This window comes from Parasteatoda tepidariorum, chromosome 2 (assembly GCF_982258835.1).
Source record: "Parasteatoda tepidariorum strain Cologne lab strain chromosome 2, Ptep-v5.0, whole genome shotgun sequence".
In the NCBI taxonomy this organism is placed as follows: Eukaryota; Metazoa; Arthropoda; class Arachnida; order Araneae; family Theridiidae; genus Parasteatoda; species Parasteatoda tepidariorum.
Genome location: NC_141756.1, coordinates 108,310,817 through 108,454,995, shown reverse-complemented (window position 1 = coordinate 108,454,995; position 144,179 = coordinate 108,310,817). Strand labels below are relative to the sequence as shown.

Genomic DNA, 144,179 nt, shown 5'->3' with positions numbered 1-144,179 from the left:
TAGAACAGTTCTTTATAAAAACAGCTGAAGAAAATTATTTCAATGTTTTGAGACCAAAACTATGTTTAGAGATCTACTTTGAAATATGACTCAATGGGAGATTTCGCAAATTTAAATTAGGTTCCGAACGTTCTCGTACGAAAGGTTTTAAGTGCGAAAGCGCCAGTTTCGGTGAAATGCGCATGCAGAAAAATATTATACAATATAAAATTATATTTATATTTTATTATATAAAATTTTAAGGAAAACGAATGTTTAAGATAATTTATAAAATTCTTCAATCACCTAACTACTCAGTTAATGAAAAAAAAACTCGTATAAATTACTTGATTTTTGAGATCAAAATGTGTTTTCAAATCCTAAATGTGATGCAATTAGCATTTACATTTTTTAAAGTAAGTTCTCTTTTAGTTAATAACATGAGTCCGAAAAGAATTATTTACGGTTTAAGGTAAAACATTAAAAATAGCTTATATGATGATATTGACTATTTGTTTATTTAATGACAATTTGGTTTAATGAATAATAACATAATCGGATAAAAATTTTCAACCTTTCACTAATTATCTAAACTAAATTTAATAGAATTAGTGAATATAATTAACTTAATGTGATCATAGATAAAATGAATTATAGAAATCATAGAAAAAATCATAGAAATCATAGAAAAAATCATAGAAATCATAGAAATAAAAAGCAAAACAAAGAAAAATGTTAGAAAAAAATAAGCATTATTACCTCGACAGCAAGTAAGCTTCCAGTGTCCGGAAGGCGGACAGGTCCTAGATTAAGAAATTCATTGCAACTACACTCTGCAGATGAATTTCTAAATCGTTACTACGGCCCCGGCAATACAAGCACATAGATCAAGTAATTCTTTTACCGCTAGCGATACAGAATTACTCAATCATATTCCGGACTTCATGGAAGACATACCCCATCATCAACCAGTTCATCACTCGAACTGGTTGGGGCATAATAACTAGAAAAATCATAGAAAAAAAAAGCAAAACAAAGAAAAATGTTAGAAAAAAATAAGCATTATTACCTCGACAGTAAGTAAGCTTCCAGTGTCCGGAAGGCGGACAGGTCCTAGATTAAGAAATTCATTGCAACTACACTCTGCAGATGAATTTCTAAATCGTTACTACGGCCCCGGCAATACAAGCACATAGATCAAGTAATTCTTTTACCGCTAGCGATACAGAATTACTCAATCATATTCCGGACTTCATGGAAGACATACCCCATCATCAACCAGTTCATCACTCGAACTGGTTGGGGCATAATAACTAGAAAAATCATAGAAAAAAAAAGCAAAACAAAGAAAAATGTTAGAAAAAAATAAGCATTATTACCTCGACAGTAAGTAAGCTTCCAGTGTCCGGAAGGCGGACAGGTCCTAGATTAAGAAATTCATTGCAACTACACTCTGCAGATGAATTTCTAAATCGTTACTACGGCCCCGGCAATACAAGCACATAGATCAAGTAATTCTTTTACCGCCAGCGATACAGAATTACTCAATCATATTCCGGACTTCATGGAAGACATACCCCATCATCAACCAGTTCATCACTCGAACTGGTTGGGGCATAATAATTAGAAAAATCATAGAAAAAAAAAAGCAAAACAAAGAAAAATGTTAGAAAAAGATAAGCATTATTACCTCGACAGTAAGTAAGCTTCCAGTGTCCGGAAGGCGGACAGGTCCTAGATTAAGAAATTCATTGCAACTACACTCTGCAGATGAATTTCTAAATCGTTACTACGGCCCCGGCAATACAAGCACATAGATCAAGTAATTCTTTTACCGCTAGCGATACAGAATTACTCAATCATATTCCGGACTTCATGGAAGACATACCCCATCATCAACCAGTTCATCACTCGAACTGGTTGGGGCATAATAACTAGAAAAATCATAGAAAAAAAAAGCAAAACAAAGAAAAATGTTAGAAAAAAATAAGCATTATTACCTCGACAGTAAGTAAGCTTCCAGTGTCCGGAAGGCGGACAGGTCCTAGATTAAGAAATTCATTGCAACTACACTCTGCAGATGAATTTCTAAATCGTTACTACGGCCCCGGCAATACAAGCACATAGATCAAGTAATTCTTTTACCGCCAGCGATACAGAATTACTCAATCATATTCCGGACTTCATGGAAGACATACCCCATCATCAACCAGTTCATCACTCGAACTGGTTGAGGCATAATAATTAGAAAAATCATAGAAAAAAAAAAGCAAAACAAAGAAAAATGTTAGAAAAAGATAAGCATTATTACCTCGACAGCAAGTAAGCTTCCAGTGTCCGGAAGGCGGGCAGGTCCTAGATTAAGAAATTCATTGCAACTACACTCTGCAGATGAATTTCTAAATCGTTACTACGGCCCCGGCAATACAAGCACATAGATCAAGTAATTCTTTTACCGCTAGCGATACAGAATTACTCAATCATATTCCGGACTTCATGGAAGACATACCCCATCATCAACCAGTTCATCACTCGAACTGGTTGGGGCATAATAACTAGAAAAATCATAGAAAAAAAAAGCAAAACAAAGAAAAATGTTAGAAAAAGATAAGCATTATTACCTCGACAGCAAGTAAGCTTCCAGTGTCCGGAAGGCGGACAGGTCCTAGATTAAGAAATTCATTGCAACTACACTCTGCAGATGAATTTCTAAATCGTTACTACGGCCCCGGCAATACAAGCACATAGATCAAGTAATTCTTTCACCGCTAGCGATACAGAATTACTCAAACATATTCCGGACTTTCTGGAAGACATACCCCATCATCAACCAGTTCATCACTCGAACTGGTTGGGGCATAATGACTCAAAAGAAAATGAAAAGATATCGAACTGGCAGGAACATAATCGTTTATAAAAATATTAGTAGAAAAAAAGAAAAACAAAGGAGAATAGTTATTAAAAAAATATTTACTATCACAATAGCAGCCGTGCCGATAACGACACATAATTTCTGAATCATAATCAGGGCATAATATAATTTATATCGAGAGTATTATTAATTAATTTAGATTAACCTTCTGATCAAGAGAAATAATGATAAAGTTATTGTATGTAAATTCGTTTCCATATTCAAAATTTAAATACTTAAAAAAATATGAATTAAAGCAATATAAGACTTACTAATATTCTATAAGCTGCGTGCAAAATAATTTGATAGTTAATAATAAATCAATTCTGTGAAGAAAAATGCAGAATAGTGTTTTTTTAATGTTGCATGCTCTAAGCTAATTTAATATTTAACTGAGAAATAAAGGCTTTGTTTTTCCAAATTTATAAAAGCATTCTCTTTTTTCTCTTTTTGTTTTTATTGTGCTTATATACAATTATATTTATAAATGAAGTAAAATAAATATTATATATATATATATATATATATATATATATACATACATACATAAATGAGAGAAAGAGAATTGAAATCAAGCAATAAAATCGGTACTTATCATTTTTTTTCATCAAAATTCTTCGAGCTTAAGCTCCGATTTCCTTAGTTTCATGACCTTGAAAGAGAAATTGGATAATATTAATATCAATATTTCACACATCAAAATAGCAAGCATATAATCTATAGGAGATAGCAATCAGTAAGCGGCACGAAGGGACTGTATATATGCTGTTTAACCGAGCGGTTGTGAAAAAATCAAAAACGTTCAATGTTACTTACTAAATTAGAAATACAGTATTTATTTCTTTTGTTTTTTTATTTCTGTGTAGAATATGAAAAAAGTAATTAAATTGCTTTGAACTATTCTTATTATAGTGTTACAGTTCTTCGGATAAGCTTTATGGCCCAAATAGTAAAAAATAAAAATAAGAAAATAATTATAAAAAACCTTGAAATAAATTCGTCTATATCAAAAAAGAATTGTTCTAAGAAGGGATTAACTGAGCTGGAGAGTTGGAATTAAATGTAATTCTTATCAGGGGTCTGTCCAGACATTTTGTAAAAGGTCCGTTTTCGCAAAATTGTGAAAAAATTACTCACATTCTTTCAACCAGGGTCCGCTTTTATGAATTTGTGCAAATAGGGTCCGGTTATTGCAAAACTTTTTCAAGGAGTTTTTAAATTGTAAAGACATACAAGATTATGCTCAACACTGTAAATATGTAATTAAAAAAATTAAATTTTAAAAAATAAACAGCAATTACGGCTACTAATTTAACGATGCAACATATAAAACAATAATGAAGATAAACAAATTTGTGAAGGGTCCGATTAAAAGAAATTATTTTGTGAAGGGTCCGTAATTTCTTCTAAGCAGACCCCTGCTTATGAATCACAAAAATATTGATTGCTGAAACCGGGGTTTGCTCTTTAAAAGCGAACTAAGTTCCAATTGGGTCTACCAACTAAGTATTTTTGCTTTCTTCGTTAAATCCGGCTCCTCATTAAATCTGGGTTCATTATGAACGATTTCGACTCTACTAGAGGGAAGCGGTTAAATACTGTGCATTCGTGACTGACAAAGAGTAAGGAGAGAAAAAAATTACATTTTATGAAATAATAAATCCATTATGTAAAGTATAAAAAATTTACCACAGATAGAATTTTTTAAACAATCAATAAATACGGTAAAATTTAGATTTAATCTCTACCTTTGCGAGTTTAAATACTTCGGATTTTCTAATGAAAGGAGGCATTTAAAGACAAGTTAAAAAGTGAATCAGTTTGTACAAAAGCCAACTTCTTTCATTAAGTTCAGTAAAGAAAAATATTTTCTATCCATTTTGAGTTATTAAAATCTAATAAATGACGAGAGGTGTGAAAAATAAATATTGACAAGTTAATATGATTTTAAATGTACGAGTATATCTGGTAGCCCTTTCATTTTTCTCAACTTTGTACGTTTTTGTATAAAAGTTGACTAACATGCTAATCAGTTTCCTTTTAAGCAGTCTAATTAGCTGGCTACGTAACCTTTTTTTAAAAAAAACATAAAACATTTAATATAAGTCCAATAAATTCTAAATTGGCAAGCTAAAGTGACCAAAAAATATTATATTGAAATTAATTATTAAAAGCAGAGAGTTGAATCACTAGCGAAAAAGACTGGATAAAAAATAACAAAACCAGTTTGATAGCCTGATAATAACTTTCCAATGACCGCAGTTGAGCTCCTTTTTCCTCCGGCAACTAAACAGGTTTTGATTCCTTGTCCCTCTTTACCTATATTTCTTAAATTTCAATAACTTTTTCGTAAAAAACTTTTTATTCATTTTTTTTCAATGTTTCACTATTAATTTTCAAACCTTAATGCTCATACTGTTTTCACTTAAGTTTTGAGGGTTCTGAGAAACGGCGATCAATATTATATATCCTGTATATTTGATTTCTTTTTGCGGCAGTTGGGTGACGACCAGATATTTTGAAACTTGTATTTCATCATAATTGCGAACCAGGGGTCTGTTTAGAGGAAATTTGGGTCCGTTAACGGACCCTTCACAAAATATCTTTTCATAAAAACGGACCCTTCACAAAATATTTTAACTTAAAAACGGACTCTTCACAAAATATTTGAACTTAAAAACGAACCCTTCACAAAAGGATTTTTCTTTTAATTGGACCCTTCACAAATTTGTTTATCTTCATTATTGTTTTGTTAAATTTTGTTTTGTTAAATTGTTTGTCGAATAAACCCTTCCCAGGGCAGAAAACAAGAAAGATGGATGTAAACGAATTAAGTTTTGTCTTCGGCAGACGATTCTTCCATTATTCGTCCGAAATGAATATTCTGTGTTCAGCAGTATAGGCTAAATATCAAATGTTGCATCTCTAATTTAGAAGCAGCAATTGCTGCTTATTTTTGAAAATTTAGTTCTTTTATTCTAATTTTACAGTGCCAAGCATAATCTTGTATCTATTTACAATTTAAAAAGTCCTTGAAAAAGTTTTTTGCAATAACCGGACCCTATTTGCACAAATTCATAACAGCGGACCCTGGTTGAAAGAATGTGAGTAATTTTTTCACAATTTCACGAAAAGCGGACCTTTCACAAAATGTCTGAACAGACCCCTGCGAACATTACACATTCTTTGTATTTTAATTTTTATTTAAAATTACTTTAGTACTTTTTTGTTCACAAAAAATTTAATCGAGACATAAACAGACCAGTGAAAATGTTAACAGATTATTACTCACTATATAGCGCCTAATTTTCGTAACTTCTATCCTTGTATCAAATTGTACAAAATTTGGAGGCATAAAAATGCTTATAGCGGTTGTTTTATTTTATAATCGTTGTTGAACAATTGTCGATCCAGTGAACGTCGATCCAATTTTGTGTTTATGAAACTAACGTTCAACTCCATAGATTTGTAACTTTGAATCCAAACCAAAAGACAAGGAAACTCCTGGATTGGGAGATGACATTTTGATAGAACTAACACGCATTTGCGTTACATGAGGAGAAAAGCCCCGAAAACCTTCCACAGTTAAACTGACGGCGAAGAATCTCTATCCCATGATTCGTTTAACACTGAGGATATTTTACTCCAGCACTCTAGTCGTCGCAAAATTTATTTCGACCCGCCATCGCTGGGATTCGAACCCAGGTTACCTTACTGGGAGGCAAGTGCTTTATCCCCTGAACCCCAGAGATCAATAATCAGAAGTACAATAACACAGAAATATATTCAGTTAACCTTAACAAAATTCATATTAACTCAATTTTAAGCAGTTTCTACTTCATTTTATATTGGTATAAAACATTCGTAAAACTATGCATTTTTGATAAGGAGTGAAGATAAAATTTCAGAACAGTCCGTTTGAAAGTGATTAATAAGATTTCTTAGCTTTTTTTTAAATTTTATATTTCTATATCATTTATTATATCACAATATTTAATCATTTATTGCATTTATATTTGTTAGAAGAGTAAAAAAAAAAAGATAAGTAAATGAGTTAGGGACAACAAAATTTCATAGTTCTAGGTTGTTATGAGGAAAAAACTTATGTTTAGTAAATTAGTATGGAAATTATCAAAATCCGTAATTTTTATTACTCAACGTCAGACCGTCATTTTGGTCATGACATCGTAATAATTACGGATAAATCTAAATTGTTTGCTCTACTACAGGGTTTCCACAGAAATAAATGAACAATATAGTTGCTTTTAGTAGCCTAAAGTATGAAAATAGTTGCCAAAACTATGAAAATAGTTGCCTAAATAAGAACAAAAATGTGACTAAAATTTTATTAAATTACTTAATTGTCACATACCATGATCCATTTAGTCATGTTGGTAGCAAATATAATTTTTATACAAACATTAGTGTTCTAGCACTAAATGTTTACATAAAAAAATTAGTATATTTGCAGAAAATTAAATACTTTTAATTACTAGAAATTACTCAAAAAAATATTTTCTCATTAAAAAAAAAACATACTTTTACAAAAAAAATTTCAGTGTAAACAATAATTGATCTAGCAAATATATATATATATATATATATATATATATATATATATTGTGAAAAGTGATTATTCAAATTTGAAATTCTCACATCGTAATATCATATTAAAAATTGGGTTTTTTAAAATCATGCAGAATTTCGTAGCAATAACTGTTGAAAAGGCGACCGAGGAACAAAATAGATTTACAATGGAATCTGTGCAAATTAAAAAGTGATAAATCGAATTTTTTTAATCGTTTTTGTGAGAAATCGAATTTAATTAAAAAGTGATAAATCAACATTTTTTAAGAAAGAAAAAATTCATTGTGCTCTAAAAATACAGTGGGACGCAGGTTGTCAACCTAAGTTGTGCTAAAAAAAAACAACCTAGGAGCGCACAAAAGTCTCCCTATAGTCTTCGTTTACTGAAAATAGTTGCTTTCTTAGACTTTTCATGCAAAAAAAGTTGCTATAGTCGCATCAGGTCGAAAATAGTTGCAAATAGTGGCTTTTAGTCGCCTGTGGCAACTCTGTATATAGGAAATGCTAATTCACTTTCAATTTTTGACATGGAAATAAAGATAGTTTTTTTTTAAAAAAAAACTTTTTTTTGTTTTACATTTTCCTTTATCTTTTTTTTCTACTATAATCTAAAAAAAAAATTTAATAAAATTAAAGAAACATTTTGAAACAATTTAAAATTTTGAAGAAAAAAAATTAAAACTGCACTAGTTATGAGCATTTTAAGTAGTTCTTCTATGCTGCGCATGCGCAGAAAAATTTAAAAAAAATTTATAATATTTACTTTTATCATTTCTGTCAAATAAATAAAAAAGTAGTTCAATATCATAGAAGTTTATTAAGTTTGAAGCAATTTTCTAAGTAGTTTATGTACTTTTTAAAAGAGCTCAAAATTATCAGGGATTATCCACAAATGTCATTTTGTAGCATTGCAAATTACATAATACAAATCATGATACAAAACATACAAAATGAAATTTGTAGAAAACCCTCTATCGTTTTGAGCTTTTTTTTAAAAAAAAAGTAGTAAAGTGCTTAAAACTTTTTAAATTTTTACAATGCGAAAATCAAACTTTTTTCATTAGTTGCCAATTACAATTCACTACAACAAAATTATGAAAATTTAATTTTTTTTGCTCATGAGCAATATAAAGAGATACTTTGAATACTCATATCTTGCGCAGTTAATATTTTTTTTTTCAAATTTAAAAACAATAATTTTGTAATTCATTTTAAAATGCTCCGAAATCTAATTTAATCTCATTTAATTCGGGTTCAATGTTCCCAAACGAATGGAACTTTAAATTTATACTCAAAAATAAAAGAGGTAATGATTTGGTTCTTTTTTCTAATATTTTTTTCCGAAAGTTTTTACACATATATATCCGATACATTACTTTGAATTACACTTTGTGAGTATACAAAATAATACATTAAATACAGACAATGAAACTTTTGACCACCATAATTGTTCAACTTCAAAAAAATATATATATATTTTTCTTTAAAATTAAATATTTTTCAAACTAATTTTTTCATTAAATTCCATTATTAAATACTATCAAATACTCAGTCTTAGAAATTAATACTTTAAAAAAAAAATTTTTTTTTTTGATTTTATGGATAATAACTAAAATTTACCTTTATGGTCTAACAGCTAACTACTTCAAGAAAAATTTATAATATTTTTTAAATTTTTAGTATGTCCTTTAATGTAATATTTGGAACTCAGATAAGAAAAATTAAATATCCTGTAAATTCACAAATGATCAATCAAATGTTTTATCACGAAAAATGCATTTTTGTTTATTTTGATCTGTAAGATTTATTTTCGCTTTATTCTTTTTGTTTATAGAGTATGTATACATGGTAAGAACTTTAAATAAATAGGAAATAGTAAGTTTTGAATTAATGTAACATTTAAAAAAAAAATTAGAATTTCCTCCAGTTAATTCCAATTTATTTATTTATTTATTTAAATAATTAAAAACGTTCATTTTGTTTATCCAACAAATTTCTGCCATGTAGCTTTCATATAAACAAGTTGTTTTCATACTTTGAAGCTTTGTAGCAAAATATGAAAGCCATGTAGCTTTCATATTTCGAAATTTTATATTTACTGAAATGTGCTAATTTTAAATTTAGAGGCATTACTTAATACTAATTAAAATGCTTCCATTTGAAAAAAAGTAAATTATTAATTTTTATCACTATTTCTATAATAAGTCAACAAAATGTTTTATTTGTGTATTGAAAGCAGAAAAATAATGTATTGCATACTTAAAATTTCCAACTCGATCATTTTAAATAATTAACTAAAAACAATACCAGAAGTAACATCTCTGATATTAAACCGAACACATATGTTAATTATCACATTTGTCACGCTTTTTATTTATCATTAAAAAAAACAATTTATTATCTGATCACATTAAATTTGAATATTGAATCCAAAATACAATTCAAAAAAGTGTTTCGAACGTAAAAAGAGCTCCATTCTGGAGAAACTGTTTGCTAAAAGCGTCAAAAGATATCATTTTTCTTTCGATGCGACAAGAAAATCAATAAAATACAAAGATTTTGATATAAATATTAGTAAAGGGGAATTATTTAGCAAATAAAATATATCGCGAATAAAAAGTATATTAAAATTCTTCATTACCTCTATCATGGGAATTGCCAAACACGAAAAATCACCTTCTAAAGCACAGCGCGCACACCGTTCTATAAATTGTTCATCACATGATGATTTCATTTCATTTTCGCCTTCCTACACTCTTACCCCCCTACACTCGATAACCAATCAAATCGAAGGACGATTCAAAGAAAATTTGCATTTGCACAAATGTTCGCAGAGCGAAATGAAAACTCTTCTACTCTTTTTAGGGTTGCTTAAAGTTAATTTTTTACAGATAAAGGAAAGGAAATTGCCAAGTCAATGGCGGGAAAGAGAATAGAAATTTTCAGCATGACATTTTTAATTTAAAAATCCTCGTTATTCTTTAAAATGAATGATATTTATTTCTTGTTTCACATGCATATGCAGGTTTGTGTGCTCATTACGAAATACAATTTTCTTTTTACGTAGAAAAGTAGAATTTTGCAAAATTCTAATTTCCCTCATTTCTTTCCATTCATTCTCCAAACTGGTGTAACGTTTAGAAAGCGGGGAAGGAAGTGGAAATACTGTGATGATTGAACTAAAAAGTGGTTGCTTATGCAGTATGGTGAGATGGAGGGGGGGGGGACAAAGGAAAGGAGAGTCACTCCGTCCTAATGTCAGCAAGGATATTAATTTTTCGCAGCTAGATGAGAATCAGAAAACTGTATTCTGCATGATGAACATGAAATTGTCAATCAATAAAATGGATGGAATGATATTTCGTCTAACCAATGAACGGGGGAGGGGACTTTATAGCTATTAATAGGTTCTAGTCAATTTTCTAGTTATGTTATCTGTAATGAAGTGAAAAATTTAAATACCTCCATAAAGTTCGGTTCTTCATTACTGAAAAAGTGAAGCAGAGGGGGGAACCCAAAGAAGTTTTTGCCCCGAGCCCCAATTAGGCGAAGTCGGGCCCTGTTTACGGATCCCGGGACACATTTTATTGAGGGTTAAAAACAGATAGAGTCACAAAGTTTTAGAAACCCTTTTTTCAAAACTGTAGTTTATAAAGCTTATAAACAAATTCTCGGCAATTTTTTTTCATAAAAATTATTTTAAAACACTATATTTTAGCAATGAAGTAGGAAATAGCTCTCAGGAGACCTTGGGATAGCTATCCCTGTCTAAGCTTTAACTGTAAAAATTTTCGGATTAAACTAAGGAAAAAAACATGGGTGCCGGTATATTTAAAAAACGAATCTCCAGTGAGGAAAAAACATGAAAACCTGTTTCATTGCTCTTTAACCCTTTGACTACGAATTTCAAAAAATGAATTTTTTTTGTCCCGTTTATTATTCAAAAGGTCAAAATAGGGCACAAATAAGGGAAATTTAGTATTTGTGATTTTTCTGACAAGCGGTTATCAATTTAAAGACTGGGACATATATGTCCCGGCCGTACTTAATGGTGGGATACATATGTCACACCTGTAGTGATCGACTTACTACAAGCACATCTGTCATTCCGGAAAAATTTATTATATGAACTTTTTTTTACATGGTATGATACGGGGTGAAGCTATCTTTGCATTACCCAAAATTAAACATTGGACAACACATATTTATTCTATTTTCAATGTTCATTTGAGAAAATATGAATGGACATAACAATCCCAATGAAGAATACGAGTAGGATATATCTGTCCTAATGAAGAATACTAGTGGGATACATCTGTTCCAGCCCAAAATCACATTGCTATTTCATGCAAGAAACTCTTTAGCGCCATCTAGGGGATATTTGACACTTGATTCGACTCTACATATTACAATGAGTTTCAAAGTGCTTTTCATCCCATTAGTAATTTTTAAGCATTTGTTGGGACAAATGAGTCCCGTTAGTAGCCAAAGGGTTAAAGTTCGTGGGTGTTTTAAATAATTACCTTTAAACTACACTCAATAATTGGAAAAAAGTATGGTCAAAACTTTCAGAATATGGTAAAATTTACCATGTTCCTGGCTCTATGTTAACACCAAAAAGCTCAATAATTTTTACAGAAGCTAAGAATGATTGTGACAATTTACAATAAAATATGGTTTTACAATGTATGCTAAAATAAGATAAATGTGGTAAAGTCAGATCATTTTATCACGATACTTAGAGAATGGCATAAAAACCGTTTATTCGGTTAAATTTACTTTTCAGTTCTGTATATTTTTCTAAATGTGTAGTAGCAAAATCTTAAATTTCAAAAACCAGAATTTCCGGTAAATCATCACCATATGAACGGAAAAATTACCACCAACTGAAAGGTTTAAATGCCTAATATTTTGGTTTTTATTACCAGAATAAAGTTTTTCCCTTACTAGAAATGTCATTACTAAATTACTTAATTTGCATAACATTACTTAATTTGATCAAAAAATTTTTTCTCCTCTTGTTTTTTCCGGGTCGACCGACCTGTGTAGAGGGCAGGGAACTGTCCTTGCATCAGAAAGGTTCTGGGTTCGAATCCCGAGCAAAGGCATGGTTGTTCTTTCCTTCTCTCTGAACTATTTGTTCTCACTGAGGGAGCGACGTTGGCCCACCTAATATGGTGCCCTTGAAAGAGAGACCAACAGAATCGCCCTGTATATGCGTGAATTGACGGATGTTAACACAGCTGGGCATTGGAAAAGAAAAAAAAAAATGTTTTTTTTTTCTTCCGGTAATTGAAACAAGTTTTGATTTATTCAAACCCACCTACACGATCGTGATCGATAGTGTGTTTGATTTCCCTTTACTCACTGAAATGTTATTTTGTTAATCCGAATCTGTTAACTTTTATAATTTTTTTTAATAAGGAATCTAAGAATATACAATTCTGAATCTTAAGAAAGTGGGATAAGTAGTAAACATGATTAATGAAGTACTTTTTTCGATAATGATAGTAATAGGAAATCTAGTTCACAATCTATTGACACCCTAATGAAACATACTCCGGTAAACCGCATTACAAATGTTTGAAGAAGCATATAACTTTTGTATTAATTAGGGAAGCAGCAGGCTAGAGACTCCCCGTGTAGTAAATGGTGACTGGTGCACACTAAATATGTAGGGTCACAAAGTCCTCCATGTTCCCATAACAAACCGGTACCTCTGGATGTACTGGATTGGAGATGGATCGTTCTCTGTCTTAAGTCAAAATTATTAAATTTTGACGAATTAATGGGTGTGCCAAATAAACGGGTGCGACGTATGGGTGTGGCAGAAGTCGAATTCTTAGCCATAGATTGCGCCACTGGGACGACAACAAGAACAACATTAATTAAGGAAAGGAAAACATATTTTTAAGAGGTAGTAGTGACAGGGACAAAATTGCTAAAATATTTTTTTTAAAAATTTTATTTAACCAAAAACTATTTAAGCGTAATAAAAAAGTTTTTTTGTTTTGTTTAAATAAACCTTTTGAAGACTGATTAATTATGAAATCTAAACAAATGTATTAAAATAAACTTACTTATAGAAGGTAGAAGTAATAAAGACGTATGAAAATATTTTTTCCCTTAAGCTAGTTTAGATGCAAACAAGTTGAGATTTTATTCTGAAAATTTACCAGATTTCACAGTAATGCAAAAAAAGGGAGTAATACTAATTATTTATTCTTATTTTATTCAAACAGTTGCCTTCTTAGTGACCAATTTAATTATACACTTATAATGAGTAACAACTGAGATAACTAAACTAAGGGACAGCTTATTCTGATTGAATGTGAAAATATATATAAAAACAAGCAAAAAATACTATAGTCTTAAAAGTAAAGTTAGTTTGATGACTTCATCGCTACAATCATGTTGTTGAACACGAAATTGAGGATCATTAATCAATATGGACTCTCTCCTCTAGCTCAGAACAGGCTGCTGAGTCATGTTCTACTTTTAAGGGAAAATATGGTACACATTTTTAACAACTTAAACATTTAACAACAAAAAAAAAACACGCATATTGAGCATTTGTTATAATACCGATGCATGTTTGTGGGTTCAATCCCCGCTGGCCGAAGACTCCCCGTGTAGTAAATGGTGACTGATGCTCGTTAAATCTGTGGAGTCCTCCATGTTCCCATAACAAATCAAAACCTCTGGGGGTACTGATTCAGGAGTTTCCTTGTCTTCTGGATAAGTTCAAAATTACAAAGCTGCGGAGTTGAACATTAGTAGTCGTAAACTCAAAATTGGGTTGGAATGTTGTGTTGGCATCAATATATATGGTATATATATTGATGCCTTTATGTTGTTTGAAAAATGTTTCTTGAAAGAAAGAATAATTCCGTAAAGTTAAGTAAGAATTAAGAAGATGCCACTTTGTCCAATTATAAATATAATCTAATTTACCATTATAACACCGTAAAAAATTTGGAATTAAATTACGATTAAAAGTACTGAACGTTTGGGTGCATTATATGTAAAACCATGCCCACTGTAAAATCAATTTTTGCCGTAAAATTTTATACCGTAATTTTTAAAGAAATATTTATACTATTGGTCAGATCTTTTTCCGTCTCTTCAATATTAATTTGCAATCCCTTATGTGCAACTACTTTTGTTTATTTCCTATTCAGAAAAATTTCTTCAAATATACAGGTTTATAAAGTCCCGGACCCATTTTGATGTTCAATAACTCATAAAATAATAAAGATAGATTAAAATAAATAACATAAGTGGTTAGATAGAATCAAAAAGTTTCATGACCCTTGTCAATGAACTTCCACGTGTGCCCCCTTCGTCGCACGGACGATAGTCAATTACAAGCCAAGAAGCGGCAAGCATGTCGGCATCCACCATTAAATCTGTGCTTTCTCTTGTGGTGCATAAATTCTCCTTAATATCCGCTCGAATAAAACATCACATAGAAAAGTACTACATAGAACAAACACATAAAAAGTAAACAAAACATTGCAATAGTTGCCAAAAACAAAAGAGAGAAAAATGCAATTAATAAGCAGGCGATATTTAGAAAAGTACATATATTTAGACTGGAAAATGAAATTATTTGAAATTAACCACACGCGCAGACGATATTTACAAAAGTAAAGATACTCAAACCTGAAAAGGAAAATATATGAGTTATTCCATCAATAAATGTCATAAGTTTGTTTATATATTAATTATTTTATGAGTTATTAAACATCAAAATGGGTCCGGGAATTTATAAACAACCTGTATATTAAAAAGGTAATTTCCAAATACCCTCTATTTAGAAGCTGTTAATAAATATTGAGTTAAATTATTATTTTAAATTGAAGTATAACATTGATTGACAATTATTTTTCATTTTTAAAATAAAACAGAAAAGAAACATTTGTTATCCTGAAATACACCTTTCCCTAAAACAATTATTGTTATTATTAGCATTTTTGAAATCCTATTTACATACTTTCCTGCCCTTTTTAAATCCTATTTTTACCTAATTTTTATTTTACGTTTAGAACTGTAAACAATAACACTATTAGAATCATTAAAATTGATTTTGAATGCTTTTAGGCGAAAAAAATATATTACTTCGAAGCGTTGGCTTCGCCAAACTAATAAAAAGAAAGATTCTGTCATAAATATGGAAACCTGAAGGAAAAGAAAATCCCATTTGTTGATTTTAAACAAGAGAAGGAAAAATAAAATAAATAAGAAAAAAACTTTCTTCCCTCACCTTTTCACAAATTTAAAAAGTTGGCATGCAGTCAAAGAAGTATTAAACTATGATTTTGAAAACGATAACTTGATATTTAAGCTCAAATTTTATTCTATCTTTTTTAGACGTTTTCAATTTTATTATTTCTTTCTTTTAGCCATACCGTGTTACAAAATCAATATAACTTCTGTTCAAAGCTTAAAGAATAGATATTCTAATTTAAAAGAAAGATAGTACTTTCTTGGTAGAGAGGGATTTAAAAAAAGTCTGGATAAAAAAAAGGCTTAAAAGATCATTCACTGCATTTATAATGAAATATAATTTTTAGTACTTTTCAATCAGTGGGTCAAAAATGCTCTAAAACAGTCATGTTTGCAGAAAAAGGAAGAGGTAATATCAAATAAAACACCACGCATTTTGGCTAAAATAAAAATATTTAAAACAATTGAATAGCTTTAAAATTATTTAATATATTTGAAATTAATTAATGAATTTGAAATTATTTAGCATATTTATACTTTTTTTTATCTCGTATAACAAATTAAAGGCTCATCTATATTCAGATCACAAATGTAGTTAAAAAAACGCTTTAAAATTAAAGAGTAAAATTTTAGATGTGATCTATAACATGTATTTTGTTTCCGAACTGCTAGCATTCGTTTGTTTAGAATCGTGTAACATGCGTCAAGGTTAGGGGGGATTGTGAAATGAGATACTTTGTGACAAAGGGTATGGGGTGTCAAAAATTTTTGGAAAAAAAAAGGTGTAAGTAAAAGTTATTCATTTATGGACGGCCCCGCTGCAAAAAGCTCTTTAACAGCCAATTAACTATCATTAAGTGCATGAAATTATCGAAAAATTTCCGAAGTAAAATTCATCAATATCTTTTAACAATATAATAATACTATGAGAGACAGGTTTTTGTAGGTTCGTTTCTTTCGACTCAATGATTTCGAGGACTTAAATTCCGTAATTTTATTATTATTATATAGTTCTCGATTATTATTATTATTATTGTGGTGACTCAACGGATAGTGCACCGCTCACCTCCCGATGATGCGACCTGAATTCGAATCCTAACGATGGCCCGTCGAAACGATTTCCGACAACTGTGCTGACGTAAAACATTCTCAGTGGTGGACTGATCATGGTTTAAAATCAACATGCAGCCAGGCTAGCTGAGGAATATTTCCGTGGTTTTCCTCTCCATGTAACGCAAATGCGGATTAGTTCCATCAAAAAGTCCTCCACAAAAGCAAAATTTCACCGCATACTTGATCCAGAAGTTCCCTTGCCTCCTGGATTGTGTTAAAAATTACAAAACAACGGAGTTGAGCATTGGTAGTTGTAAACTCCAATTTAGTTCGACTGTTCAACGACGATTATAAAACATGTATAAGTAAATAATAAATATCGGTTACTTTAAAGAAAAGTTTACATTTTTACTCATGGAGTCACATCTCTCCGGTTCTCAACATTCTCCTTCATATATGAAAGGCGTATTACTGTTTGTACGCCTAGGTCTGTGAGTATCAGTACATATCCAAAAAGTGTCCTTCTCTTTTAAAAATCTCTTCCTCTTCAAGAACAGGGCAACAACACCTTCCAGGCCAGAGATCGTTCACACGCATGGGAGTGGAGTCAGAATACTAACACTTCCCCCCGTCCCGCCGCGATGCTTTCATCTTGTTCAATTTTCTACCGTGGTCGCAGGGACTAATATAGGGGATATCTTTGTCTATGCCTGGTAATATGAATGAAACCAAAATATAATAACAAGCCTATCCCTATTTCATAAAAAAGAAAGGGCTGGATGGTTAAACTATACAGAATAGTCATAAGATATACCTTTAATATACTTTACCAGGCCGGGATAGCCTGGTTGGTAGGGCACTGGGGCCATGTCCAAGTGATCGTGGGTTCGATCCCTGCCTGCCGAAGACTGTATGGTGACTGATGCATGTTAAATCTGTGGAGTCGCAAAGTCTTCCATTTTCCCATAACAAATCAATACCTCTGAGGGTACTGAATTGGAGATTGATCGTTCTCTGTTTCACGTCAAAAATTAAGATCAAAATGTGGATGAATGAATGGATGTATGAATGGGCCCACCCTATAAACGGGTGTGACGTATGGGTGTGGCAGAAGTCAAATTCTTGGCCAGAACAATCGCTCCCCCTCTGCCTTCATGGCATACGTCAACAACACAATATAATATGCTCGTAATTCAGTAGAAAGATTATTTGTATGCAAATTTTAGAAATAAGACGCCATAGGTGATGTAAGTGTACGTAAACCTTGTAGGTCGGCGCGTGCAGGTCAAAGCTGTGTTAAAAGGAACAGGAGCACCGTTGTTAAAGACATTCGCTGGAAGTGCAAGTGATTTGTTTTGTGAAACATGTCTTCAAGAAATCATTTAGACGACTTTACTCGAGGAAGAATGATTCGGAAGCTTGAGGAGGGGCGTAGTATGACCAGTGTCGCCGAAGAGTTCGGGATCAACAAAAGTGTTGTTTCTCGTGCTTGGAATGCCTTTAAAACTACTGGTACAACTGTTCGGAAGGTTGGTGGTGGCCGTCCAAGGAAAACAACACCAAGAGAGGACCGTTACATTGTCCTCCAAGCGAAATGAAGCCGTTTTCAGTCAGCGAGTGCCATATCTCAGCAACTGTGCACAGCCACAGGACGACAAGTATCAAGATTTACAGTGGCCAGACACCTCCACAAAGGTGGCTTATTTGCTAGACGTCCTGAACGCTGCATACCTTTAAAAGTTAGCTATCGGTGGCAGCGTTTAGAGTGGTGCAGAGAGCACGAAACCTGGACACCTCATCAATGGAGTCGCGTCCTCTTCACAGATGAGAGTCGTTTAAGTGCTACAAGCGATTCTCAACGTCAGTTGATCTGGAGAGAGGTTGGAGCTCGATTTCATCCCAATAACATCGCGGAAAGAGATCGCAACGACGGTCCTGGAGTTGTCGTCTGGGGTGGCATTATGTTAAACAGGCGGACTGAGCTTCAGATCTTCGACCGAGGTTCTGTAACTGGAGACCGTTAATGCAATGAAGTTATCCTATCCCGTGTGCGTCTGTTCCTAGGAGCCATTGGACCAGACTTCATTTTTATGGAGGACAATGCTCGGCCACACCGTACTGCTAATGTTCAAGAGCTACTGGAAAGTGAAGATATCACACGAATGGATTGGCCAGCTTACTCTCCAGTTCTAAATCCCATAGAGCATGTGTGGGATGCATTAGGGAGACGTTTTGCGACACGACAGTATCCTCCTGGTAACACCCATCAGCTTAAAGCTGCGTTAAAGGAGGAATGGAGACGTTTACCCCAAGAACTCTTGGATAATCTGGTGCTTAGCATGGAGAGACGATGGCAAGCAACAATTACAGTAAGGGGAGGGCATATCCCATACTAGGGAACATCTGCCAATTGTACTTACGCTTTTTCAGGCAATCATGTGTAACGCCACTATATGTCAAATAAAGCCTTTTTTTGTTCCATACCCTACTTTAAGCTTTATATTAATTTCTGCGCCATTATTCTTTTACCATCGTTTAAGCGTTTAAGTACAAAATAATGTACATCATATTCAAATTTCATGTCAATCGGATGATTTCTTGTAGAGTTATGACAAAAAACGAACTTGTTGCTTCAGTTTTGCACACCAGTGTATATATATATATATATATATATATATATATATATATATATAAAGCGCTCATACCATCAAAGCATTTAAGCCTCTTTCAACAGGTATAAGTAATAAAAAAAGTATTTTTTTTTTGCATTCATCTTATGTTTAATTAGTGGACTGTTGTACAATGCATCGGTATCCTTATGGTGCCCTCCCGGCTTATGCTTTACTATCACCTGAAAACAAGCTAAAGCTCAACGCTATAGCATAGCATTCCGAGGTGCGTAATTTGAAATCTTCATGCGAAAGAAATCCCTTTGGTGATTCCTTAAAGATATGACAAGATTAAGAGGCGATTAAGAACATTTTACGCGTGCTCTCTATTGTTTTAAGAAAGATAGACGCAGAAAAAAACGCGAGCGCTTTGAGGTGAATTAATTCTATTTTTTTAAGCTGCATAGAATATGCAAAAAAAGTACACCTGAACAGTTGGTGTGGAAGGCGAATCTAAGATGTTGCAAATTTCGAAAAAGAATTTTTAAACGTTTTTACATCTCAATGGATTGTATGGAATCAAAAGCTAAACCCTCTTACATCTATTAGGTTTTTCTTATCGTAATTAATTTTTATGTTTTTCAAATAAAATGTTCTATATCTACAGAAAAAAATACCTAATTTATATGCTTGAAAAGTTCCTCCCATTTGTTTTAATATCATTAACTCCTATTAGAAATATAAACAAATACAACTTCCAAATATAAATAAGGAAGAGCTTTTTTTTCTTTTTTAATCTGCCAGAATTTATTATTGAGTTTTAGTTTCATTTGACTTTCTAACAGATTGTAATCGATGAGGAGAAATCAGCTTTTTGTTGTGTTTAAATGTTAAAGATTATTAAATCGTATTATATAGTTAAGAAAAAAATGATGTAATCTTTATTCATATATTGTCGTGCATACAAAATATTTATCCAATTAAATTTTGAAAGTAAAACACTTTTTTACAATGCTTAAATCACAAAGAAGATTGTTTTAATTAAATTTAAAACTACCATCTACGTGCTGCCTTTGAAAGCTTTTCCCCAAAATTGCAAATTATTTATTATTTTTAATTCTTATTTTTCGACCATTATTTTTTTATTCACTAACTCACTAACTTGATTTTATTATGATTGCCAAATAGTAATTTAAATTTTAGGAGTTTATTATGCACGCTATTATTCTTTGTTTATTACAGGGGTTTACATAACAGTCACCCTTAATATTTTTTCTTCTAAAGGCAGGCACTGAACTTTTACGTCCTTCGAATGTGAAGATTCCGGAAATATTACTCATTTAACTTTACCCAGTGGGTACCTGTGAACCTAAGTCACGGAGACGATCAACATGCCACACTGCCACAGATACCCGTTTATAGGGTGGGCCACATTCACACAATAGAGAACAACACACACAGATAAACATTCATGTCCTGAGCTTTATTAAATCAACTATTTTAGATTGAGCACGATTTTAATTATTAATAATAATAAAGTTAATTTAGTGTTAAGTAAGGTTAAATAAATGGAAGGTAAACAAAATATCAGTTAGAGTTTTTGATTGATCAGAATTCAAAAAGTAATAAGAGATAAAAAGAAACACTATTTTGTGCGTTGGAAATTTTCGTAATTAAAATTTCGTTGGATTGTCTGAATTCCACGATTTTTTTACGAAAAGAAAAAAGATCTAAATCAAAAGTAAAAATAGCAAAACGTAGGCACATCAACCTATCTCGAGTCAAAATACATTGATTAGAATGTGCATTTTTGAATCCAACAGCTTTCAAAGGAAAACGTAATTTGACCTCCCGGCCATAATTTATTTTTTATGAAAGTTGGAATCATTATCTTTAATATTTTCTATCTACTGTTTATTTTTAAAGTGAAGAATTCTGAAAAAGAAAAAAACAATACCTACATTGAATAAAATAAATTGTTTGAGTGTAACATTGATTTTAAAGTATTCAATAAAAAGACTTACTACCAATTACTCAAGACAGTGTAAATATAAGATTAACTTAATGTATAGTATGTGTACATATAAGATCAACTTTTACTTTATATTTATTTATGTAGCTATAGGTACGATTTACGCAAAGAAAATGTTAAATTTCATATTTCTAAAAAAAGACAAGAAGCAAAATTATTTAAAATTAAAAGTTTTATAGCGCTTACATATTAAAAACGGGTCAGTATTTCTGTAAGACAATTCATTTTTTCAATGTTAACAACCTTTTTGCTCTATGTTACGGCTTTCGAAATATCGTAACACGCTCAGTTTTCCATCTATGTAACTTAATTGCTCCAAGTTGCCAATAGGTTTGTTTTCATGATGATTTCCAGAGATTTCCAGATGATTTCCTTACTTTACCCCGGCAGATAGTCGTTCCCTTTCCCCGTATAATTGGGGATACCACGGCTTCATATCACCTCCAACGATAATACTCGCTATAAATTCTGTCACATGTCAAGAAAATCTTCAACACACGCAAATTCCATCAGGCAAAACTCCTCAGAAAGTATTACCATCCTGTAAATCAGTCTATCCTGCGACATTGTATAAAGCTTTGGCGGATTGTTTGGTTAGACACAAAAATTCCAAGTGCTTAAATCGCATATATTTATTACCTGATCCTGATCATTATAATAAATGTAATAATAACATACATACAAAAGAAAGCAATGCTTAAAACCGAAAAAAAGAATAAGCTACATTAAATGTTGCTAAAAAGAATTTTTTTAACTAGTGTCCTATCATATTTGCTTCAATTGCGATTATAACGAAACCTGTGGAAACTATATTAAGTCGCAAGGACAGAAAAAAACATTTTTTTGAAAAAAGCTTATACCTATCTTACACCTAGCTTTTTCACTAGGTATTAATATCAAAGTACTCTCTTTCATACAAATGAATATAAAAAATTAGTCAGTTGTCCTTCAAATGACCCCCTATAATGCAGCAATTGATGATAATAAGTAAATAAAAGAAGACAATGCATGAAACAGTAAATGACAGTCCTTTGAACATAGGCTATACAACAAAAAATTATCCCAGCTATCCAGAATAATTTACAGAATCTCAGATTTAAGCGACAACAGCAGGAGGAGAATTGAAGGAGGAGACTATTTTTAAAAAATGCTTTATACATATTTCTCAGCATATGTATATATTTTTCGTAATTTTGACATTTATCCTTTAATTTGGCATTAGTATCAAAGTTGTCATTTGAAAAAAAAATTATAAAAAGTGTCCACCAAATGAGCCCCTTAAAACCAGCTAATAATATTATTTAGAAAGCAATAGAGAGAAATGCCTATAAGTGAAGTAGACAATAGTATACATTAAATGTAGGCCATACAGAATTTTTTTTTCCTCCTCATATCGTAACTTACACCATCATCGATCTTAGCGACACCTGTGCTAAATAAAGTGACAAGGGCAAAATAAAATATTTTTTAAAATGTTTTGTGCGTATTTCTTAGCATAAGCATATGTATTTCGAAATTTTGACACCTCTCCTTTGATATGGTATTAGTATCAAAGTATATGCATATGTATTAGCATATGTATTTGAACCCAAAAATTATAAAAAATTGCTAAAATGTCCACCAAATTAATCCCTTATAACCGGCTATTAATAATAATTTGAATGCAATGGAGAGGAATGTCCCCAATCGAAGTAGACGATAGAATACTTTAAATGTATACTACACAGAATTGTTTTTCTCCTCATATCGTATTCTAGACCATAATCGATCCTAGCGACACCTGAGTTAATTAATGAAAATCGAGTGACATGGATAGAATGAAATATTTTTGAAAAATGCTTTATACAGATTTCTCAGCATATGTATATATTTTTCGAAATTTTGACACCTCTCCTTCGATCTGGTATTAGTATCAAAGTTGTCATTAGAACCTAAAAATTATAAAAAATTACTAAAATGTCCACCAAATTATCTCCTTATAATGGGCTATTAATAATAATTTGAATTCAATGTAGAGGAATGCCCCCAGTCGAAGTAGACGATAGTATACTTTAAATGTATACTATTCAGAAATTGATTTTCTCCTCATATCGTATTTTAGACCATAATCGATTCTAGCGACACCTGAGTTAATTAATGTAAATCGAGTGACATGGATAGAATGAAATATTTAAAAAAAATGCTTTCTACTGATTTCTCAGCATATGTATATATTTTTCGAAATATTGACACCTCTCCTTTGATCTGGTATTAGTATCAAAGTTGTCATTTGAACCCAAAAAATATAAAAAATTACTAAAGTGTCCACCAAATGAGCCCCTTAAAACCAGCTATTAATAATATTTAGAAAGCAATGGAGGGAAATGCCTATAAGCGAAGTAGACGATAGTATACTTTAAATGTATACTACACAGAAATTGTTTTTCTCCTCATATCGTATTTTAGACCATCATCGATCCTAGCGACACCTGTGCAAATTATTGTAAATCGAGTGACATGGATATAATGAAATATTCTTAAAAAATGCTTTATACCGATTTCTCAGCATATGCATATATTTTTCAAAATTTTGACACCTCTCCTTTTATCTGGTATTAGTATCAAAGTTGTCATTTGAACCCAAAAATTATAAAAAATTAGTAAACTGTCCACCAAATGAGCCCCTTAGAACCAGCTATTAATAATATTTAGAAAGCAATGGAGAGAAATGCCTTTAAGTGAATTATACAATAGTATACATTAAATGTATATTATACAGAAATTGTTTTTCTCCTCATATTGTATTTTAAATCATGATCGATCCTAGCGACACCTGTGCTAATTATTATAAATTGAGTGACAAGGACGGAATAAAATATTCCTAAAAAATGCTATATACAGAGTTATTAGCATATGTATATATTTTTCGAAATTTTGACACCTCTTCTTCGATCTGGTATTAGTATCAAAGTTGTCATTAGAACCTAAAAATTATAAAAAATTACTAAAATGTCCACCAAATTATCTTCTTATAATGGGCTATTAATAATAATTTGAATTCAATGGAGAGGAATGCCCCCAGTCGAAGTAGACGATAGTATACTTTAAATGTATACTATTCAGAAATTGATTTTCTCCTCATATCGTATTTTGGACCATAATCGATTCTAGCGACACCTGAGTTAATTAATGTAAATCGAGTGACATGGATAGAATGAAATATTTAAAAAAAATGCTTTCTACTGATTTCTCAGCATATGTATATATTTTTCGAAATATTGACACCTCTCCTTTGATCTGGTATTAGTATCAAAGTTGTCATTTGAACCCAAAAAATATAAAAAATTACTAAAGTGTCCTCCAAATGAGCCCCTTAATACCAGCTATTAATAATATTTAGAAAACAATGGAGAGAAATGCCTATAAGTGAAGTAGACAATAGTATACATTAAATGTAGGTCATACAGAATTTTTTTTCTTCTTTATATCGTAACTTACACCATAATCGATCCTAGCGACACCTGTGCTAATTATTGTAAATCAAGTGACATGGATAGAATGAAATATTTTTAAAAAATGCTTTATACAGATTTCTAAGCATATGTATACATTTTTCGAAATTTTGACACCTCTCCTTCGATCTGGTATTAGTATCAAAATTGTCATTTGAATCCAAAAATTTTAAAAATTACTAAAATGTCCACCAAATTATCCCCTTATAATTAACTATTAATAATAAATTGAATGCAATGGAGAGGAATGCCCCCAGTCGAAGTAGACGATAGTGTACTTTAAATATATACTATACAGAAATTAATTTTCTCCTCATATAGTATTTCAGACCATAATCGATCCTAGCGACACCTGTGCTAATTATTGTGAATCGGGTGACATCGATAGAATGAAATATTTTTAAAAAATGCTTTACACCGATTTCTCAGCATATGTATATATTTTTCAAAATTTTGACACCTCTCCTTTGATCTGGTATTAGTATCAAAGTTGTCATTTATACCCAAAAATTATTAAAAATTACAAAAGTGTCCACCAAATGAGCCCCTTAATACCAGCAATTAATAACATTTAGAAAGCAATGGAGAAAAATGCCTATAAGTTAAGTAGACAATAGTATACATTAAATGTTGGTCATACAGAGCATTTTTTCTTCCTTATATCGCAACTTACACCATCATCGATCCTAACGACACCTGTGCTAATTATTGTAAATCAAGTGACATGGATAGAATGAAATATTTTTAAAAAATGATTTATACAGATTTCTCATCATATAAATATATTTTTCGAAATTTTGACACCTCTCCTTTGATCTGGTATTAGTATCAAAGTTGTCATTTGAAATCAAAAATTATAAAAAATTACTAAAGTGTCCACCAAATGAGCCCCTTAAAACCAGCTATTAATAATATTTAGAAAGCAATGGAGAGAAATGCCTTTAAGTGAATTATACAATAGTATACATTAAATGTAGGCAGTACAGAATTTTTTTCTTCCTTATATCGTAACTTACACCATTATCGATCTTAGCGACACTTGTGCTAACGATTATAAATCGAGTGACATGGACGGAATAAAATATTTTTAGAAAATGCTTTTTACAGATTTCTCAGCATATGTATATATTTTTCGAAATTTTGACATTTCTCCTTTGATCTGGTATTAGTATCAAACTTGTCATTTGAACCCAAAAATTATAAAAAATTACTAAAGTGTCCACCAAATTAACCCCTTATAACTGGCTATTAATAATAATTGGAATGCAATGGAGAGGAATGCCGCCTGTCGAAGTAGACGATAGTATACTTTCAGTGTATACTATACAGAAATTGCTTTTTTCCTCATATCGTATTTTCGACCATCATCGACGCTTGTGCTGACTATTATAAATCGAGTGACAAGGACAGAATAAAATCTTTTAAAAAAATGTTTTATACGTATTTCTTAGTGTAGGTATATGTTTTTCGGATATGTATGTATATGGGTGATTCTCAAAAAATATGACTATTCACTGTCCCTTGCTCCCAGATCTAATACTATAATATTAAAAGAACATTTAAAAAAAAATTATAAATTGCATTGCTATTAGCATTTTAAAATGACTTAGTACTAGCATTGACTGTTTCGTATAGTTAAAAAATTTAATTGAACTTCAAAATGTCATTTTCCAGGCATGTCCCAAACAATGTTTCCAATAATAACTAGCTACAAAACTTCCCATAACATTTTCAATATCTAATTTTTTTTACCTCAACCGATGTAAGCATTTCCAGAATATACGCAGAGGGTATTATTTACAAAAATTTAGTTGAAAATAATTTTTTCTGTCAGTAATTTGTTTGTCCCAAGAAAATCTGTCATTTTCTTGGCTACTCTTATTTAGTGGTTTATAACCAAAATAGATAGAGTAAGCAATCAATATGTTAAGTTAATAGATTTATTAGATACCGTCCTATATGAGCATGTCTTGTTGGAATAAAGAATCAATTTTCTGGTTCAAAATCTATTTCAAAATTTTTTTCAAGATGAGTAAGTATTTGTGTTGTCATTTTCCTGGCTTCTTGAAATCATTAATAACATAAACTACATAGATTTATCTGAGTTATTTCAAGAAATCCTGTTGTTTTCTGCAGAATGCAAACGTCTTAGGCATAAATATTAAATTAAAGTAAAGTTATATGCTATAAAATGACGAATTTGTCATTATCCTGGCTGTCATTTTCCTGGCTTATGAAATCCGGGACATTGAAGTGTTACCAAATTTTTTTTAACTGCTAATACTGTAAGGCGGAAAAGCAAATATTAAATTAATACCAAGTTTATGTATGATTGTAATATGGTTGGATGTAATTAAAGCTATTTATTTATTTAATGATTGATTATTATACACAGATTTATTCTGTACATATTAGCAATAAAAAAAAATTGATTCTTTCTACAGCGGATAAAAATAATTAATTTAAGCAATTTTTGGTCCCTCTAATATAAGGCTCAAGTTGAGTTACTTACTATTAACTTAAAATGACCATTTTTTAAACTTCTATGCTAATATGTCATTTTCCTAGCATTCAAGATTTGGCGAATTTCTATTTTTTTTCTCGAGTAAATGTCAATAAACTGCACTGCTGTCGGTAAGATATTAATAAATGTAACTAAAGAAGCATACAAAAATTTTTTTAAATTATTTCGAAGACTTTAAATTTGAAGAAATTTTTTGGTTCGAATTGTCATGTTTAAAAAGAATCACCCATACATGTTTTTGTATATGTGTTTGGAAGGGGGCTACAATCCTGTTGCAGGTGCTTTTAGCCCAGTTTAACAGATTTTTGCGATACACATTATTGGAATTATTGCGTTAATTTAGTTAAGTAAATTAATATGCTTAGTAATTGAATATTTTAGATGAATATTATCATTTTTGCTGATTCTATGTGAAAATTTTTTAAACCAAGTAAAATAGGAACCTATTAAATATATAGGATAAAATTTAAAAATTAATTTGAATTTTAAGGCCACTTATTTCGCATTCAAATTTGAATTAATTTGTTTTGAACGGGATTCAACGTCATCTTAAAGGATTACCAAAAACTAAAAAAAATTACGCCAATTTCAGGAAAATTAGAGCCTGAGCAAGTTTTACTCTTATTTAATATTTAAAAAAATAATGCATAGATTTTGTTGAAAATTTAACAACTGTGATAGAATTCTGTTTATTTCCCCCTGGTTTCAATTAAACTTACACTTTTAATAAAAAAAAATAATAAAGTTTTTATTTATTAAAATGTAGAACATTGCAATGATTATTATTGTTAGAATTTAACTGAACTGTATGTAATAATGCTATGTTTATTTTATCATCGGCGTTGACCATAAATTCGTGGCAACTAATGTTTAACACTTTCTAATTTTGATTACAACGAAGAAAAGAAAAGTTACTGTTTGTTTCCATTGGAAAACTTGCAATGGCAGCATAATAATGAAGAAAACCCTCTATCGTTCGACCGATCTCATAATCCATATGCAACATTTGCAATGAATTTTGTAGCCGAACATTGGATATAATTCTACTCCTGGGTTAGGGAGAAACTATAAATCTACAATAATTTACTGCTGAAAATAAATATTAAATACAATAAAGAATTAAATGTGTGAATAAAATTTTATTTCTCTTTAAAAAAATTATTCTGCTAAAGCAAAAAGTAAGGAAATAAAAATAAGGAATATTTTTGGGATTCATCAATTTTATCTTTTTTTTTTTAAAAAAATAGAGCAGTAAAAATGAAATTTTTAAAAGAATCGCCGGATAAACTGAAAATCTGGAGTTAAAGACATTTTAAATCTAACACGAAATAAATTTAACGTGAAATAAAATAAATTGTTATTTAAAACAATATTCTAAAAATTAAAAAGTAGAATTGATTGTTTCTTGTAATACCAACGTTGAATAGAAAACTAAAAAGAAGATTTTCGATTTTAATGATAAATTTTGTATTTCGATTTTAATGTAAAATTAGGAACCTTTCTGATGGTGCAATTTCTTATCAATGAGAAACTATTTCAGTAAAACCACCTTGTACCTTGTTACAAAGAGAAGAAAATCACGAAAACTTTCTCAGTTCACCAACGATTTAGGAAATATATAACCTGACTGGTTGAAAATTGAATTTATGAAACTTAAGATTAAAAAAGAAAACACGCATTTTATACAAAACATTCAATTTATACTTACCGCTTACTTATTGCATTCATACGTGCTTCAGTTTAATTGTAAGCGTGAATGAATTTAAAATATATTTAAATGTTCTCAAATGAGCTTCTTTAGAAGTAATGAAACCTTTACACTGGTTTTAACAACTTTATAGGTGTGTGTTCTTTCGTAAAAATAGTAAGATTTTTAGATCTTGATGAGAGTGTGTTTCTTATTTGAGGAATCCAATGAATTATTTAATGTATTAAGTGTTTCAAAAAGTTTTTTTGAGTTTGCAACTAGCACATTGTAAAAAATTGCTGTAATTTTTGCAGATAATTTCCATGCATTTTTTTTACAGTACCGGTGTTGTAACGGTAAATGAACCTGGTTGGCAGGATGCTGGACCGACATTCATGAGAACGGGAGTTCGAATGTAGCCATCCGAAAACTCCCTTTGTAGTAAATGGTGACTGATGCAAATTAAATCTATCGAGTCGTAAAGTCCTCCATGTTCCCATAAAAAATTATACCTCTGAGGGTACTGAATTGGGGATTGATCGTTCTCTAGCTCAGGTGAAAATTACGATGTGTGGAAGAATGAATGAATTCACCCTGTAAACGGGTGGGACGTATGGGTGTGGACGAAGTCAAATTCTTGGCCATAGATGGCGCCACTGAAAAACAATAACAATCGCACCATTTGCTACGACAACAGCATCAACGAAAAATGAAAATGCTTTTTGCTGCAAAATCGATTGTTTTCATCACATATGCCAGATAATCAGTGCCGACTGAAATCATTTGACACCATTTTCAGGTGGCTGAAGAACATTCGATGTACACTTGTCTTTCCTTTCATACTATTAATTAAATTTTATGTTATTTCCTTAAAACGTTTTAGGACGAAATACGCAAAATTAACAATAAGGAGATCCCCTCACCAAATTTTGGGACTCTATTTTCCAGCAATCCCCTTTATTTTGGGAGTCAATAATCATAATCGGTAGAAAAATTGTTATTCAGAGAAAATACTTTTTTGTATCTGATTTCGTAACTCATCTGCACTAACTAATTAACAGATTTAAGATCACCCCATTCCCTTGAACTATTAAGTACAAGAACTTAAAAATGCTGTCGTTAGATTAAAAGTTATTCTAGGTCTTTTGCTTATTTTTTTTCGCGCTGTTCATTACTTTAGTTCTACTATAATCTATCACAAGATGTTCAATAATAACAGTGAAAACGTGTAAAACCGAAAAACGTAACAGCAACTTGTTTCTTCTGCATGAAAAAAGCTTCATAGTCTTTTCCGCTAGAGCGTTTTGTTTAAAATACTTCTATAGAAAAGTTCGATCTGGGAGAGGTCGTCAACTTTATCTCAATGCAACTATTATAAAAATATCTATCTATTAGAATTGATAGATAAATATTTTATGTATTGTTGCTGTAGTCAGCCATATAGGCAGAGGGGGTAGGATCGTTCTTGTTTTCTAGTGGCGCCAACTATGGCCAAGAATTTGACTTCTGCCACACCCGTTTATAGGACGGACCCATTCATACAAACACAGATCATAATTTTGACCTGAACCGGAGAACCATCAATCTCCAATTGAGTACCCCCAGACGTATTGATTTTTTATGACATGGAGTACCTCGTGATCCAACTGATTTAACGTGCAGCAGTCACCATTTTACTATACGGGGAGTCTTCGGCCGGCTGGATTCGAACTCCCGTTTTCATAAAACTGAGTCCAGCACCTAACATACCAAGCTATCCCGGCCGTATATAATATGTATCTACTATTGCTATGAAAAGCTCCCCAATCGGTGCTCGGGGGTAATTTTGAAGTTGACAGTTTGGTCCGGCGGGAGTGTCTCCTAACGTTTGAGAAAATTTGAAGTGGATTGGTTCATAACAGCAAAAATTGGTGGAAATTATCGGAATTCTCCTAACACTGTTTTGAGCCGTGATGGCTCACCGGCTAAAGCAGTCATTGAGAAGAGCTAGGTTCGATTCCCAAGGGCGGTTTGAAGCCCACTCAGCTTCAGATCGATAGGTATCAGTTGGTGTGTAAAGTAAAGGGGGCATGTGCGTAGTGTCTACCACATTGCCACAATCATGACGTTGGTCACGAAATTGTGCAGTCTTATCCCCCATGACCCACTACGGGCTGTCACAATAACTCTTTACTTGATCACTGATTTACTTTTATACCGCATTGCGACCATCGATCTTAGGAATTTTAATTGAATGATGCATTTAAAATATAATATAAAACAGTGAGTAAAATTAAAAAAAATAAGCACTGAAAAACTATTAATATTGGAACTATCTGTAGTTTTAAGCAATGCAGATGCGGAAATAATTACATTTTCCATACAAGGTAATGAAAAAAAGAATCCAATTCGTATGTGCTTAAAATTTCAAAAGTAATTGATAAATAGTAAAATATTTTTCTGAAATTATTTAAAAAGGCTTTAAACAAGGAAAGAATCATCTTCCAATATAAAACGATACGTGAAAATTGTAATATATATATTTTATCTGACAAGACAAAAATGTTTAAATTAATATTAAATTTAGCAAATAACTAAAACTATTTTTTAATTCTTCGAAAATATAATCTGATTCGATGCAATGAAAAAGGGATGCAAAGAATAAAATTAACAATTCGCAGCTCAAGGTCTTAAATTTACAAACTTGTTGAACCGTATTTTTAAAATTGTGGTTATTCCTTATAATTTGAGTCAAAAATTCGTCGGAAAAAAGACGTGTTCCGTGGAAGGCCGAGACAATTCGATTAAATTGAGTCGTCAGGGGATAGAGCCTTCCAATGAGAGAACCGGGTTCGAATCCCATCAATGGCTGGTCGATACGAATTCAACATTCTGCTTGCTGACGTAAAATATCCTCAATGGTAGACGGGTCATGACTCCCCTTGCAGTCAGGCTAACTGTGGGAGGTTTTCCTCTCCATGTAACGCAAATGTGGGTTAGTTCCATAGAAAAGTCCTCTATGAAGGCAAATTTCTCCCAATACTTGATCCAGGAGTTCACTTGTCTTCTGGATTGGGTTCAAAATAAGTGAGGTACAAATAGGTCGGCTATTCAACGACGGTTATAAAATAAAATTCAAGTAAAGTAGTAACAATTTTAGAAACCTAATATTATATTTTTATCAAATCATTATTTATTTAATATTTTAATTATTTCCACTGAATTATTCAAGCAAAATGTCGCTGAAAAAATTCCAGTTTTAAAAACTAACTCGAAATTAAAAAATAGCTTTCAGTTTTGTTTCTCACATTTATTCTTCCATTTTACGTTGGACCCATAAAGTTTCATAATTCAAATCGCCTTTGTTTCGTATCATTTACGCCTGGCAAGTCTTGAAAATGAGCGCCAATTTTGAGTGCGTGAAACATGTCTATTGTTATTTCAAATCAGTATAATTTTAAAGCAATGAAGTGTTTTTAATCAAATAATAATCATACCACCTCAGTCTCTTGCAATCGTTTTTTTTCCTTCTTTTTTTATAATAAACACAATAATATTTTCCAATAAACCTTTAACACTAAAAAAAAATTTTTTTAATTGTAAAGAAAAGTGTTTCTCTAATAGCCATTTTCAATGTTCGTATTATTTGTTTGTTTTTTCCTGAAATTCAGCTTATTTTATTCATTTTTAGTTTATGCATAATTTTAAAATTATTATTGTTTGAACGATAACAAAAATCAATTCTTCACTTTAAAACTACTTTTTTGTTTTTTAAATCGTTGTTCCGCCACATCAATCACTTAAAAGTTCTGTAACCGGAAAAAATTGGGAAACGCAGCTCTAGGGAAAATATGTTTTCTTATGATTTTATATCCTTAAGGCATCTGCAGCGTTTAATAAAAATATATAGTAATTCAATCTTCAATATAATGCCAATCTCTTTATCAAAAAAGTTTTTGTTTATTCTATATGTATATATATTTTTAAATTTATCTTTGGAATTTTTATTCGGCTCCATATACCCTTTAAAAAACCGAGGTTTCCATGATGAAAATCCAAAAACAAGTGCTTTCTTACAATACGAGGGTTGCTATTTATATTTCTGGCCTAATAATGAAAAAACAAACATGTAGGATCGAAATTGGTTTTATTTTTTTTTTTCAAAATATTCTCCATGATGATCAATACACTTTCGCATGCGTTTGAACCAATTTTCAAAGCACTTTTTCCAGTCCGATTGAGGTAACTCCAAAACATGCGCTTTGAATGCATCAACCGCTTCTTCGGGCGTCGAAATTCGTTGTCCACGTAATTTATTTATGTGTGGGAATAAGAAGAAGTCATTGGGTGCCAAATCAGGGCTGTACGGCTGATGGCCCATCAGTTCGATCTTTCGCTCCGTCAGAAATGCCTTTGTTTGAGTCGATGTGTGAGAGCTCGCATTGTCATGATGAGGAATGATTCGCCTGTTCTTATGCTTTTTTCGAATTTCTCCGATGACTTCTGGCAAACAAATGGTCCTGTACCATTCAGAATTGACCGTCTTGCGTTGCTCTAACGCCACTGTTGCCACATGACCGTTAATGCCGAAGAAACAGGTAATCATTTGTTTCGATGTGCTTCTTCCTCGAACAACTTTCGTTGGTTTTGCCTCGTCTTGGAAGACCCATACAGTTGATTGCTGTTTTGTTTCCGGCTCATATGCATAAATCCATGATTCGTCACCTGTGTAGATGTTATACACAGCCTTTGATGTACCTTGAACGTATTTTTCCAACATTTCCTTGCACCAATCGACACGAGCCTTTTTTTGAGCGTTTGTCAGATTATGCGGGATCCAACGCGAACAAATTTTGTTTACACTCAAATGTTCATGCAATATTTTATTGATGCTAGTCATACTAATGTCCAAAGACGCCTCTATGTCACGGTATGTCACATGACGATCTTGCTTTATCAGTTCACGCACAGCATCGCGATGGATGGCGCTTTATCGCTGAATAAAGAATTAAGTTCATCGAAGCACTCTTGTCTTGACAATCACGTCGAAAGTTATGAAAAATAATGGCACGAAAATGTTCACGATTCAATTCCATTTTTTGAAAGAGAAGAACTTTTCAATTCGCGATCGCAACGCTCGAGTACGCCCTCTATCGGGAGCCTGTAAATATCAGACATTAATTTATCACGTTTTTATTTAGTTCCATCAAAGTCATCGGCTATGACGGACGCCATTTTCTTAGCAGCAAATAAAAATAAAAATTTCCCTAAGGAACAGCTGAAGAACTTGAAAAAACTAACCAGAACATGACAAACATTGAAGCAGAACACGCCAAGCATTTGAAGAACAATTTCTGAATAATTTTTACCTTTCTATTACCAACAACATAACTTACAATTTCATGATCACTTGCTGTTACAGATGTGTATATTACGGTAAAATAATTTTTTCTGTCTTCAATTCATTGCAAATTAAAATGAAGTCAACATTGCTTTCGTCATTCCAATAAAGAAATGTGAATTCAGAACGTCAAGAACTGCAATAATTATAGAATTCTTCTTTGTTATAGAACAGTATATATTTCTGTATCTATATAATTCGGAAAACAACAATAAAGAATCAACCAAATTACTTGAAGTAGTGTCATTTGTGCTGATGATTAATAAATTTTTTATCGTTTTCTTGGTAAGTATTTCTTAGTTTTGAAAGAATAGATAATTTCAACTAGAATTCAGCTGTTCTGTTTTTAAGCTACACATCAAATTCATATCGAGATCTTACAATTATAAAATTTTGATGTGTGGTATGTTATCTAAAAGTAATAAAGGGATAATCTATGCACATATTATTTGAAAATAAAACTTTCAAACGAAGAGCATTTCATTTGGAACTCTACGGATTTATAAAGAAGGTAAGTGTTATGATTTTTATAATAAAAAATTAGCTCGTAAAACTTTTTTTTCTTATTTGATGATAGTTCTCTACAGAATGGTTTCTTACGTCTGATTAAGAACTATAAGAATAATGAGAAACTATATGAAAGTTTTTATTTCAAAGTAAAGAATTCTTAAAATCGTTTTTTATCCTAAGAATTCTTTATTTTCCGTTTTATAGTTTATAATTTTTTGATAAAAATTGTTGTCAAAATACTTTTTTTGAAAACATAAATGGTATAACATTATGTGTTTATGTATACTTCTTACATATTCTAATTTTTCAAGTAATATGATTCAGAAAAGTATGAATAAAAATTCGGTACTTATGTATTAACGCCACAGCAGCTACAGATTTGGCTGTTTTTAAGTGCCGCCAATCGACACCTTAAATTTTTGTGACAAATCATAAAACGAAACACTTTATTTAAAATCAAAGTAGTTTATCGGATTTCGGTGGACAATCGGCAAAATATTTCGCTCCTGAAAAAATAAAATTGCATCTTGTTCTATTTTTGGCAAATCCCAAAGACGCATTTTCGTAGCACTGAAAAATGGTAACAAAAATCGAAGAACAAATCATTTTGGAATTCTTCTGATTTATAAGCAGGTAAGTGTTAATTTTTATAAAATAAAAAATTTTACTTTTAAGTAGTTTTTTTCTAGATGATAGTTTTCTATGGAATGGTTTTCTACGTCCGATTATGAATCAAAAAATAAAAAACATGAAAGATGTTTATTTTAATATAAGGAATTTTTAGAATTGTATTTTTTTTTTTTTTTTTGCATCGTAAGCATTCTTTACTTTACGTTTTTCAGTTTCTAAATAATGATTTTTATTAAAACTTAAAATTTTTTGATAAAATTACTTATCAAACAATTTTTATTACAAAATTAAATTACATAAAATTATGAAGCTTATGTACACTTTTTGCTTATTTTAATGTTTGAAGTAATATGATTCTTAAAACTATGGAATGTAAAGTTTAAATAGGCCTTTCAGGTTATATTATTAAATTTAGCAAAACTATTTCTCAGGCATTTGGTTTTAACTTTATTAAGAAGATACATATTTTTTTCTGTTTATTTACGAATATTTTTCAGATGTGTTTTGGATGTTCCTTCTTTAAAAAAAAGAGATACCATCTTGTTTTCGGTTGTATAAGAAAGGATATCAAACATTTTTCTTTTTTAAATTTAATAAGCCACATTAAAGAAGGAACGTTACAATGCTACACGCTACATTAAAGACGTCTCCAGAGTAACTGAATGACGGTTCATATAGAAATCGCAGGTATGCGTCTCATACAACAACGCCCCCTATAGTTCGTTGCGATCGCGAATTTACTGTCAACAACACAAATGAAGCTATAATGGTAAATCGTCTGCTGAATTTATATTTAAAAATATCAAACTTTCGATTAAAATCGTCTGCGGTCGCCTAGCAGCACTTACTGTTGCCAAGGCCAGAAATATAAATAGCAACCCTGGTATTAATAGACTCGTAGCAATTTTCTTAAGTTACGAAATTAGACAAGAAAACGTATTTTCGCAGAATAAACATTCCACTTTTTCGCATTCGGATTAATATCGTTCAAATATAGGGAGTAGCTTCAATCTAGGAATTATGGTCCGAATATATTGGTCAGGAGGGCAGTCTAAAGGTTGGAATCTTTTTGAACGAAATTCATCGAATAATTCTTCTAATTTTAAAAATACGAATTTTTCTAAAATTTGATATTTTGGAAAATATTTGACCCCTTTTGCTCAAATTTTTAAGTAATAAAAATAATTAACTTTTGATAAAAACTACTTCCTGATAAAGGTATTTCCTGAACGAGAAATTTTAGCCAAATAACGCCTACATTTTTTGGTTTATCGCCACCCTCCCTCAAAATGTTTACTGCCATCTTTCTTCACTCTCTATTATATTTATTCTTAATTCTATATTATATTATTCTTAATTATTCTTAATTCTTCTTATTATGTTATATTTATTTTTTTAAACAGTAATAGATATATTTATTTTAATTAAATGCGTTCATAATTAAAATTTGAAAACTCTATTACTTGTTTTAACAATGAATTCTTTCGGCTTTTAGTTTAATATGAATTTTCGTCAGAGATCCGCATTCAAGAAAATTCTTTGTTCTGAGAGAATCTGGCTGACAGATCGCCTTTTAACAAAAAATATGCGAGTAAGTTCAGACATTTTAATTTATTTTATATAATTCGTAATTCTTCATCTGAATGATTGGTTTCGCATAAATTTTCTATTTCTATATTCGCTTACTTTTTATCCTTATTTTAATTTATTTCCTTTTTAATGCTAGTGACTTACGCATGTAGTAAGGGTTCGAACCCCGGCTGTGTGTCAATTTTTAAAATTTTTTCTCTTTTTTTTCTTTTGTTTATTTTACATTATATTATTTATTTAATGTGTTCTTCGATATATTAAAGGATCCTATATAAAAAAAATAATTTTCTTTCATTCGGGAATATTCAAATAACGCTTAAAAACTAGAAAAATCACGGAAAATTAGTTTATTTAAATTATATTATTTTTTAAACTCGTTTTACAATATTTTCACGATAGTTTAGCATACGAAAGGTGTTCTATGTATAAAATCCTTTGTCTTTCTTTTTGAAAGAACGCATAATGGAATAAAAAATAAAATAAAATAAAATGGCGGGAAAAAGTTTCAAATTTCAAGACCGACTAGCTCCCTTTAATATTAAGTATGTAACTTTAAAACTCGGACTGAAGGTGGGCCTCTACAAGCCGAAACACCCCTCCAAAGTATATTTTTATAGAATCGCTATGGCTCCAAAAATTTTTTGTTTCGCTAGCCGAGAGGGTACTTGAAGCTAAGTAGTCGCTAAGTAGTAGAAGCTAAGTAGTATAATTTTCAAACTCGGACCCTAGGAAGGGGTCTATGGTTCAAACACGGCTGCCGAAGAAAATTTTAATAGGCCAATTAGGGGGGTCACAGTGATCCACTAAAGGTGTATTGCGAAGATGAGAGGAGAGAGCTTTTGAAGCGAAACTGTGGTAAGCTTCACGTATCAAAACTTAGCTCATAGCCTAAACATGTTGCTAATAAAATCTCTTTTATTTTATTTCTTCAATGTATTATATGATTAAAATATAAAAAAAATTCAAGGTACCATTTTTGTACTAAGCAGTTTTTATTATTCTTAAACTGAATTCTCTATAGTTTGTCTCTCACCACCACTAAGTCTGAAACCGTCTGCAGCTATGGAAACAAGAATAGTGCATTTCTGGGAGGGTAGCTTTTCTTCATTCTAGAGCTAACACAATAGATTGATAAAAAAAAGGTTCCCTTTCTCTCACCGCACCAACCTGAAACCTGCCCTAAACAGTGACCCCACACCCCTACTTTAAATAGTTATGCCTTGTTACCATAGTCTCCGCCGCGGGTCCAGACGAATGGCATGGGGAGTTCTTACTTTAGACAAACTACAAAATTTTTTTTTTGTGTCCATATGGAAATTTATTCAACACTCCTGAGGGATAAAGGGAGACAAGATGGCTGTCCTAACTCCTACCCCATCGTACTCACGTTACCACACTTTCTTCGCATTCAATAACAAAAGTAGCGTGTCAATCAATGTTCAGTAAAAGTAACTTCTATTTTTAAATTATTTGGAAGAAATGAAGTAAGTTTGCTCTGTCAATATTTTTTTTATTTGCTCTTAAATAGTATATATATTTATTTATGCTAATAAATTCAATTATAATTGCTCATATATGAGTTAAAATAGACTTGTATTACTTATACATACCAAGTTGTCCAGATAAATTCAGTACAATTGAGCAAAAGTCATTTAAGGTGATTTTTCTTCTCTCATTCTTTAAATTAGGAAAATCAGCTTCTCCCTTTTTTTTTTTTTTTTTACTTTTCCTTTAGATTAGATGGAGGAACATATTTTTGCTGCATTTATAAAAATACTTGCCTAATTCGGATGCAGGGACTTCAGATTTGAAATTAGCTTTGTTTCTAATACTACAAATTGTTTTTTAAAATGATACTTTTAGTCAATTTTTGTCGAAATGTACAAACGTAAGAACGCTATATATAACAGGGGTTCACGTAACTGTTGCGATAAAATTCTAAGGAAGTTAAGGCTCATAGTCAGGATTAAAATTGCATAGGAACTCACGCCCAGAAACGTCATCGTACGCAGTTAGGGGCGCTTCTCTATTATGACCTGCTCAAAAGCACACGAAGATATATTTCATATTAGGGAAATTCCCCTAGTGGTAGACATTTCAGGGCATGGGTTCCCCTCTGTAATTTTAATCCTGATGATATGCGTCTTTTCCACCGGAAGTTTATCGCAACATTTACGTGACCTTCTGTTACATATAACTTAATTAAACATGCACGTTTCGGAAAATGAGTTAATTTTGCAAAATGAGGAAAATTAGTTTTCATTGAACAAATTTTTAATGAAAAAAATTCTCTCAATCGTTTCTCTGATTTACGCAGGATATTTTTTCTTCTTATGATTTACCATTTTGTAAGCAAATGAATTAAGCAAAAGTAATTCAAAAGAAATTTTCATTTTTTACACGTCGCAGAAATTCATTAAAAACTTTTTGAAGTAGAATTAATTGCATATTCTACAATATTATTTGAATAAAAACATATAACGCTATTTTAAACATAACAAATGAATGTATTTGAATATCTTTAGAATAACTTAGCCGATATTTAATAGAGGATCTCAAAACAGAAAAGAAAACTATGCTTAAGTTTTATTATCACCCTAAAACTTATTATTTACCACTTTATTAAAGAGTAAATATTTCAAAAAGGTCAAATGCCAAATAGCAGATTAAGAAATAAAGTTTAAAAACATGATCTGTAATTTAAATTTTAATAATGCTTGGTTGTTTTTCATGAGTTTTCGCATAGCCCATTCGAACGGTTCAAAGTAGAAAGTTTTAAGCAAAATACCTCGATACTTTGATTTGATTTTATTGAAATTACATACATTTGCTGACTTGTGTGCTCAATATATAGGCTTATAAGTCATTGTCAAGTAGAAAATACAGATAGAACAATTCAGAGAAAGACATCACAAAGAATACATCCAGGGTTACGGCGGGATTCGAACCCGCTACCTCCACGCTTAACAGAGCGTTTGGACCGGTGATACCGCTCGGCCAGGGAGGCCCCTCGATACTTTGAACAAGTCTTTCATTTTTATGTATACGTAACTGTGAATGACCGAAATTACTGGTGGTTGACATCCACCGGTGAATGTTGACAATCACGTAGTCGCTTTGGTAAATGTTCGAAACATATACTATGTCTAGTTAAGAGCCACTGTCCGATATACCTTACACTGATGTTATTTTAAGGTTCAATGCCAGTGCTCCAAACATCTCCTAATCTACACCCTAGCACCTATGTGATTGTTGACATTCGCCGATGAAAGTCGACATTCTCTTCATTTCGGTTATTTTGCTTTTTATTTTCTATGACCGTCGTTGAACAGAAGATCCAATTTAGATTTTACGACGACTAATGCCTTGAAATTTTGAACCAAATCAAGAAGACAAGGAAACTCCTGGATCAGAAACCCCAGATGCATGATTTGTTAATGGAACATGGAGGACTTCGAGATTCGACAGATTTAACGTGCATCAGTCACACGGGGAGTCTACGGTCGGCGGAGATCGAGCCCACGACCTCTTGGACATGGGCCAAGTGCCCTGCCAACCAGGCTATCTCGGTTATTCACGGTAACATCGGTATACCGCAAACCAAAAATATTTTCTTTCTCTGCTATTAAAAACTATAACGCCAGGAAATTAAAAGATGTTTTATGCGAAAAACACTTTCAGGTAAATTCTGGATTTAATATTAAATTATTCAGAAACCGATGCTTTTATGCTGCATTTGGATAAATTTAAAAATAATAACAGTGCAAAATTTGCCTTTTGTAGTTAATATATTCATGTTTCTTTTTCAATAGTTCTGTAAAATAATATTCAGGTTCATTAAATCAAACTTTATCAAATAAAGAACAAGGTACTCGTGTTGCTGCAAAGGGTTATCCACTTCGAATTTAGATGAAAATCCTTCTCTTTTCTTCAAAAATCAGATCATCTAAACCAGTAACACGATTAACTCGAAGGTTACTTAGTTGAATCTTGACGTTATTTGTACATGTACAAAATTGAACGATTGTTTTTGTATTCTGTTTTTTTTTTGGACAGTTCTTCATATATAATCTCTACGTGAAATATTTTTCAAAGCAAATATATCTGCAATAAGTATTTTCCATGATTTTTTGACGCATTCGGTTCAAAATCAGCTTCATTAATAACCGGCCTAACAATTTATTAGCGATTTTTTATGGTTTACGGCTAATAATGTTCAACTCCGCAGTCTTGCAATTTTGAACCCAATCCAGAAGAGTAGGAAACTCCTGTATCCAGAATTAAGAGAAGTTTACCTTCGTGGAGGAATTTATGATAAAACTAAGCCGCATTTGCTTTCCATTGAGAAGAAAACCACGAAAACCTCATACGGCTAGCATGACGGCAAGGGGACCCGTGATCCGTCTACCATGGGGATATCTTACGTCAGCACTGTGGTCCATGCGAGCCGGGTGCTGTATCTGTTAGCCATCGCTAGAATTCGAAATCAGTTCACCTCATTTTGGTGCTCTATCCCTTGAGCCACCACGGCTCTAAAATAATGGCGACTCGTGGTGGGCTCGAATCACCAAACTTTCGGTTAAAAATGCTCTACAGTGGACAAATATTCAATCCAAATAATATACTTCATATATTTTTTTATCCTAATTTTTATTGCACTTAAGTTAAATATTATATACCTTAAGGTGGCCCAGTTAGATTAATGTCTAAATGAATGAAAAAAAAGTACATAGGAAGAGATAGCTTGGTAGAAGAGATTTGAATATTATAGTTCAATATAGAGGCCGGGATAGCCTGGTTGGTAGGGCACTGGGCCCATGTCCAAGAGGTCGTAGATTCGATCCCCGCCGGTCGATGACTCCCTGTGTAATAAATGGTGACTGATGCACGTTAAATCTGTAAAGTCACAAAGTCCTCCATGTTCTCAAAACAAATTATACCTATGCTGATACTTATCCAAGCCGGTCGATGACTCCCCGTGTAATAAATGGTGACTGATGCACGTTAAATCTGTAAAGTCACAAAGTCCTCCATGTTCTCAAAACAAATTATACCTATGCTGATACTTATCCAAGAGTTCCCTTGTTTTCTGTATAGTACATTATAATATAATATCAGGTGGAGTTTGGAAATCATAGTTTAATATTTAGGGGAGATAGGGGTCCATTTATATGTACAGTATATGAGCAAGAATTTCTCCATTTTACTGCTATTGTACGTGCTTAAAAAGAAAAATATTATAGTTTTAAGAAAAAGAATGTTTTATTTCAGTTACAATATTTAAAAATAAATAAAAAAGCACATTCATTTTTAGTAAATATAATTTTTAAATATTGAACAGCTCGAGCCCCGAACCCTCAGAGCTAGTAATTAATTGTTTCCTAACATTTAACCCATAGATTTAGACGGGGATGATGAATTACTTCACCTAAAGGGCGTCAGGGTGAACTTGAACAATGTAGTCTTTACTATACATTTGCGCTATCTATTGACCATTTATATAACATTTTGTTCTCAAATAGACTTATCAAAAAACTTGATTTTGAACATAACAATATAATGTAAATAATTTACAAAAATGGAATCTTCAATTATATAATTGTTCAAAAAGATATTTATTTATAAGGAACGACGGTGCTAATTAATATTATTTTATTAAATATTTCGTATTTTTACATATTCCACAGTTACTTCCAAATAAAAATACCAAATATCATAAAGTATTTTTTGTAAAAAAAGAAATAATATTATTCCATTAAATATGAAGGGGGAAAAAAAGAGTAAGCTATGAATTTCTATTAAAAATAATTTGTTTTTACGAAGTTTTATGCAATCAAGCAATATTCTATGTACAACATTTTTAAAATACAGTATGCAATAAATTTAACAAAATAAATAAATAAAAGAAAAAAATTATGATATGTAATCTATATAAATGTTTTCAATATAAATTTTAATGCATTTTTTCTTACATTTTAACAAAAAATTTTATTAGCAAAAACAAATAGGTATAAATTTAGTTAAAACTACCAGAAAAATCTTGAATCAGATTTGGAAGATATATTTTTTTTGGTATAATAAGAGGAAAAGTTTTTACTTCATTTATAATCCAAGTAAAATTTAAAAACAATTTAAGCTAATTAGCTGGAAACTTGTAACTTTCTCATCTTCAACCTGATGCAAAAATCACATGCAACACATTAAATTAATTATTATTATATTTACATATAATAAAATCGATGACAAATTTCAAACATTGATAAAAGCCTGCACTGAAAAAGAAAATATTATAAAATTAATTCTTAAAAGGAAAGAAAAACAAATAAAAGTAAAAAACATTAGGTATAAATCTCTGTAAAAAATTTCCAGGCTCTGTAAAAAGTTTTCAGGAACATTTTTTATTTATAAATCGCATACGCACTCAATTCCAGACATGAACACGTATATCTTATAAATTATAATTTAACATTGAGTTTATCTGAATATACAAAGGTTAACATAGAAGTTAACATAACGGTACAGAATAATAAAGTTTTATAAATATAGAATACCATATTAAATATTCATATGCAAAGGGTAAAAAATTTTTTTTTTATATGTTTTCAAACATTGTAAAAAAATAAACTTGAAGAGTAATTAATTTCCCAGTTTATTTTTATTACATTATATTACAGTTCCTTTAAAATGCAAACATATGAAAAGTAAATCATACTATAAATGTAAACTTTATTTTAAAAACTGTTCCTTGTAAACTCAGATTTCAGTATTCCTTATGACATTTTTTAAATTTTATGTAACAGATTCTTTACAGCTCCATTTCAATGAACCTTCATAACAGAACTGAAAATGAAAAAAAAAAAAAAATAAATAATATTAGCATTAAAATATTTTTGAGCAATAACAAACAGTTTTTTTTTTCATTTGAAAAATCAATATTTGAAATTAAGAAACACATATATGTCAAATTAATGACGAAATCAAAAATCAAAGTAATAAATAAAAATTCTACAATAGATGCCCTACACTTTATTGTTAAATTAAAGAATTTCTGCAACAACCTATTATGGGTCAATGGGTGGTGGAGTTTAATTTTATGACCAAAAGCATAATGTGGTGTAAGCATGACACACAATTTTGCATTACAATCCCACACAATCTTCGAACAATCGATCAGCAGCTGTGTGTGGGCCTCAAGTTGTCACCAAGTTCCAAACCCAGTTCTTCATAATTATAGCTCAATTCGTTTGACCACTGAGCCATTGTTGTAAATTTCAGATAATATAAATGAAGACATTTATAGATGGATTTTATCATGAAGCTTAAAAAAATAATTAATTTTTTGTCAAAAATGTTATCATAATGCATTTGTACAAATTGAAACAAATTGTAAAAATATTCTGTGAAAAATTAGCTAAAATGTATAGTTATTTTACATGTTAACTTTCTAAAACTGTAATATTGATCACAGAAATGATGACAAAGGAGAATTAAAAACAGTTGAACTCTGCTGTATTAAACAAGATAGTCCCCAAAACCACTTGACACTTGGTTTGTGATGAAATTTAATGCATAATAATCTAAATTGGCCATACTGAGTCAAATTTAACTATTACATACTCAAAATAGGGAAAAAAATCACAAAGCTATAGATAATATCTGCCACAAAAAATAATAATTAATAAATAAATAAATAACAGGAGAAAGAAAGAGAGATCAATGCAGTATTCTGGTGTTGTGATACCTGAGTAAGAATAAAAATGGGAAAGAATTTGAGAGGCAAAATGCAGTTGTAACAATCAGTTTACAAATGAGCCATAGTATGCGTAAAAATTCACATCATAAACCGAAAATGCTCACCAGGTTTTGAGACAGTATAGTGATAGGTCACAGTATAGAAATAAACTTAAATTTTGATTATAATTTAGATTGGTTTGAAATTAGCTCTTAATACGATAACAATAATAACAATTTTAAATGATCAAAAAATTGGCAATACCTGTAAATTTTGAAAGCTTAAGGCCATACAAAAAAAAAAATTCAATTATGAACAACAGTCGGTTGAAATAAATGAACTTGTAACCAGGGTGTAAGATTATTTATATGGGGGAACAAACATCCATGAAATGAAAATAATTCACAAAAACAATTTTCTCAGTAAAATAAGGATATGTACTATAAATTCTTTCTTTCATAGAGCTTAACTAAAATTCAATTTAACTTATTTGTTGCCTTAAAATAAGATTTTTAATGAAATATTTAAATAAAAATCAAGTTTAAAGGTCTTACTTTTTAAACTTTAAAAGTCATAAGATTTGGAGTTGTAATTCACACAAGGGCAGAATCTTGAATTTTCAACAAGGGTAGAATTTTGAATTGATGGAGCATCTAACTAATGCTATTGATTGAGCATCAAAATCAAGTTAAAATCTTACATTGTTACAAACATTAAAAAACAAAGTTAAAAGTTCTAGAAGCTATGTCTGACAAAACATAGGGGAAAAGAAATTGGATATTTAAGAAACTGTATTTATCTTAAAATAATAAAACCTTTGATAGAGTTGATTTTAAAATAAAAGTATCTAATTGTTTCCTAACAAACATTTAATAGGTATTTAAATAATTATAAAAATAATGCAGATTAATCCCAAATACTTCTACCAGAACTTTACCTTTAGATACCTAAATTATTTTAAAATAATTTAGTTTCATTAATTAGTAAAGAAGGTTTGTCAGAGGATATAAAGCTAGTATAAACATTTTTAACATAATATTATGGCAAAAATTTTGTTCTGCATCACTTTGTGATTAAATGATGATGCTATACAATAGTAACAAATTTGTAATTGTTAGTTAGAGAATGCAATATGATACAATATATAATGCAAAAAAAGGTATATAAAATTCATATTTACAGTTAATAAAATATTAAGAAATTTAATTTAATATTATAATTATATTATATTTTTTTAAATAAAATAATTTAAAAAAAAGAGGTTATTCATTCACACAATATTTTATTTAAATTAAAACTTAGATATAATGACATAATTTTACTTCCTGTATTTGCTGAAAAATAAGCAAATACAATTTTGTGAGAGGAGTTACTTAAATCCCCCTTTTAGTTCAAAAATCAAAATAGATTTTAAAGAAATAAAATAATAATACTCAGTAAATAAAACTAAAATTATAAGTATTACTATTTCTATATATTTGTAATATTTCTTGAATTACAGAATTTATATTTTTAGGCCACATTATATAGGCTTTTCAAGAGACTTTTCAAAGCTATTTTTCAATTTTTTAAGGCTAACTGAAATCAAGACATTATACAAAATTCAGTTAGAAGAGTTGCACATTTTCTAAACTTAGATTCAATAATTTTATATACACTCAATATATAACTAAGGATTCAGTTCTGATAAGTTAACACAAGGAATTTTTTAAGTAATATGAAGGAAAAAGAAATCTGAGGCTTGAAGCTTCATTAAATGAAAAATTTTGTTTTTATAATTATGTAATTTGCATTTAGGAGGGATCATATAATAATGTTTTTCACTTATAGACCATGTGACCATAAGAATTTATTGCAAGAATGTAAAAGCACATGAATTTCTTAATTATATTTTAATGATATGTGAATTTTTAAAGGGAAAAATGGGCTTTTTTCATTAACACTTTTTCAAAGTGTTTTGATTGGTGCCTTTTTATTTTATTTAATCTCTTTTCCTCATAAAAAAGTTTTCATATTTTTCTTTCAATTGCATATTTAAAAGGTATTACATTTCATTGAGTAAAGTTTCACTTCTGTTTCCCAAACTTAGAGTCAGATAATTAAAGTAAATTTCCAACTAAGCACTAAATATGTTAATTATTGTGAAAACTTTGGTTGCTAAATGTTAAGTTTTCTAGAAATGTTTATTGCAGCTTTTAATAAACTTTTCACATTTGTATAAGTCATTAGAAAAGTGCTGCCCTAGTTTATCTTTTGTTTTCGTCTGCTAGAATTAATATTATCAGATTGAACACTAAAAACCCGCATATTAAATCACATAGGAATGAATGATTGTATGATTCCATTATTCTTTCTGTACAAGTGAAACACTGCAAATTTTTGACTATAGATTCAAGAATTTTGAACCCAAATCAGCTTAAAAGTAAAATTACTTGTATTGCACATTACTGCTGTCCCCATTAATCATTAGAAAAGCGATGTCCTAGTTTATTCTGTGTTATCGAATTGAATATTAAAAAGCCACATATTAAATCACATAGAAATTAATTCACTACAGTTCCCATCTTGCTTTTTTTTATTGTAATGTCATAAATTATTTTTATTTTACCTTTAATAATCTTCTAAGGATATTTTTTAAAGGAAAAAAAACACATTATATGTTTCTAGAACATAACTATATCAAGTCAAAATATTATTTTTCCATATCTTATTGTCACTTGCAAACGTGTCACTACTGTGCCACTAATTTTATCTTTTAATGGTAAGGATAAAACTGATTATTAGAGAGTTATAACTTTACAATCATATATTAATGATTTTTTTTAAATAATTTCAAGGAAAAATAAACTTTGAGAAGTAATATTTAAATAATTGAGTAAATCATTTATGTAATACAAATTTTATAAAATCAAGGAATCATAAATATTTGTAATTAGTGTTGGTGACCAGTTTGGTTCTGATAAAGAACTTGACATTTTTCTGTTCCTCACTACATGGTCGGGTGTTGTGGTAATGTAATATTTCAAATATAATTCAATAATTTATAGAACAAAACTTCAAATAAACCTTTACTGGCCTTTATGGATTGTGTGCCCAGTCAGAACATTATGTCCAAGGCATACACACATTTCAGTTACATCATTTTATTTCAATTATAAACAAAAGTACCTTGGTGTTTTTTATGAATTGTGCATCATATTTTTTACTGTGCCCAAAGCACACATAACAAAACTTGAATTCATAGAATATAGCAAAGAGGATGTTTAAAGCTTTCAAAATCCAATTTTTAAAAAAATGATTACTTGTTATTTTTAAACAATTACAGCAAAAAGTATATAAATCATAACATCTTTCAAGTAGGTAACAAATCAAAGTAAAGGGGAAAGATATTTATAATCAAATTTTAAGTTAAACACAATAGCAATAAGCAAATTAATAAAAACAGCTAAATATTATTCTTTGCATAGCACTAACATGATATTTGCAATGAAATTAGATTTCATGATTTAAAATCAAAATTATTTTTAAAAGAAATAAATATACATATTTTTTATAGTTTAGTTCTTGTAAAATAAATTTTTCAAATAAATTTTTATATTATTCTCAATCATTATTTTTCTTTTGAGTAAAAGAATAATTGATTACATAATATAAAGACTAACAGAATAAGTAATATTGATTTCATTTCGAAAGAAAACTGTAAATGTAATTTAAAAGCAACTTTAAAGCACTGGTTTTTATATATGGTTTAAAAAATTCTTTGATGCAATGGTCATAAAATAAGTCCATTGTCTTGATATGAAAATAACTTAAATCCTCTATTAATTACAAAATGTAAACCATTAAAAACTGACTATGTAGCTTTGTTATTGATTACAATAGTTGCTATCATTTTGGATAGAGAAAGAAGGAATTTAGTGCAACAAAAGAGAAAGATCTATGTATATTATACATGAATGTGCTCAGGTATCTGAATTGTTTTCCATATGCATTAACAGAACAGTGCATTTCCATGAGCAAACAATTCAATTTACACCAAAGGAAACCCATAAAGTTCTTTCTACTTATTTTAAAACCAATGAGATGAAAATTGCAACATTGAGATGCGATATACGATAATCTATGATAGCCAGGATTCATTATCCAGAAAATAATAATGAGAAACAATAAACTAGTTTTAATACTAGATCTGGTAGGTATATTTTACCCTCATTAAGAGTTAGACAAACAAGAATTTCTTAAAAATAAAATTTTATGCAAAATTTGTTGCTCAACCATGGTGAACACTTCAAATTAAATCTAGGACACATTTCTACGACACATTTGAAATAATGAATGTGATGCAAGTGTTTTATAAAAAAAAATTTAAATTGTCCTCAAAAATAAATTGTTTTATAGAAAAAAGATAAATTTAATATTTAAGCGGTTTTCATTTCATATGTGGTTCTGTTATCATAACAGTTACAGCTCTTCCATTATCATTGGAGAGTAAAAAACTAAAAATTATGTTTGTTTATATATAGAACACAAACAATTAAAGTCTGTGTCAAGACACTGAAATAAATGCCCATTGAATGGGATTATAGGGCCATGTGTTCAAGACATAAAAAAAAGAGACAAATTTAAGAGTGTAACAACTACAGAGTAATCACCCCTTTAAACAAAGCATTTAAGATTCTACCAAACATTTTATACAAAAGACTATTACCATACATTGCAAAAGTCATCAAAAATTATCAATGCGGATTAGAAAAAGAAATATCAAGACCAGATGCACACAATCATACAAATCTGGGAAAAAGAAACGAAATTAATATTTATACATACCATATATTTTTTTACTTTAAGACAGCATATGATGGCATAGAAAGAACAAAATTATATCATGCAATACTCGATTTAGAAATACACACGTAACTAGATAAATCTTACAAAGATGACTCTTAATAGATTTAAAAGCAAGGTAAAACTAGGTAAAGTAAAACTCATACGAATATCTATACGAGTGAGATTCCATGTCATTGAAAAGAGTTATTAAAGACTCAGTATAACAGCTTAAATATTAGAATAATTGATTAAATATAGCAAACAAATGTTAATACGGATTAAGAAATCACTTTAAATTAAAACACGTAAGCATAAATTAAAGACTTATAAATATAAAAGTTTAGTAAAACAAATAATTATGTGTGGAAGCACATTTTGGACTACGATCAAAACAAAGGAAAACAAGTTCAGAGAGAAAAGAAAATATTTGAATGAAAAATATTTGGCACTGTCAAAAAAGTAATGCCTGGAGTAAAGTAACCAAATATTGTGAAAACTAAAAAGGTATATCAATTAAGATAAGTTGGACATATCTACAGCTACAATGATTTAATCCCAAAGATAAAAAAAATGGCAAACGGGTAAACCAAACATGAGGTGGCTTGATACAGTTAAGAAAATGTCACATAAAATTGGGATCAACCATTGGAAAACTGTAACAGTAGATCATTCCAAATAAAAAAAACTTAAGGAGAGAGCCTTGGACTGCAACAGGCTATAATAAGAGAAAGATCTATTAATCTACATAAGAAAGATCCATTATTTTTTTAAAATTCCTATTTTTAAAATGCTAAAAAAAGTACAGAAGCAAGGGTGTCATCCCCTCTGCAGAGGATCAAAATTGTGATGGCATGTCTTCAGATCATCCTCCGGGATGTTTCCCAGACCGTCACCAATAGCCCATTGTGCAGCTCTAGTGCGACGTAAATTAACAACAACAAAAAAGCTTAAAAATAATAAATCAATAAGGTTAATAATTTTCCTTAGAAAAAATAATTAAAGTGAAATATGAAAAATTTTTCAACAGGTAAAATAAAATTTAGTTAATAAGTAATAAGTTAATCAAAAAGAATATTATTTAAAATTATTCAGATATCAATGTTTAAAAGGGTCAACTAATAAACATTTCAGCAAGGTCGAAATTTATTTTGAAAGAATTTATTTAACAAATAATAAAAAATACTGAAGGGAACAGTGATATTTTTTATGGTTTGAATCAAGAGAAAAACTAGTTATTTCATGAAACATATTTAAAGAGTGTCTCAAAGTGTATTTCATGAAAATCAAAATTTTTAACACAATATTTACTATTTGGAAAAAAAATTCATAAATCATATTTATTACTAATAAATGTGACATTTTCTCATGAATCAGGTATACTTTCAGTTTGAGAAACTAAAGATAATGTGTAACATTTTTAATAAAATTTTTGGTATGAAAGTAATAATATTGATTAAAAGTTAAAAGAAATACAAAGAAACTTTCTCATTACTGACTTCTTTTTCATTACTGACAGCATATTTCATTTAGCAGAAGAAAAAAAAAGAATTACTTTTCACATAGCTGAAACAGCAGGTATACAAAAATGATGAAGGAGCAGCAGTTGCGGGTTCGAATCCTTATGTTTCCATCGCTAAATAAAAAGAAAACAATTGAGAACAATGACAAATACTCAAAATTAGCATTCTATTTCTGATAACTATGAACTAAAAACTACATAAAAATATGCATGGAGACAATTTAACATCAAAAAATGGTTTCAAGGGAGAAAAAAGAAACTTTTTATATAAAAGAAGTTAGGTTAAAAGATTTTTATATAACCTGTTGATACATTCAGCTATGTGTATAAAAAACTAACTAGTGAATTACCAGTAAAATAATGAAATTTTAACCTCTTTCAGAAAAATTTCTGTTCTATATTTTAAATATTATAGAGTAACAAGTATAGGAAAGCTTTTATTACATTCACGATTTTAGTAAAAGTGTAAAAACAATAAAAACCTATAAGCAAAAACCATAAAGTTTGTCTTGATTTTAGATTTTTTCTCCTTAAACACTGATTACATAATAAAAAATAACAGTCAAGATCAGAGTTTTAAGCATAAAATAGAATCAAGTTTTTCTTAAAATACACAGTGAGGTGGCAGCTAAAAGGTTTTAGAAACCTCTGTTATTAAGTTATAATTTATAAGAAAAATTTGAAATTCATTTAATATAGTAATTTTTATAAGCTACAATTCAAACGATCTACAATTTGATCCTTTTTTTAAGGGACTATTCATAACAAATCAATGGTGCAGGAAAATGACGAATGAGAGTTAACCTAGAATATTTTCGAAATTCATGAAAATTAATACATTCGTAATACATATAAAACATTTAATTAAAAAAATTATTCGAAATATTTATGCAAAAATATTTACGGCACGAAGTAAAGGATAAATAAGTGCATCAACATATTTACAATACAGTAAAACCTCCGTTATGCGGACATTCTTGGGACCGAGATTGTTCATTTATGGGAGGGGTACCATAATAACAAAGTTTAACACCGTAAATTATTTAAAAAATATTTTGGAAGATGTAGAAATAATTAAATAATCTACAATAACTATCTATAAGGATATTTTTTTAAACTTTAAGAAAGATAAAAAAGAATATATAAAGAAGTTTGATATAAAAACATAATTCCAGATGTTGTTTTTTTTTTAAAATTACGCCCGCCATCGTCCTCAGACATAAGGCGTCTTGCAGTACAATATAACAGTGAAGTAGCTCCAGAAGGTGAGAGAGCACGAAAGTCCTCACAGGAATTAATGAAATTAATTAATAATAATGAGCCTGCAAGTAGTCATGTCCAGTAATTATTCTAAGGCAAGCAACTCCCTCGATCCTGGGAAGGAGGGAAAGACGAGAGCGCTGCTGGCCATGAAGAAGGCTAGCCCAGGATTTTCCATCAGCTAAGTCCTCAAGAGCAGATATTGTTCTGTGTCTGAATTTGCTCTTAAGATGCCACCTTGCATTTCTAAGAGGAACTGAGTGAGAGGGTTAATGCAATGCTGAAGCCTCTCTAGCCAACATGTTAGCCCGTTCATTTCCGCAGATGCCACAATGGCCAGGGATCCACTGGAGGACTACATCTCTTTCAGAACAAAGGAGAGATCTGATGCGTTGTTTACACTCAAATTCAAGTTCAGAGCGGTATAAATTATATTCAGAAATGGTCTGAATTGCAGCCTGAGAATCGACAAAGATAACAATGTTTTGTTCAGATGGTTCACCAATAGCTGTAATAGCCATAAGGATTGCAAACATTTTTCCATCAAAATTATCTGCCCAAGTGTCAAGAGGTTCTCTAAGGCTGAAATATTTGGAATAAGCACTCGCTCCAGCTTTACCAGTTGAAAAAGTGGAGGATCCATCAGTAAAAACCTGCAGCCATTCCTGGCAAGGGTATCACTCGTGTATAGTGGCCAGAGCAATAGGATACAACTGAGTCTGGTGGAAGTCTAATTTCCGGACAGGCTGCACCAAGTTAAATCCAGCAGTGGCATTTCTCAGAAAGCTTGTAAAAACAGGCAGTCTGTAGATACAAAGTTTGGAGTTGGAGACCTCAAAGATCTCTGCAAGTCTCAAAAAGAAAAGAATGTTGAGTCTGGTTTGAGGGAGAATATATAATTCCAGATGTAGTTACAGATAAATGAATATAATTTCCCTATTAGCATAGATACTTCAGTTAAACATATGATACTGAATAGGAGCTTTCAATCCTCAGTTGTTTTCAATTATTAGGTTTACATCCTCTTACACCTACCTATCATTTGATAGGGAACGTGGTTAATACTTTTTTGAAAGTAAACCTCACATGATTCACAGAGGAAAAAAGCTATGCCTACCTGTAAGGCATGAGGACCTATGGAGTTGATTATTCACAATTGAACAGCTATCAATTGTCTGAATAAATGTTTCGTTTATATGAACAACTCAAAGATTATACTTCTGTTCTCTTTTTTACCCCAGCTCGGTTAAATACAGTCTTCAAATTGATAAGAAAATTAAAGAAATTTTCAATGGGGAAGAAGCATTGAGAGTGTTCAAGATGTTATTTCAACTTGAGGGGTCTCCTAACTTGTGTGGTCCAGATGAAAAGATCAAAAGATCTCGCTGTCCAAATTATTTCACAACAGCAGTATCATTTTCTCTCCTTTCTTTACAAAGGTAAGGCAAAGTGACAGGAGAAAAATTGCTTCTTCCGTAGTGAAATAGTTTAACAATATTTTTAGTTATGGATAAGGCAAAAAAAATTTACATGCTTTAAAAATGGTGAAAAGTTGCGCTTTTTTCCTTGCAATTTAAAGCAGAAAGTTTTTTTTCTCCTTTTTTTTCAAATTTAGAAAAAGTAGTGTCCGTTTTGAGGAGATAGAAATAACATTTCAGGGCCAAAATGACTGTCCGCGTCCGGTTATGGGAGTGTCCACTTTGTGGAGTATGTACATAACGGTTTCTTCATAGAAGATTCCCTGGGAATTAAAAATATGTCCATATTGAGAGGCGTCTGTTTTGAAGAAGTGTCCATAGCAGGAAGTTTCACTGCATTTGGAAATTTTGGTTTTCTTTAGGCAAACAATAAATTTTCAAGAGCTGTTACAGATTGTAGTTCATTTTCTGAAAATTCCTGTGAATATAAAAAGCTCCTGATTGGTTTAAAGATTTTCAGGCCTTCTGAAAATGTTTGCTCTAATTGTTTGTGTTCACTCTTCATTGGTATTATATTGCAACTACTTTTTGATCCAGCAAGTTTCAATATTTTTATCAACTGATGCATAACCACAAAATTGTTGTTTGAGGTGTTTTACCCAAACTGTAACATAATCCACATTTTTTTTTTCTTTTTTCATTATTAACATCACCATTCAGAAGATACTATTCTGCTTCCTCAAAGCAAATTACAAACAAGTAATTTGTTTTGATAACTTAATTTAATAACAAAATAAAATATTATTAGCAAATTACATAGAAATGATAAATATAAAATTACAAAAGATAATTAAAAGAAAACTAAGGTATTGGTAAAAAACTATCATTTACAATAAAATATCCTTTTATATTTTTAGTCTAAGATAAATCATAATACAAGACAAAACAATATTAAATATTTTCTCTATTTTAAACAAATTTATGTAAAAATTTACCTCTGCTCAATACCAACTTGAACATCAGAGAATGCTTTGAGTATAAAAAGGAGAGTCAATTTTATGGCATCAGATGTAGTATTATTAAGAGGAGCAGCTCAAAACTGAAATTGAAAAATTTTGAGTGTCAAACATACTTTTAAATTATACATGAGTGATTACTTTCTTAAAAAAATGCACAAAACTGTACAATGTACAAGAAAGAAAGCTTATGTAAGGAGCAAAATTATTTCTTGATTGTGGACAATTCTTTTTATTAAAATATATTTTTTTTTTAAATCTTAAAGTAAAAATGAATGGACAGAATGATGAGAAAATTACAAGCCATATTATTTCAAAAAATAAAAATACCTCTATTTAAAAAGCCTTGACACAGACTTAGATCTTTATTGAGTAAGCGTACATATCTCAACTAATCTATTCGTTATTATTTTTTTAGTATAATGATCTGTGTTAACCTTGAATTTAAATGTTACAAAACGTTATAATTAAGCAAGAGTCAAAACTTACCCTTCTACATAGATTTAATATTGTCAATGCTTTAATATAGTTAAAACATAATTATTGCAACAGATTCTATATAATAAGGTAAGATTGAAAGTCTACAAATCTTTTGCATTTTATGAATAAAGAAAAATGGTAGAGATTTAAGTTGCCTTTTTGAAATAAAATAGTTTTAAATACACTCTTTATTCATTTTCTGCAATAAATAAGTTCACCTATGTGTTCAAATTGTTACTATACATTTTTAGATGTCTTGAAAGTTATGTTAAATATCATCAATGATTATTTCAATTGATTGTTAAAAGAAAAGTTCAAAGTATGAAAATTATTAGCAACCCAAAATTACCTCAAAAATTAAAAACCATTATAAGTAATTTTAATTTAAAATGACAGCCTTTCCATGTTCAAAAAGTACTAGTACATAAAAACAAGGAATGTAAGCCAAAAATAAAATATTTTCAGCAAATATATAACATCAAATCTGCTATATTTACTAAATTATATCAGGCTATCTGTTATCAGGTTATAATTTATATATTAAAGCAATATTATTATTTTTTTAATAAGCTGTATTTTTTATTGCTGTTCAAAAATTTTAATTTTTGTAATTGTAGAATTTTTGAATTCAGCAAATAATACATACAAATAATTCATACAAAGTTGCTGTTTTAATTAAATAAAAAAATTTTCAAAAAACTTATTAACAAAAACTATATTTTTCAAAAGAAATTTTGATCGGACCCTAAGTAGACATGACCCCTTAAGTACAGCCATAAAGAACCATAACTCAGACAACCAGTTTAGGAGCACATTTAATAGTTATCCAATATAACAGCTAGAAATTTCATGCAAAACAATTTATTGCATACCAGTAATTCACATAAAAAGAATTCATGGTCTACTTCTAAAATTTTATGGAAATTGTGAAAACAGAGATTTAAATTTAATTTATAAACAATCAAGTTTGTTCATAGAAAAAAATATTAGTCGTAAAGTTAAAAAAAAAAAAAAACTATTAAAATAAGGGGTCATTAAGAAATATCAAGAAATTAAAGTTAAGAAATTATAATAAAGATATAATTTTCTAATAAATTAGTTTCAAGTACTATTAAGCTTTTTTATTTTATTTTTTTTAAATTTTATCTACCACTTAATAGTTGAAATTAAAATCTGCCAGAATCATCCTAAATGTAGCTGCTTACTTTCATATTTATAATAAATTTAAGTGTTAATACCTTTTGTACCTAATTAATTGACTTCACTATATGTTCAAAGACTTTAAGTCACAACCAAAGAGTCAATTCAATCTACATACATTTATCTACTGACATATCCTGCCTACAGATACAACAAAAATACATATAAATGTTAGTATATTAAGTCATATTTCATGAAATGGTATATGCTAGTCTCAATACTATGTTTCTACCTGACCAGTTTAATCTTGTCATTACAATACAGAAGTAAACTAGGCTATGATAACTAAGATTTGCACAAACACTAAACATGTGATTTGGAAGAATATGGAGCAAAGGACGGAAATAACTTTAAATTAATCTAGGTACTTTTTCATTTTGGCTAATTTATCTATTATTTGTTTTTTTAAAGTCACTTATAAATAATAAAAAAACAGTTGAATTTACTTGCACTCATTAAGTTTCAATTAGTGACTTTATCGCCTGCTCCGGCAAAATGGAGAATTACCCTAATTTATTTAACAATTAACTGAAATGAAAAAAACAATAACAGAAAAAATATATTCCAAAATTCCACGAAGTTAAGAACAAAGCAAAAAATTGAAAACAGGAAAAGCAAATAGCTAGAAGAGCAAATTACACAATTCCTGCTCATCTTAAACATCCATGAGGGTTTGTAAGGCATGAGCACTTCTTTAGGACATCTGGGGCAAAAGGCTAAATAATACCAGTTTCTCAAGACAGTGTTCCGTCGAAAGCAGCTTCTATTTTTTATGAGCTGCAGCAAAATTTGGTGTTTAAAATCGCAAGTGAGGGATAGCTAAAGCAGAGACAGATGCTGCTCATTTTCGTTTTGCATTTTATGCAGATTGGAACAGAGTCCTATCGATGTTGGCTCTCATTGTTACCATGTTACTAACAATATTAAAACTTAAATAAATTATTAAAAAATTATCATTAGCCACCATTCATTTAATTTTTGTAGTCTCTAGGATATTTTTATTATGTTTTGAAATTTGAATTTTTCCACTTTTTTTGATGAATTGCTACTTGCAATGAAACTTTTCGTTAAGAATAATTGAATTAATTATTTAAAAAAATATCCATTAGCCATCAATTAAATTGCTTGGGTCATCTTTCTGACATTTTTGCTTTATTATTCTTTGGTTACAAGTTTAACTGAATTCTTACTAATGAAACCTTTTTTTGTCTAACTTTTAGTAGTAACATTTTAAAATTATGATTGCACAGTTTCACCAAGATAACAAAAAATTTGGTGTTTTATTTTAAGCACAAAAAATGCTCTTTCTTAAACACCATTAAATCTATGTTAAATTTTAATCCTTCAAAAGTTATTTATTATTCAATAAAAATCAAATTTACTTTAAAAGGTATGTGTATGTTTTTTTAAAAATTATTTAAAAAAATATGTTTATCAGTGCTTTTTTTAATACTAAAATATCTTTTTGTATAAGAGTATCAATTTCCTAGGAACCTGCTTAGGGGCCGTTCAAAAAGTACGTACACAAAAATGGAGAAATTTTAACCCCATCCCCCTTTTTCGTACATTACCGTACATAAGGCCTTACCCCCCCCCCCCTAGAGTACGTACATTATATTGCTCTAACCCTTTAATTTTTTATTCTTTTTTATTTTTTGAGAGACAACTTTTTTTGAGAACTGGTTTACTCATTCTAACAAGTGGTCGCCGTGCGAAAAAAATTACAAGAACAAACATATGTATAATACATGTGTAGGAAAAAGTCAAATTTAAATTTGGTGTATGCTTATAATGTACGTACTTTGTATAAAACTTCCCCCCTCCCCATCATACAAAATAGCAAATCCCCTCACCCTTTTGGGGTGTATGTACTTTTTGAACGGCCCCTTATTGAATTATGGAACATGCTTGAAAATCCAATAATCAGGACTAAGTGTAAAGAGAAGGGTAATAACAGAAAATTAAAAAAATAGCGAAACTTTTCCTATTTTAAGGTAAGAAGTAGCTAATTGACTACGCAAAATTAAAGTTTCTAATAATATGTACACTTTGGCTACGAATACTTGAATCAAAGAATTGATATAAAAGGGGATATTTTCGTATCCTGATCTGTAGCGCCAACTACAATTGCTAAAGTGCCAAATAGATTTTAAAAATTTCAAATTTAAAAAAAAAAAAACATGTAGATGTTTATGGGTGGCTGCGAGTTATAACTTTCGAGTTGGTCCCTTTCTGTGACGTTTCTTTTTAGTTTTTCACGGGCCACTGTCTGGAAGTTTCCAGGACTTGGGGATTACTCTGCCACAGATCACGATACTGAAATATCCCCGATATAAACAACTTTATATACTATTTTAATTTATAACTAATTTAATTATATACTTTATTAATTAATGATATAACAACTTTATATACTAAATAAAAACTATATTTTTATATATTAAATAGAGTTACTACTGTAACTGTCAATACAATTTCTTACAGTTCAACTTGAATGCATTATATTATTTAAAAAAAATTGCACTTGCATATTAGAAAAAAAATATAAAATATATATATATATCTTTTCAATGCAATAATGTAAAATTAGCTTTTTGTACACAAGCATTTGTTTAATCCCACTTTTCCATGATTACATCTAACTCTCTATAATGTTTTGCAGACAAGCCTTTGCAGACAAGTAAGCTACAAGCTTAAAAAATTTCTTCCGCACAAGTGTTTAAAATAAAAGTGAACTTCAGATCATTATAAGCGAGCTATAAGCTGCAAACAGCTAATAGCTTCATCAAAACTGATCGTTACAATTATCATCACTTCAGCTCAATATTTTAGTTAGAAAATATATATATATATATATATATATATATATATATGTGACATTTTTGTAATAATATAAACTATACTATATGCAACTAAACTATATGTTTTTTGAATCTGTTTGTTTCCTACCCCGTTTCATTTTGCAGCAGTTAAAATCCATTCTTACAGTTACAAGTTAATTTTTAAAGATAGATTTTTTATGTTAATAAGATGAATATTCATACTAAATAGTTTAATGTATATTGTCAATGAATACAATAAATTTTTCTCCCATGTATAAAAAATTATATATTTTGACTCTATCTGTAATTTAAGATTAAAATATCTTTCATTTAACAAATCCTTTAGTTACTTGTTAGATATGTGTAAAAGTTGTGTACAAATTAAATTGATGCAGAATGTAATGATTTAGAACAAACAAGATTCTTAAAATTTGTTACTTTCAATTCTGTTAAATAGTCCTCTGATTATTTAGTAATGGAAAACTTTCTTAATCTACATAAGGTCTTACTCCCCCCCCCCAAGAGTAGGTACATTTTATTAGCCCCCCCCCCTCCTTTTTCATAAAAATTAAAATAATCGTGTTTTAAATAAAATTAAATATTTATTTAGAATAATTTATTCATTTAAATTATTTAAACATTAACACCCAACTTTATCTTTGAATCAATAAATAAAACAATCTTATCTGATCAACATAATAGGAATAAGTCAAATTTAAATTTGGTGTATGCTTATAATGTACATACTTTGTATAATACCTCCCCCCTCCCCATTGTACAAAACCGAACAATATAGCTAATCCCCTCCCCCTCTTCGGGATGTACATACTTTTTGAACGGCCCCTAATTGCTTTTTCATGGGAACAAACTTTTGCAAGAATATATATCAATTTATTATAGGTTTTGCTTATAATATGAAAAATTAATAATTTATCAGTCTAGTTTAAATTTTATAGCAAAGATTTTTTTGGATATGTTTATTTATTTTTTTTTTTACTTTTTTCTATATTTACAAAAATAACAAACTATCTTTTAGGAAAAAAAATAGTTCAATTTACGATTATATTAAATGTTTTTAAGATTTAGCTTTTTATAAATATTGATGTATTCATCTCATTAGAAAGATTTTGCAAAGCTTCTATTTAATTTTATCCTTGATGCTAATTTTATTTTCAATTCCTTGGTGATATTGTAATTTCTGAAGAAATATTTGCTCATACGCTATGCAGTCCAGATAGAGTTTGGGCTGCGAAATGATAACCTTTTCTAAATCTATTTTTTATTAATTTCAAAAAAGTCAAAAGTTTATTAAATTTAAAAGTTTTTTTTCATTATTTATTAAAAAAATGCAGTGTTTTTATAGTTTTACTTTTTTTTATTTTTAATATTTCCTGTTTTTTCTTATGTAGGTGCTGTCATAGTTCTTCTGTACCTGCTCTTAGGTATACTTGTTTACCTACTAGCTGCTGCTACTGTTTCAAATCAAACAATTTGAGAGGAATGCTGCCAATTTCTGATTTTTCACCATCATTTGTTATCAGAGTATTCCTTCCAAACTTAAAGAATTCTAGTTTTTCGTGTGTGTTAGATGCAGCATCAATGAATCAATGGAGAGATAAAGATCAATGAAGAGACAATGATCTGTTTAAATCAAGGTTTGTTTTATATGAGATATTCATTTTTCATTTATATTTTATTTCATTTCAGCTATAACATTTTTGAAATTATTTGTACTACCATTTATTCATTATTTTTTCAAATTAGCTTCTTTCAAAGTTTAATTTTTTTTATTTAACTGACCAAAAGAATAAATTGTAATATATTTCAACAAGCTTAACATTTTTATTTAAAAAAATAAATAAATAAAAAACCTGACAAAGTTAATTCAATTGTTCAAATTCCATCCCCCATAATTATAAATGCATATCGGCCAACATTAGAGAAAAAATTACACAGATTTTACTAGCAACATTTCTTAGGCTGCTTGTAAAGTTTGATCCATTATAAATTATCACATAAGTCAAAAAAAGAAATCAAAATTAGAAATAATGTAAGCACTTCCATTTAGCAAAGTAAGAAATATGTATATAAATCTTAACCTAAAGATTTTTTAAACCATTATTTATACTTACTTATAACTATTAACACTTAACAAGATGCAGTACTAGCAATAGTATTATCTGTTGAGGAATAAGAGAAGTCTTTTCTCCATCAGCAGATAATCATCATCAATTTTTTTTTTTAAAAAGTATTTCTTCAACAAATACAGAGAAATTTGTAATATACAGGTAAACAGGAGAGAGTCTTCATTAATAAATAGGAGACTTGGCAAGTACGTAAATGTTTAATAGGGATGTAACCTTTAAAATATTATGAGTTGCTGTAGTCTTGTTTGTTATAGAAAGTATGTGTCAATTGATTTAATTTTAGTTTTCAGGTCCTAAAATTTTTTAAATGTGTGTAAATATTTTGAAATTCAGATTACCAAATTTTGATATGCAAGAAAATATGTTTTCTTCTCTAATATTCTAAAACTATTTTAATTTTTTTTCTCTTTAAATTGTGTTTTGTGCAAAATAAGATAAAATTTTTGATTAAGTTTATTTTTAAAATTTAATCATAATCTTGGCTGTTAAGAGGTTGGAATTCAGTTGTTGAGAGCGGAGGTTTAAGAATATTGAGTGTTAAATATAAAGTTTAAAAAAGTTTTGTCCATAATCTGACTTTAATTTAAATTTGAAAAAAAGTCAAAAGAATACTAAAGGACAAAAAAAAAAAAAAATTCAAGTACTCTTGAATCCACATGATGGACTTTTTAAGACCCAAAACTGTTTTTTTTAACCAAACAAAAAATAATAAAAGGTTAACTTTGTATCACATATCTACACATATATTTAATATATACTTTTTATTGTTTTTTCTAAACTTGATTATATTCTATATAGCAAGAAACAGATGTTTTTAAAATTATAAATTGCGTTTCCTGAAATATACTAATTGCTATCTAATGAAGTATAAAATTGCACAGCCATGTTACTCACTTATTGCAAGCAATAGAAAGAATTGCACAGTAGGAATTATATATTTTATTAATCATAATATAATTTAAAAAGTGCTACACTAATTTAATCTGCTAATAATAATAGTATGCTCTAAAATTGAGAAATTCGTAAAAAACAAAAAATTATCTGTTTAAGTGGGACAAATAAATTAAGGTTTTACATCAATCAATTATAATTTAAATAGCACTGGAAAACAATTATTATTATTTTGTTTTGCTTTCCAATGAATAAGATATTTTAACAAAAACAATTTTACGACGCTGATTTCAAATCTGCAATTAATTTCTTCCTCCAAGCTATGGTTTTTTCAAATAATATTTTATAGTGTATTTTTTGTTAAAATATGGAAGTTTAAAAACATTACCTATAACCGAGGATTGCATAAATGTTGTGACAATTTTCTAGGGGAATAAAGGCACATCATCTGTATTAAACTTGCTTAACGACTTATGCCGGGATTTTTTGACATACTATGCAGTTTAGTATTATGAACTGCTTCTTACTGTGCTTCTGAATAGGTCATAATAGCCACATATGACAATATTTCCATGCATGTTTGCAAGTTTGATTCAGATGATAAGCCCAACTCCCCTAGAAGTTTGTCACAACATTTATGTGAACCCCTGTTATACATGACATTTTAAAAACTTGTACGTTTCGACAAAAATATCATTTCAAAGACAATCTGTAGGTTTAGGAACAAAGCTAATTTCTGATTTGAAATTTCCACCCATGAGTTAGGCATGATCAAGTTTCTGTATAAGCGTAACAAAAAATTTTTTCCCCAATGTAATCTTTATTTAATATTGTAAGTAATTCACCTTAAAATTTATAAACAAATCTATCTTAAACTATGTTTATATTTCTATAATATTTCTAGATTATTAAATGCACAATATTTTGGAATGAAAAACATTTGAACTTTGAATACTTTGCCTTCTGCAAAAAATAAAAAAGTATAGATTGTATCAGGTCCATAAAAAAAAGTTTTTATGAAAATTCATGAAAATTTAAAATATTAAATGAAAATAAAAATTATTTTTAATGAAAATTAATTGATTTAGAAAAATTTTATTTTTATTAACTCTTTTCACAATCATTAAAAGCAAAATTATTATAATCATTTTAAATATTTGATATCGTTTCATGATTCAAATAATATTTTTTAATTGAAGTAATTTAACTTACAGTTTAAGTTGAAAATTTTAATAATTTGAATTAAATCATCTCCTTTTTCAATGTTTTATTATTTTACGTCATGGGCCAAACTGGATGAAAACCTTCAGGTAGTAAGTCTTTATGTATAGATTCTTCAAGAAACAAAGTTGTGTAAGCTGAGTGAAACTATCAAAATCTTAGGGTGGAATCTGATATTTAAGAGATAAAAGAATTTAAACATAAAATATTTTTAGCAAGCTTTGGATTTTTACTGTACTATACTTATTTTTAAAATGTCAGTAATAATTTTTTGCATTATTTCCATTTTTTTATTTAGACTTATTAGACAAATATTTTTATGGGTAGTAATTCTTAAATATGTCAGTCTATTGTTAATAATACAATACAATGAAAATTAACTAGGTACATAAAAGAAATAAACCTTTTATAACAGAGTTTACAGGATGTGGGATAAATGCAGCTTTGCTTTTTGTTATTATCTCTGTTATTTATACATTCTCTCTTGATACGTAATCTATGTATATCTCTGTTATTATGTCATCTTTTTGAACAAATAAATTACACATCCATTCTCTTTTTAGGGATTCTTTGTTTTTGGTTCGGCAATCGACCTAAATTGATTTAAATTTTAATTTGACAGACAAAATTGTAATTTATAAGTTAAATTTACAATTTCAAATCATTGTTAACTTCTTATTGTGACAGGACAGAAAAACATTCCTTTTCCTAAAAGTATTCATTCTAAAAATAACTTTTTGAGCAAATCTACATAAAACTCTGCTTTAAAAAATTGTGCTTTTTTTGAAATCATGTAAATCAAAAAAGGAGAAAACTTGATTAGGTTCCTTAACAATTTACTAGTTTTCTAATTTAGCATTTTTTACAGTTTTTAAAATTACTAATTTGTGATTTAGATTTCTTTACCATTAGGTGTATCCTGTAAGATTCTTCTATTATTCTTACATGTTTCTGGAGTGTTGTCAGTTAAATTCTGTAGTGTTGTTAAGGAACTGCCTATTTCTCCCCTTAGAGTATCTATGTGTTAGGTTTTTCTTTTCATCCATTTTTATTTCTCAATTTTTGTTCTCCTTGATATTTTATGACAAATTGCTTTATAATTTCATATGAGACTTTAATTATTAAGAACAAAACGTTTTCTGTTAGCTGCTATGCTTATTCGATATCTTTTAAAGAAGCAATATTTTTTAGCTAAATAAATTTCAATTTCTGAGAGGGGCAGTATCATTTGCAAGTTTTGCCTGATGTGGAGTCACCTCTGGTTTCTTTAAAAATCATTTAATTTTGTAAAGAAATAAAAGTAAAAGATTGTTTATATATTATAAGCGTAAAATTAATTATTACTAAAAGCAGACAATTATTACTAAAAGCAGATTGCAGCATTTTCTTTTTACAGGTGATACATTTCAGATTCCACTATAATTTTAGTTTTTTTCTTTGTTCATCATGAAATTCATTCTCAATAAATTAATACTTATTCATGAATTTTAAGGTGAAGTTTTTTTTAAAAATTCAGTTAATTTTATTATATACTAGATTATATACTTGTATTATATACTTGTACTGGATTGTAATATTTATGTTATATTTAGTTTTTTTTAATTATCATTTCCATTTGGTAAATTTTAAGTGTTGTTTTTATTTAATTTGATTAATAAAGTTTCCTTGTATTTTGTCATTTTATTTTTTGCTTTTAATTAGATATAAAATATATTGCTTTTTTAATTACTAATTTTGTTTTATATTAGTTAATTTGGTGATTTTAGTCTTTTATAATAAATCTTTAGTTTTTTATAATAAATCTTTAGTATATTATAATTTGGTTTTATTTAATTTAATATAATTTAGCTTAACTTCAATTAAATGAAGATCTTTAATTGACTTATATTTGTGTAAGTTTTATGATATTAAAGAAGTTATTTTCTGTTGTTTTTTTTTCAATTTTTTTTATTAATTTCACAATTTTGCCATCATAATTTATATTTTTCTAGCTATTTATCAATCTTATTAATGATATTTTTTTAATAGAAAATCTTAACATGTTGCAATTTTATACTTATTTTTCCCTTCTCTTCTGTGGATTAACTTCTGTGGATAAATATGGATTTTTCACACATTTCCTAAATTTTTTTTTCAGGATAATATAATATTTAGAGTTAAAAATGTTTTTTTTTAATTAAGTAATGCTCAATTAAGTTTCTGAATCTCATTGATGCTTATCTTTCCCATTATTAATATTTTAATCGATGCTTATGTATGGGGGTTTATTTGCTTATTGTGTTTTTGGAGAATGTTCTTACATTGATTAAATAAGATTTAACATTGATAATATACAGATTATGTACATATTTTTAGTATTTCTTTTGCAAAAATTTGTACTTATAATTTTTTTTAACTGTTGCATAGTAAATTCCATTAGTCTTGTGTTTTCTTTCAGTTATATTTATATTTCTGATACTTCATTATTCTTAATCATAATTGACGAAATTAAAATCTTCTGCTTTTTTTAAAATGAAAAAAAAAACATTTGCTTACTTGGATTTGCAATTATAATTTTAATTTGCAGTTTTATCAAATAAAAATTTTATTGAATATTTTCAAAAATAAATAAATAAGTCCTGGATTTGTAGGCAAATTCGATTGGAAAAGTCAGTGAAAAAACTTTTCTGACCATAAACTCTGTTTGCTACTTCTAAATAGAAATGTGTAAATGTTTTTTTGAATGCTTAAATGCATTTTTAACGGATATTTTAATTTTTATTAAATTATATACGAATTTTCTTATTTAAATGTAATTTTGTATTTAACAGGATGTAACATGTACTACTATACTGAATGGAGCTACTGTAAAGAATTATTGGAAATTTAGTATCCCGCTGCCCAAGTTCTATTCAACTACAAGATCTGCAAGTTACTAGTGGAACTACATCTGTTGTAAGTAAAAATTATTTCTTCTAGATACTTTCATGCTAGGGAAGTTACTTGCACTTTCTCTAGCTAGTTGCATTCTTGTTCCTTATACTTCATGTTTAGTTGTATTTTCTTTTCTTTGTAATAGTTCATGCGTGATTTTACTTGTATGAAATTTGTTAATAACAACTTTATAAAAAACATCAATCTAAGTTTGTTTTAAAAAATAATAATTGGATTATGAAACCAGTTGAAAGTTAGTTTGGACTTTTTTTATTCATCAATAAGTTTTAAAATGCATGCCATAAATTTTATTATAATCTTATCTTTCTTTTAATCGAAAGTCATTGGAACAGATTTTCAAATCTTGCAAATTTTTTTTTTGAAAATTTCTTTACATTATTTCTTTATTACAAGCAGTGAATAACACTGATAAAATAACTGGATTATGTAATTGGCTGATTTTAAGAGCTAATTTCAGAGAATAAAATCATCACCATTTTATTAAATCAAGCTTTAAGGGAGTATATATGTTTTAAAGAGGAAAAAAAAATCTTGTCTAGATATTTAGATTTTTCCTCTTAGATTTAGAAAGATGCATAGCAAATTCAAATGTGCCAAGTGACACAAAGTCAAAATGCTCTCTTGTAAAAATTAGGGAACATCTTGCAAAAAAGGGAATTATTATTTCTTGTAGCTTGATCAGAAATATCACATATTTTTCTTGGTTCAAACTATGTTTTTTTTTTTTAAAAAAAAAAGAAACAAAAAAAAAAACAATCTGTGGAACAATGTCAGCTGTGGACAAGCACAAACTGTGGAGCCCATTGTTGAAATTACGGGAACCAGTCCAATGTATTTCATGGCATTTAACTATTCCATTAAATATTAATTAATGTTTTCAATAAACAGTTCAAAAATATCTACCTTAAATATGCTAACAAAATAATAAAAAAAGGAAGAGACGAGCTGAATAATTTAAATATGCTTTTAAAAATGTTATTTTACCACTTCATTTAGCAGGCAAATAAACGCAACATTCAAATTTTATTTTAGTAGTATAAGTTAAAGAATGACCTCCCCCTTGCTTTTCTGTAATGTAAAATGCTGTATTTTTAAGTATTATTTAATTAGCATCATTATTAGCTGTTTAAAATTTATAATATTAGTATTTAATTAAATTTTATGAAACATTTTTTTTTATCCATTGAATCAATACCAGTTTTAATATATTTAAAGTGCAATATATCATAAATATTTTATAATAATGAATTTATGAAAAGATACAAGAATGACATGGAATACGTGTAAAATAGTAAAAGTAAGTCTTAATATTAATAGTTTCATAATAAATAAGGTATAAACTATTTTCATTAATTTTAGCATAATAAATTTTAATACATGATTAAATACATGATAAAGTTTAATAATATCAAAGACTGTAGTATTGAAATTTCTGAATTCCTGACTAAAAAAAAATTTTTAACTTTATTTTTAGCTTTTTGTCCTGATATTTCTGATTTATTTGTACTAAGAACATCCCATTTTCTATGAATACTAATACAGTTTCTAAAGTAATCAGTTTGAATGATAGAAAGATTTGTATTTTCAATTAAATATTTTTTGTTTTATTTTAGTTCATGCAGAAAATTACTTTTGAAAACAAATGCGCATATTTACTGTGCTTTCGTGTCAAAATTATTGCAACTCCACTTCAAAATGATTTATTAAAGAAATCATGGACTTAGTTGCAAATTTTTAAAAAATATTCGTATGAAAGAATAATAAATAATGGATTATTTTTTAATGCCACAGTACCAATAAAACTTTTTAATTATTGATCTTTTATGACATGTTTATTAAAAGAATTCAACTGGAAAATTTTTTAAAACTTTTTATTTAGAATAAAGAAACTCTGTATATAATAAAAGTATTTTTCTTTGTGGTTAAAATTGACCCTTGTTGTACTTAAGTTGAGAAAACTATAATATTTTTTTATTTTGTTTGCTTTTTTAAAAAAGTAAACTAATATATGTATATTGTTTCAAAACATGTCCTGGTTTCATTTTTTATCCTACTGCGACCTGCAATATGCTTATTAAAATAATGTTTTATGAAATAAAATGAAACTGTGGTAAATTAAATTATGATTAAAAAACCAAAAAAGATTTTTTACATTTAAATCATATTTTTTCACTGACTAAAATATCTAATAAATTGTATTAATGATATTTAACATTATTTGAAACACAATTATTGCTCAAATAGTTAACATTTCTGGTAATGGGTAAAACGATGGGTTTTAAAAAATGGGTAAAACCATTATTTAAGTATTAAAAAACTAATCATTGAAAAAATAAAATCATAGTTATATTTTTCAAGCTTAATTTGATAATGAATGTTAAAGATTAGGATACTATTTGTCAGCTAGAAAGATTAAATTAAAAGTCTTAAAAAGATTATATTAGTTAACAACTATTTTAAGTTACTTTTGGGTTGAACAAGTCTTGATATATGTATGCTATTTATACAAATTGCATTTAAATAAGCTTTAAACAAAATGTGTATAATTGAAATATGTTTTTTTGGTACAAGTTATTTTGTTGAATTCCAAGCGTAACAGAGGGAAATCACACTAGTATTTTATTCTGAAAAATATACTTAATATTTCTGAAAACAAAACATTTTACAAGAGTATGCTGGGCAATTTCATATGTGATGGAATGACATTTTGACTTGCAAAATAACAGTTAATTGAAGTTTCTATGCATCTAATTTGAAATAAACATTGTTTTTTCTCATGCATATCATTATTATTGGCATAATGCGATTTATAAACTAAAAAAAAAGGATTTTCCATTTTTTTTTTCAATTTGATATACTTTTTATTTATGTGATGGAATGACATTTTGGCAACCAAGCTTTTAGTATGCCACTTAGAACTGGTAGTTTCTGTGAATTTTGCCGCTATTATTTTTCTGAATTATTTTTCACTTTTAGTATAATGTGTAAGCAATGTAAAGTGTGAATTTGAAAAATTAATCTCAGGTTGGCTAGCAGTTATTAACATCTATTTACTGTGACAGAATGACCATGTCAGAGTGACAAAAAGTTAAGTGGAAGAAAAAAAGGTTTTATTAATATGTAAATGATGAACAGAATGTAACAGATAAACAGGATTAATATGTATGTAACTGATAAACAGAATTAGTAAAAATTTCAACAATTTTAAAATTAGCTTGTCTCTGAAGAGGTTTTATATCTACCTTGCCTTGGTTTTATATCTAATAAGGTCACATCTTATCTTTCTCAGGAAATTTATGCATAATTTTAGTACTTTAGCATCTAAATCGTCTTTGTCTATCAAAATAATTTGCGTCACTTATAAATGCTCCTTTTTTACCGCAGTATGGAACAATGATTAAGGAGCCGCAGGCATACTCCTCAGTCATGTTTTCCATTTCCTCTTCAAAACAGTGGCCTTTCAAATCATACACTTCGCCTTGGTTAAAATTAGAAAACATTTTGATGATTCTCTAATTTTGATGATTCACTTTTCAACTACATGAACATCTAGTGCATGTCTCTTGTCCCTGGCAATGCTGCTGTAACAAGAGACCAGCTGAAGTCATTCTCTTTTGCCCTCTCTTAAATAGAATAGCTGGTCAGAATCAAAACTTCCACTATTTGTTACTTATATAAGCATATATTGCATCTGCACTCTTTTTTACTCTGTCAGAGTTCGTATTATGACTGAATCCTTCATACCTGGTAACTAACATTGTTTTGATCGTAAATTTTTTTAACCAAATTAAACAGCTCATCGACATTGCTTTTCGCACTTAAATTAGTTTCTTTTGAGTTTGATGTTAAATACTTCTCACATAAAGATTGAATAATTGTTTTTTTTTTGCCTTTATTGGTGATTTTGGAAGTGAGTGTACAACTTTTTTTATTACTTTACCGAGACTCTGCCAGGATTTGTATGAGGAATTTAAATTAATTGTATGTGAAGAGGTTGGTAGAATTTGATTTTTTCTTTGTTTACACAATTTTTGCACTACAGCGTTTGCACATCTAAATCTTTTAAGTCCAGCTTTTGTCATGTAAACTTTCTTCTTTGCCTTTCTTTCTTTGTCTTTCTTTCTCTGTCTTTTTTTTCATCATATCATGGGGATCTTGCTTCTTTTCAACATTCTATCTGTCTTCCAATAGCTGTTTTAGCCATTAGGTAAATTGAAAAAGAAATGATTCTCTAGTTTCTGAATAAGCTTCTGTAGGACTCGTTTTGTTATTCCATCGCCGAAGATGTGTCATTCCGTCACACAAATTATTGGAAGTTAATAATCAAATGCATAAAATTTTATCTCTCATTGATTCTTATACCATATCTGCTTTATATTCCAAAATATATACATTTTCATTTTGAAATGCAGTTGCTATTTAAAAAAAAATACTAAAACATGTGACGGAATGACACAAAAAAAAGTTTCTTTTATTTTATATATTAAACTTAAAATTACATAAAGACTGTTTTAAATGTTTAAACTTTGTACTATATGCATAATTTTATCAAAATATTGCAGAAGAAAGATACATTTCTTTTATTTTATAAGTGTTTTTCAAGAAAACAATTTGAGCACAAATGTGAACAATTCACTTGTCAGCCATGTGATTACTTTAGAATGCTGCAAAAAGTTTAAAATTCAAAAAACTTAAAATTATCAAAAGTGAAACAGGAATATGCAGACTTTGGCTATTTTTGAACATATTTTTAAAATGAAAATATGCAATTCATAAAAAAAAATTCACTTAAAAGTTGATACTTTCAAGGAATTGCCCTGCTACTTTAAGGTGCAATATTTAATTAATTGGCACAAAATAATAAAAGAGACTCATAATTAAATTGCAAGTTAATTCAAAGTACTTGTAACAGAGGGGGCAAATAAAATCCCACTTTTTAGACATACACTGTTATTTACATTAAATTTTGTGATTTCGACCATCCTAAACATTATCTGTAATTTTTTTTAAATTATAGCATTTAAACGTAAAATAAATTATTATGATACTTTTAAAATTGCAAACACATTTTTATTAAGTCCTAATAATATGTCGTAAGTAGACATGAAATGTAATAAAGGGGACTTCTTACAAATTTGACAAGTAGTTAAAGAGAAATAGCACTGTCAAGAGTGACTCTTCGGTTATTTAAAGTTGGGGTTGGCAGCACTGTTATGATAACTGACTAGTGAACCCATGCTACATTCTTGTAGTTTTATTTGAAAGTTTTTGTTTTAAAAGACCATGCTTAAGAAACATGCACATTGTTTGTTTCTTTCTCAATTTCAGTTATTTGGGCAACAAAATTAACTACCCTATTTTTCCCTAATACTGTTTACACTTGTCTTTGATAACATCAAAAGAATCCCAGTGTTTTAAATGGGGTACTGGTGCACGTGAAATCAGTTGGGTCACAAAGTCCTCCAAGTTCTCATAACAAATTAATACCAGTTCCCTTGTATTTTGGGTTGGATTAAAAATTACAAGGCTACAGAGATGAACATTGGTAGCCGAAAACTTAAATTTGGGTCAGCTGTTCAATGATGGTTAGAAAATCAGTTTTACAAGTCGCTATATTTAGTAATTTTATGTAATTATTAGGTACACAACTGTGTGATTTTAATAGTAAATTTACATTTTCATGAATAGCCCATAAGCACATTATATGGTGTTTTACCTACGCATAAAATATGGATAGGTCGTAGTACAGCAAACTTAGATTTGCCAAGTTTTATGTTTGGATGCATTTGCTTTAAAACTTGATATGCTTCCATCAAGGTGCACAGCGCATACTTTTTCTTACTTTGTAACTTTCTGTACATTTTATACACTTCTGTACATTCAGGACAGAGTACATGTCTGTTCTCTGACAATCATGTACTCATCTAAATATTTTAACGTATTTAAAAATTAATTTAACTTAAATTTAAATACAATTTTGTCCTAAGTACTTTAATTATTATGTAAATTTTAATTCAACTTAGATAGGAGGTTCTGTATCCATACAAGACCATTATGTTTGTGTTCATATGTATGTTGTGTTTGTTTGTGGAACTAGAGCCTTAGTTACCATTGTGACCGTCACAGCTCCAGACGAATGTCTGGCAGATCTTAGACAAACAGTATGGAGCTCAAGATTGTTATTGTTTACATTTATATTGAAAACACCATCCATAGCAAGGGAAATTTGTTCTTTTTATTTATTCTTGTTATTATTAAGTTATTTATTCTTGTTTTTGCTCATTTTTAAGATGTTTACCTAGTAGTTTGAAGCTTTTATCTCACCCCTTATAGAATTTGAATTAAAAAAAAAAAAAAAAAAAAAAACGTTATAGAAAACAAGTAAGCTAAAGGCGTAAATATATTTTCGCACAATCTTTCGAAACTGTAATCAATAATTATTTTTATCAATTGCTTATAAATTGCTCGATCACTAATAAATTAAAAGAAATATAGCTTTATATTAGTAGGATATTCAAAGGGGTATAAATTATATGCTAGCATGTTTTATTATTTCTGTATACTAAGTTTAAACGAGATCATGAAGTTTGTACTCCAACGGAGCAAAACTGCTCTTGGGCAGGGGGCTCTTTTTTCTCATTTAAAGTTGTATGTTTAAATTAATCAGTAGCTTTAAACAAGGATTAATATATTTTACTAAGTAAATAACATAATATTTGTTTTTTATATTTAGTATTGTCATTTAATTCCTAATCTTTTAGAGAGTTATGAATTTATAATTCTTACAGGAATAAAGGAAGCATATTATTTTATTTATTTATTTTTTTGTTATTTAAATACATATCATTTATTGATTTTCATTTGAAAAAAAAAATGTTTATCATAAATTAAATGCAGTAAACTTAAGTGTGATTAGGACATAAAAAGTGAAATTGCATATTATGAAAGCGTTGAAACAAATGATACCCACGTCAAAATTTATGCTGGTACCAGCAACAAAAATATGCTAGTTTTTGCTATGTTTTGCTAGGTCTGCTAGATTTTCATGCTAGTATATGCTTTTTTATGCTTGCCAGCATCGCATGCTAGATACCTAGCATACATCGTACTAGCATGATAAGCTATGTACAAGCATCTCATGCTTATTAGCTGTTTAAGCTGGCTCCCTAGCATGGTAAGGTAGGTACCTTGGCAAGCTATTATATGCTTTTTTATGCTTGCCAGCATCACATGCTGGATACCTAGCATACATCGTACTAGCATGATAAGCTAGGTACAAGCATCTCATGCTTATTAGCTGTTTAAGCTGGTTCCCTAGCATGGTAAGGTAGGTACCTTGGCAAGCTATTATATGCTTTTTTATGCTTGCCAGCATCACATGCTGGATACCTAGCATACATCGTACTAGCATGATAAGCTAGGTACAAGCATCTCATGCTTATTAGCAGTTTAAGCTGGTTCCCTAGCATGGTAAGGTAGGTACTTTAGCAAGCTATTATATGCTTTTTTATGCTTGCCAGCATCACTTGCTAGATACCTAGCATACATCGTACTAGCATGATAAGCTATGTACAAGCATCTCATGCTTATCAGCTGTTTAAGCTGTCTCCCAAGCATGGAAAGGTAGATACCTTAACAATCTATTACATGCTTTTTTATACTTGCCAGCTTAATATACTCTATAGACAGCTTAGGCGAAAATAGCATTTTTTATTTTTATCAAATCCTTAGACCTTGTTATATTTATTTAAAGTAGGTCCCTAGAACTTATTAAGAATTTATTATGAAGATTATAAAATTGTTTTTATGGAGAGTAAATAAATATAAAATTTGTAAAATGTAAGAATAAAAAATGCAAAACAGTTTTCTTCTTCATAACGTCTCTTCAAGATGGTTATGTGTTAAAAGTAAAAAACTTACAGACTTTATCTTTAATTTGAAAAAGCGGTAAAAACTGTTCCACTTTGTTGTTATCATTCCAAAAACATTGTTTGTGTATTTATTAAGTATCATATAAGGCAAAATTCAGGCATGCTCATCAAAATTCAGACTTATAATAGCAACAAAAATATGCTGATTTCAAACTCATGCTGGAATAACAAAAATTCGTAGCAACGGATGGTAGAATTCTCTTGCTGGAATAGCAAAAATTCCTAGCAACCGATGCTAGAATTCTCATGCTGGAAAAGCAAAAATTCCTAGCAACCGATGCTAGAATTCTCTTGCTGGAAAAGCAAAAAATCCTAGCAAGTGATGGTCGTGATTGTTGCTAGACTAGCAAGATATTCCAGCAACACAGCTGGTATCTGTATGCTAGACAAGCAAATAAAGTGTGCCAATACATACCATGACATGCTAGTAATTTTGCTGGTACCAGCAAATATTTTTGCTAGATCATGCTGGGGTTTTTTTCTTTCTTTTTTTGCTGGTATATTGCATTTCAAGCTTGTCTAGCAAATAAATAGCAAAAATTTTAACCTGAATCTAACTTTAATACTAGTTCATTATCGCTGGTATACATAATGTATTTAAATTTGCTTCATTTAGAAATATTTTTGGGATTACATTCAAATTAAATATTGCATTCGCTATAATTTAACCAAAACATATTATTAACAAGGTTTTCTGGAAACATGAGGATGCTTAAGAACTCGGGCTACCGCATCGGGCTACCGAAGCGGGGATGCCATCCCTTCTGCAGAGGATCAAAATTGTGATGGCATGTCTTCGGATCATCCTTAGGGATGCTTCCCAGACCGTCGCCAATAGCCCATTGTGCAGCTCTAGTGCGACGTAAATGAACTACAACAACAACGTAACAAGTGAAAATTTAACCCACGTGGTTTTTCTTGCTTGGTCAATAGAGCTATTCACGCTGCATGCGAAAAAATAACATTTGCCAATTTGATGAAAATTCAAACAAAGCCCTATGATCAAATTCTTCGTCGGAAAATATATTTCACTAATCAGTTTCTTATTCTCATAACCAAAAATCATAAAAGAAAATTTTTTTTATACAGTAGGAATGGTTCTTGAGATTTTCCACCTGTGTCAAGCATATAGTTGAGGTAGTATTTCAACTCTATAGTGAATGAATGTTGAAAAAATGAATATTGTGCTTTTTCGATTATTAAACTAGTTATCGTTTAAGGAATTTTGAAATTGAAAATAAAATCTAAAAAACTAAATAAAAAACAATAAAAAACTTTCTCTCTCATCCTTTGGGATGTTTCCCAAACAGTCGCCAATAGCCCGGGGAGCAACTCTGGTGCTACGACTCTGCCTAAATCATATTTTTATTTCCCATTTAGTTCTTTTCAAACTAGTTAATATATCTGTTGTGTTAACTTTATAACGAAAATAATATGTGATAGTTCACGTTTTCATTATTAAACATTTAAACCAAAATGAAAATGCCCTCTGGGGCAATTCCAAAGATGCGGTAAGGAATGAGTGCCTGTTTCAATTGCCATTGTGTTGTAAGAAACTGGGGTGTCTTAATAGTTGGCCAAACAGGACAATGCCCAGGGGATCCCAAAATACTTTTTCAATAAAAAGATATTTCATTACCTGTTAAAAGTATTTGGTATCCAGAGATTGAGGGTGCTCCACGTGTTGGCTCCACCTAATGTGTTTGCCCTGCTGGGTGCCCCAAAAGTAGCTACGCTACTATTTAGAAACCCATAAAAATCACCCACAGCTCTCGTACAGCTTTAGAAATCAAATGCTCAATACCTTGAATTATGTAACGTTTAAAATAAATTTGAAAGACCTGTACGTAACGAGCGTAGCTTGCTTCTCCGGCAAATCACACCGTAACATAAAAAAATTTTCGTGAAAAAATTAGTAAAAGTACTTAAATTTTTATTAAAAATATGTTCTTCATTGTTCAATTTAATTAATTTTCGAGATCTTTGCAGTATCCAGCGTTAAGTATGATCACTGTGATTTTAAAAGTTTCATTTCGTCAATAAGCTTTAATAAAATCTTCATGTTAGCCAGCATTTAATTAATGTGCAAGTACATAAGAAAAAAGAGAGAGAAAGAAAAACTGTTACAACAATGTTGTCCTTATTTATTTTTTTTTTTCATAATTGATGTCATTGTCACAATTCTGTCATTATTTTCGAAAGCAAATATCAAAAACTGTTTTTTTTACTGAATGTAAAGTTAAGAAATACAGTCCATTTTTGCGATAACTAGACAAAAAAATATATATTTATTTATTATCTATATGCATTTTATTAAATATGTTTATATAGAGTTATTAAATATGTAGATTTATTTTAAAATATTTATTTATTATTACAAGGAACATAGAACCCTTAATTATGTATAAATAGCTGATAGAAAACAACTCGGAAATTAATACGAGATAGTCTAAAAAAAGAAAATAAATAAAAAAATTCATGTTTTTTTTATTTTTAATAAACTAAATAAATAACTGAATGTCATAATAAATTTGTTTCTTAATAAAATAAATAAATAAAAAGTTGAAAATTTTACTTAATAAAACTATTTTTTATCGATTATATTTAGTTAATTTGTTTGTTTTTTCTATTTGTTGCTTTTCTCATAAATATTTATATGCAATATAAAAAGCGCATTTCTAGTAATAACATAAGAAGAAAAAAAGAAAGAAATGTAAATTTTAATAAAATACTATTAAATACGCTCTCTGGGACTAAGTAGACTGAACGTTCTTTTACTCCCTTCCATTAGTGAATTTTCACTGAACTTTTTCAACTTTTGATCCGTAAAACTGGTGCGCTTTCTTGATGACTAAACTTGTTTGCACCTTGCTCTAATTGTTTACACACATGGCGGCGGCAGATTCATATGAATGAGGTGAGTTTTCTTTATGTTATTTATTATTATAACTTTTATTTAAATGTACTTTATCTGTATTATTCATAGTTGATTTGAGTTCCATTTAAATAATGCGTGCGCATTTATTATCTGTATTATAATGTTATTCGCATTGAATTGCACTCAAGTTAGGCTTAGCAGTCTATTTACATTTTTAATTCTTGTATTAGAAAGATTCTGTTTAAGTGTTTATTTTAGTTTACAGTAGAAATGTTACATCTTAAATATTTATATTACCGTCCTTATTTTTTTTTTGACAAAATTAGCTTTTAAATCATATATAATTTCTCTAATTGTTACATCATGTAGTATAATAATTTTAGCATTTGAAGATAATGTTAAAGTAACGTTTGTATAATTTCTATTAAAATAACTTTATTTTATTTTAAAATTTATTTATTCGCAGTTATGATTAATATTTTGGCTTGCTGTTATCCTATTCTATTGAAATGTAATGTTAAAGTAAAGGCGTTTTGTAAAAAGAAAAAAAAAATTAACTGTTTTATTTTATTTAAGATAATATTTTCTAATAGAAATATTAAGTAAACAAAACTTGTGAGTTTTTAATTTCAGAGTATTTAATAATGAACAATATACTAACTAATTTTCAAATTTGTGATTTAGAATTACCAAAAATATATTACAAATTAGAGTCTATAAATGTCCATCAATTATTTCAAATATTTATTTTTAATCTAACTAAATTTATTTGAAACTTTTTTGAATAACATGCTTGATTTGTCAATGGCATTTGCATAATTTTAAATAAGTAAATACATTTAAAAAAAATTATTTTTAATAAATATGTAAGGATTAAAACATTTTAAAAATCATTAATTTTGTTGAACATTGTTATATCAATGTAATCAATTTTTTTTTTTTTTTTTGTTATAGCTAACATTAGAAATGTTTAAATTGATTTATAATTAATTCACGAATTCACAGCAGGGATTTAAAAAATTATTTTGCAAAGTAAACAAAAAGAAAATGTAGGAAATTAAAAAAATTTTAAGTTGTTTGCTTAAAATAAAATCACTATAACAAAAGGCATTTTGAATTTATCTTCAGCTTTTTCATCTATAATTAGATTTCTTTTTATTAGTGTAGGTATCTACTTCTATTTATTTTAATGCTGTATCTTTTGCTCTATATTTGAAATAGAGTGGTGCACAGCCTGCGACTAGTGAGCCAGATGTAGCCTGCAGACTGTTGATATGCAACAAGGGAAAGCTTCTAAACACAAGTAAATCTATATTGTTTCTCAATTGCTTTTTCCATTGTTATTGCTCTGGAATTTCAAATGGGTTTAAAAAAGCAAAGATTTTTGTTGTGTTAATTTGCAAATTTCAATGATTACGCTTAGTTTTACCTTATTTCCTCCGATTTTTTATAAATTCAAATTGGGTTTTGACTGCTTTTAGGCAGTTAAAACTACTATTGCCATGTGGTTATTAAAATCCTGATTACATTTAATACGATATTCAGACTCTTGAATTGTGCTTTTAGTTATAATAACCACGTCTTCATGCTCTTTATTTGTGCTCTTTATTTTGTGTCTAACAATTAAAAGTATTTGATTTTCCGAACACATATTATCAAGTTTACTAATAAAAACATTACACTGAATTTACTGATAACAATTTGTAGAAAATAAAAATTAACATATATGATGTCTACATGAGCAAATACATGTGTGGCTCTTAGTTAATCTACCTGCTGTATTTTCACTTAAAAAGGTGACATTCCTATATTATAATGAAAATATGGTGTATAAGGATTGTATTTTATAGGAATTAGTTGAAATGCTTTTTGCAAAATAAATCCATTCTCTTTCAAATAATGTAATGAAGACGTAAATGAAGGATGAAAAAAAAAAACATTTTTACTTTGTTCGTAGTTCTAAAAATTTTTTACCAAAAATTTTTTTCTATTAAACTGTTATTTAGAAAATGCTATAATTTATTGCCGTCCGAGTATTAATGCAATTTTGCTTTATTAACACAGCAATATATTAACAAAAATTTTAAAGCTATGAATATCAGTGGATATTTGGAAAAACTTGTCTTTGAATGCTTCATAAATTTTGAAATAGCTGATTTCTCTAAAAAAAAAAATTTTAAGTTGAGACTTGAACCAATGAACAATACTTTTAAATTTCAACACTTATTCTTTATGTGTTCATTTGCTGTAATTGTGACTTAACTTAGAGTAACTAACTTATGTTTTCGACTTAGCATTTCAGTTAGAAATATATATATTCTCTCCCAATATACAATTCATATTAAATTTGGTTTATCACCCATTTTCCAATAACTATTTACAGGGTTGCCACAGGCGACTATGGTGACTTTTTTTGCCTAAAAAGGCTAGAAAAGCAACTATTTTCAGGAATAGGCGACTATTAGGAGACTTTTTTACTCTTAGCAAAGTTTTTTCGCATAAATGAGCGTTACTTTTCAGAACGTTAATAAAAGAAAGCGAATTTTTATACAATTATTTATGTCCAAAAAGCCAAAAATTTATATTTCCTTTAGATTTAATAAAGTATACTTGTTATTTTTTCTCTCTGAGGGGCAGTTTTGTTATTTTTAATTGTTTTTTTTTTTCCTTCTATTAACATTCATATTTTATTGTAATTCGACTCTTATTTAGGTACCTATTTTCTAAGATGTATACCTTTTTATATTTGTACAAATATAAAAAGGTATACATTTAGAATTGCAGCATAGATAGGACTGGGCGATAAATTGATGTATCGCGAAATATCGATTTAACGCATATATCGGTAGGCCGATGTAGTGACTTTCGTTTTAGGCGATGCGTCAGAAATTTGATTTAAACAGCCGGAATAAGGCTACAATCGCGGTTTAACTATTTAATATGCAAGGATCCTTGACTAAGCTAGCGCTGTTACCGCACTGACGAAGACGATTTTAATTTCGTCTTGGTGCAGAGATGTAGATAGTGTTTTGCTATAAAGATGATGTTAGTTTCGTGATGTTGAATGACGAAGAGCGAATTGAATCCCAGTTTCGTGCGAGGATCAGCGTTGTTATGTAGAACGCAATGCACAGTTTCTTTAAGTCCATTTTTGTCTTTTGGATTTTACGTTTTTTGAAGATTATGGGACTCAAGTCATTTTGCAATTGTTGTGCATTTTATTTTGTCAGAAATAATTGTCAGGTTCTTTGTAAATTATTTTCAGTCAGACTTACCATCAGATATACCATTTTTTTTCTGTCTGGGTTTAACGATTCTTGTCAATTATTTTTAGTAGACCTACGGTTACTTTGCGATTGCTGCACAATCGCTGTTATCTTAAATTTTCGTTCTGAACTCAATAGATCAATGAAACGAAAATATAAATGAAATAAAAAAAGATTTCCATTGATTTTTTTTCCATTATTGTGTTTCATTTTAAGCGATACAATTTAATAGGGGTATTTCGTATTTAACTTCATTATAAAAAGTTGGTTTTTTATTTAAATCTATTAAATGTAGGTAAGTATAATAATTTAATTATTGTTAAACCAATAAATGTCCAATCGTTTTTAACTATAAAAAAATTACAACAAAGCTTACATTTATTTAGTTTGCTTTCATTTTTGAGAAAATTAAAACGAAGTATAAAAAATTTGGCTATTAGTTAAAAAAAAAGAAAGAAACAACTAATTTTTTTTAATTAAATAAAGAATTTAGTAATGTTTTGTCGCTTTTTTAATAATTCGACATTAGTAATTTTTTTTTTTTTTGAAATTCTTTCAATATTTGTTTGTTTTATAATTTGTTAGATAGTCAGTATCATTTTTAAACAAATAAATCTTTAGTCGATTTTATTTTCAAAGAAAATAATAATGAATAAGTATTTCTTAAGTACAGAATTTGACTATTAGTTAATACTACCTTTTATTATTTTGAATAATTAAATAAAATGCTTCAAAAGCATGTTTTTTTTTCCAACAAATAATTTTAAAAAAATGTTTTTTTCTAAAGTAAACATTTCTTTGGTTTGTTTTCCACTTTCGTTTTTTTTTCCTTTAATTTTCATTGCATGTATGTAAAATATTTTGTTACAGTATTATTATTTTTAAAACAATAAATCTTAAATTATTTTTAATTCAAGAAAAATGAAATAAAGCTTGGGGTCATAGTAGAATATGTTTAGAATTAATATTTTCTTTCGTAATAGATTTATTCCTTTTTATTAATTTTTGATTGATTGAAAGATTTCCCATAGGTAATTTTTGAACATATGCTAAATCGCGATACATCACTTTAATGCGATGTCTAACTGACGATGTATCACAATTTAAAATTTCTGACATCACCCAGTCCTAGTCATAGTATTTTTCAATTAAGCTATAATTTTAGTTATTTGGCTACTATTTTTGATAGATTTTTATTCCTGTTCAGGCAACTATTTTCATTGTTTTAGGCAACTATTTTCATGCTTGAGGCTACTAAAAGCAACTATTTTGGTTCATTTTTTACTGTGGCAACCCTGTATTTATAAAACTTATTTTTTTATGAATATTTATAACTTTAAATTTAATTATGTGAATGTTTTATTTTGATTTAGTAAATCCATTGAAGAGGACATTATAGGAGCCAATAAACTGACAGCATGGACAGAAGGGTGTGAGAATTATGATGTTAGAATTAGCAGGAAGTAAGTAAAGTACTTAACTACCTTAAGTATTTAGTTTAAAATTATGTGTTAATCAAGGTTTTCATCACGATCTAGTGTTTGTGTTGAAGGGATGATTGTTTTTAATGAGGGTTTGCTGTGCTTAAGGAAACTTTAAACAAAATTATGTTGTGGAAAAAGAAAATTCTAAGATTTGTTTCCCCCGTTTTTTTTCTTTCTGTGATTGATAGCAACCTTTTCATTTAGACATTTTTTACTTAGTTTAAAATATATTTTTACAAAAGATTCATATTAGAGATAATATGACTATTAAAAGTTAATTTAACAATAAAAATATAAATATGTGAAAAATTAGTTAAACATACTAAATTAAAAGAACTTTTTTTTTAAATATTTGGAGAGGCAATATACATTTAATCTATTCCTTACAACTTTGAAATATTCCTTACAACTTTGAAATATGGGAATTGTAATGGAACTCTCCTTCCACATGAATCTTTCCAAACCAAATTGATGAATACTGAAGGATCAAAATTTTGATCCAAACTTCAGGAAAAAACGGTAGTTTCACAAAGTATTTTTTCTTAAAGTTTTATTATGTGTCTCGTGAGAAATGATAAATCCATATATTTATCATAATTTTGTGTTGATTTTTTAATATAATTTTTAATTTTCAAAAATTATGTCTAAATTTTCACGTAATAGGTACTGCTCAGAAAAATCTTGACTGACTACTGTACAAGTCATAATGGAGACATTGAATTGAAAATTCTGATATCTTGAGTCTCAATATTGATGTTTTTAGATCATTAAATGGTTATATGTATACTATATGCATATAACGATTGGGGAAAGATACTAGTTTTTTTTATTTAAGTTTCCTCTCTCTCTTTTTTTTATTTTTATTTCCCAGAGTGGTGAGTAGTTATTTTTCAGGTCTAGTTATGGAATTGAAACAAAATTTGTGAAGAAAAGTTACTCCCATGGTATGACATCCTCTTAAAAACGCAATGTAGCATTAGATTAAATATAAAATGAAAAGACAAATGAATTTTAAATATTTTTTGTTAAAATATCTTAATGTAAAAAAAAGCATTTTGAAAATATTAAAATAATTTAAAACTTAATGTTTGTATGACTTTGTAATTAAAAAAAATTAAAATACAGTAGAGCATAGATTATCCGAACTGCTCGGGACTGAACGTGGTTCGGATAATTAAATGTTCGGGTAATTGGAAAGTTGTTTAAAACCTAGTTTAAATGATTATTATTTATGCACCAACTTCCCTTCACACTTTTTCCCCCAATTGTAGAATTTCAGCACTTATCTATTCATAAACACATTCTGCTTTCCAACAATTGTAGATTGTCAGATTGTCAAAATGAAGCTCGCATTCTTTGATAATTTTCAGTTGAAGAGGGCTAAAGGGGTATGTTGGTTTAACTGTATAACAATACATGTATGTATGGCTACTATAAGAAAACTGCTAAAAGAGGTTGTAAATTAAATATGGTCTTCAGATGTAGTAGGTATTATCTATTCCTCTAAATTTAGAAAAATTGTCGATAAGTTAAAAAAAATTCTGAACTTTAAAAAGAGAAGAAAGAAAAAAAAGCGAATTCGGACATGTTTCGGATAATAAGGGTTCGGATAATCGGCGCTCTACTTTATCTAATTTAAACCAACTAACCTTAGTATATACTAAATCAAGTAATATTTATTTTTCTTTAAATTTTACTTTTATTTTATTACTCAATCCATTTTACAGAAAATCTTTTAAAAAAAAAAGGAATTATAAAATAATTGTATTAAAATTAGAGAGCAGCACTGTGCAGCATAATCATTACAGATTAAATCAGTACTGATGTTCATAATGTTATATATCAATGAGATGATCTTTGCTGCCTGCAAATAATAATTAATGAATTTTCTTAAAAATAAAAAAAAATTTAAGCATATTTCTGTGAGTCTCTTGCTTTCCTGTGTCACAATTCTTACTTTTTTTTCTACACAACTGTATATTCCAGCGGTTCCTGATTTTTTTTAATAATATGGAACCCTAAAAGACCAACCATCTCTTGGCGGTACCTGAACATTTTTAAATAAAGTTTATAAAAACATCGGTGAATGTATTTACCAATAAAAAAAATATTAAATTAAACTCTTAAAGATTTTCCAAGAGGAATGAAAAAATTTTCATAATTTATCTTCATAATAATCTTGAATCAGGTATTATGTCAGACAGTTGAATTCATGGTCCTGTAGCTGCATTTAGTCTAGCTATGAATTTTTTTTTAATTAAAAACTAAGAAATGAAATAAGCCAAATTGTGTTTTTATTGAAATGGAAGCAAAAGGAACTGCTATAAATGTTAAAGAAAAAAGAGTCTCAAGGATGGGTCTTTTTATTAGTGAATCTATTCTAGTTATTTCAGTTTAATTTGAAAAGCACAATGGGAAATAATACTACAATTTTTTACAGATGCGTAGGATTTTCAATTTAATATATTATTAGAAAAATTATTTTTAAAAATGTCTTTTCTTTTTTATTGGCATTAAACTTTAAATAATTGAAAAAAAGCATCTGCAATATTAAGTAATCGATTATTGTTGGGCCTAAATATGATAGCAGGTGTTAAAAATGTTTTTTATTTTTAGACTGCTTAAATTCCTATCACTTGGATCTCTTTCATTCTTCTAGGGTTCTGCAGAACAATGTTTAGGAACTGCTGGTATTTTTAATAAAAACAAGTTAATTATCAATTCTGATAAATAATTTGCTGGATAAATTTTGGTGAATGAAAGTGGCAAATCACTAAATAATCGCTTTCCCCCAAAAATACCACTTTTTTGTAAGAAAGAAATTCTACTGCAATATTTATAACAAATTTGTTTTGTTTTCCTAATCATAACATATTTTTAATACAGTTCTTTTAATAATGTTGGCAACAGGGCGAATTGTTAGGAATGAGCATGTTATTGAATGGAAATAGTGTAGTAGTTTTCTGCGTTTGTGTTAAATTTGCTATATTGAGAACCAGCTTCTATTCTTTAGTCCGTCAGGTGCCTGGGAAATTGTATACCCTTACTTGCTACTCCTAGATTATATGCGTTTAGTTTAATCTTTGTTTTTGAATCTTTATCAAAATCAAGATAATAATGTTAATAAGAAATGTCAAACATTACATGCAAATTCCGTTGCAGCATATTTCATGCAGCAGCCTTTTTTGCTAACATTTTAGATTTTCTATGATTGTATATAAAATCATGTTTTTTTTAAATTCATGTCTTTTCTTACCAATACAAATGCATAAAAATGTAACCAGACAATCAGGTTTGTTTAATATGTAAGGTAATATGTGATGCTATCTTATAAAAAATATTACTTTTATTTAATTTTGTGCAAAACAAGTAAATATATTCAACTTTATTTTATAAAAAGTAGTAAGTTTAATTCTGCAGTCTTATATGATTTTGTGATTTAGTATTGCTTAAATTTTATTTATTTTTTTAAGGTGCTGCAAAGCTTTATTATAAGGAGGCCATAACGGCGGAAATGTAGATATTGAAAATGAGGAAGAAAAAATATTGTATTATTAGTTGCATTGTATTTTTCTAAATAAATGTCTTTTTTTTATCTTTGTATTTTTATTTTTAAATAAATATTTTACATTTTGTTTGGGAAAGCAGCAACAGAAAGACCTTTAATTAACAAGCTTGACATTTAAAATTAGTATACATTTGACATTTAAAATAATTTAAAATTATCCGGTTACAGTTACAATATTTAGTTGTAAAATTGTTCAATTTAAATTTGAAATTCCATTTTCTTATTTCCTCCCTTTTTATGTAGAATTATACCAAAAGCAAGTTTTACCCCTTTATGTGAAATTAGACTTTAAGTAAAATTTTAATGATAACCAATAAATTATATTGCATCATAATGGATTTATTTTTTGTTAGCCCATTTTAAAAATCCATCATACAATATTGAATATGCTACGTTGGCCCAACATGAAAAAGTGCCAATTCCTAACTTTGGATGTTGGGCCCCAACATAAAGCATGATGGTTTGTGATGGAAAATTATAATGGTAACCTGTAAATTATATTGGATCATTATGAAAATCCATCATAGTACTATGTTGGGTATTCTATGCTAACCCAACATAAAATTCCATTATGCTATTTTGGCCCAACATAAAAATCCACCATACACTGTTTGGTATGCTTTGTTGGCCCTACTTAAAAGGTGTGAGTTCCTAAATGTGATACAGGGAATTTATGATGGTCTCATCAAGCTATATGTTGATCTTTGATGAGAATTCAAGATGGTAACCATCAAATTTATGTTGGTTCATCAAGGTTTTTTGCCTTGGAATGGTGGTAGAGAAATAATCTAAAAATAGCAAAATTTAAAAGCAACTGATGGTAATATTCTTATGCTAGAATAGCAAAAATTAAAAGCAACGGGACGTAGAATTTTAACAACTGAAAAGCATAATTTAAAAGCAACTGATAGAATTCATGCTGGAATAGAAAAAAATCCTAGCAACCGATGGTAGAATTCTCTTGCTGGAAAAGCAAAAATTCCTAGCAACCGATGGTAGAATTATCTTGCTGGAATAGTAAAAATTCCTAGCAACCGATGCTGGAATTCTCTTGCTGGAAAAGCAAGAATTCCTAGCAACCGATGCTAGAATTCTCTTGCTGGAAAAGCAAAAATTCCTAGCAACCGATGCTAGAATTCTCTTGCTGGAAAAGCAAAAATTCCTAGCAACCGATGCTAGAATTCTCTTGCTAGAAAAGCAAAAATTCCTAGCAACCGATGCTAGAATTCTCTTGCTGGAAAAGCAAAAATTCCTAGCAACCGATGCTAGAATTCTCTTGCTGGAAAAGCAAAAATTCCTAGCAACCGGTGGTTGTGATTGTTGCTAGACTAGCAAGATAATCCAGCAACACAAGCTGGTATCTGTATGCTAGACAAGCAACAAAGTGTGCCAATACACACCATGGCAAGCTAGTTTTTTTGCTGGTATCAGCAAACATTTTTGCTAGTTCAAGCTGGTTTTTTTGCTAGTACATATCATCTCATGCTTGTCTAGCAAACAAATTCCAGCAAAAATTTTAACCTGGGTAATTAATTGAAATTAATTTTATTTCTATTAATATCTTTTACTCTTAATAAGTATAGAATAAAATATAAGTATAGAATAATACTCAATAAATTTAGCTTAATAAAGCTTATCTTCTTTAATTTTTTGTTTTATGAATAAATTTAAACGTGGAATTTATAGTTTTATCTTTTATATTAAATTTACAAATCCAATGTAAATGAACAAAACCTGTTTAAAAACTTAGTTTCAATGAATTTCATAAATTTTAATTTTATTCTTTGTGATAATTAAGGATTTCTTCCATTTCATCCAGTTTATCCCATTACATTCTGAATGTGCAAAAATAGTGTCTTATCCCGGTTAGGATGCAAGGTATGCCATTTATAAAAGTTTAAACCCTATTCTAAATTTATAAATTTCGGAAATGCTTCAAGCAAATTTAAGAGGAAATCATCAGGCAGGACTTTTAGCTTTCTACTTTACACTGTAGCATATAAATCAGTTTAAGAAAAAATACTTCCTAATACATTAACATGTTAATTTTATTTATTCAGTTTTTAAAATTACTTACTAATAATTATTTTTTCTATTATGAGACAGCATAAATATTAACTGAAGGCAAGTAAATGACTGTATTGACATTAGCATGACTCTGAAATTTTGTTTCAGGTTATACTCTTATGAGTGAACACAAACGAAAAAAGTTACATAAATTTTTATTTGGCATAAAATAACATAATTTATAAGTATTTCTATGTGAAGTTATTTAAAAATTAAAAAAAAAAAATTTAATATTTTTGCCAGATTCTTACTGATTTTCTAAAGTTAATTTTTAATTTTTACTACACTTTTTTTTCCTACTTGAAAATGCTTCGGCAAAAAAAAAAAAAAAAAAAAAAAAAAAAAAAAAAACGCAAGAATTTACAACAGTTAGTTTGAAAAGTTTTAAGCATTTACATTGAAAAGTATTTACATTAAAAGCATTTACATTGAAAAGTATTTACATAATTAAAACATAACTCCCAATATTCCCTTTCTTGTATGTTTTCAAAATTTATGATAACTACTGAAATCAAACAAAAAAATTTATCAATTAATAAAAAATGAGGTCAAGTGCTTATGACTTACAGTATAAATTTTTAAAACCTTGGTCTTTTGTTAATTTATTTTTGTAACATAATAGACCAGCCAATCATAACTAAGGCACTGGTTTTCAGTTTTGCTGCATAAATGAGTTATTATATATATTTCTTACTATATTTATTTATTAATTCAAAATATTTTTGGAGATGTAATGAAAAATTAAATTTCCCTTTATTTAAATACAGGGTGCGTAGCGTTTTTAAAAAGTGTTTAAAAGTGTTTATTTTTTATTTATGTTTTTTAAAAGCTGTTAAAGATGCTTCTTCTATTCGGGATTTGAAAAAAGTGTTTAATTCTATCTTTTAAAGAGAGATTTTTTCTTTGCCGTGTTGATTGGGGTTTTAAATTACGAAAAAGCACGATTTTCACAATTTTCTCTTCAATATTTATCAGAAACTACTTATTTTATCATGTTTATGTTAAGTTTCTTAAAATGTTATTGAATTTTATTGATTTTATGTGTATAAATTAAGAACTTTAAACAATAGAAAAAAATAATTTTTATTAGTGCACAGATCCTAATTATGATTTTTTTTTAAAGTGATTAAAAATATTTTTTGAGTGCATAAAACGTACTTAAAGAGTGCTTATGTTTTGTTGAAAAATCTGGCTATGCACCCTAAAATAAAATATTGTTTATGCAGGTTGTTGATGACCTTGAAATCACAGCTTGTTATGCTGGACATGTATTGGGTTTTGCAATGTTTTTGATAAAAGTAAGATCACAATCAGTAGTCTACACAGTAAGTCTTTTTTTCTCAACTATTGTCATTGTAAATAATTAATTGGTTTATAGTTTCTTATATTTATTTTGATTGAGCTTTTGTGTTTTTGAAATGGGAGGAAAGCTAGGCTTTAAGTATTATAATTTTATTATTAGAGTTATTTTTGGAAAGTCTGTGAAAAATTTATTTTATTCACATTGATTTGCATTTCTAAAACATAATACTTACCCATACTTGTCAGAAGTATTTCAGTTTCTTTTTCATACAGTAAAGCCTACTAAGTTTATGTTATGTCTATGTTGACCTCTTATCAAGAACCAAATTCATCCTATGTTGAAATAGAAGACCTTTTGCAACTCATCCATCTCCCTATTTTCTTCTTATTATTATTGTTTTAATAAATAAATTTTGTAACACAAAAAAATGAAATTAAAATTGATGTAAGCTTAATTTTTTTTACGAATAATAAATAACATTATTAGGGAAATACCTACATTTGTCATTTTAGCTTATATGTAAGTTAACTATTATTTTTTTTAGCAAATTGTAATTCATTTTAATATTTAATTAAACCTTTTAAACTGAATGAGGTAGTTGTTAATTGAAAATCTAGTTACAAATTTTGAAATAATGTGGAAAATAAAGTAACTTTTTTTTATCTTTACTGGAAATAGGAATTAACAGATAAACAAGGAAATTTGTACTATCTGAGTAAACTACTATAGTTATGCACTGCAAGTGGTCTGCTTATATAGTACTATAAACTGCAATAGATTGAAGAGAAATACAGCTGACAAATTTATAAAAATATTAGCCATTTATTTCTTTAAAATTTAAATTATGTATATTTCTTAAAGTGTAGGTGTATCTGTAATGCGGTTTCTTTTATCCACATTTATGTTTTTACATTTCAACGCATGTTTTCTGTTTGTGCATATTCTGAAATACATCTGTTTTAGGGGAATTTTAACACCACTCCAGATCGTCACTTGGGACCAGGGTGGATTGATAAATGCAGGCCAGACCTGCTGATTACAGATTCTACAGATGGTACTACAATTAGAGACTCAAAATGTTATAGAGAAAGAGATACATTTCCAAAGTATCATTTCCAAAGTAAAAGATTTAGAAACAATGATTTTTAACTTATAAATATCAGTTTTCAATAAGTCATAGGCTGTTAAATGAAGGGCAACATCATTTGAAATTTTCAACCATGGTAAGGGAATCTGTTACCAAGTACAGTTTTTTTTTTTTAATTCACACTAATAATAGAAAATGGAAAGAATAATAATTAAAGTAAACTATAACAAAGCAGGTTATCTTGCACAAATATGTAGAAACATGTCTCATTTTGATTTACAAAAAAAATTCTCAAGGAACTTTTGATATTTTACGTGTGATACCAAAATACATAATTAATTGTACTGTAGCACTAGGATTCAATATAATCAATTATTTTTTTCTGTTTAAAACAAGATTTTGATAATAATATTTTTTATTTTAAATTAGTTATTTATACACACCACTCAGTCAGACACCACTGCTTTTCTTTTCATTACATTTGTTTTTATTTATTTTCATCTCTTATTTCACATTTTCTTTATAAAATGAAGTAATATATGAAAAGAAACAATATAAATATTCCTGAAGGTTAATTTACAATAATGTATTTCACCTCGGAACCTAATAAAATTTTTGCAACTAAGCTGTACTTTAAGTTATTTATATTGTTACTTAAAATTGATTAATGAAGTTTTAATATATTTTTTAAATTTAATTTTATTTTTTTGAGGTAAGCAACTCAGTTTTAATTTTTTTAGTAACAATTTAATTTCATTTAGAACATTTTAAATCAATCATTTTGCTTAGAGCTTGAAACATTTGTGTATTTAGAGAAAAAATAATTTCAGAACATTCTGTAGTTATTTATTTATATTTTTGTGTAAAGAAAAAAAATAATTTTGTATTAAAAATATTAAACCTACTTGCATAGCAAACTAAAACAATAACTCACATCCTATTCAATTTTTAGGTAAATGGGATAAAAATTATTAGTTATTTATTGGGTCTTAAATTGGTCAACGAAACTGGAGAGGGGGTATAAAGAAAAGATTAAAATTTATTCTAGAATTCCTATTAAATTTTTTTCCAAAAATTTGGCCCATCTTTTATGTTACAACTGGACATATCTTCTTGCTTGTTCACAGCTAGCTATGCCACTAAATAGAAGTAAAATGCAAATCGGTAAATATTGTTTAATTTTATGCAGGCAGTAAATAAAGCTATTATGTATTATCATTTTTCTTGTGCCCAGAAAAATTTCTTATAGGCTAATAATACAGTAAAAAATTGTTTTTTTTCCTTTTAATGTACAGTGATTATTATTTTTTTTTTCAATCGAATTTTTTTTTATTGCGTATAAAAATAGTGAATTTTTTCAACATTTTTCCCATATTTTGTTTTTTATAAAAAGTTTTTATTCCATGATTTTTAAAATTATTAAATTTAAGAAAATATTGCTCAAATATGAGTTTTATTCATATTCTTGTTTATATATTACATTGATGTTAATGTATTTCATTGTTGTTAATGTACATTGCATAGTTAAATGAGTGATTTTTCAACTAACTTTTATAAGATGGAAAATGTTATGAAACATATTAATCTGACCATTGCAACAGGAAATAGAAGATAATTTAAATTTAAAGAAGCTATTTAAGTAAAAAGTAATATTTATAGCATTAAGATTAAAATTAAAGTAATTTTCAGTCATTATAATGGTTATCATTAACTAAAATTTCTATACAATTTGAGAAATTTACATCTGACACTAAAGTAAAAAATTTCAAATTAATTATGTATCATCTTTCACAAACAACTACATAGAATTTTTTATTCAAATGTCAGCTTCAAAATTCAGTCAAGTTTAAATTTAAATTACAAACAAATTCACAGAGTTTAGACAATTTGTAAATTAGTAATACTTTTTTTTGCTTTCTCGCGATTTGCATCCGAAAGCAGCACTTTAATCCATTTAAATTAAAATTATAATAATCAGTTTTTATAAATCAAATTGTTTTTCGATAGGTTATGATATACTAAATATTTAATGTAAAAATTTGATGATTATAAACTTTTGTTTTATTACATAGTCTTTCTAAGAAATTAATGTTCATTTTTTTCCGACACCATGGAATTGCCCAGATGTAAAAACAAAGCCAATTAACTCATCTAATCTAGGAAACCATGTTAGATTGGAATTCTTAATATATTCTAATTTCCATTAGGAAAGAAAAAAAATTAAAGAATTTTATCTAGTGTTTTTCTTTTCTATAGAATATGCAACAAGAAATTGACAATTTTTCATTTACAAATACTGAATGTCTTAAAATAATAGTGCTAATTTGAAACAAACAACATTAGTTAAACATTTGACTTATGATATTGTTTTAAAGAAAATTATTTCAATGAATTTTATAAAGAGCACTGTTTGGATAAAATACAGTATAAAATGGCTCTATATTGAAATGTAAATAAACATAAAAATTTACTGGTTTCTAACTATTTGGTACATTTTGTGCAAAAACTATTTAAACTTAAAAATAATTTTATTCATTAAAAGTGTTATTTTCTGCAAGCTAAACATTGTTTCCTCCACATCTATTCAAGATGATAGATTAAAAAAAATAACATTTTTATATTATCTTTATTTAATTTAAATATTTCCCTTTATTTAATGATTTTTTTTTTGAATTTTTTAAGTAAATTATTTTGTTTCATTTTAAATTTCTTTATATAAACTTTTTTTTTTAAAAAAAGAGAAAACTTTTATTTTGTTTGATTTTATGAAAATTATATCTTTATTCAATATGTAACAAAATCTCCTTAATTTCAGTTCTGAGGAAAAGGAATAGCTTACTACAAAGCTCCTTTCTAAAGTAAGTAACAATTAACTACTCTTTAATAATTTTATCTGTAAAGTGGTTGGAACTTTTCTCTTTAACTTTTGTCATCGCCCAACCAAGACCAAGCACCTACACTCTCTTTATATGCATATAGTGTAGGTGAAAACTTTTCTTCCTGTTTACAGGCCCTCATTGCATTTTTTTTCACCATATAAAAACTTTTCATAAAGTTTACATCTCAATTTTTACAAAATTTTGAAAGACTTTTAAAAAACATTTTATAGAAATTTCATTAGAAATTATCATTCTTTGCTCTTTGTGTGAGTGCTGGTAACTTTTATACAAAATATTTTTTGACCAATTTCCCTATTTTTTCAGTTTTAACTGTACAAATACAGTCGCTATTTTTTTTTTCTTGTGCAAAACTATAAGACATTTAAAAAACTATAAGAAATTTAAACTATAACTAAAACTATAAGAAATTTGAAATATGCTAGATAGTTCATGTAAGTGATATTTAAGGTTACAAAAACTTCTTTTCCCTGGATAGACATGCCCCTCATTCGACAAAATTGTGTACTTGACCCTAAGAATATGGGAGATATGATCCTTAGATCTAAATTGGGACATTGGTTGGAAATTTAAGCCTCTTACTATTAAAATCTCTAAAACTATTTAAGCAAATCAAATACATTTTGTGTTTGATTCTATAATTAAAAATTATTGTCTGCAAAAATTAATTAGCTTATTAAAAATTAGATTTATAAACCACTAAAATTATTTCTTTTAAGTATTCTGTGTTTCAATTTGTGCACTGTATAGCGTGCAACAACAAAAAATAAAACAGACTAGCCCGAATAACTTTTGTTTTAATGATTAGATCTTCATATTTTAGGACTCAACTGGTCTGAGGGGATAACCTGAAATATGCTAATAAGTCAGGTGGTTAAGTTACAAAATCAAACACAAAAACATTTCTCTGAATAAACACTCCTTTTTGTCCAAAAATTCAGATTTATGTTCCCCAAAGTTTGTTCAGGAGAGCGATCCAAAGCTTTGTTAATTTCACTTTTTGCAGTATCTCGAGAACTTCTTAAGTTAATTTGAGCTTTTTATTAACAATCATAAAATTAATCTATCCAAAGATAATTCCATACAAAAATAAATTTTATTAAATATTTATTATTGTATTTAATAATAGTCGAAAAAATTTTGAAGTGTAAGCTATACATCATTTCAAAGTATGTCATTTTACATGGAAAAAATACATTTGAGTGAAATCGGTTGAATAGTTCCGGCGAAATTCAATTTTGACAACGCTACTTCTTTAATTCTGATTTTGTATTTTGCCATGTAAATTTTCTTACTTTCAAATTATGTAAAAAATTGCATACCTTACATTTAAATTTTTTTTTTTTTACATTCCTAAGTAAAATTATAAAAAATGTAAAGTTAAAGTATGTTAAGTAAATGTAATTATCTTTGGATAAACAAATTTTATAAGTCTGTGCAAGAATTTTTCATTACACTTGAAAAGTTCTTGAAATATGGCAAAATAAGCAAAAAGTAAAATTAAGATTAGGGTGATTTCACAATATTGTGCAAGTTGCGAACATGACATTTACAAAGTTTGATTACTCATAATTAAATGAAAAGTTGAGCTTAGTAACTGGTTTTTGTATCATAAAATTCAGGAGACATGTCATCTTTTAATCCAATTCATATTTAAAAATAAAAATGAATTTAAACAGCTTTAAAATAAAAATTTTAAGCGTTGCTGGCATGACGCAGAAAAATCTGTTTTTAGAATGTTTTTCTACATTCACCAAAATCTCTGAATTTTATGAAATAAATGACAACTTTTTTTAGGTAAGATTTCAATGTATATTTATATAAAGGAAATCACAAGAATTTTGACGAAATAAAATTAATTTAATTAAAAATTACCAAATTAAAAACAATATGTATGTTGCGGAACATGACTTTGCAGACATGACAGAAAGTTTCTCATTATAAATAACCTTCTTAGATATGGTCATATATCATTGGAATATTATATATTTCTTTTGTTAAATGAAATATTAAGTAAATCGGGATTGTAAAATTATTTTTCTTTTAATATTTTAAACTTAAATTTTATTATAAAATTAATTATTCTAAATTACTTTTATTTTAGATTTTAGGCAAAAGATGTGTCAAGAAACGTATTACAATTTATTTATTATATTATTTATCTTTAAGGCAAGTTCTGAATTGTATGAAAAAAAACGTGCAGAATGATCAGGTGAAGGATCGCATGGCAAAGGGCATAAGTATGAGTCTATTGAAATTGTTTCAAATTGCAGTGTTTTTCCAAATACTTAAACTTGTTTATAGCTACGGGTTTGAAGTGTTGTTTAAGTGTAATATTTGTCTTACTTGTAAAAATTATTTCTCCTGGCCACCAATAGTTATCAAACAATACGGCTATCCACTGGCCATCTTCTAAAACTGTAACCTGGTGTTTAAGCTTGTTGTTGTGAAGCTACAGCAAGATTTGAAGGCAGTTTAGTAAATATTTCAGCTAGGTGCATGATTTGGGGACTAGAGAAAGGAGAATTTAAAGGAAATTCAACTAAATTAAGTGTTATATGTGAGATAAAATGCAATAATCTCGTATTTGAGATAGATTTGCAGAGACTATAACGTTCTTTCAGCATTGATGCCTCATGATCGACAGTGTCTTTGCTTATGTACATAATTTTTATATTCCCATCTGAAATTTTACAAGCCACTTCAGAAAACAATTTTGCATCAACGACAACTTCTCTACCTTGCAATACCTACTCCAAACTACATTTTTGATGGCGCCACCTATTCCATCAACGGCACCTTTCCCATGAGCTGTTTTCGAAGAATGACCAGTCAGTATCAATGTTGAAATCTTCTTTGTGAAAGTCAAATTTACGAGCATAAATTGATTTTCGATATAACTGGCAGCTCCATCAGACCAGTAATGTACTTTTTCAGTTGTGCTTTTTTTTTTGTTCCATTAGATGAGATAAAATTTTTTTAGTAAAAACTTGCACGCTATCTTTATTGTGTGAATGGTCATCAGAGATAATGGCATAGGACTGATGGTTTAAAGAATTATTTCTACCATCCTTGAAATATGCAACACAAGTGTACACTGTGACGTGGTTGATAAAACTTGACGATTTTGTCTAAATTTTTTTCTGGTATTTTTTTATTTAAATATTTTTTGACACTGAAATCTTGACAGGACCTGTCTATGCAGTCAATATGTTCATCATCAAAATTACAAACACTTTCTTTTGCAGTTATTTCCGAATTTTTCGGAAGATCAGGACAGAGAGCTCGGATTCCTGAAAGAATCATAGAAATGTTTTCGTGGTATATACACATACAGACTTCTTGGTCTTTCTTTCCAGACGGAAGAACACACTTAGGACGAAGCTCATAAAATTTAGTTTTCCTAATATTTAAATCAGAATTTTCCTTCAAAAACAACTCATATGCTTCTCCAATGCTCATCACTAAATAACGCTTTTGATGTATTTCTCTTCCTTTCTGTCTGTGTCTTTATGGATATCACTTCCTTTTTTTCCTGGACACATACGGCTAATGTCATCTCTAACAAAAAAAATTTTTACTTTTATTTCAGTTTCCGCTGGTAGTTTATCACTTCTTGTTTTTCGAATATTAGTTTCAGTATCTGTTCTTAAAATATGCACTTGTTGCCTTTTCTTTTTAATGGCATTTTCAACTATCTGCTTTCTTTTTAATGGAGACATTTTTGATATCACATTTGTTAAAACATGAGGAGATTGAGGAGAGGAGATTTTGATAAAGCATTATTAATTTTCTTTACCGCTTTTCCTAAAGATTGTCTGCTAGTGTAGCCTGATATATTAATGCTTGATTTTTCAGATTCTGCTTTTTTCTTTCTACATTTCCTCTGTGCTTCTTTATTTTTTGGTCTTCTGTGCTCGTTCTGTTCTTCTGTAAGAACCTTAGAATGTCTGTATTCATTCTTTTTCTTGCTTTCTTCTGGTTTTATAATTTCATATTTCTCTGCTTCTGCTTTCAATTTCTGTCTTCTCAGTCTGGACCTTTCTGTACTTGTTAATGGCATTAGAAATTTTATAGTTTTACCAACTTAGTTTAGAATTCTATAATCTGTTTCAAGTTTCATTAATTTTAATTAATTATATAATAATCAAATAAATCAACTAGTAAAAATTAAATCCTTTGAAAACTTTAATTTGAAAATTTAATAGAAAAATTTAATTTAACAGAAAACATCTGCAAATAAACAAGTGAAAAGCTAAATAATTTTGAAAATAATGTTCTGTTTTAAACTATGTTCTATTCTAATTAATATTCTATTAACTGTTTTGATGCCATTATTCCTAACATAATTTAGAGCAAATAAAAATGCTGCCACAAATTCAAATGTTTAAACTTAAAAAATATATATTTTTTTAATAAATGTAGAATTTAGACATGTTTTAAACTAAGTAATTTGTCAGTGTAATTGGTCATTAAGAAAATAAATGGCAGCAGAGCAAATTTTATAAGTTTTATAGTTTGTGATACGAATTTCAAGCTTAAATGCTAAATAAAAGTAAGCAAAATTGTATTTTGCAACTTGTCATGTCTGCAACATTGCGGACATGACCAATTTGGAAATTCTTTAAAAAATATTAAATAAAAAAAATTATAATTTTTTAAAAATCAAAATAATGCAACACTGCAAATAGTCGAAAGAAATCCAATTTTGGAGAATATAAATCTTTTAACTACTATGTTTTAATAAAAGTTTTTAAAAAAATCATTAAAAAGCAAAATTGTTCTTTTATAAGCGCCCTATATTTAAATACTGAAATTAAAAATAACGTTTTTACAGTCATTAATTATGCAAATGCAATATATCTCTTAAAGTATGATGTTTAATTACAAATATCAAATGTTGCAACTGCAATTTTTTTTCGCTCTCTGTCATGTACGCACCTTTTTGACCCAATTTTTTTCACATTTTATGCAATTTAAAGAGTTTGCATCATTATTTAAAAAAACTAATTTCATATTCATAAAATTCATTTAATGACCCCTAATTTAATATGCGGTTTATTAAATTTATTGGGAAAAAAATTTTAAGCATGCCAGGCTACAAATAGTGTGGAATCACCCATTAAGAGGTCGTAACTTGTTCTCCTGACAAAACTATGGGGGCCATATTTCCCATATTACGGCTACTCCATTTATTATGGGGGTCAGAAAACCGTATACACCATCAAAAAGGTATGTTTATTCAGAGAAAAAACGTTTTTGTGTCTGATTTCGTAACTTAAAAATATTGTCTTCAGTAATTAATTAGCATATTTGAGATCAACCACTCAAACTTTTAGGAAACGGAGACTATCTGGAGCCTTTTCTGTACTCCTAGTGATGTTTTCTAGCATAAATTGAGTTGAAAACCTGCAGCCTGCGGAAGCTTCTGAACAGACTGAATTGATTCTTAAAAAATAAAAAATTTTGAATTGCAAATTTGAGTCATCACTTTTTAATTCGTTCAAATTGCACAGATTTCATTGCAAGTCTGCTTTGTTTCTTGATTGTCTTTTCAATGGTTGTTGCTACAAATTTCCGCTTGATTTTAAAAAATCCAATTTTTAATATGATATTACGAGGCATGAATTTCGAATTTGAGTAATCACTTTTCACATATATATATGTGTATAGTATATATATATATATATATATATATATATATATATATATATATATATATATATATATATATATATATATATATATATATATATTCATGCTAAATCAATTATTGATAAAAGGGAAAAGGGAAAGATTTTTAGAAAAAAGTTTTTTCTAATGAAAAAGTAATTATTTGATTAATTTCCTTCAAATATAAATTTTTTTTTATATAAAACTTTAGTGCTAGAACATTAACGGATATATAAAAAATATATTTCCCACCAACTCGATTAAATGGATCATGGTATATGACAATTGAGTCTTTTAATAAATTTAAGAGTCGCTGTTTCAATGTTCGGCTTTTTTACAAAAGTGAAAAAATACTAATCATGAAGGAGTGAATATTACTTTCGAGGTGATGCAGAGCAATAACCTCTTTCAATTATGAATGAACTAAGACCAAAATTTGCTTTTATAAAATTTTAGACTTTGCAATTTTTTTAAAAATGAGCTAGGTTCAGCACCCTCAATTCTAAATGAATAAGATTTTTAATGATATTGTTACTATTACTTACGTAAAAAATAATTTTATAATTTTTTTATATATTTGTCTCCTTCTGGTATATGCCATCTATGTCATAAGCTGCTGATTTTACTCAAATCTCTCATTTATATTAAGCAAAAATGTTTCAAGTATGTTCTTTTCAAGATTTTTGTGCGGGAAATGACTCATGATAGTCAAAATGTAGTTATTCAGAGATATACTCATGATAGTTATTCAGAGAAAGTATGTTTATGTATGTGATTTAAAATATTGTCTACATTAATTAATCAGCATATTTGAGGTCACCCCCTCGAGCCATTAAGATTAAGTCCTAGAAAATGAAAATCCAATCACATTAAATCAAAAGTCATTCAGGGTGTTTCTTTTTTATCTTGTCCACTCTACATAAGGCAACTTTGTTAAAATCTTTAATGTAAAAATTAACTGAAACTGTGTCATAAAACAATAAAGAATAAAAAAAGTTTTTTTATTTCCAAAAAATATCGAATTTATTCAGTATTAATTCATTGAATATTTTCTTTTCATTCACCTTGTATGAAAGTGGTTATTCAGCTAGCGTACATATTCTAATGTGTGATTTTTCATTCCTAAATTTTTACTGCAGGAACTGTTTTTCATTTCTTATAAAGGCAAGATATATATATTTGGGGAACTACAAATGTTCTTAAAAGATTACATTTATTTTAAAGCTAAGAAAACCTAATTTTATAAATTTGTCAAAAACTGTTCTTATCATTCTTTGTCATAAATCATGAATAAATTCGAAAAATTCAGTTTTTGTGAGTTGTTTTAAAATCTCTAAAAGTATCTAGAAAAAATAAAATGTTGTAAGTTTTTTTCCTATAAATGTAAACAAAGTCTGAATGTATATCACTTTTCAGATATGAATACATATTATTTTATTTTTACTTAGTGTTTGAAAGTCTTAATGCCTAAATAATGTTTATTTCATAAAATACTGCTAAAGTTTGGCATTTAAAAAACTTAAAATAAGAAAAATTCAAACATAAATAGTTTGAAAACAAACAATTTAGTATTATGGATGATAATTATTGAGGAAAAACTGTAATGATGGATTCATGTTTGAAATCTAACATCTTAAATATACTAAGGAATAAAGGACAAAAAATGCCAGAATGTGTAAGTTTAATGTTGAAATGTGCATGTTTTTTTACACATTCATCTTTTACTGATACATTTTGCTTAAAAAATTTGAAAGTATTTGCTCAGTATTGTTGTTGTTGACCAAGATGCACAGAGCAAACCATTAAAAATTAATTTCCTATGTGAATTTTTTACCCAATCTGCTAGGGGCCCCCCCCTTACTTTGCATTTTATAATCTCTTTTTCCGTGGGTCAATGTAAATTTTTTATGATCTTTCTTACAAAAATATATATATATATATAATTTTTTTTCCATGGAAGTATATGATAAAGTAACTTTCTTTAGTAATTTGGCACTGAAGCATTCTTCTTGGATCTAAAAGTCATTGCTCTTGTTAACTTTATTAATCTGTATTTTTTTTTTATTTGCAAATTTTATGAATGAAAATTTTAATTGTTTTATTTTCTTTCATTTTGAATTTGATCAAGTAATGCTTTGTAAAATAAAAGCATGTGTTACAGTAAAAATGCCTCTTGACATACTTTTTTTTTGTTAGTCCAAGGCAAGGAATTTAATTTTGTTACATTAGCAGTGTTTTTTAAAGCTCTTTCACAAAGATTATAAAGTTGACCACAGCCTTACACTCTAAGAGAATTTACAATTTACACTTGTGAAGTCGAAAATCAGGTGTGGTTGGAAGTTGTATGGTATAATTGACTAATTGAAGATAGTGATGAAAAACAGGATAATGAAAAATGAAGTTGAAGATGAAAACTAAATCATAAATTATAATAAAACTTTTATTTAGTGGTATTTGTAGAGCTCAAGATACAAAAATTATATTTTATCAATAAGACTTTAAGCTAAATAAATTTTGCACAATAATATTAATAAGGACAGGCCATAGGAGTTAAATCTCCAATGACCTACTTAATGAAAAGCTAAATTAAAAAGTAATTGAATTGTTCCCCACAGACAGTTTGAATCATGAGAAGAGATCCAAGTTTGGTGATTTATCGAAAAATAACATAGCCCAAAATAAAGCCAGTCCCCCATAATCAATATTAGGTTCGAGAAATACCTTGGCAGTCACAAATCGCCAGCAAGACTGTGAGAATTACTATAACTGTGTAACTGAAACATATTTGTGGTAAGAATTTTAAGAATAAAGAGTTATAAATAAAATAAAAAAAATTATTAAGCGCAACAGTGAATTAATGAGTCTGCATTAGTATTGAAATAAAAAGTTAGCCATTACATTGATCAATGAGAAAAGAATAAAATGTTTTATATTCGATATTTATAAAAATTAACTAATTGATTTAATTTAATTATAATTTGATTAAGAATGAGTAAAAAAGCAAGTTTAAGAAATTAAAGAAATTTTAAAAGCTAGAAAATATGTAATGTCCATTGGGCATCACAACACTATCTTGCCCTAGTGAATTATCCTGACTATAGAATGGGCAAAAAATTTAAATATTTTAAAAGTTATTCAGCTTTTTTAAAACTGTCAACTTAGAGAGATTTTTCTTAATGAAAATTATTTAAATCAAAGACTTATTCTTATCCCAGATAATGTAGCATTGGAATAATTGTTCAAGTATTAAAATGTAAAACCAGTTTCCCCAAAGTGACTTTTCTTCATATTGATGCTTACTTCGTTTTCAGAATTAGCATGGATAATAATATTGGCTAAAGAAAGGTCAAACATGAGCGGGGCTTTCATGTGTTATAGATGACAGGGAAAACTTGGATTTCTCAGAGAATTTTATTTTAACTCTAAAAAACAAGAAATAGTCAGGGAAAGTTACAGTTTTTTATTAAATACCTGGAAAATTCCTACATCATACCTAGAAAATAACCATTCTCAGAATTTTCAATAACAGTAATCAGTTATTGAGATTCGAGTTAAGTAATTCTAATGTTTATTACAATTATTTTATAAAATTCTTCTTTTAAGTGAAACTTTTCTATGTATCCATTCTCATTCAATTATATGGTTTTGCTCACAAAATCTAATTTTTGAGATAACGAATAAAACAAATCAAAGTTTTCTGATAAAAATTTGCATGATCTTGGTATTAATAAAATATGATATGAATTTCCATTGAAATTTATCTGATATACCTGGAAAAATCAGGGAATTTTTTTCTGAAATTGAGTGGCATCTAGGATGACCCAACAGTTGTTGCAAACTCACAGCAGTTATAAAAATAGCTTATTATTCACACAAAAAAGGAGCTTTATTTCATTTGATGACCGAGTCTTTAAAAAATATCCTATAACTTAATCCTATGGTCAATGACTCTTTGAGATGAATAAAAAAAATAGTGCATCCCTGATGGTTACAAATTATTGTAGCGATTTTAAATCATAAAAAATAAAGTCAAACAAAATGCAAAAGTATTAAAAATACTTAGAGACATTTTTAATGAGTTTCCATTTAACATTAAATAAAATATTAAAATTCAAAATTATTATACAAAAAATGGTCAAAATTTTAGCATGTAAAATTATGTATACAATTCAATGTACTAAATTTAAATTAAGATTGTAAAATAAATAAAAATTATATTGTATTATTCTATTTTGATTTCTGTCATTAAAATTCTCAAGCTGTCATTACCATTCTTATCTTAATTCTTAAATTTTAAGATGTATGGTAATGATATAGTTTAAGATGTATGGAATTTGTCCTACACCATAGCTGCCAACTCTACTGGATTTTGCCATTTTTTTCTGGATGTAATAAAAATTTTCCTCGTTTTTGTACATTTTTGAAAATTCTCTATAATTGAGGGAGTTTTCTAGTAAAAAAAAAATCCCTATTAGAATAGAATTTTTATACATTTTATGTCTCGCTTGAATATTTAGATAAGTATTATGAATACATAATGAAGTGGGTCTCACTTAGAGTAATCAGTTTAAAGCTTTCCTATCTTTCTTTTTCTTTGTTCTAAAAATTTCAGTTTCTTTTTATTCAGTACACCCTTTTTAAATTATAAAATCTTTTAATCATCAATGATTATTTACTTCTTTACTGCTATTTAAAATTATGAGTTAGCATGAAACTGAAAGTTTCGAATTCATATAATGTCAATCACAAATGAAAAATATTGCAGACCATTTATGTATATTAGTGTAATAAAGGTTTCGTATATTGGTAACAATAAAAATCCCGAAAATTCCCTATATGTAAAATATTTAGTATATTCTGCCGGAAACCAAATATTGTTACTTTTGTAAAAACTTTTATATATTTTGTACAAAGACTTATCTAGTATAAACTAATAAAAAACAAAAATTTTCAATAATATTAAAATCAACTCATAAAATCAAGGGTAAGAATGTTAATGACAGCAATAAAAATGGTTCAACTTACTTTATTATTCAATATACCTAAGCAAGATTGCTAAATATTTCCATACAAATATTCTTTTTTCATTTTAAATCAGCTGCTTCTAAGAATAAATGTTATTTGAGTTACTAGTGGCCATGAAACTGTTGAATGGTAAAGATGTAAAATGTTGGGAATTCAAACTTAGTGCAAAAATATTTTTAAAATGCAGTGAAACATAAAGAAACAACTTAGTTTTAAATTTTTAATATGTGTGGAAATCATAGTTTTTTTTTTCATGATACTTTTTAATTTTTATTTAAAGAATGGATAGAGCATGAAAGTCCTTTTAGTATTTATATTTATCCTGATTAAAGGAAGGTAGTATGTAGCTCTGTAATTAAAATAAAATATTTTATTTTTATTTTAAACTTTTAATATTTAAGAAGAGAAATAGAAAATTTTCCTTTTTTTATATTTAATAATTTTAATTTAGGTTTTATGTTCAACAGTTGAATACACTGTCTTAGAGATGAATCTAGTCTAGTTGAAAATTTGTTTTTATATTGCTATTAGAAACTGTTTTAAATATTGAAAATAATTATTAGGGAAAAAATTTTCTTTATTAAAAAATTCAGTTATTTTATTTTGATTTGAAAAGCACAATGTAAAATACTATTGCAAATTCTTATAAATGCATATGTTTTTCATACTTTTTTTAAACTGTTGTTAGACAAATTATATATTTTTTTAAAAAATTTCATTTCTCATTTTTTGACATATTACTTTAAATATAATTAAAGATTTCAAAAAATGTTTTTAAAAAAAAAGCGTTTTAAAAAGTTTCAACTGTTGGAGCTATTTTAACTCTTCCACAGAGCCCTAGAGTTCCACGGAATGTCATTTGGGAACCATTGTTCTAGAGTGTGATCCACGTATATATAGTTAAATTCGCAAACTATTTTTAATGTATTTCAAGATATTTTCATTTAAATCCAGCCAACTGAATCCATGAATTGTATCATTAAGAATGAGCCATAATTACGTTTTAAAATAATATTAATTAATTAAAATAACTTACATCGTGAATCGAAACAAAGTTATAATATCTCACCTTAATTCATAATAGCCATCGGTGTACAAGAAAATACTCGTTTTTTTATTTTATTTATTTATTTATGGTTAACTGTGAACAATTTTGGTTACGGACAACTTGAGTTGAGATCCTAAAGCATTTGTACTCAGTTAAAAGTTTTCATAGTACTGCCCTGATATCTCGTGTTCTGTCATTCTAGACTTGTTTTTTGTCAATTTATAAAAGAGGTATCTGTGCTCCTGAAAATCATGGAAAGTCACAGATTTCAGTGTTGAACAAAATTTGTCATGAAATGTCATGATTTTAGTTGGGTTTTTTTTTTTTAAATCATAGAAAGTCATAGATTTAGGTCGCCAAAAAAAATCTTATTTTTTAAAACTGAAAATTCAGAATATTTGAAATAGTAACAAAATCCCCACTCACAGTCATATTTCATTAAAATATAAAATGTTTTTTTTTTCCTGTTCTTTATTAAATTATGATGTTCTTTCAAAAAATGAAAGAAAGAACATAATTTCTAGAGGGAATTATCTTTTAAACTTCAGTGATTTCAAATTTTTTTTATTTATTTATTATTTTTATTTTACACATTACATTACATTAATTTAAGAAATTTGTAAAAAAAATTGTAACTTCAGTAAGTGAAAATTTCTTCATAAAAATTTCTTGAAATTATTCATGGTGAGTCATGTATTTGAAAATCTGAAATGTAGCAGATACCCTGTATATAAAAGTTTCTTTTATGGCTGGGCACTATAAAACTTCATTATCATTCTATAATTGTAAAACTGTGTTATAAAAAGGTAATAACAATTTACTTTTTATTGCAGTATATGTATCGAGAGTCCTGTAAAGAAGCTAAGTCTGAAACGTCTTCTGAGAAAAGATACAAGAAATAATTATATTAATGTTATTTTTTTCACCTATTGCAGAATATATTGTACTAATTTTCTAAATATTTTATTTATGGCTCTGTATGTAATAAAAATATAATTCAATGTGTGTTCTCCTTTACTTCCGAAAACAAGGTTGTCAGAAATTATTTGAAGAAAAAAAACGTATTTTTTAAATCTAGTTTTATTTCTTTCACATTTATTAAATCAAAGCTCAGATAAAAGTTATATTATATACTTAATAATAATTAAATAATAACAATGTAACCAAAGAGCTACTGTTTCTAACTTAAAGTGGTTAAAATTAATATGCAATTAATACAAACTAATCACTGAATAAAGTTGTTATACATGGCTGCTTTTAATCAAGCTCAACACCCTCATGAAATGTGTGGATCGAAGGTCGGGTTTGTCCTTAAGATATCGAATGAGGTAATTAAGATATCTAAATTATTTCAGTTACAAGCATTACACTCCTTTATTTTCGAATTATTATTGTCGCACAACCCTTCGCAGACTGAGCCAAGATGGTTACCCTCCCGCGCACTGAAGCCAGTGATGCTTAACTTCGATGATTAACTGGGAACCGTGTCTTAACGATAAGCTCTAGTGAGACAGCAAATTATTATTAATAGCTGCCTTTGAGGGGATGAACACTAATTTCTTTTATAATTTTTGGATCAAAAGAGATTGATATTAATACCAAATCCAAGGATATATGTCAAAATTTTCAAAAACATAAAAAATATTTATTAAAATTTTTTTTATTTTGTCCATTTCACCCTTGATATTGCTGTTGCTAAAATCAATGATGATGCAAGTAAGATATGACGGGGGTTTAAACAAAAATCTGTACCTTTCAATTAGTATCTACTTTAGTCTATTTCGGTTATTGGCATAGTTCTCTTTTGTTTCCAATTAATATTAATTGCTGCATTTGAGGGGATCTTTTGATAGATACATTAATGATTTTTAATTAATTTTTGGTTCACAAGAGAACTTTGATATTAATCCCGAGTCAAAGGATCGGTGCAAAGATTTTCAAAAACAGATAAATATGTTAAATAATTGTTAAACATTTTTATTTTGTCCATATAATAATGGGTAGATGAAACAGGTGTCACTGAAATCAATAATGTTGCAGTTATGATATGACACGAGCTAAAAAAAATATCTGTTGTCTACATTTAATCTGTATAAAAATATGGTCCTATACCTCCCTCTAATATAAACCATTAATATCAAATTGGACCAAGTATTATATTACCGGGTAATAGTGTAACCTACCGGAGGAAATAATTATAGACTTCATATCAGGTACACAATGTGGCCCTGTAGTTTACTATGTATGTATATCTAAAATAATCTTCTGAAAAGCTTTAAAATGAGGAAATTCGTCTTTTAAAGAGCTTTAAAAATTTGAAATCATTTTTCAATATTTTAGAGGTTTCAAGGTGTAATTTTATTTCCTCTAATCACTAATTAATGAGGACTCCAATGTGTGGAGAGAACAAGGATGACGATTTAAAACTTAATATAAATTTATTAAAACGTAACAAGCAACAAGTTAGTGCGACTGCTCGCTGAGGGGATACTCACTGGAATGGTCTGGAAATCCTTAATCCCGGCCTCTCAGGGTAGGCAGAAGAGGCACAATTTGGGGGTTTGGTCTAAAAATAGATTTCCCCGAAGGGAATCGCTATTTTAGAGGTTTCAAGGTGTAATTTTATTTCCTCTAATCACTAATTAATGAGGACTCCAATGTGTGGTGAGAACAAGGATGACGATTTAAAACTTAATATAAATTTATTAAAACGTAACAAGCAACAAGTTAGTGCGACTGCTCGCTGAGGGGATACTCACTGGAATGGTCTGGAAATCCTTAATCCCGGCCTCTCAGGGAAGGCTGAAGAGGCACAATTTGGGGGTTTGGTCTAAAAATAGATTTCCCAGAAGGGAATCGCTACAATATTAACTAGCGCAAGGCCCGATATCAGACCTTAATATTGAATCATAAGATTTTAATTGGAACACGTATTATATTATCGGGTAATAGTGTACTACTTAGGGTCCAACTTTGAAAATTATACCTTGATAGTAAAGGGAGGTAGGGGGTCTCGAAATTTGAACCTTACTCGGGCCAATTTATTCATTTTTTTTATTATTCCATTACGCTTTCTTTGCTGGACTTCACACACAGAGCATCCCACACATGCTAGAATATCCAAAATGTTGTAAAAGGAGTCGAAAAAGAGCAAATAAACTGATTTTCCTGGATTTTTCCAGTTTTTTCCCGATAAAAGAATTATTTCCTACATGCAGGACCCTCCAGAATATCGAAAAACACATAAAAAAAATATTATAATTTAAAACAAACAAAAAAAAGAACATTTTTTTGAAAATTTGACCGTCCCTGGGATTCGAACCGAGGACCCCTCCCTCCTCCAGCGAACTTGCTTGCCTGGAGGCCTACCTTCCAGTCCACGGTGATACGCGAAGCCTACCACAGATTCGCTTCAAAAGCTCTCTCCTCTCATCTTCGCAATATACCTTTAGGGGCCTACTGTGACCCCCCTAATTGGCCTATAAAAATTATGTTCAGCAGCCTTGTTTGGACCATAGAACCCTAGTTACGGTTCGAGTTTGAAAATTATACCTAGATATTAAAGGGAGCTAGGGGGTCTTGAAATTTGAACCTTTCTCGAGCCATTTTATTTTTTTATTCTTTTTTTCTATTATTCCATTACGCTTTCTCTGCTGGACTTCACACACAGAAAACACCACATGCATGCTAGAATATCCAAAATGTTACAATAGAAGACAAAAAAGATCAAATAAACTGATTTTCCTGGAGTTTTCCAGTTTTTTTTCCATTATTCCAATAAAAAAAATTTTTTCCTTCAATCAGGAACCTCCAGAATATCGAAAAACACATAAAAAAAATAATATAATTTAAAATAAACAAAAAAAAATATTTTTTTCAAAATTTGACAGTCCCTGGGATTCGAACCCAGGACCCCTCCATCCTGCAGCGAACTTGCTTGTCTGGTGGCCTGCCTTCCAGTCCGCGGTGATACGTGAAGCCTACCACAGCTTCGCTTCAAAAGCTCTCTCCTCTCATCTTCGCAATATACCTTTAGGGGCCCACTGCGACCCCCCTAATTGGCCTATAAAAATTATCTTCAGCGGCCTTGTTTGGACCATAGAACCCTAGTTAGGGTTCGAGTTTGAAAATTATACCTTGATATTAAAGGGAGCTAGGAGGTCTTGAAATTTGAACCTTTCCCGAGCCATTTTTTTTTATTTTTTTATTATACCATTACGCTTTTCTTGCTGGACTTCACACACAGAAAACACCCCATGCACGCTAGAATATCCAAAATGTTACAATAGAAGTCGAAAAAGAGCAAATTAACCGATTTTCCAGGATTTTCCAGTTTTTTTTCCATTATCCCAATAAAAAAAATTTTTTCCTTCATTCAGGAACCTCCAGAATATCGAAAAACACATAAAAAAATAATATAATTTAAATTAAACAAAAAAATTTTTTTTTTGAAAATTTGACCGTCCCTGGGATTCGAACCCAGGACCCCTCCATCCTGCAGCGAGCTTGCTTGTCTGGTGGCCTACCTTCCAGTCCGCGGTGATACGTGAAGCCTACCACAGCTTCGCTTACAAAAGCTCTCTCCTCTCATCTTCGCAATATACCTTTAGGGGCTCACTGTGACCCCCCTAATTGGCCTATAAAAAGTATCTTCAGCAGCCTTGTTTGGACCATAGATCCCTAGTTAGGGTTCGAGTTAGAAAATTATACCTTTGTATTAAAGGGAACTAGGGGGTCCTGAAATTTGATACTTTCTCGAGCCATTTTATTTTTTTATTCTTTTTTTATTACTCCATTACGCTTTCTTTGCTGGACTTCACACACAGAAAGCACCCCATGCATGCTAGAATATCCAAAATGTTACAATAGAAGTCGAAAAAGAGCAAATAAACTGATTTTCCTGGATTTTTCATATTTTTTCCCTTTTTCCCAAAAAAAAAAATTTCCTACATGCAGGTACCTCCAGAATATCGAAAAACACATGAAAAAATAATATAATTTAAAATAAACAAAAAAAAGAAAATTTTTCGAAAATTTTACCGCCCCTGGGATTCGAACCCAGGACCCGACCATCCTGCAGCGAGCTTGCTTGTCTGGTGGCCTACATTCCAGTCCACGGTGATACGTGAAGCCTGCCACAGTTTCGCTTCAAAAGCTCTCTCATCTTCGCAATATACCTTTAGGGGCCCACTGCGACCCCCCTAATTGGCCTATAAAAATTATCTTCAGCAGCCTTGTTTGGACCATAGAACCCTAGTTAGGGTTCGAGTTTGAAAATTATACCTTGATATTAAAGGGAGCTAGGAGTTCTTGAAATTTGAACCTTTCCCGAGCCATTTTTTTTTTAATTATTATACCACTACGCTTTCCTTGCTGGACTTCACACACAGAAAACACCCCATGCATGCTAGAATATCCAAAATGTTACAATAGAAGTCGAAAAAGAGCAAATTAACTGATTTTCCAGGATTTTTCCAGTTTTTTCCCATTTTCCCAATAAAATTTTTTTTTCCTACATGCAGAATCCTCCAGAATATCGAAAAACATATAAGAAAAATAATATAATTTAAAATAAACAAAAACAAAAAAAAGAAAATTTTTTCGAAAATTTTACCGTCCCTGGGATTCGAACCCAGTACCCCTCCATCCTGCAACGAACTTGCTTGTCTGGTGGCCAACCTTCCAGTCCACGGTGAAACGTCAAGCCTACCACAGCTTCGCTTCAAAAGCTCTCTCCTCTTATCTTCGCAATATACCTTTAGGGGCCTACTGTGATCCCCCTAATTGGCCTATAAAAATTATCTTCAGCAGCCTTGTTTGGACCATAGACCCCTACTTAGGGTTCGAGTTGTGAAAATTATACCTAGATATTAAAGGGAGCTAGAAGGTCTTGAAATTTGAACCTTTCTCGAGCCATTTTATTTTTTTATTCTTTTTTTCTATTATTCCATTACGCTTTCTTTGCTGGACTTCACACACAGAAAGCACCCCATGCATGCTAGAATATCCAAAATGATACAATAGAAGTCTAAAAAGAGCAAATAAACTGATTTTCCTGCTTTTTCCCTTTTTCCCAATAAAAAAAAATTTTCCTACATGCAGGAACCTCCAGAATATCGAAAAACACATAAAAAAATAATATAATTTAAAATAAACAAAAAAAAAAGAAAATTTTTTCGAAAATTTTCCCGTCTCTGGGTTTCGAACCCAGGACCCCTCCATCCTGCAGCGCACTTGCTTGTCTGGTGGCCTACCTTCCAGTCCACGGTGATACGTGAAGCCCACCGCAGTTTCGCTTCAAAAGCTCTCTCCTCTTATCTTCGCAATATACCTTTAGGGGCCTACTGTGACCCCCCTAATTGGCCTATAAAAATTATCTTCAGCAGCCTTGTTTGGACCATAGAACCCTAGTTACGGTTCGAGTTTGAAAATTATACCTAGATATTAAAGGGAGCTAGGGGGTCTTGAAATTTGAACCTTTCTCGAGCCATTTTATTTTTTTATTCTTTTTTTCTATTATTCCATTACGCTTTCTCTGCTGGACTTCACACACAGAAAACACCACATGCATGCTAGAATATCCAAAATGTTACAATAGAAGACAAAAAAGATCAAATAAACTGATTTTCCTGGAGTTTTCCAGTTTTTTTTCCATTATTCCAATAAAAAAATTTTTTTCCTTCATTCAGGAACCTCCAGAATATCGAAAAACACATAAAAAAAATAATATAATTTAAAATAAACAAAAAAAAATATTTTTTTCAAAATTTGACAGTCCCTGGGATTCGAACCCAGGACCCCTCCATCCTGCAGCGAACTTGCTTGTCTGGTGGCCTGCCTTCCAGTCCGCGGTGATACGTGAAGCCTACCACAGCTTCGCTTCAAAAGCTCTCTCCTCTCATCTTCGCAATATACCTTTAGGGGCCCACTGCGACCCCCCTAATTGGCCTATAAAAATTATCTTCAGCAGCCTTGTTTGGACCATAGAACCCTAGTTAGGGTTCGAGTTTGAAAATTATACCTTGATATTAAAGGGAGCTAGGAGGTCTTGAAATTTGAACCTTTCCCGAGCCATTTTTTTTTATTTTTTTATTATACCATTACGCTTTTCTTGCTGGACTTCACACACAGAAAACACCCCATGCACGCTAGAATATCCAAAATGTTACAATAGAAGACGAAAAAGAGCAAATTAACTGATTTTCCAGGATTTTCCAGTTTTTTTCCATTATCCCAATAAAAAAATTTTTTTCCTTCATTCAGGAACCTCCAGAATATCGAAAAACACATAAAAAAATAATATAATTTAAATTAAACAAAAAAAAATTTTTTTTGAAAATTTGACCGTCCCTGGGATTCGAACCCAGGACCCCTCCATCCTGCAGCGAGCTTGCTTGTCTGGTGGCCTACCTTCCAGTCCGCGGTGATACGTGAAGCCTACCACAGCTTCGCTTCAAAAGCTCTCTCCTCTCATCTTCGCAATATACCTTTAGGGGCTCACTGTGACCCCCCTAATTGGCCTATAAAAAGTATCTTTAGCAGCCTTGTTTGGACCATAGATCCCTAGTTAGGGTTCGAGTTAGAAAATTATACCTTTGTATTAAAGGGAACTAGGGGGTCCTGAAATTTGATACTTTCTCGAGCCATTTTATTTTTTTATTCTTTTTTTAATTACTCCATTACGCTTTCTTTGCTGGACTTCACACACAGAAAGCACCCCATGCATGCTAGAATATCCAAAATGTTACAATAGAAGTCGAAAAAGAGCAAATAAACTGATTTTCCTGGATTTTTCATATTTTTTCCCTTTTTCCCAAAAAAAAAAATTTCCTACATGCAGGTACCTCCAGAATATCGAAAAACACATAAAAAAATAATATAATTTAAAATAAACAAAAAAAACATTTTTTTGAAAATTTGAACGTCCCTGGGATTCGAACCCAGGACCCCCCCATCCTGCTGCGAACTTGCTTGTCTGGTGGGCTGCCTTCCAGTCTGCGGTGATACGTGAAGCCTACCACAGCTTCGCTTCAAAAGCTCTCTCCTCTCATCTTCGCAATATACCTTTAGGGGCCCACTGTGACCCCCCTAATTGGCCTATAAAAAGTATCTTCTGCAGCCTTGTTTGGACCATAGACCCCTAGTTAGGGTTCGAGTTTGAAAATTATACCTTTGTATTAAAGGGAGCTAGGGGGTCCTGAAATTTTATACTTTCTCGAGCCATTTTATTTTTTTATTCTTTTTTTTATTATTCCATTACGCTTTCTTCGCTGGACTTCACACACAGAAAACACCCCATGCATGTTATATCATACAAAATGTTACAATAGAAATCGAAAAAGAGCAAATAAACTGATTTTCCTGGATTTTTCCTATTTTTTCCCTTTTTCCCAATAAAAAAAAATTTTCCTACATGCAGGAACCTCCAGAATATCGAAAAACACATAAAAAAATAATATAATTTAAAATAAACAAAAAAAAAGAAAATTTTTTCGAAAATTTTCCCGTCACTGGGATTCGAACCCAGGACCCCTCCATCCTGCAGCGCACTTGCTTGTCTGGTGGCCTACATTCCAGTCCACGGTGATACGTGAAGCCTGCCACAGTTTCGCTTCAAAAGCTCTCTCCTCTCATCTTCGCAATATACCTTTAGGGGCCCACTGCGACCCCCCTAAATGGCCTATAAAAATTATCTTCAGCAGCCTTGTTTGGACCATAGAACCCTAGTTAGGGTTCGAGTTTGAAAATTATACCTTGATATTAAAGGGAGCTAGGAGTTCTTGAAATTTGAACCTTTCCCGAGCCATTTTTTTTTTAATTATTATACCACTACGCTTTCCTTGCTGGACTTCACACACAGAAAACACCCCATGCATGCTAGAATATCCAAAATGTTACAATAGAAGTCGAAAAAGAGCAAATTAACTGATTTTCCAGGATTTTTTCCAGTTTTTTCCCATTTTCCCAATAAAATTTTTTTTTCCTACATGCAGAATCCTCCAGAATATCGAAAAACATATAAGAAAAATAATATAATTTAAAATAAACAAAAACAAAAAAAAGAAAATTTTTTCGAAAATTTTACCGTCCCTGGGATTCGAACCCAGTACCCCTCCATCCTGCAACGAACTTGCTTGTCTGATGGCCTACCTTCCAGTCCACGGTGATACGCGAAGCCTACCACAGATTCGCTTCAAAAGCTCTCTCCTCTCATCTTCGCAATATACCTTTAGGGGCCTACTGTGACCCCCCTAATTGGCCTATAAAAATTATGTTCAGCAGCCTTGTTTGGACCATAGAACCCTAGTTACGGTTCGAGTTTGAAAATTATACCTAGATATTAAAGGGAGCTAGGGGGTCTTGAAATTTGAACCTTTCTCGAGCCATTTTATTTTTTTATTCTTTTTTTCTATTATTCCATTACGCTTTCTCTGCTGGACTTCACACACAGAAAACACCACATGCATGCTAGAATATCCAAAATGTTACAATAGAAGACAAAAAAGATCAAATAAACTGATTTTCCTGGAGTTTTCCAGTTTTTTTTCCATTATTCCAATAAAAAAATTTTTTTCCTTCATTCAGGAACCTCCAGAATATCGAAAAACACATAAAAAAATAATATAATTTAAAATAAACAAAAAAAAATATTTTTTTCAAAATTTGACAGTCCCTGGGATTCGAACCCAGGACCCCTCCATCCTGCAGCGAACTTGCTTGTCTGGTGGCCTGCCTTCCAGTCCGCGGTGATACGTGAAGCCTACCACAGCTTCGCTTCAAAAGCTCTCTCCTCTCATCTTCGCAATATACCTTTAGGGGCCCACTGCGACCCCCCTAATTGGCCTATAAAAATTATCTTCAGCGGCCTTGTTTGGACCATAGAACCCTAGTTAGGGTTCGAGTTTGAAAATTATACCTTGATATTAAAGGGAGCTAGGAGGTCTTGAAATTTGAACCTTTCCCGAGCCATTTTTTTTTATTTTTTTATTATACCATTACGCTTTTCTTGCTGGACTTCACGCACAGAAAACACCCCATGCACGCTAGAATATCCAAAATGTTACAATAGAAGTCGAAAAAGAGCAAATTAACCGATTTTCCAGGATTTTCCAGTTTTTTTCCATTATCCCAATAAAAAAAATTTTTTCCTTCATTCAGGAACCTCCAGAATATCGAAAAACACATAAAAAAATAATATAATTTAAATTAAACAAAAAAAATTTTTTTTTGAAAATTTGACCGTCCCTTGGATTCGAACCCAGGACCCCTCCATCCTGCAGCGAGCTTGCTTGTCTGGTGGCCTACCTTCCAGTCCGCGGTGATACGTGAAGCCTACCACAGCTTCGCTTACAAAAGCTCTCTCCTCTCATCTTCGCAATATACCTTTAGGGGCTCACTGTGACCCCCCTAATTGGCCTATAAAAAGTATCTTCAGCAGCCTTGTTTGGACCATAGATCCCTAGTTAGGGTTCGAGTTAGAAAATTATACCTTTGTATTAAAGGGAACTAGGGGGTCCTGAAATTTGATACTTTCTCGAGCCATTTTATTTTTTTATTCTTTTTTTTATTACTCCATTACGCTTTCTTTGCTGGACTTCACACACAGAAAGCACCCCATGCATGCTAGAATATCCAAAATGTTACAATAGAAGTCGAAAAAGAGCAAATAAACTGATTTTCCTGGATTTTTCATATTTTTTCCCTTTTTCCCAAAAAAAAAAAATTTCCTACATGCAGGTACCTCCAGAATATCGAAAAACACATGAAAAAATAATATAATTTAAAATAAACAAAAAAAAAGAAAATTTTTCGAAAATTTTACCGCCCCTGGGATTCGAACCCAGGACCCCACCATCCTGCAGCGAGCTTGCTTGTCTGGTGGCCTACATTCCAGTCCACGGTGATACGTGAAGCCTGCCACAGTTTCGCTTCAAAAGCTCTCTCCTCTCATCTTCGCAATATACCTTTAGGGGCCCACTGCGACCCCCCTAAATGGCCTATAAAAATTATCTTCAGCAGCCTTGTTTGGACCATAGAACCCTAGTTAGGGTTCGAGTTTGAAAATTATACCTTGATATTAAAGGGAGCTAGGAGTTCTTGAAATTTGAACCTTTCCCGAGCCATTTTTTTTTTAATTATTATACCACTACGCTTTCCTTGCTGGACTTCACACACAGAAAACACCCCATGCATGCTAGAATATCCAAAATGTTACAATAGAAGTCGAAAAAGAGCAAATTAACTGATTTTCCAGGATTTTTCCAGTTTTTTCCCATTTTCCCAATAAAATTTTTTTTTCCTACATGCAGAATCCTCCAGAATATCGAAAAACATATAAGAAAAATAATATAATTTAAAATAAACAAAAACAAAAAAAAGAAAATTTTTTCGAAAATTTTACCGTCCCTGGGATTCGAACCCAGTACTCCTCCATCCTGCAACGAACTTGCTTGTCTGGTGGCCAACCTTCCAGTCCACGGTGAAACGTCAAGCCTACCACAGCTTCGCTTCAAAAGCTCTCTCCTCTTATCTTCGCAATATACCTTTAGGGGCCTACTGTGATCCCCCTAATTGGCCTATAAAAATTATCTTCAGCAGCCTTGTTTGGACCATAGACCCCTACTTAGGGTTCGAGTTTGAAAATTATACCTAGATATTAAAGGGAGCTAGAAGGTCTTGAAATTTGAACCTTTCTCGAGCCATTTTATTTTTTTATTCTTTTTTTCTATTATTCCATTACGCTTTCTTTGCTGGACTTCACACACAGAAAGCACCCCATGCATGCTAGAATATCCAAAATGATACAATAGAAGTCTAAAAAGAGCAAATAAACTGATTTTCCTGCTTTTTCCCTTTTTCCCAATAAAAAAAAATTTTCCTACATGCAGGAACCTCCAGAATATCGAAAAACACATAAAAAAATAATATAATTTAAAATAAACAAAAAAAAAAGAAAATTTTTTCGAAAATTTTCCCGTCTCTGGGATTCGAACCCAGGACCCCTCCATCCTGCAGCGCACTTGCTTGTCTGGTGGCCTACCTTCCAGTCCACGGTGATACGTGAAGCCCACCGCAGTTTCGCTTCAAAAGCTCTCTCCTCTTATCTTCGCAATATACCTTTAGGGGTCTACTGTGACCCCCCTAATTGGCCTATAAAAATTATCTTCAGCAGCCTTGTTTGGACCATAGAACCCTAGTTACGGTTCGAGTTTGAAAATTATACCTAGATATTAAAGGGAGCTAGGGGGTCTTGAAATTTGAACCTTTCTCGAGCCATTTTATTTTTTTATTCTTTTTTTCTATTATTCCATTACGCTTTCTCTGCTGGACTTCACACACAGAAAGCACCCCATGCATGCTAGAATATCCAAAATGTTACAATAGAAGTCGAAAAAGAGCAAATAAACTGATTTTCCTGGATTTTTCATATTTTTTCCCTTTTTCCCAAAAAAAAAAATTTCCTACATGCAGGTACCTCCAGAATAACGAAAAACACATAAAAAAATAATATAATTTAAAATAAACAAAAAAAACATTTTTTTGAAAATTTGAACGTCCCTGGGATTCGAACCCAGGACCCCTCCATCCTGCTGCGAACTTGCTTGTCTGGTGGGCTGCCTTCCAGTCTGCGGTGATACGTGAAGCCTACCACAGCTTCGCTTCAAAAGCTCTCTCCTCTCATCTTCGCAATATACCTTTAGGGGCCCACTGTGACCCCCCTAATTGGCCTATAAAAAGTATCTTCTGCAGCCTTGTTTGGACCATAGACCCCTAGTTAGGGTTCGAGTTTGAAAATTATACCTTTGTATTAAAGGGAGCTAGGGGGTCCTGAAATTTTATACTTTCTCGAGCCATTTTATTTTTTTATTCTTTTTTTTATTATTCCATTACGCTTTCTTCGCTGGACTTCACACACAGAAAACACCCCATGCATGTTATATCATACAAAATGTTACAATAGAAATCGAAAAAGAGCAAATAAACTGATTTTCCTGGATTTTTCCTATTTTTTCCCTTTTTCCCAATAAAAAAAAATTTTCCTACATGCAGGAACCTCCAGAATATCGAAAAACACATAAAAAAAATAATATAATTTAAAATAAACAAAAAAAAAGAAAATTTTTTCGAAAATTTTCCCGTCACTGGGATTCGAACCCAGGACCCCTCCATCCTGCAGCGCACTTGCTTGTCTGGTGGCCTACATTCCAGTCCACGGTGATACGTGAAGCCTGCCACAGTTTCGCTTCAAAAGCTCTCTCCTCTCATCTTCGCAATATACCTTTAGGGGCCCACTGCGACCCCCCTAAATGGCCTATAAAAATTATCTTCAGCAGCCTTGTTTGGACCATAGAACCCTAGTTAGGGTTCGAGTTTGAAAATTATACCTTGATATTAAAGGGAGCTAGGAGTTCTTGAAATTTGAACCTTTCCCGAGCCATTTTTTTTTTAATTATTATACCACTACGCTTTCCTTGCTGGACTTCACACACAGAAAACACCCCATGCATGCTAGAATATCCAAAATGTTACAATAGAAGTCGAAAAAGAGCAAATTAACTGATTTTCCAGGATTTTTCCAGTTTTTTCCCATTTTCCCAATAAAATTTTTTTTTCCTACATGCAGAATCCTCCAGAATATCGAAAAACATATAAGAAAAATAATATAATTTAAAATAAACAAAAACAAAAAAAAGAAAATTTTTTCGAAAATTTTACCGTCCCTGGGATTCGAACCCAGTACCCCTCCATCCTGCAACGAACTTGCTTGTCTGGTGGCCAACCTTCCAGTCCACGGTGAAACGTCAAGCCTACCACAGCTTCGCTTCAAAAGCTCTCTCCTCTTATCTTCGCAATATACTTTTAGGGGCCTACTGTGATCCCCCTAATTGGCCTATAAAAATTATCTTCAGCAGCCTTGTTTGGACCATAGACCCCTACTTAGGGTTCGAGTTTGAAAATTATACCTAGATATTAAAGGGAGCTAGAAGGTCTTGAAATTTGAACCTTTCTCGAGCCATTTTATTTTTTTATTCTTTTTTTCTATTATTCCATTACGCTTTCTTTGCTGGACTTCACACACAGAAAGCACCCCATGCATGCTAGAATATCCAAAATGATACAATAGAAGTCTAAAAAGAGCAAATAAACTGATTTTCCTGCTTTTTCCCTTTTTCCCAATAAAAAAAAATTTTCCTACATGCAGGAACCTCCAGAATATCGAAAAACACATAAAAAAATAATATAATTTAAAATAAACAAAAAAAAAGAAAATTTTTTCGAAAATTTTCCCGTCTCTGGGATTCGAACCCAGGACCCCTCCATCCTGCAGCGCACTTGCTTGTCTGGTGGCCTACCTTCCAGTCCACGGTGATACGTGAAGCCCACCGCAGTTTCGCTTCAAAAGCTCTCTCCTCTTATCTTCGCAATATACCTTTAGGGGCCTACTGTGACCCCCCTAATTGGCCTATAAAAATTATCTTCAGCAGCCTTGTTTGGACCATAGAACCCTAGTTACGGTTCGAGTTTGAAAATTATACCTAGATATTAAAGGGAGCTAGGGGGTCTTGAAATTTGAACCTTTCTCGAGCCATTTTATTTTTTTATTCTTTTTTTCTATTATTCCATTACGCTTTCTCTGCTGGACTTCACACACAGAAAACACCACATGCATGCTAGAATATCCAAAATGTTACAATAGAAGACAAAAAAGATCAAATAAACTGATTTTCCTGGAGTTTTCCAGTTTTTTTTCCATTATTCCAATAAAAAAAATTTTTTCCTTCATTCAGGAACCTCCAGAATATCGAAAAACACATAAAAAAAATAATATAATTTAAAATAAACAAAAAAAAATATTTTTTTCAAAATTTGACAGTCCCTGGGATTCGAACCCAGGACCCCTCCATCCTGCAGCGAACTTGCTTGTCTGGTGGCCTGCCTTCCAGTCCGCGGTGATACGTGAAGCCTACCACAGCTTCGCTTCAAAAGCTCTCTCCTCTCATCTTCGCAATATACCTTTAGGGGCCCACTGCGACCCCCCTAATTGGCCTATAAAAATTATCTTCAGCAGCCTTGTTTGGACCATAGAACCCTAGTTAGGGTTCGAGTTTGAAAATTATACCTTGATATTAAAGGGAGCTAGGAGGTCTTGAAATTTGAACCTTTCCCGAGCCATTTTTTTTTATTTTTTTATTATACCATTACGCTTTTCTTGCTGGACTTCACACACAGAAAACACCCCATGCACGCTAGAATATCCAAAATGTTACAATAGAAGACGAAAAAGAGCAAATTAACTGATTTTCCAGGATTTTCCAGTTTTTTTCCATTATCCCAATAAAAAAAATTTTTTCCTTCATTCAGGAACCTCCAGAATATCGAAAAACACATAAAAAAATAATATAATTTAAATTAAACAAAAAAAATTTTTTTTTGAAAATTTGACCGTCCCTGGGATTCGAACCCAGGACCCCTCCATCCTGCAGCGAGCTTGCTTGTCTGGTGGCCTACCTTCCAGTCCGCGGTGATACGTGAAGCCTACCACAGCTTCGCTTCAAAAGCTCTCTCCTCTCATCTTCGCAATATACCTTTAGGGGCTCACTGTGACCCCCCTAATTGGCCTATAAAAAGTATCTTTAGCAGCCTTGTTTGGACCATAGATCCCTAGTTAGGGTTCGAGTTAGAAAATTATACCTTTGTATTAAAGGGAACTAGGGGGTCCTGAAATTTGATACTTTCTCGAGCCATTTTATTTTTTTATTCTTTTTTTAATTACTCCATTACGCTTTCTTTGCTGGACTTCACACACAGAAAGCACCCCATGCATGCTAGAATATCCAAAATGTTACAATAGAAGTCGAAAAAGAGCAAATAAACTGATTTTCCTGGATTTTTCATATTTTTTCCCTTTTTCCCAAAAAAAAAATTTCCTACATGCAGGTACCTCCAGAATATCGAAAAACACATAAAAAAATAATATAATTTAAAATAAACAAAAAAAACATTTTTTTGAAAATTTGAACGTCCCTGGGATTCGAACCCAGGACCCCTCCATCCTGCTGCGAACTTGCTTGTCTGGTGGGCTGCCTTCCAGTCTGCGGTGATACGTGAAGCCTACCACAGCTTCGCTTCAAAAGCTCTCTCCTCTCATCTTCGCAATATACCTTTAGGGGCCCACTGTGACCCCCCTAATTGGCCTATAAAAAGTATCTTCTGCAGCCTTGTTTGGACCATAGACCCCTAGTTAGGGTTCGAGTTTGAAAATTATACCTTTGTATTAAAGGGAGCTAGGGGGTCCTGAAATTTTATACTTTCTCGAGCCATTTTATTTTTTTATTCTTTTTTTTATTATTCCATTACGCTTTCTTCGCTGGACTTCACACACAGAAAACACCCCATGCATGTTATATCATACAAAATGTTACAATAGAAATCGAAAAAGAGCAAATAAACTGATTTTCCTGGATTTTTCCTATTTTTTCCCTTTTTCCCAATAAAAAAAAATTTTCCTACATGCAGGAACCTCCAGAATATCGAAAAACACATAAAAAAATAATATAATTTAAAATAAACAAAAAAAAAGAAAATTTTTTCGAAAATTTTCCCGTCACTGGGATTCGAACCCAGGACCCCTCCATCCTGCAGCGCACTTGCTTGTCTGGTGGCCTACATTCCAGTCCACGGTGATACGTGAAGCCTGCCACAGTTTCGCTTCAAAAGCTCTCTCCTCTCATCTTCGCAATATACCTTTAGGGGCCCACTGCGACCCCCCTAATTGGCCTATAAAAATTATCTTCAGCAGCCTTGTTTGGACCATAGAACCCTAGTTAGGGTTCGAGTTTGAAAATTATACCTTGATATTAAAGGGAGCTAGGAGGTCTTGAAATTTGAACCTTTCCCGAGCCATTTTTTATTTTTTTTTATTATACCATTACGCTTTCCCTGCTGGACTTCACACACAGAAAACACCCCATGCACGCTAGAATATCCAAAATGTTACGATAGATGTCGAAAAAGAGCAAATTAACTGATTTTCCAGGATTTTTCCAGTTTTTTCCCATTTTACCAATAAAAAATTTTTTCTTCCTACATGCAGGATCCTCCAGAATATCGAAAAACACATAAAAACACTTGCTTGTCTGGTGGCCTACATTCCAGTCCACGGTGAAACGTGAAGCCTACCACAGCTTCGCTTCAAAAGCTGTCTCCTCTTATCTTCGCAATATACCTTTAGGGGCCTACTGTGACCCCCCTAATTGGCCTATAAAAATTATCTTCAGCAGCCTTGTTTGGACCATAAACCCCTACTTAGGGTTCGAGTTTGAAAATTATAGATATTAATGGAAGCTAGGGGGTCTTGAAATTTGAACCTTTCTCGAGCCATTTTATTTTTTTATTCTTTTTTTCTATTATTCCATTACGCTTTCTTTGCTGGACTTCACACACAGAAAGCATCCCATGCATGCTAGAATATCTTAAATGTTACAATAGAAGTCGAAAAAGATAAAAAAAACTGATTTACCTGGATTTTTCCAGTTTTTTTAATTATCCCAATAAAAAAAAAATTTTCCTTCATGCAGGAACCTCCAGAATATCGAAAAACACTTAAAAAATTATATAATTAAAAATAAACAAAAAAAAAATTTTTTTTTGAAAATTTGACCATCTTTGGGATTCGATCCCAGGACCCCTCCATCCTGCAGCGAACTTGCTTGTCTGGTAGCCTACCTTCCAGTCCACGGTGATACGTGAAGCCTACCACAGTTTCGCTTCAAAAGCTTGCTCCTCTCAACTTCGCAATATACCTTTAGGGGCCCTCTGTGACCCCCCGAATTGGCCTATAAAAATTATCTTCAGCAGCCTTGTTTGAGCCATAGACCCCTACTTAGTGTTCGAGTTTGAAAATTATACCTTGGTATTAAAGGGAGCTAGGAGGTCTTGAAATTTAAACCTTTCACGAGCCATTTTTTTTAATTCCTTTTTTTTATTATTCCACTACGCTTTCTCTGCTGGACTTCACACACAGAAAACACCACATGCAAGCTAGAATATCCAAAATGTTACAATAGAAGACGAAAAAGATCAAATAAACTGATTTTCCTGGAGTTTTCCAGTTTTTTTTCCATTATCCCAATAAAAAAATTTTTTTCCTTCATTCAGGAACCTCCAGAATATCGAAAAACACATAAAAAAATAATATAATTTAAAATAAACAAAAAAAATATTTTTTTGAAAATTTGACCGTCCTGGGATTCGAACCCAGGACCCCTCCATCCTGCAGCGAACTTGCTTGTCTGGTGGCCTGCCTTCCAGTCCACGGTGATACGTGCAGCCTACCACAGTTTCGCTTCAAAAGCTCTCTCCTCTCATCTTCGCAATATACCTTTAGGGGCCCACTGCGACCCCCCTAATTGGCCTATAAAAATTATCTTCGGCAGCCTTGTTTGGACCATAGAACCCTAGTTAGGGTTCGAGTTTGAAAATTATACCTTGATATTAAAGGGAGCTAGGGGGTCCTGAAATTTGAACCTTTCTCGACCCATTTTATTTTTTTATTCTTTTTTTTTATTATTCCATTACGCTTTCTTCGCTGGACTTCACACACAGAAAACACCCCATGCATGCTAGAATATCCAAAATGTTACAATAGAAGTCGAAAAAGAGCAAATAAACTGATTTTCCTGGATTTTTCATATTTTTTCCCTTTTTCCCCCAAAAAAAAATTTCCTACATGCAGGTACCTCCAGAATATCGAAAAACACATGAAAAAATAATATAATTTAAAATAAACAAAAAAAAAGAAAATTTTTCGAATATTTTACCGCCCCTGGGATTCGAACCCAGGACCCCACCATTCTGCAGCGAGCTTGCTTGTCTGGTGGCCTACATTCCAGTCCACGGTGATACGTGAAGCATGCCACAGTTTCGCTTCAAAAGCTCTCTCCTCTCATCTTCGCAATATACCTTTAGGGGCCCACTGCGACCCCCCTAAATGGCCTATAAAAATTATCTTCGGCAGCCTTGTTTGGACCATAGAACCCTAGTTAGGGTTCGAGTTTCAAAATTATACCTTGATATTAAAGGGAGCTAGGGGTCTTGAAATTTGAACCTTTCCCGAGCCATTTTTTTTATTTTTTATTATACCATTACGCTTTCCTTGCTGGACTTCACACACAGAAAACACCCCATGCATGCTAGAATATCCAAAATGTTACAACAGAAGTCGAAAAAGAGCAAATTAACTGATTTTCCAGGATTTTTCCTGTTTTTTTAATTATCCCAATAAAAAAAAATTTTTCCTTCATGCAGGAACCTCCAGAATATCGAAAAACACTTAAAAAAATTATATAATTAAAAATAAACAAAAAAAAATTTTTTTTTTTGAAAATTTGACCATCTTTGGGATTCGAACCCAGGACCCCTCCATCCTGCAGCGAACTTGCTTGTCTGGTGGCCTACCTTCCAGTCCACGGTGATACGTGAAGCCTACCACAGTTTCGCTTCAAAAGCTTGCTCCTCTCAACTTCGCAATATACCTTTAGGGGCCCTCTGTGACCCCCCGAATTGGCCTATAAAAATTATCTTCAGCAGCCTTGTTTGAGCCATAGACCCCTACTTAGTGTTCGAGTTTGAAAATTATACCTTGGTATTAAAGGGAGCTAGGAGGTCTTGAAATTTAAACCTTTATCGAGCCATTTTTTTTAATTCCTTTTTTTTATTATTCCACTACGCTTTCTCTGCTGGACTTTACACACAGAAAACACCACATGCAAGCTAGAATATCCAAAATGTTACAATAGAAGACGAAAAAGATCAAATAAACTGATTTTCCTGGAGTTTTCCAGTTTTTTTTCCATTATCCTAATAAAAAATTTTTTTTCCTACATTCAGGAACCTCCAGAATATCGAAAAACACATAAAAAAATAATATAATTTAAAATAAACAAAAAAAATATTTTTTTGAAAATTTGACCGTCCTGGGATTCGAACCCAGGACCCCTCCATCCTGCAGCGAGCTTGCTTGTCTGGTGGCCTGCCTTCCAGTCCGCGGTGATACGTGAAGCCTACCACAGCTTCGCTTCAAAAGCTCTCTCCTCTCATCTTCGCAATATACCTTTAGGGGCCCACTGTGACCCCCCTAATTGGCCTATAAAAAGTATCCTCAGCAGCCTTGTTTGGACCATAGACCCCTAGTTAGGGTTCGAGTTTGAAAATTATACCTTTGTATTAAAGGGAGCTAGGGGGTCCTGAAATTTGATACTTTCTCGAGCCATTTTATTTTTTTATTCTTTTTTTTATTATTCCATTACGCTTTCTTCGCTGGACTTCACACACAGAAAACACCCCATGCATGCTATATCATACAAAATGTTACAATAGAAATCGAAAAAGAGCAAATAAACTGATTTTCCTGGATTTTTCCTATTTTTTCCCTTTTTCCCAATAAAAAAAAATTTTCCTACATGCAGGAACCTCCAGAATATCGAAAAACACATAAAAAAATAATATAATTTAAAATTAAAAAAAAAAAAAAAGAAATTTTTTCGAAAATTTTCCCGTCACTGGGATTCGAACCCAGGAACCCTCCATCCTGCAGCGCACTTGCTTGTCTGGTGGCCTACATTCCAGTTCACGGTGATACGTGAAGCTTGCCACAGTTTCGCTTCAAAAGCTCTCTCCTCTCATCTTCGCAATATACCTTTAGGGGCCCACTGCGACCCCCCTAATTGGCCTATAAAAATTATCTTCAGCAGCCTTGTTTGGACCATAGAACCCTAGTTAGGGTTCGAGTTTGAAAATTATACCTTGATAATAAAGGGAGCTAGGAGGTCTTGAAATTTGAACCTTTCCCGAGCCATTTTTTTTTATTTTTTATTATACCATTACGCTTTCCCTGCTGGACTTCACACACAGAAAACACCCCATGCACGCTAGAATATCCAAAATGTTACAATAGAAGTCGAAAAAGAGCAAATTAACTGATTTTCCATAATTTTTATAGTTTTTCCCCATTTTACCAATAAAAAATTTTTTTTTCCTACATGCAGGATCCTCCAGAATATCGAAAAACACATAAAAAAATAATATAATTTAAAATAAACAAAAAAAAAAAAAGAAAATTTTTTCGAAAATTTTTCCGTCCCTGGGATTCGAACCCAGGACCCCTCCATCCTGCAGCGAACTTGCTTGTCTGATGGCCTACCTTCCAGTCCACGGTGATACGTGAAGCCCACCGCAGTTTCGCTTCAAAAGCTCTCTCCTCTTATCTTCGCAATATACCTTTAGGGGCCTACTGTGACCCCCCTAATTGGCCTATAAAAATTATCTTCAGCAGCCTTGTTTGGACCATAGAACCCTAGTTACGGTTCGAGTTTGAAAATTATACCTAGATATTAAAGGGAGCTAGGGGGTCTTGAAATTTGAACCTTTCTCGAGCCATTTTATTTTTTAATTCTTTTTTTCTATTATTCCATTACGCTTTCTCTGCTGGACTTCACACGCAGAAAACACCACATGCATGCTAGAATATCCAAAATGTTACAATAGAAGACAAAAAAGATCAAATAAACTGATTTTCCTGGAGTTTTCCAGTTTTTTTTCCATTATTCCAATAAAAAATTTTCTTTCCTTCATTCAGGAACCTCCAGAATATCGAAAAACACATAAAAAAATAATATAATTTAAAATAAACAAAAAAAAATATTTTTTTCAAAATTTGACAGTCCCTGGGATTCGAACCCAGGACCCCTCCATCCTGCAGCGAACTTGCTTGTCTGGTGGCCTGCCTTCCAGTCCGCGGTGATACGTGAAGCCTACCACAGCTTCGCTTCAAAAGCTCTCTCCTCTCATCTTCGCAATATACCTTTAGGGGCCCACTGCGACCCCCCTAATTGGCCTATAAAAATTATCTTCAGCAGCCTTGTTTGGACCATAGATCCCTAGTTAGGGTTCGAGTTTGAAAATTATACCTTGATATTAAAGGGAGCTAGGAGGTCTTGAAATTTGAACCTTTCCCGAGCCATTTTTTTTTATTTTTTTATTATACCATTACGCTTTTCTTGCTGGACTTCACACACAGAAAACACCCCATGCACGCTAGAATATCCAAAATGTTACAATAGAAGTCGAAAAAGAGCAAATTAACTGATTTTCCAGGATTTTCCAGTTTTTTTCCATTATCCCAATAAAAAAATTTTTTTCCTTCATTCAGGAACCTCCAGAATATCGAAAAACACATAAAAAAATAATATAATTTAAAATAAACAAAAAAAAATTTTTTTTGAAAATTTGACCGTCCCTGGGATTCGAACCCAGGACCCCTCCATCCTGCAGCGAGCTTGCTTGTCTGGTGGCCTACCTTCCAGTCCGCGGTGATACGTGAAGCCTACCACAGCTTCGCTTCAAAAGCTCTCTCCTCTCATCTTCGCAATATACCTTTAGGGGCTCACTGCGACCCCCCTAATTGGCCTATAAAAAGTATCTTCAGCAGCCTTGTTTGGACCATAGAACCCTAGTTAGGGTTCGAGTTTGAAAATTATACCTTGGTATTAAAGGGAGCTAGGAGGTCTTGAAATTTAAACCTTTCTCGAGCCATTTTTTTTAATTCCTTTTTTTTATTATTCCATTACGCTTTCTCTGTTGGACTTCACACACAGAAAACACCACATGCATGCTAGAATATCCAAAATGTTACAATAGAAGTCGAAAAAGAGCAAATAAACTGACTTTCCTGGATTTTTCTAGTTTTTTCCCTTTTTTCCCTTTAAAAAAAATTTTTCCTTCCTGCAGGAACCTCCAGAATATCAAAAAACACATAAAAAAATAATATAATTTAAAATAAACAAAAAAAAATTTTTTTTTCGAAAATTTTGCCGTCCCTGGGATTCGAACCCAGCACCCCTCCATACTGCAGCGAACTTGCTTGTCTGGTGGCCTACCTTCCAGTCACGGTGATACGTGAAGCCTACCACAGTTTCGCTTCAAAAGCTCTCTCCTCTCATCTTCGCAATATACCTTTAGGGGCCCACTATGACCCCCCTAATTGGCCTATAAAAATTATCTTCGGCAGCCTTGTTTGGACCATAGAACCCTAGTTAGGGTTCGAGTTTGAAAATTATACCTTGATATTAAAGGGAGCTAGGGGGTCCTGAAATTTGAACCTTTCTCGACCCATTTTATTTTTTTATTCTTTTTTTTTATTATTCCATTACGCCTTCTTCGCTGGACTTCACACACAGAAAACACCCCATGCATGCTAGAATATCCAAAATGTTACAATAGAAGTCGAAAAAGAGCAAATAAACTGATTTTCCTGGATTTTTCATATTTTTTCCCTTTTTCCCAAAAAAAAAATTTTCCTACATGCAGGTTCCTCCAGAATATCGAAAAACACATGAAAAAATAATATAATTTAAAATAAACAAAAAAAAAGAACATTTTTTCGAAAATTTTACCGCCCCTGGGATTCGAACCCAGGATCCCACCATCCTGCAGCGAGCTTGCTTGTCTGGTGGCCTACATTCCAGTCCACGGTGATACGTGAAGCCTGCCACAGTTTCGCTTCAAAAGCTCTCTCCTCTCATCTTCGCAATATACCTTTAGGGGCCCACTGCGACCCCCCTAATTGGCCTATAAAATTTATCTTCGGCAGCCTTGTTTGGACCATAGAACCCTAATTAGGGTTCGAGTTTCAAAATTATACCTTGATATTAAAGGGAGCTAGGGGTCTTGAAATTTGAACCTTTCCCGAGCCATTTTTTTTATTTTTTATTATACCATTACGCTTTCCTTGCTGGACTTCACACACAGAAAACACCCCATGCATGCTAGAATATCCAAAATGTTACAATAGAAGTCGAAAAAGAGCAAATTAGCTGATTTTCCAGGATTTTTCCAGTTTTTTCCCATTTTCCCAACAAAAAATTTTTTTCCCTCATGCAGGATCCTCCAGAATATCGAAAAACACATAAAAAAATAATAGAATTTAAAATAAACAAAAAAAAAGAAATTTTTTTGAAAATTTGACCGTATCTGGGATTCGAATCCAGGACCCCTCCATCCTGCAGCGAACTTGCTTGTCTGGTGGCCTACCTTCCAGTCCACGGTGATACGTGAAGCCTACCACAGTTTCGCTTCAAAAACTCTCTCCTCTCATCTTCGCAATTTACCTTTAGGGCCCCACTGTGACCCCCCTAAATAGCCTATAAAAATTATCTGCAGCAGCCTTGTTTGGACCATAGGCCCCTACTTAGGGTTCGAGTTAGAAAATTATACCTTCATATTAAAGGGAGCTAGGGGGTCCTGAAATTTGAACCTTTCTCGAGCCACATCACACTTCACTCCCCGTAACTCCGTATAATATTAACCTATAAATTTCAAACTCGGCCTGAAATTAGAGGTTAATGTCAAAAACAATTGTACTAAAGGAATTTTTTATAGACTAATTAGGAGCCAACAAAGGGCCAAAATATATTTTGTTGACTAACCGGGCGTAGGTTTATTAAGCTAAATATTCGCGGAGTTGGCATGTGAAGCGTGGCGCAGTTGGTAGCGCTGTGTGCAAGGCTGATGTGTAGTCCCGGAGTTCCTGGGTTCGAAACCCTGTGAGGGTCGATTTTAGATTTTTTTACTTATTTTATATTATATTTTTTAATATACTTTTCGACATTTTAACGAGATTCTAGTATTCTTAAAGAAATAATTCTTTTCCTATTATTTTCCTTTAATTATTAAAAGAAATAATTCTTTTTCCTTTGGGAAATAGCGAATAATAGCTATGAAACGGATACATTTTGGATAATTTTTTATTTATTTATTTTATTTTATGTTATTTTTATAACTCTTTTTTGAATACTTTTAAGTGAATAATGTGTTCTACAGATGAAAAGAATTATTTCTCTTTGTTAAAGAGCGAATAATTGCTGAAAAAGTAACAAAAGTAGTATCAGGGGGCACGCACACATCACACCCCTAAGCTCCCTATAATATAACCCTATAAATTTCAAACTCGGCTCGAAATTAGAGGTTAATGTAACAAGCAATTGAAAGAACGGAATTTTTTAAAGACCAATTAGTGGGCCCAAAATGGGCCAAAATATGCTTCGTTGACTAAACCGGAGGTGGTGTTTTTAATCCAAAAATTCGCGGGGTTGACATGTAAAGCGTGGCGAAGTTGGTAGCGCTTTGGCAAGTTAGATACGTAGTCCCGGCTACCCTGGGTTCGAAATCCCGTGAGGGTCGACTTTAAATTTTTTTTATATTATGTTTTTTAATATACTTTTCAACATTTCAACGTGAATCATGTATTCTGTATATAGAAATAATTATTTTTCCTTTGGGAAATAGCGAATAATAGCTAATAAACGGATAAATTTCGGACAATTTTTATTTATTTATTTTATTTATTTAATGTTATTTTTTTAACTCCTTTTTCAATATTTTTAAGTGAATAAAGTGTTCGATATATGAAAAGAATTATTTTTCTTTGTTAAAGAGCGAATAATTGCTGAAAAAGGAACAAAAGTTGTATCAGGGGGCGCGCATACATCACACCCCGTAACTCTCTATAATATTAACCTATAAATTTCAAACTCGGCCCGAAATTAGAGGTTAATATGACAAACAATTGTCCCAAAGGAATTTTTTAACGACCAATTAGTGGGCCCAAAATAAGTTTCGTTGACTAAACCGGATGTGGTATTTTAAATCTAAATATTCGCGGAGTTGGGATGTGAAGCGTGGCGAAGTTGGTAGCGCTTTGGCAAGTTAGATACGTAGTCCTGGGTTCGAAACCCTGGGAGGGTCGACTTTAATTTTTTTTTACTTATTTTATATTATGTTTTTTAATATACTTATTGACATTTTAACGTGAATCAAGTATTCTGTATATAGAAATAATTATTTTTCCTTTGGGAAATTGCGAATAATAGCTAATAAACGGATAAATTTCGGATAATTTTTATTTAATGTTATTTTTTTAACTCCTTTTTCAATATTTTTAAGTGAATAAAGTGTTCTATATATGAAAAGAATTATTTTTCTTTATTAAAGAGCGAATAATTACTGCAAAAGGAACAAAAGTAGTATCAGTGGGCACGCACACATCACACCCCGTAACTCTCGATAATATTAACCTATTAATTTCAAACTCGGCCCGAAATTAGAGGTTAATGTAACAAACAATTGTAAAGAAGGAATTTTTTATAGACCAATTAGTGGGCCCACAATGGGCCAAAATAAGTTTTGTTGACTAAACCGGACGTGGTGTTTTTAATCTAAATATTCGTGGGGCTAGCATGTGAATTGTGGCGCAGTTGGTTGCGCTATGGGCAAGTTAGATATGTAGTCCCGGAGGCTCCGGGTACGAAACCCTGCAAAGGTTGACTTTCAAACTCTTTTATATTATTGAGATCGTAAAATGGACTAGTACTGCACGATAACTACCAGGACACGAACTACGCATACGAGGCTACGGAGGAGCAGAAGCGATATGCCCAGATGAGCTCTGGAATATGCACAAGAAATCCTTGGAAGATCCGGATGCCTTCTGGAGCGAGGCCTCGGAAACTTTATATAGGAAAATTTCGGTTCCGAACTAAAATGTCTGCGGGTCCAATTTCGATGACAATAAGGGAAGGATTTTTGTCGAATGGATGAAGGGAGCGATGACCAATATCTGCTACAATGCACTGCACAGTTGACCAGCATCCAAGGTTTCGTGGCCAAAATTAGTATTTTGAAAAATTTGTTTCAAAATTTGGGGGTTCTTATGTGCAGGTAAATTAAATGCATAGTTAAAATTTTGAAATACACTAAAAATACCCAGGAAAAAAAATGGCGGCTGAAATATGACGAGCAAAAATAAAAAAAATAATATAGTACGTTTAAATAATTAAATATAGCAATGAAAATATAATAATTTTCGTAATTTTATATTAAAAATGAAAAGCAAATTATATTTCCGAAGTAATATTACAAAATAACGCGAAAATATTAAAAAAAACATAATATTTGTTTTTTGGTATATTTAGTCCACCTTTACAATACGGGCAAAATGGGGTAGGTTTTTTCGAAAAAAGAAACATTAGAGAAGTCAACAACAAAAAGTTGAGCTAATTACCTCGTGGAACTTTTTGGAACTAAGTATCGAAAGTCATTCAAACATTGTAAAATGTCAAATGATAAGATATAAACTATACTAAAGTTTGTCAAGAGTATTAACTAATCCAACAAATTGAAAAATTGTACTATAATTTCAGACTAATTACTCGGATTAAAATGCAACAGTAAGGTGACATTTCTATATATATTTTTGAAATAAAAATGTAAAAGTTACACTTAAAAAGAAATTTTTTTTAACATATTTTTCATTACATTATATTCTTGTTGGTATAAAAAGTAAATTATAGTGTTTGGAATGATTATGAATACTTAATTTGGGCTATTTTAAAACTGCTTACACATATTTTAGTGGAAAATTTAATTTTTGACTTTTGGCCAAAGATCATGGTCTTCTGGCCCACAGTGCACTGGACAGAAATGTTGAGAATGGACATGGGGAACAAATTGCCTATTTCTGGTATTGTAAATTTTTTTTTCGTACTACTAATTTTTATTATTCTTTTACCGTCGCAACGATCGGAAGAAAGAAAATTTCATTCTGTTTTGGCGATTTGGAAAGACAAGGGATTGTTTAAGTTACTACTGATTATTTTCATCTTAGGGATTTTTTTTATTTATTTTCTTACTGCTACTAACATGATTAAGGCAGTTTTATCTTTCCTATATTACTATAACAAAGGAAATTTTATTCTCTTATTACTACTACTGTAGTAATACAAATTTTATCTTCTTACCTCTACTACTGTAATAAAGGTATTTTATTCTCTTACCCTTATCTAAGATAAAAACAGTTTTATTTTTCGAATATTACTATATCAAAGGAAAATATATCCGTTTACCGATAATGCTGCAATAAAGGAAATTTATTTTCTTACCACTACTACTGTAATAAGAGAAATTTGTTCTCTTTAAGATTAGAGGAAATTGTATTCCCTTATCACTGATTACTTAATTTTTCCTCTCTTACTACTCTGATAAGAAATTTTATTCTCTTATAATTGATTACCTTTATTATCTAACCGTTATTACAATGTGGTAGGGCAATTACTTTTATTTTCTTTACTTTCTTTCCTACTATGATATACGATAAGTGAAACTTTATTCTTTTAACTCTACTGCTTGGATAAGGGATATTTTATTCTCTTATTGCGTATAAGTTTTAAAATTGCAAATTATAAAGAACTCAGAAAGAATAAAAGATTATAAAGAGAAATTTAGAATCATTAATATTGGTTAACAACAACACAGTATTTATATTATTCATATTGAGGTCGGAGTCCTTTATCTCTCCCAATTTTTAGATGTTATCACAAAAAAAATGTTAAAATATTTAAAAGTAATAAAATATTTTAAAAATAGTCTTTAATAGACTACAAGGTTCACTATTATCTTTATTAACTTTAATTATAAAGTTGGGGGTTCTGCTGAAAGAAGGTTAATTATTTAGGGTTCCGTAGTCGAAAAATATTGGGAACTGCTAATCTAAAGCAAACAAAGATTTACTATTACCTTCCAGCTATCAACTTATAAGTTTGCTTTGCACACTTGAAGAGAATAGTCTACAATTAATTAAAGCCTTGTCTTTCATGTTTACCAGACGAACAATGTGGATTAACACCTCAAAAATAACATTTGCAGAGGCTTACATTTAAAATAGACTTCAGCTATGTTAATGCTTGACATCAGTAGAGCGTGTCAAAGAGTTTGGTGCAATGGAATAATTTACAAACTGATTGAGTTAAAATTCCCACCAGGAATAACTAAGTTTATATATTTATTAAATTTTTAAAGAAGAAAAAAAAGTTTCATTTCTGCTATAGATTTTATTGGTATAGACTAAAAGTTAAACGTTTTGTAACTGTAACAGAAATTTAAAGTTTTTTTAAAAATAAATTTGCAAAACTTGTATTAAAAAAAAGTGAGGTAAAGAAGCGAGCATCAAGATAAAACGATTGGTAATTTATGGAATATATTAACACTTTAAATTCAGTCATTGAATATGAAGCAAAAAAAAAAGCTTTTTTTTTTCAGTAGATGATTCATAAAGAAAAACATTAGTCGTAAAATTACGGAAAAAAAATTAGATTGACATTTCGTCATGTTTGTACATAAAGAAAATAAATGCTTTATACTGTAAGATAAATAATATGTTTTTATTGTAATTCTTCAAAAATTATATTACAAGAAAATTAGACAAAAAGAAGCAAACTAATAAAACACAACTGGTTATTCACAAGAAAAGCAAACATTAGCATTGAAGTACAGATTGGCACTATTTTTTAAACATAACAACAGAAATTTAAAGAACACTGTGGAATGATTTTTTCTTTAAAGAAAATTTGTTTTGTGATAGCGAGAAACAAACATGACTCCCCCCCCCCAAAAAAAAATCAAGAGGGTTAGTTAGTAGACAAAGAAAAGGAATGACATCTAAAAGAGAGTCTAAGATATTATTTCTTTATACAGAAAATCTTTAACATTATCATTGAAACGCGAGACTTAGCATCATTCCACATATTTTTAAATCTACCAATTAAACAAGCCAATATTTGTTTAGAGCAAAATAACCTTAAAACGTTTTAAAATAATTTTTAGTAGCAAGCACTTAAAATCCCAAAAATATGTAGTATTTATTATTTGTAGTAAAAAATAAAAATAAAAAAAGAAATTTTATAGAGCATTAGAACTAATAATAATTTTTTTTTTATCAATTTTGGTTTGCTTAGCTTTTGACATTGAAACCTCTCAGAAAAAAAAGAAATAATATAAAAAGTTAATAGTTCTTGCTTTCTCAAAAATTTCTTAGCTGCAGTTTTCATTGTTTACACTCTCAAGTTTAATAAATACCCCTCTGGTATTTTGTTGCTCTGTAATTTAAAAAGTAACTTATTAAAAACGTTGAGTACTTCTGACTTTTCATAATTTGATCCAATTTAACAGCTCATTTAATCATTCATGAGTTAGCTTAATAGAAATGTATGCATATATAGAACTTTATACCTAGAATGACAGGAGGGGCCACAATGGTCCCTTAGGTATTTTGGTAAGCACCCCATTATCTCAGGAAAGTTTGGGTATAAGGTACTCTATGGAAAGCATAAAGCATCCCAGTTCAATGAAGAAAAAAAATCAAAAGTATTTCAATATATATATAATTATTATTCATAGAGAAAAGGAAACACAGTTGTCTAATAAACTAATATCTATGTATAATTGAAAACTCAGTGTTCCATTTAATCAACCAAATTGAATGAAATACCATAGAATCTTGATGATCAAACTTATGCTCGTTGTTCTATTGATTGTAACATGATTCTTACCTAACAATGATTTAGATTTTCTTAGTTGCCTTTGGCAAAATATTAAAGCTTTGAAGGCATTTTGTACCTGTAAAATATTTCTTCTGTATTTTTATCTAATTGTATTTACAATCTATAACCTTTTAAAGCTATATTTATTTATTATACTTTATTTCTCTTCTCTGCTATTATTACATAGATTTTGATAATTATGCAAAATTAGATGTGTAAAACATTTAATAATAAACATATTTAAAACGTTATGTAACTACGTTTGCAATTATAAAGTAACAAATAAGTTACATTCGCCTTTATAATATGTTTTACATTAAACCATACCAGTCAAAAAATGCAATAAAAATAATTAATACAAAATTGTAAAACATTTAAAATTATATTTTCACATAGTTGTTAAATATTTTGGGTAATACACAGATAATAAAAGTTTTTATAATAACTAATCAAGAGACAGGAATTTTTTAAAAAAAAAAAAGGTTGTCGATGAAGTTTCAACAGTGACCAAACAAAATTATCAGATTTCAATTTCATCCCAACAGTATTAGGAATTATAAAAGCAAAGTTGTAAATGAAGTTCCAATGATAACTGAACAAAATTATCAGGTTTAAATTTTGTCCCAACAGAATAGGCAACAAAATCTGTGTCAAATACATTATATTCATATCTTTCAGGATAGTTTTTAATTTGTGATGCAGCAATCTGTTTATCTTTAGGAAGGAAAAAAAATGATTGCATAGCAATCACAGGGAAGTGCAGAGAGCCCATAGTGGAAACATAAAATTTGTAACGGAATAATAAAATCAGCAATAACAAACTTAACATTTAATAATGGCAATTAAATTTAAAAAAATCACACAATAAAAATTCGGATACTTAAATTTTTTACAAGAGTCAAAAAATTGGAATTTGTGATCATTGTGGAAAATCCAATATCCATTGGTATTCTCAGTTCTAACAATAATCTCACAACACATTGAAAACTGTATATAAATATGTATATATATATGTGTTGTTGTGTTTTCTTTTTTTAAAAAAAAGGTTGCAAGCACATTTTTTCTTCAGTTTTTGCAGGCAGAACAAACAAAGGAAGTCGTCTAAACTCAATAATGGTGTAATAAGGTCAATGCTTCAGCCACTCTGATTCTCACATTTGGGGATTGATCTTTCAACAGTACTAGAAGAGCTGAAAATAAACAAAATGTAAATTTAAGGTGGTTGAATCAACACAGAGACATCGAAAAATGGTTACACTTTCAAATAATTAAGCAGTTTTGAGTTTTTTATAGCAGTTGAGGGGATATATTTATCGATAAAGGAAACCTTCATCTATCAAAAAGGAGCCCCAACAAAGAATCGAGTCTTATATACTAGTGAATTGGAATTGTATTTTTGTAGTGGTAGATACACTACAGTACTCCCCCACCAGAATTATATCTGTGATAGAATTCGATGAACGGATACCCCTAGTTGATTCATCGATATTTCGTGAGAAGCCGGGAGAGCTGTATTAAGATCATCATACTTTTTGAGTGCTGATTGTGAGAGCTGTATCAAGTTCACGGTCGTGGTCCCTTCTGTGTTGCCATTAGCAGTCAGGCCAAAGACGTGTATGATCAAGACTGAGTAGCAACAGTGTGAGGAGGTAGAGAATGTCACAGTCACAAGTAGCAAGTCAACTGTTCAATGTGAATCATCCATCGAAATAGGCATGTTTGTATCGAAGTGGTAGTTTCTCTCAAGGTAGGAGGGTTGACATCACGCCCGGGTCACAAACGTGGGAATAGTAGTTATCGACAATGTAAACCTTCATCTATGCAAAGGTACCCCAACATAGAATCTAGTTAACATGTTTTATATACCAGTGAATTGGAATTGTATTTTTGTAGTGGTAGATACACTACAGCAGTGGTTAAACTGTTCACCATAGCATCCTGTGAGTGTGGCATCCACCATTTCAAATCTAAAATTAATTCTTAACATAACATGCCATTCGCAAGAAACTTTATTTTTACTCTAACACAAATTGGTTAGTAAATTAAAGTATTTGAATCAACACAGAGGCATCAAAAAATGATTACACTTTTAAGTAATTAAGTAGTTTTAAGTAACTTTTTTAAAGTTTTCGTAGCAGTGGTCATCAAACTGTTTGCCTTGGGTATCCTGTGAAAGTGGAGTGGCACACTTTTTGGTATCAAGTCTAAAATTAATTCTTAGCAGAATATGCCATTCGCATAAAACTTTATTTGTGCTCTAACACAAACTGGTGAGTTACTTATACGCAATCGGAGATGTACTCTTTTTCTTAGAAGACTTTACATTCAATTCAAACGCTCTCACATACACTGGTTAAATTGTTAAATGCAATCTGAGGCTCACATCTTGTAATCTTTTTATTAATAATCTTGAATGTTGGCATTGACTATTTCATTCAAACTTATTTTTTACTAAGGGTTTGTACCAAAATTGAAGAGAAAAAAAATATCTAAAATATACCTTGTGTAAATTACAAAACATAATCATTGATGCCGACTGCTCCACTTTTTGCAAATTAGGCTCAAAGGGATTAAAAATAAAAACCAACACTTAAAGGAATATAATTAATCTTGTTCATCATTAAAAGGTTCATCACAATATAACTTAAAGTGCTTTTCTACTTTGATTTATTATTTAAAAAGTTACTTACTCATTTTGTCTTTTTCTGAATTTGTAAATTAGTTTCATTCTTTGATTAGATCTTTAAATAGCTTTTAGGAATTTAGATAAATCGATAAATAAAACTAAAAACATTGGCAGTTAGCTTCTTCGCAATCATTCTGCGAAGTACAAACTAAATTTCAAATAAACATAGAAATAGACTATTTCGCAGCCACGGAGACTTACGTTCGAACATTAACTTAATTTAGATTTTCAACAACTTCAGGAGCAGACAAATTGTAAAGTCACACAATTTTATGAACTATTCAATCCAGTATCTTAACTTTTGACCTCTTTATCGGTAGAAGTTAATCGGTAGAAGTTAATTGTTTGGCTGAGTAGCTGTAGTTGAATCATCATCATCGAATGTTCCAGGTGGACTAAGACCTTCTGTTGAAGTTTCCTAAAGAAAACCTATTTTTTTACTTGGACTGACAGTCAAATCCAATTCACCTTTAAATCTGAGTCACAGCATCGAGTTATCGCTGTCTTGTTTTGTTTTTTTCGATTAGTGAAGAGTTCCGATATAAAACTTTTTTGATTGATATTAGAAATTTACAATAAACATAAATAAACAAATGTAAAAATATAAAAAATTCCCAATAGCTCAAGATTCAATACCTTAAATGAATACCAGAGATGCCAACTTTCTATCAGAATTAGGATTACTCAGTAAAATATGCATTTATAGAAGAAAATTAGCGCAATTTTAATGCTCGTATATAATAAAATTATACAAAAATTTACTATTAAAAAAGATGTAACATTTAGATAAAAGTGCTAAATTACAAATTATACAAGTCTGAAACTTTATACTTCATTTTTAAATGATACAGTTAAATAGATAACTTGGAATATTCAAAGCTCAGCCCCGTCCCGCCCCCTAGCGGGGGCATCCGGGGTGAAAATTTATTGATCAACAAAAGGATACAAAACAATTTCCAGTTTGAAAACAACTTGAAGATATCAAAGATAACTTGGAATATATAATGTTCTAGTCTTAGTTAAACTTAGAACTAGTCCTTATTGCCTTTATTTTGTTATCCTACATTTCACTTGTTTCGCTTGCAGCATTTCAGATTAGAGTTTACATTCTTTTTCTGTAAGGAAAAAGGACTAAGCTTCGGAATGGCTTGTTTGTAGAAAATTAAGATTTAAAAAAAAATAATAATAATAACTTTTCGCTTCCCGCAAGTCCAGGGAAGGACTTGCGGGAAACGAAAGTGACATGGACAAAATAAAAAAAAATATTAAATGTTTTATAGATATTTCATAGCATAACTATATGTTTTTAGAAATTTTGACGCTTATCCTTTGACTTGGCATGAATATCAAAGTTCTCACTTGATTAGAAAAATTAAAAAAAATTATTCAAGTGTCCGCTTAATGGCCCACTCAAATGCAGTTATTAATAATAATTACAAAGTAAACGAGAGAAATGCCTATAATAAGAGTGGACATTAATATACTTTAAATGTAGGTTACAAAGAAACTTTCTAACCCGTCTTTTATAATATTTGCATTATAACGTAGCGATATCGGCACTAATAATGTAGAGTGATATGGACAAAATAAAAAAAATAATTAAATGTTTTATAGATATTTCTTAGCATAACTATATGTTTTTAGAAATTTTGACACTTATCCTTTGACTTGGCATGAAAATCAAAGTTCTCACTTGATTACAAAAATTAAAAAAAATTATTAAAGTGTCCGCTTAATGACCCACTCAAATGCAGTTATTAATAATAATTACAAAGTAAACGAGAAAAATGCCTATAATAAGAGTGGACATTAATATACTTTAAATGTGGGTTACAAAGAAACTTTCTAACCCGTCTTTTACAATATTTGCATTATAACGTAGCGATATCGGCACTAATAATGTAGAGTGATATGGACAAAATAAAAAAAATAATTCAATGTTTTATAGATATTTCTTAGCATAACTATATGTTTTTAGAAATTTTGACACTTATCCTTTGACTTGGCATGAAAATCAAAGTTCTCACTTGATTACAAAAATTAAAAAAAATTATTAAAGTGTCCGCTTAATGACCCACTCAAATGCAGTTATTAATAATAATTACAAAGTAAGCAAGAAAAATGCCTATAATAAGAGTGGACATTAATATACTTTGAATGTAGGTTACAAAGAAACTTTCTAACCCGTCTTTTATAATATTTGCATTATAACGTAGCGATATCGGCACTGATAATGTAGAGTGACATGGACAAAATAAAAAAAATAATTAAATGTTTTATAGATATTTCTTAGCATAACTATATGTTTTTAGAAATTTTGACACTTATCCTTTGACTTGGCATGAAAATCAAAGTTCTCACTTGATTACAAAAATTAAAAAAAATTATTAAAGTGTCCGCTTAATGACCCACTCAAATGCAGTTATTAATAATAATTACAAAGTAAACGAGAGAAATGCCTATAATAAGAGTGGACATTAATATACTTTAAATGTGGGTTACAAAGAAACTTTCTAACCCGTCTTTTACAATATTTGCATTATAACGTAGCGATATCGGCACTAATAATGTAGAGTGATATGGACAAAATAAAAAAAATAATTCAATGTTTTATAGATATTTCTTAGCATAACTATATGTTTTTAGAAATTTTGACACTTATCCTTTGACTTGGCATGAAAATCAAAGTTCTCACTTGATTACAAAAATTAAAAAAAATTATTAAAGTGTCCGCTTAATGACCCACTCAAATGCAGTTATTAATAATAATTACAAAGTAAACGAGAAAAATGCCTATAATAAGAGTGGACATTAATATACTTTAAATGTGGGTTACAAAGAAACTTTCTAACCCGTCTTTTACAATATTTGCATTATAACGTAGCGATATCGGCACTAATAATGTAGAGTGATATGGACAAAATAAAAAAAATAATTCAATGTTTTATAGATATTTCTTAGCATAACTATATGTTTTTAGAAATTTTGACACTTATCCTTTGACTTGGCATGAAAATCAAAGTTCTCACTTGATTACAAAAATTAAAAAAAATTATTAAAGTGTCCGCTTAATGAACCACTCAAATGCAGTTATTAATAATAATTACAAAGTAAGCAAGAAAAATGCCTATAATAAGAGTGGACATTAATATACTTTGAATGTAGGTTACAAAGAAACTTTCTAACCCGTCTTTTATAATATTTGCATTATAACGTAGCGATATCGGCACTAATAATGTAGAGTGATATGGACAAAATAAAAAAAATAATTAAATGTTTTATAGATATTTCTTAGCATAACTATATGTTTTTAGAAATTTTGACACTTATCCTTTGACTTGGCATGAAAATCAAAGTTCTCACTTGATTACAAAAATTAAAAAAAATTATTAAAGTGTCCGCTTAATGACCCACTCAAATGCAGTTATTAATAATAATTACAAAGTAAACGAGAGAAATGCCTATAATAAGAGTGGACATTAATATACTTTAAATGTGGGTTACAAAGAAACTTTCTAACCCGTCTTTTACAATATTTGCATTATAACGTAGCGATATCGGCACTAATAATGTAGAGTGATATGGACAAAATAAAAAAAATAATTCAATGTTTTATAGATATTTCTTAGCATAACTATATGTTTTTAGAAATTTTGACACTTATCCTTTGACTTGGCATGAAAATCAAAGTTCTCACTTGATTACAAAAATTAAAAAAAATTATTAAAGTGTCCGCTTAATGACCCACTCAAATGCAGTTATTAATAATAATTACAAAGTAAACGAGAAAAATGCCTATAATAAGAGTGGACATTAATATACTTTAAATGTGGGTTACAAAGAAACTTTCTAACCCGTCTTTTACAATATTTGCATTATAACGTAGCGATATCGGCACTAATAATGTAGAGTGATATGGACAAAATAAAAAAAATAATTCAATGTTTTATAGATATTTCTTAGCATAACTATATGTTTTTAGAAATTTTGACACTTATCCTTTGACTTGGCATGAAAATCAAAGTTCTCACTTGATTACAAAAATTAAAAAAAATTATTAAAGTGTCCGCTTAATGACCCACTCAAATGCAGTTATTAATAATAATTACAAAGTAAACGAGAGAAATGCCTATAATAAGAGTGGACATTAATATACTTTAAATGTGGGTTACAAAGAAACTTTCTAACCCGTCTTTTACAATATTTGCATTATAACGTAGCGATATCGGCACTAATAATGTAGAGTGATATGGACAAAATAAAAAAAATAATTCAATGTTTTATAGATATTTCTTAGCATAACTATATGTTTTTAGAAATTTTGACACTTATCCTTTGACTTGGCATGAAAATCAAAGTTCTCACTTGATTACAAAAATTAAAAAAAATTATTAAAGTGTCCGCTTAATGACCCACTCAAATGCAGTTATTAATAATAATTACAAAGTAAACGAGAGAAATGCCTATAATAAGAGTGGACATTAATATACTTTAAATGTGGGTTACAAAGAAACTTTCTAACCCGTCTTTTACAATATTTGCATTATAACGTAGCGATATCGGCACTAATAATGTAGAGTGATATGGACAAAATAAAAAAAATAATTCAATGTTTTATAGATATTTCTTAGCATAACTATATGTTTTTAGAAATTTTGACACTTATCCTTTGACTTGGCATGAAAATCAAAGTTCTCACTTGATTACAAAAATTAAAAAAAATTATTAAAGTGTCCGCTTAATGACCCACTCAAATGCAGTTATTAATAATAATTACAAAGTAAACGAGAGAAATGCCTATAATAAGAGTGGACATTAATATACTTTAAATGTGGGTTACAAAGAAACTTTCTAACCCGTCTTTTACAATATTTGCATTATAACGTAGCGATATCGGCACTAATAATGTAGAGTGATATGGACAAAATAAAAAAAATAATTCAATGTTTTATAGATATTTCTTAGCATAACTATATGTTTTTAGAAATTTTGACACTTATCCTTTGACTTGGCATGAAAATCAAAGTTCTCACTTGATTACAAAAATTAAAAAAAATTATTAAAGTGTCCGCTTAATGACCCACTCAAATGCAGTTATTAATAATAATTACAAAGTAAACGAGAGAAATGCCTATAATAAGAGTGGACATTAATATACTTTAAATGTGGGTTACAAAGAAACTTTCTAACCCGTCTTTTACAATATTTGCATTATAACGTAGCGATATCGGCACTAATAATGTAGAGTGATATGGACAAAATAAAAAAAATAATTCAATGTTTTATAGATATTTCTTAGCATAACTATATGTTTTTAGAAATTTTGACACTTATCCTTTGACTTGGCATGAAAATCAAAGTTCTCACTTGATTACAAAAATTAAAAAAAATTATTAAAGTGTCCGCTTAATGACCCACTCAAATGCAGTTATTAATAATAATTACAAAGTAAACGAGAAAAATGCCTATAATAAGAGTGGACATTAATATACTTTAAATGTGGGTTACAAAGAAACTTTCTAACCCGTCTTTTACAATATTTGCATTATAACGTAGCGATATCGGCACTAATAATGTAGAGTGATATGGACAAAATAAAAAAAATAATTCAATGTTTTATAGATATTTCTTAGCATAACTATATGTTTTTAGAAATTTTGACACTTATCCTTTGACTTGGCATGAAAATCAAAGTTCTCACTTGATTACAAAAATTAAAAAAAATTATTAAAGTGTCCGCTTAATGACCCACTCAAATGCAGTTATTAATAATAATTACAAAGTAAACGAGAGAAATGCCTATAATAAGAGTGGACATTAATATACTTTAAATGTGGGTTACAAAGAAACTTTCTAACCCGTCTTTTACAATATTTGCATTATAACGTAGCGATATCGGCACTAATAATGTAGAGTGATATGGACAAAATAAAAAAAATAATTCAATGTTTTATAGATATTTCTTAGCATAACTATATGTTTTTAGAAATTTTGACACTTATCCTTTGACTTGGCATGAAAATCAAAGTTCTCACTTGATTACAAAAATTAAAAAAAATTATTAAAGTGTCCGCTTAATGACCCACTCAAATGCAGTTATTAATAATAATTACAAAGTAAACGAGAGAAATGCCTATAATAAGAGTGGACATTAAT

At 30.0% G+C, this 144,179-nt stretch overlaps 1 protein-coding gene and 3 long non-coding RNA genes across 34 annotated transcripts; 2 read left to right on the top strand and 2 right to left on the bottom strand.

The window, feature by feature from the left end:
- Positions 1–43,591: 43,591 nt before the first annotated feature.
- LOC147816014 (uncharacterized) lies at positions 43,592–59,318 on the bottom strand. Of its 6 annotated transcripts, none has more exons than XR_015431562.1 (5): positions 59,265–59,288; positions 56,703–56,805; positions 54,964–55,067; positions 51,324–51,404; positions 43,592–44,052 (listed from the first exon to the last, which is right to left on the bottom strand). It is a non-coding gene; the product is annotated as an uncharacterized LOC147816014 (long non-coding RNA). The 6 variants fall into 6 exon arrangements; XR_015431561.1 differs by having other exon boundaries at positions 59,147–59,274; XR_015431559.1 differs by having other exon boundaries at positions 54,964–56,805; positions 59,265–59,318.
- Positions 59,319–59,415: 97 nt separating this feature from the next.
- On the top strand, positions 59,416–105,907 carry LOC147816012 (integrator complex subunit 11-like). 24 transcript variants are annotated; one of them, XM_087157991.1, is made up of 7 exons: positions 59,416–59,495; positions 60,896–61,141; positions 66,556–66,679; positions 89,100–89,198; positions 90,140–90,296; positions 93,079–93,121; positions 95,330–96,508. In XM_087157991.1, the coding sequence occupies exons 4-7, from the start codon at positions 89,157–89,159 to the stop codon at positions 95,574–95,576; spliced, it is 489 nt and encodes a 162-aa protein (XP_087014117.1). In that variant the 5' UTR covers positions 59,416–59,495; positions 60,896–61,141; positions 66,556–66,679; positions 89,100–89,156; the 3' UTR covers positions 95,577–96,508. The 24 variants fall into 24 exon arrangements, 18 of the variants coding, with proteins under 18 accessions (XP_087014117.1, XP_087014127.1, XP_087014123.1 ...); XM_087158001.1 differs by lacking the exon at positions 59,416–59,495 and adding an exon at positions 98,500–98,638 and having other exon boundaries at positions 59,522–61,141; positions 90,140–90,230; positions 95,330–95,400; XM_087157997.1 differs by lacking the exon at positions 59,416–59,495 and adding an exon at positions 98,500–98,638 and having other exon boundaries at positions 59,522–61,141; positions 95,330–95,400.
- On the top strand, positions 77,376–85,833 carry LOC147816013 (uncharacterized). The gene is made up of 4 exons (XR_015431556.1): positions 77,376–77,527; positions 78,710–78,791; positions 82,128–82,217; positions 85,712–85,833. It is a non-coding gene; the product is annotated as an uncharacterized LOC147816013 (long non-coding RNA).
- Positions 105,908–134,158: 28,251 nt separating the features above from the next.
- Positions 134,159–139,145, bottom strand: LOC147816011 (uncharacterized). Of its 3 annotated transcripts, XR_015431547.1 has the most exons (3): positions 138,970–139,145; positions 138,028–138,078; positions 134,159–136,527 (listed from the first exon to the last, which is right to left on the bottom strand). It is a non-coding gene; the product is annotated as an uncharacterized LOC147816011 (long non-coding RNA). The 3 variants fall into 3 exon arrangements; XR_015431548.1 differs by lacking the exon at positions 138,028–138,078 and having other exon boundaries at positions 138,660–139,145; XR_015431549.1 differs by lacking the exons at positions 138,028–138,078; positions 138,970–139,145 and adding an exon at positions 138,225–138,651.
- Positions 139,146–144,179: the final 5,034 nt, after the last annotated feature.

What these genes read in the sequence shown, in the direction of transcription:
- LOC147816012 (XM_087157991.1), top strand. Translation starts at nt 89,157, where the DNA reads ATGTTTTTGATAAAAGTAAGATCACAATCAGTAGTCTACACA. An exon ending in CACAATCAGTAGTCTACACA is followed by an intron (nt 89,199 to 90,139) that starts GTAAGTCTTTTT and finishes CATCTGTTTTAG; the next exon opens with GGGAATTTTAACACCACTCC. An exon ending in TCCAAAGTATCATTTCCAAA is followed by an intron (nt 90,297 to 93,078) that starts GTAAAAGATTTA and finishes CCTTAATTTCAG; the next exon opens with TTCTGAGGAAAAGGAATAGC.